The sequence below is a fragment of the Meles meles genome, chromosome 13 (assembly GCF_922984935.1).
Source record: "Meles meles chromosome 13, mMelMel3.1 paternal haplotype, whole genome shotgun sequence".
Taxonomy (NCBI): domain Eukaryota; kingdom Metazoa; phylum Chordata; class Mammalia; order Carnivora; family Mustelidae; genus Meles; species Meles meles.
Window position 1 is genome coordinate 18,973,916 of NC_060078.1, and position 144,179 is coordinate 19,118,094.

The window sequence follows — 144,179 nt, forward strand, 5'->3', positions numbered from 1 at the left end:
AAATTTCATCATCACTTATCCATAACGATTTAACATTTTGTACTCTAAGTTTCATTTGCAAAGCCAAGACAGTCTTTCATTTGACCACTACCCTATCTTCAGTATGTAGGACAATACCTGATGAATAGTAAGCAATCAACAAATATTAATAAACATGAATATCAGTTTACGCTGAAAGATAAAATTGGTAAGACTTTCCTATGCCTCACAAATGTACTTTTCCCTGAATGTGTGAATATAGGCTCAAAATATTTATCTTTCTCCGGATTTTCTGTAACTTAACCATACATATATTGTGATTTCCAAATGTGTTAGTTTTCTTCATACATACTATTTTTAGAGCACAGTCTCTCTGAAAAACTCAATATCCTTGCTGGAACTTTTGAAGTATTTTTCTGCAGTGTTTCTATTGAATGTGAAGGATATTATATGTGAGTCCTAAATGGAAGTGTTTCTGTATCATAGTGCCTGGTACTTGCATTCCTAGAGGGCAACAGATAGATATACTAGATAGATAGAAAGGCAGTTCAATAATTTGGAATGGAGAAGAATTCCACATTATTTCAAGTCCCTGAAAATCTCATCAAAATAAAGTAAATAAATCTTATATTTGAGTGGTATGTGTTCAACACAAAGGATCAAAAGATACTTATTTGATCAGAGACTCAAAAAATCATGAGAATAATATAACAAATATAAGGGAATATGCTATTGATGACTATAAAAATCCACATTGTTGAGATTATATGTTAGGGCAAGACATATAAAACAATGACAGGATTGAGGTGCACATCACACCACAGACAACCATAAACTATGAAACTGGCCCCCATGATAGAATGAATATACATATGAAACTTAGGTATATATTATACACTCTTATGATTATATGAATTTGGTTTATATGAAATATTTTATAAATACATAAGATAGTATTTATATATAAAATATCATTAAAAATTAAAGTGGAGCAAAATTTTACAATGCACATTCTAAGAAAAAAAATCATAATTAAACCAGAGACTCATGAACATACACATTTTATTGTTTTTTACACGTTCTTCAAAATAGGCCAGTAAAAGCTAGCTTGTAGAAACAACTATACTATAAGGATTTAGAAACTGAAGCCTAAATTTTCCCAACATAGTAAAGTCACTTCGGGCATGTGTGTGTGCATGTGTTTCTTTTTTTTTTTTTTTTTTTTTTTTTAAGATTTTATTTGTTTATTTGACAGAGAGAGATCACAAGTAGACAGAGAGGCAGGCAGAGGAAGAGGGGGAAGCAGGCTCCCTGCTCAGCATAAATCCCAACATGGGGCTCGATCCCAGGACCCTGAGACTATGACCTGAGCCGAAGGCAGAGGCTTAACCCACTGAGCCACCCAGGTGCTCCAATTCTCTAAGTCTTACAAAGATTCTGAGCGCAGATAATAAATTAACATTGATCATTTTGTATACACTTTCATATCCAGATATTTCCATCTGTATTTATTCTTACATTGCACTAATTATAGTTGAATTTTGCTTTTAAGGTTTCTAGAAGAGTGTAGTAAATCTTGAACATATGCAGATACAAATATTTTTCTGAAACCAGTGTTTTACCCTTTTTATTTATTTTTTTTTCAGCGTAACAGTATTCATTCTTTTTGCACAACACCCAGTGCTCCATGCAAAACGTGCCCTCCCCATCACCCACCACCTGTTCCCCCAACCTCCCACCCCTGACCCTTCAAAACCCTCAGGTTGCTTTTCAGAGTCCACAGTCTCCCATGGTTCGCCTCCCCTCCCCAATGTCCATAGCCCGCTCGTGTTTCTGAGTCTCTGTAACTTTATCCTGAAGTCTGAGAGAACTGCCTAACATGAAGTGAGGGAGGGAATCATCTAGATAAGACATATGGAAGCAATCCCCATGAAATTAAGACTCACAGTCTAATATGAACTTCTCCAGGGAATAATTTTTATGACTCACATGCACAAGGAGACTATCAAGCAAGCTCAAGATTGTCTTATCACCAAGCCCTTTTCATAGGATGTCTCTAAATGCTTCTGTCACTTCTTCTTCTTCTTCTTTTTTTTTTTTTTTTTTTTTTTTTGGCTTCTGTCACTTCTTAAAGATGTTTTATAATTCAATAAATATGAAGAGCAGTTTGGGGGCGACCTCCAGGACATGTATATATGAATCACTATACAGGGATAGATTCAGATTTATAGACCATAAATAATTATGGTTCCTGAGTCTGAGAAGAATTAAAATAATTTCAAAGGTTGTAAAATTTTCAAAAAATGAAGTTAAAAGGAAATGAAAAACTTATACTCTGAAGAATTTAATTACTTATATATGAATATGAATGTGCTATGACTACTCATCTTAAGAGCAATCATTGAAAAACCATACAAGTGCCAGCCCCAGATCCTAGGATGAGAAATCTTATTTGTCAATTCAAAACGAAACATGAAACTATGTATCTATTGTTTGTTTTAGACACACAATCAACTATTATTGTTTATGTCTAAGGGAAAAAAGTCAAAATATGCAATCAAACACAATCCTTGGCTTGAGCTCAGAGAAAATGCCAGGCGTGGAATTCAATTCTATCTTACTGGCCGTAGGACTTGGGCAATCACTTGAACTTCTGACTAATAAATGTGTTCACTTTAGTATTCTGTTCTACATGCCTCACGCGGAAAATGTGAGGTCGGGATGAGAAGGTAGGCTTGAAGATGGAAATGTGCTCCATGGTTGGGTGGTAATGAGTGCGTTGTTGACTGTCCACCCCTTGCAGCTTCTAGCACCCACACTGTCTCAGACTCTGTTCCCTCAACTAAGCCATTACTGCCCCAGCAACAGGGCTCCATGCACCTGCTGTTCCTCACTGAGATGGTCTACTACTCTCTGACCTCGGTGTGCATGACCACCACACATGTCAGAGTTTTAATTTTACGTTTACTTATAACTATCTGATGGGTTGTGGTTACTTCCTGAAGCATAGGGATCCTACTGCTGTGTGTTGACCCTGGTGTCCTAAGAGTTTAATACAGAAGCAGGAACCCATTACATATTTAATAAATAATGGTTAGATGGATCAGATGGGTAAGAACACAGACCTCCACATATCTATCTATTTGGGTCTTTGCTTATATCTGGTACCACCTTGACCATCCTATTTAAAATATATTACATCCCAACCCTCCCTATCTTCTTTCCTTTCTTTATTTTTCTCTATAGCATTTAATTTCATCTGACATGGTATGTATACCAATACATGTTACATAGTAGGAACAGATAACAAAGGATTGATTAAACATAATTGGCTTTGGTTTTTTATATTTAAATCAGGTCAGATTATTTAGTCAATGCTATTCCTTCTTCTTTTTTTTTAAGATTTTATTTATTTATTTGACAGACAGAGATCACAAGTAGGCAGAGAGGCAGGAAGAGAGAGGAGAGAGAGGAGGAAGCAGGCTCCCTGCTGAGCAGAGAGCCCAATGTGGGGCTCCATCCCAGGACCCTGGGATCATGACCTGAGCTGAAGGCAGAGGCTTTAACCCACTGAGCCACCCAGGCTCCCCAATGCTATTCCTTCTTAATATGTATTAAAGTCTGACTTAAATTTTTCTTTTCTTTTCTTTTCATTTTTACCTTTCCCTTGACCCTGGAGTTGCCTGAGGGACTTAAAGATGACGACAAGGGAAGTTTTATCATTAAACGATGGCTAAGAATCTGGGCAAGGATTCAGAAACCTAGATTCAGATTCTGACATCAACACTTAGGAGCTGTATGGCCTTAAATAAATTACTAAATCTCTTTAGACCCCAAGTTTTCAACAGTAAAATTGGGGGAAGATTGTAATAATTGTTTCTGCCCCCTAGTACTGCTGTGTAGATTATAAAAGCTGAGATGTGTGAAGTGGTTAGCACACTGCTAGGTATACAGCAAACACTCAATAAACATTAATGCTGCTGTTACTCACCCCCAGATGTTAACACCAGTATACCTGAAGTGTATGCATATGGCTTGTAGGTTGTAAGCATCCCTTGCTGCTACACTGGGTGGAGTGTGTAGACTAAACCCTTGAAGAGATATTCTCTCCTTCCCAAGATTTTATGTGTAGAGCTATAGTCTAGGACCATACATGAAATATTCTCTGAGCATTATAATGAAATAATTGCTAAAAAAAAAAATAGAGCTTATTTGCTGTTGGACTAATTTCTGGGAATTTCTATGTGGAAGGTTGACGTTTTACTTGGGCTAAGGGAAGCCTGAAGAGGGCAACTCCTATCAATTTATAAAAATAAATAGCACTCTTCCCCTCCCCTAAAGTAAAAAATCAGAGAAATTAAACTTTACTAGATAAAATGGTAAGCATCCCCATTCACAAGAAATTTTGATGTTACAAGCATTCTGTTTGGATATAAGTGCAGCATTCTCATGCAAGCCAAAACTCACTTCTCAAATTCAGATACTTAAAATTTTCTTAATTAGAATTTTTGATGGAAATTCCTTTCCACATAGCAAATATTTGCATTTTTTAAAGATCTATTTTCAACCTTGAAGTATGTGTATAAAGTAGAAAAAAGACTACTATTTTGTCAATGTTTTTGAAATCTGTTTAAAATATTAAAAAGGTTTTTTTTAATACATCAATGATTTATATAAAATGTAGCTTTGAAGTGCATGAAAATTAGTTGTTCCGCTAGTCATAAATATTCCCTCTATAAACCTTTACATTCACTATATATTCAACCAATATTTCTCCATAAATACTATCAAGTCTCTGCTTGAAATAAAAGTTCTCAATTGATAATATCTGATTAAAGTATTGCAAATTTGTTACAATTTATTCAAACAGAATGTGATCTCATGTGCACTATTTAAAACCACGAGGGAAACAGTATTTTATTGTAAGGGTATTAGACAGTCACCAGAGTTGGTCATTTTGTCTAAAACATCTCAGTTCTTGCGAAAAGATCGCAAATGCAGCTGGGAGAGTTTGTCACTTGGCAGATGTCAGAAATAGAAGCTCACTTTAACAGGGATAAACCAGGTGTAAAGGTTTTAAAGGAGCCTGACCAGCCAACGGTGCCCAGAACCTGTGAACTCAAGCACCCTAAGATGACTCTGAACTGCACAGTTTGAGAGGCAGCATTCTCACCTTCGGATTTCATGAACACGTCCTCTTTTCCTTCCTGATGCCTCCAGGCAGCTGTGACCCTAGGTGATCGTTTCCTGAGGATTCCTAGCCAGCACAAGATCACTGTGTGCGCGGAGTTAGTTTTATTTGGAAGGATTTGTCTCCTCTTCTCTGAGTCTAAATGATGGTGCATTTAATCTCAACTTTCCTGCTTTGCCAGACACACTTTTCAGATTTTTGTTCTATTCATGTGCTTTCTTTCTCATTTTATTAATTTTATAATTCTTTTCTGTACAAAAGGAGGATGATGGGGTACCTGGGTGGCTCAGTTGATTCTGCATCTGCCCTTGGCTCAAATCATGATCTTAGGGTCCTGGGATCAGTCCTGCTTTGGGCTCCCTGCTCAATGGGGAGTCTGCTTCTCCCTCTGCCTCTGCCCCTCCCCCTTGCTCTCTCTCTCTCGTCCTCTCTCACGTGTTCTAATAATTAGTTTTTTTTTTTTAAAGGGATGATATAAATTACCTCCTTCATCAAGGATCTGAAAAATCAAAATGTTTATATCAGTATTCAGAAAAGCATACATATAGACACCTATACAATATATATTTACTGATATCCATATGGCAAGTTAGCAATTCCTTCATCATGTATAACTAGGGTAAATACAAATTATTAAAACCTTTTTGAAATTCAGCAAAGTAATAGTCTATCAAAATTTGAAAATGTAAAAGACCTTTAATAAAGGAAATACTATTCCAGGGATGTTATCCCAAAAAGCAAAACTTTGTTATTAAAGTTACATGCAAAGACATGTTATTTGGGGTTATGTTTGTAAGAACAGAGCTTGGGCTGGAAAGAAAAGTAAATGTCTCTTACTACATGAATGATTAAATGCATTTTTTCCTGCAATATAATAAGTAGCTATTCAAAAGGATGAGGGACTTCTAGTTCTGACAAAACGAACTAGGCTGGTACCAAACACTCACTATAAACACCTGCATATATTAGATAAAGTATAACTGCTTCATACACATATACACACACACACACACACACACACTCTTATATACATATATATGTGTATATATATGTATGTATGTTTAAATCTGTGGCCTAATGAACAAGAAAGAAATAAATCTTCAAGTGTCAGATGCTAAGCGAAAGCTGAAACCCCACTCATTAAGCAGGCAAGCTGATGTTACATCAGCCTGCAGAGAACCTTGTTCTGACTAAAGGATTATGTTAGGTTTTAAAACCACACAGGGATAGGAGACCAGGTTCTCCAATAACTACAAATCCACTGAAAAGAAAACAAAGTCACTGTACCCACTCACCCAGAGAGATGACAAGGAGGGTTTGTCAGATGTTCCTGATGAACCATCCATTTCTCCTTGGCACTGGTCTGTGCATAGGAGACTTCTGACAACTGACTCTTTTTTTTTTTTTTTTTTTTTTTTTTTAAAGATTTATTTATTTGACAGATAGAGATCACAAGTAGGCAGAGAGGCAGAGAGAGAGAGAGAGAGGGGAGGAAGCAGGCTCCCAGCTAAGCAGAGAGCCCGACGCGGGGCTCGATCCCAGGACCCTGGGATCATGACCTGAGCCGAAGGCAGAGGCTTTAACCCGCTGAGCCACCCAGGTGCCCCAGACAACTGACTCTTGAAACGACTTGCCTGACATCTTCCCCAGGTCTGAGCCAAGCACGATGTTGGCGGTCTGTCCTGGAAGGGCTAGAAAGGCCCCAGCAAACACCCAGCCCGTGGTAAGTGGGGGGTAGTAGACAAATGCACCTGCCTCCTCACTCAGGGGCCCGAGGGTCCCACACTCCCCCCCTCGAAGTCCCCATAGGACCAAACTCCAGCCACCCCCACTGGTGAAACAGCTGGTTCTCCTCTCCTCCTGTCTCTCTTGACACACTCTGCCGATTTTCCTGGCATCTTCCCCCCAAACTGATTGCTTGAATTTGATGTCTTACTTCAGGGTTCTGGAGGTATCTAAACTGGAAACTTCTATGGTGGATCTGAGGAGGATTAAAAATGACCTGAGAAAAATGAGAACTTCATCCCCCATTGTTATAAGGTCCACATTTACCCTACTGTGAAGGGACAGAGACATCCTAAACCAAGATAGTATCTTTATTTTTACTTCATTTTTCTAATTTTTAAGTAGGTTCCATGAGTCCAACCTGGGGCTTAAACCCACAACCCTGAGATCAAGACCTGAGCTGAGATCAAGAGTTAGATGCTCAATGGGCTGAGCCACCCAGGTGCAGCTAAGACCGTATTTTAAAATATGATGCTGATGTTTCTTTGACGTTGGTACAGGGAAGTGATGGGCAGAGGGTGATGGGCATACCTGTAACGAAAAAATTCAAAATCTCCATGGGGAAATTTAACACTATTGCTTGTGAGACTCTCAGCAGGTAGAAAAATAATCTGTGCTTAAAATGAACTTAAAATTGAAAATTATTAAACACACAGAGAAACAAGTCACCATTAGTGCGAAAAAGAAGATGTAACAAGTAACAGTACGGTGAAAAAGAATATAGTGGTTATTTTTTACAAGTGAAATTATTTTCAAATGCTTGATATGATGCCACTTATGCAAATGTTTAAATGTGTCCATTATGCACATAATGAATGAAAGGATGACTATCAAAATAACAATTACATTCATCGCCAGATGAGCTGATGTGATTTTTACTTTCTTCCTTCAAAGCTTATAGGCTTTCTTTCTTAAAGAAACAGGTTTTCTTTATGTAATTAGTTATAAAAGCTATTTTCCATTTGGAAAAATCAATTTTCTATCCTCATCTTTCACTGTATTTGAACTATCCCCAAGCCATGAAATGTTTAATGTGGAGAGGGAAACAGGGTGGCAGGCATATTTGTGTGCTCAGGTTTGTTGGAATAAAGCATGTGTAATAAAAGCCTCCCTAATGTCCCAGAGTCTCCTTGCTGCTTTGTGGCACTGAGGCTGGGCATCAGCACACACTGTGCTTTCAGCCCTGGTTCGTTTGGGTACAGCCTTGCTCAAACAGAGAGAGAGAGTAATTGATCACAACTCTCAACAGAAATGTACTATTTCAGGGGCACCTGGCTGGCTCAGTGTGTTAAGCGTCTGCCTTCACCTCAGATCACGATCCCAGGGTCCCAGGATCCAGTCCTACATCAGGCTTCCTGCTCAGACTAGAGTCTGCGTCTCCTTCTCTCTCTCCCTCTGGGTGCCCCTTCTCTCTCTCTCTCAAATAAATAAATCTTAAAAAAAATAAATTTCAAATGCTAGTAAACCCCTTCTCTGTTATTTTCAGTAGTCAGGAAGGCTAACTTCAGTATTTACTGGGTGATATCTATCAGTTATATATCCAAAATGATTTCATTATTCATCTACTATTTATTAATTTTTACAATAAGACAAGTTTTCAAAGCAAATTTTGAAACACCATCCTATTCAACTATTGAAATTGTCATTTTCAGAGATAATGTTCCAAGCAAAGGCCAAAATAAGTGGGACTATATCAAACCAAAAAACCTCTGTACAGCAGAAGAAACCTACTGAACAAGAGAAAATATTTGCAAATCATGTATCTGATAAGGGGCTAATATCCAAAATATATAAAGAACTCATACAACTCAATAGTAAAAACAGCAATCTGATTAAAAATGGACAGAAGACATGAACACACATTTCTCCAAAGAAGACATCCAGATGGCCAATAGACACATGAAAAGATGCTCAACATCACTTCTCATCAGGGAAATGCAAATCAAAATTATGATGAGATATCACTTCACACCTCTCAGAATGATTATCGAAAAGATGAGAAATAACAAGGTGTTGTAAGGATGTGGGGAAATGGAAACCCTGTGCGTTGTTGGTGGGAATGTAAATTGGTACAGTGACCATGAAAAACCATTTGGGGGTTCCTTAAAAAGTTAAAAACACACACACACACACACATGCACGCGTGCACAGAGGCACACACATGTATAATTTTCTTCACACTTAACAAAGACAATCGATGTACAAAGCAGTTTCAAAGGGATCAGTTGTAGCCATTTAAAATGAACCAGCTTTAGAATTTACAAGTCAAGACCCTACCATGTTTATGTTTCGGGAAAAAGGATTTTTCCCGAGAATTATACACACACACATACACACACGAGTATTATGCCTGAAACTGTCTAGGAGGATGCAGATGACATTCCCTTCTGTGTACAACCAGCTCTCTTACTCATTCATTCGGAATGAGTATCATGATTCTTAGGCAGTCGTAGGTATCATTATTTGGATTTTAATGCCAAAGCTAGAACTTTAGTATGACTGTAAATGAATCTGCATTCAATATTTTAATATGATTGAGGAAGCTAATTAGTCACAGCTGAATAAAAAAAAGATACCAGCTGGAGTTCTACCTCATTAACAGGATGCTAGCAGAACTGTAAGGTTCTCTAGAAGGGCGCTATCTTGCTGTTCATATTAACATCAATTTAATCAATGCTTTTATTTTGGTGTATGAGTTTGCCTCACCTCTGTCAGAGCATGAGCAAAATTCATCTGTGCTTCATGAGATTGAAGAGCTATTTTGATCAAATGAAGCTTTTTGCAGTTACAAATTTTTCAAATTTATCTTTTTACCGATAAATAATGCCCTTGAATGAGCAATTCTGCTAAAGCATAGCTTTACAAGTTATATGGATGAAAAAGATTGGATATAAAATGAACAGTATTCCAGAAAATTCAGAATCCTTTGCAGCTTTGGATGATTATTTGCTTCTATTATTCCAATAATTTTCTTCCATTGATATTGTATTGATATAATGTTGTTTTATTTTCTTCTGCATAGTTCAAGTCTTTTAAAGGACTCTAGTACTCAAGAGTGATCCCACCACTCTGTCAATTTTGTGTTAGGTCTTTTTTTCTTTAAGATTTTATTTATTTTTGAGAGGGAGAGAGAGTGCATGAGTGCACATGCAGGGGGAGTACAGAGGGAGAAGCAGACTCCCCGCCAAGCAGGGAGCCTGGCAGACGTTTCACCAACGGAATCACCCCGGTACCCCTGTGTTAGGCCTTTTTGAAGTAACTCGGCACACTGCACAACCACAGCATCTGTATACCCACAGTATCCGGGTAAGGTGCTAATCTCTACTACAATCAGGGGCTTTGGTTATTCTGGGTCTTTCGTGGTTTTGTACAAATTTTAGCATTGTTTTTCCTAATTCTCTGAAAATTATTATTGGAATTTTGAAGGTATTCTATTGAATCAGTCGATTGCATTGGGTAATATGAATATTTTAACAATATCAATTCTTCTAGTCCAAGACACAGAGTATCTTTCTGCTTATTTGTGTCGTCTTCAGTTCCTATCAGTGTGTGTAGTTTGCAGAGTATAGGTCTTTCACTTCTTTGGTTTAGTTTACTCTTAGGTCTTTTGGGGTTGTTTCCTTTATTTCTCTTTCTAATAGTTAGTTCTAATAGTTATTAGTGTGTAGAGATAGAACAGATTTTTGCATTAGTTTTGCATACTACAACTTTATTGTATTCATTTATTGATTTTAGTAGATGATCTTGGTAGAGTCTTTAGCATTTCTAGGTATAGAATAGGATGTCACCAGCAAATAGTGACAGTTCTTCTTCCTTTCCAATTTGGATGACTTCTCTTTCTTTCTTTGTGAGTTTTTGTTTGTTTATTTCTTCTGAATTGCTCTGGCAAGGACTTCCAGTACTAAGTTTAATGAAGGTGGCAAAAGTGGGCATCTTTGTCTTGTTCCTGATCATAGAGAAAAAATGCTCAGCTTTTCACTGGAGAGTATGATGTCACCGTTGGCTTGTCTTATATGGCCTTTACTATTCTGAGGTACATTTCCTCTATACCCACTTTGTGGAGAGCTTTTATCATCCCTACATTTTTATAAACAGTAGGTAGCTTTCAAACAATAACAAAAGTCATCAAACCACAAGATTTGTTCAGAAACAAGTAAGAAAAGAACTAGAAATAAATATGGCATGTGAACTGTGTTTATAAAGCCCTTGAAGTAAGAATGATTTTTAATGTTTTTAATGAGTTAGAAGAGAATGTGTGACAGAATCCTTACAAAGCCCACACAACTTACCTGTAGTTGTGTTTATTAATTACCTGTTGCTTGGTCTTTTCCAGAAGAAAAAACTCACTGGCTCCTGATACACAGAATTGTAGACCCAAAGGGAGACAGTAAGTCAGATGTAACTGGAGCAGTATTTAAGAAATGGTTCTCTGTCCAAAAATTAATGAGAACTAGCAAACATCTTTGAGAAAAACAAAGATGAATTTTTAGAAAAGTATACTGGTGCATATCATACTAAATTGATAAATGTCCAAAATAACAAAAATACTTGAATCTAAATCAAATATGTGTGTGTGTGTGTGTATTGCCTTAAAAAAACAACAAAAATACTAAGAGCTGATCTCTCACAGAAACAATAATAGCTGAGAGCCTTTCAAAGTTCTGAAAAAGAAAATGTCAACCAGGAATTCTATATATATCCTAAGTATAGAGAAAATTGGATACAAGTAGACCCATTTTACAAGAAATATAAAGAGTTTTACTTAAAAGAAGAAAAATAATCCCAGAGGAAACAGAGATGTGGGCACAACAGGAAGTATAATGTGTTGATTGATCCAATTAATAATGACTTCAGAAACAATAGGAACATCTGTGAGTTGCAATATATAGAAAATTTATACCAAAATAAGGAAACTGCTTGAAGAGAAGCAGGGTAAAATGTTTCAAAGAGTGTGAATTTTCTGAGAAGTGATAAGTTAATAATTTATAACAAATCATGGTAAGCCAAGAAGAAATGCTTTAAGCACTATGAAATCATAGAAATGATATAAAACAGTAGATTTAAACCAGAAAACACTAGTAACAACCTTAAATGTAAGCTGAACAGTGCTGTAAAAGGTAGATTGTTAGAATGGTTTTTTTTTTAAAAAAATATTTTATTTATTTATTTGAGAGAGAGACAGTGAGAGAGAGCATGAGAGGGGAGAAGGTCAGAGGGAGCAGACTCCCCATGGAGCAGGGAGCCTGATGTGGGACTAGATCCCAGGACTCTGGGATCATGACCTGAGCTGAAGGTAGTGGCTTAACCAACTGAGCCACCCAGGTGCCCAGAATGGGTTTTTTTAAAAACAACATAATACTTCTAAGAGATGTAAATATTAGGACACAGAAAATGTAAAAGAAAGAAAGGGAAAGATACATGATACCATTACTAAATAAAGAAAGATGCCACTTTCTCTGCCACTGACACATCTAATGTTATAAAAGGACACTGGGTTATATAATGAAGGAAGAAAGATGCTTTCATGCAGCTCACACCTGCTTCAAAGCTCTTAAAGCAAGAAATAGCATAGATAAATGAAGATATTCAGAAAGTAAAAGTGACTCTCTAGCAGGGAGAAAAATGTGTGTGTGTTTTTAATATATATGTGTGTGTGTGTGTGTGTGTGTGTATAACATGTACATGTTTATGTACATAATATATGTATATATGTAAAATATCATAGGCATCAAAGGCAGGCTGCCCCCAAAACATGCCAACATGCCACTTTGGCATACTGATTATTTTAAATAAAAACTACTTAGGAAACCACTAGCATAGAAAAATGGTAGAGTAGGAGCATCCTAAGCTTGCCTCGACCGTGGACCAACCTAGAGGGCAGCCACAGGGTAGCACTCCAGAAAATGACAGGAAAACTGGCAGAACAGATTTCTCACAGTTAGTCATAGAGACTCTTCTCCCGCATTAAAAGGGGAGAAGAGGCACAGACACTCTTGGGAACCAAATGGGAGGGAAGGGAGGGGAGCAAACCCCATTCCAGGCACTCAGACTCTGGGGATCTGCAGTGGGATGATGATTCCCCATAACATGTGTCTTTGAAAACCAGTGGGGCTTCACTTCACAAGTTTTTACAATCCACAGAGCTTAACACCTAGCACTTTACAAATCAGTCGGCTCAGGTTTGGAAGAGCTAGAGAATAAAGGAAACTGAGTCCTGCTGTTAAAGAGCCAGCATAAAAACCCCAGAGAGACACAGCGGAGAAGAAGCAGTTTGAAAATTCCTGGGGTATACGGGGAAGAGATTGGTTTGCCAATCTCCAAATGTGCACCAGAGGAGCAGGGATATTTAGGAAACATCTCTAAGAACAAAAAAGCGGATGGGCACCATTCTCTCCGCTACCTTCCAGGGTAGACACACGGTTGCCAGCCAGAACCAGTGCAAACATTCTCCACCTAGACACATAGATCAACGGAACAGAATAGAGAGACCAAAATAAACCAATGCTATTATGGTCAATTAGTCTATGACAAAGGAGCAAGAATATACAATGGGGAAAAGACAGTCTCTTTGACAAATGGTGCTAGGAAAACTGGATGGCCACAAGCAAAAGAATGAAAATGGACCACTTTCTTCCACCACACACAGAAATAAACTCAAAATAAATTCAAGACCTAAATGGAAGACCTGAAATCATCAAACGCTTAGAGGAAAACACAAACAGTAATCTTGTTGACATCAGCCATAGAAACATTTTCCTAGATATATGTCCTGAGGCAAAGAAGAAAAGCAAAATTAAGCTATTGGCATTACATCAAAATAAAAAGCTTCTGCACAACAACAAAAAGCAATCAACAAAACAAAAGGACAATCTATGGAATGGGAGAAGATTATTTGCAAATGATATATCCAATAAGAGGTTTGTATATATAATATCATATTTAGTATATAGATATACATATGTATATTACATATATAATACTATATAATAAAGAACTTATACAAGTCAACACCGAAAATACAAATAATCCAAATAAAAACAGACAGAGGACCTGAATAGACAATTTTCCAAGGAAGACATCCAGATGGCTACCAGACACATGAAAAGACACTCAACATCACTCATCATCAGAGAAATGCAGATCAAAGCCACAATGAGGTATCACCTCACACCTGTCAGAATGGCTAAAATCAACAACACAAGAAACCACAGGTGTTGACTGGGCATGTGGAGGAAGGGGAGTTCTTGGGCACTGTTGGTGGGAATACAAACTGGGGCAACCACTCTGGAAAACAGTATGGAGGTTCCTTAAACAATTAAAAATAGTACTTCCATATGATACAGTAATTCCATTACTGGGTATTTACCTAAAGAATATGGAGACACTAATTCAAAAAGACATATGTGCCCCTATGTTTATTGCAACATTATTTACAATAGCCAAGATATGGAAGAAGACCAAGTGTACATCAATAGATGAATGGATAAGGAAGATATGGTATATATGTACAACGGAATATTGTTCAGTCATAAAGAAGAATGAAATCTTGGGGCACCTGGGTGGCTCAGTGGGTTAAGCCTCTGCCTTTGGCTCAGGTCATGATCCCAGGGTCCGGGGATTGAGTTCTGCATCGGGCTCCTTGCTCGGCGGGGAGCCTGCTTCCCCCTCAGCCTCTGCCTGCCTCTCTGCCTACTTGTGATCTCTATCTCTGTCAAATAAATAAATAAAATCTTAAAAAAAAAAGAAGAATGAAATTTTGCCATTTGCAACAACATGAATGGAGTTAGAGGGTATAATGCTAAGTGAAATAAGTCAGAGAGAGAAAGACAAATACCGTATGTGGAATCAAAATAAAACAAAGAAAAAAAAAGACAAGCAAAAACAAAAAAAAGCAGATTCTTTTTCTTTTCTTTTTTCTTTTTCTTTTCTTTTTTTTTTTTTTTGGAGAGAGAGAGAGAGAGAGCACATGAAAGCACTAGCATGGGTAGTGGGAGGAGGGAGGAGAGGAAGAAAGAATTTTGAGCAGTTTCCACCTGTGGAACCTGACATGGGGCTCAACCTCACAACCCTGAGATCATGACTTGAGCGAAATCAAGAGTTAGATGCTTAACTGACTGAAGCCCCCAGGTGCCCCCAAGGTCAGACTATTAAATACAGAGAACAAATGGGTGGTTCCCAGAGGTGGGATTGTGGGCGGTGAATGAAAACAGGTAAAGGGATTATCCCGATAGACACTGAGTAATATATAGAATTGCTGAATGGTCTTATTGTACACCTGAAACTACTATAACACTGTATGTTAATTATACTTGAATTAAAAAATGTATTAATAAGTTAAGAAAAAAATATAGTCAGTGTAAGAATACTCCCATTCTCTTCGGTCCCCCTGAAGCAGGAATTAAATCTCCTTTCTGAAAAATACCTTCCCGGTAAGGGAATGTTGTAAAACTAGAGATAGAGACATTACAGCTGAGAAAACTATAGAAACAACCTTGTTACTTTTTTTCTAATTTGCAACCTCAGCCCAAATTCCTCTTAGAATTCCTTTCTATTTTAAGCTCCCAAATAGCTGTTTTCCTTCTCCTGTCAATCCCTCACAAATTTATTGCCTATGTCTAAATGCGTAAACACTACCTGCCTTAATCATTTCTTCAGGTATCAATTTCATTACTGATCCTCCATGCCCAGGTAATAAGTTTTTTCCCCCCTGTTAACCTGCCTTGTATAAATTTAATTCTTAGTCTAGCTGGAAGAACTTAAAGGGTAGAGGATAATTTTTTTTTCCTTTCCTACAATATATATATCTCAAAACACAGTATGCAAAAATTGACAAATAGAAAAGAAAAAGAGTCAAATCCTCAATTATGTTAGAAAATTGTAATGCAGCTTTTAATGACTCATAGGAAGACAGGAAATGAATATTGGCAACACTTTGAATAACACAATTACCTGTTGATCTAGTAATATATATTAAAAATATTCCATAAAATCACCATAATAAACATTATTTTCCACTGCACTTGTAATAGTTGTCCATACTGGCCTTGTGTATGCCCTGAAAGGAAGTCTTGTAAATTTTAAACTATGAAATCATAGAAATTGTTTTCTGACCATAATGAAGTTATGCTAAGAAACAATTTTAAAAATGGTAAATAAAATGATCTATCTCTTCAGAATTCAGCTACATATCATTGAATTACTCAGAATAGAGTAGAAAATCATGATTACTTCAACAGAAATAGAAGCTGAATTTTAATAAATTTTGTAGCTATTTATAATAAAAATAATTCATTTTAAACTATGAATAAATAGAATCTTTACCTAATTAAGGATAGTCACAAAATAATTACAGCAACTATCATAATAAATTAAAGAACTGGAAAATGTTAAAAATTTTTCCTCCTAGAAAAAGGATAAAATTAGGTGGTGCATGATTTCAAATTCTATTTAACATTTTACTGGATATCTCAGACAGCAGGATAAGGCAAAGAAAATAGATAAAATTATAAGGATTAATAAGGAAGTCATAAGAAATGTGACAGGTAAAAAGAAATATACATGCAGAAAATTATATATTCTACAGAAGAACTGTTAATATCAATAAGGGAATTTTTAGGTTTGTGGGGTACAAGATAAATATAAATAAAATTGTGCAACAAATAGTCACAAAAAGAAATTTTAAAAATTTATAATAGCAATGTGGAAAATCAAAGGTTTAGGAATAAATCTAAAGAAAGAGCAGCAAGACTTCTGTGCAGAAAAATATGAAAGAGTACTGAGAGAAATTTTAGCATATACTTAGAAAATGTGTCTTTAGAAAAGCCCTAAATAAATAGGGGGATATAAAATATTTATGTATGGGATGACTCCATATTATTAAGATATCAATTTTCTCCAAATTGATCTATTTATTCTAGATGATGCCAGTATAAATTCTAGTAATATTTTTGTGTAAATTAGCAAGTTCATCCTAAAATGTATTTTAAAATTTAAAACATAGGCAAAACAAAGGAAGAAGAATAAAGTGGGAGAACATACAAGAATCCATCTCTCACCTAAGAACCATACACCTGTACAGACTGTCGGGGAAAAGTCCTATTTTTTTCTTTTTTAATAAACTATTTTTTGGAACAGTTCTAGACTTCACAGAAACATTGAACAAATCATATGAACCATTCTTCTATGCTTTGCACCCCATTTCCTCTATTACTATCATCTTCTGTTGTTTGTTCTCTTTGTTACAATTAACAAATATCAACACAGCATTATTAACTGAAGAACAGTTTTCTTTTGTTTGTGAAATCAGGTTTGGCCCAGTTTTAGTTACACTGCCAAGAGAACTTTCCCCCAGCTTTATCAACCCCCGCACTGTTCCCTTCCATTCTCACTCAAAGTTTCTAGCAAAGCACAGTTTGGGGGAACCTGTCCCGCTACTCAATCAAATCTGTGACACAGTGCTTTGTCAGTGCTAACTGCAACCAGAATTGTATATAGAAAACAATTAAAAATTGATAACCATTTATGGTTTGTCTCCCTCCCAATCCCATCTTGTTTCATTTACTCTTCTCCTATCCCCTTACCCCCCCATGTTGCTTCTCCATGTCCTCATATCAGGGAGATCATATGATAGTTGTCTTTCTCCGATTGACTTATTTCACTAAGCATGATACGCTCTAGTTCCATCCACGTCGTCGCAAATGGCATGAACAAACTGGGGGTTGCTGGGGGGAGGTGGGATTGGGAGAGGGGGAGCGGGCTATGGACATTGGGGAGGGGAGGCGAACCATAAGAGACTATGGACTCTGAAAAACAACCTGAGGGTTTTGAAGGGTCAGGGGTGGGAGGTTGGGGCAACCTGAGGGTTTTGAAGGGTCAGGGGTGGGAGGTTGGGGGAACAGGTGGTGGGTAATGGGGAGGGCACGTTTTGCATGGAGCACTGGGTGTTGTGCAAAAAGAATGAATACTGTTACACTGAAAAAATAAATAAAATGAAAGTGAAAAAAAAAATTGATAACCATCGCAAGATTTTAAATGGTAATGCTCCAGTTACGGCCAAATGTGTCATCTGATAAACATTTTTAAATTTATGTTTCTATCTTCATTCTGGACCCAACACAGAGCATCTGTTCAGTAAATATTTGTCGAATGAACTATGGCATGCCTAATATAAGCCCACTCTCTTGGACATTTAAAGTTAATCTACATTTTAAAAAATACAGTGTTTACTTAAACACTTCAGTTCTAGACATGGTAAAGTAGTCATTTCTGGATTAATCATAATATGTATTTAATAGAGTAAACAGTGGAAATACTAAATATATAATAAGCTAATTTGCTCATGATTAATCAACATTACCAGTAGATAGTAATTAAGCTACCATTTATATCTTGTCTTTTTTTAGAGGAAAAAAAAAGTGTTGAACATGATTTAAACAGTTCTAGTGCCAACCTTTCCTTTTCTGTCTCAGTCCTGAAGTTACCAAATAGTCTATAATTAGGCAATACGACTTTAATGATGCTAATCATGGAAAGGTTTTATGACACTTAGTAAATCGTCTTACTCTATGTAAAATCTTTAAAAATCTAGCTATAGAATGTGTTACTGTTTATGCCTTCACAGTTCTTAAAATGTATTATTTGTACTGGCTTTGGCAAATAAAACGCTTACCTTATGTGTTTTGAGCACCCTGCGGAGATGCACTCTAGGTGGTATGGATTCAGTAGTGGACAAGGAAGGAGAAAGTTTTTGCCACTGTGGAACTTGAATTATTTAAGCAGAACAAAAAAATTCACCCAGCTCTCTCCATTTATAAGCTTATTTTGTACTTTGTATCTTGTCTGTTTTCTTTGTCCATGATTTCCAAAGTGAAATGTTGTTACATCGACTTGCAGTTAACTGTCATAGACTTTAACTGAATTGTCTCTTAATTAAGTGCTGATTGCTCCTATGCTTAGTTTATGAGACCCGTGATTCATGAGAATTAGCAATTGTAATTGATCTCTAATTCAGCTCAAGTATATTAATTTTGTAATTCTGCCAGCTCGGTATTTACATATGTGAACTTTGTAAAGAGATATGCATCGAAAGAGAAAAGATTACTTCAATATAAAACTTGTCTGCATAGGATGAATAGCATAGGTAATGCCAATTTGATTTAAATTTTTTTTCTGAACCTTTAAAGAGTTGAGAGGATTTTGTCTCTTGAATAGTTCTGATGCCAGATAGGCTGAGGCCCGGAGAGGAAAGGTCGCAGGCCTCTTTCCAAAGAGGGATCTTTGCACAAGAAAGAATTCAAGAGTAAGATATTTAGAGTGAGGGACAAAGATTTATTAAGTATAGAAATAAGAAAAGAGTGGCTTCACAAAATAGTGGTCTCCTCCCAGAGGAAGAAGATGGCCCCCTTTGCCTCTAATGAAGGGTTCTATATATATATGTATATATACATATATATATTTTAAATTAGCCAACCGTATAGCAAGAAGCTTACTCTTTAAATTTGGGCTTATGACTTATTGGGCAGTTCATTTTTCCATTGTCTTAGTGTTGGGGAATTACCCACAGAGAGCAATTTTAAGAATGTCCAGCCTTTGTGGCTTTTCCTGCTGGAGGGAATGGGGTCTTATGGTCTTCCCTGAGTCAGATTTTGTGGCTCTTTTTATGATCTGCTGACTTTTAGGTTATGGGTGAGCCTAAAACCAAAAGGGCTTTACTTTGGTCAACTTGTCTCCCAAGCCTCCTTTCCCTCCTGCCTCATTTTCGCTTATCTTAGTCCTCTTCTTTTGAAATATTATCATTTTTTGTACTTAGTTTAAATGTTTATGCATATTCAGTCACAAAAATGGAGTCTTTATTAACTATTATGGTCCCCATATTCTCATGACTCAAATAATTTTATTTCCAACCCTTCCCAATGCACCTGGCTCAGCTAACGTAAGGAAGTGAGTTATGATATGGAGAGCTATCTATTCACGTGAGTACAACATAGTAACATATAGCAGGACTTCTGCAGTAAGAAAATATTAATAGTTGGTTTACCATTGTTTTACATGAAAGGATATTACGGATGTGTCTTGTTTGTTTATGGTTCCTCCTATTTTTTTTTCATCCATGTTATCTCATTGTCAACAAGAAAGAAGTATCATTACCAATTCGAAATTAAAGTAGCACTGCCTTATCTCCCAGTGCACTATATCTGGAAAAGACTGTGTGGGCAGCCAACACATTGTGTAAATCATATTAAATTGCTGCCATCTGTTACCTGTCCGTAGACGTCCTCCTGTTTCCTCTGTCTGCAGACCTCAGTAGGGGTCGCTTCAGACACCACTTGTCTCTATGTGTAACATAGTAATGCAACACAATTTACAATAGGGACTAAATGTGTCTAAGCACAGTTTTTGGATTTTTTTAGTGACAGCAACAGATTCGAAATATCAAGTGCAGCAAAAAGATAGAAACATGGGATCTTCAGGGAGAAACACAGAAGGCACAAAGTGCTAGAACATTTGTTATCCTTTGATGCAGTGAACATGTAGTTTCTCAAATTGTCAATCATTTTTCATGAGAAGAAGCAGCTGAAACATGCCAAAATTCCTATCATTTGAACCTTCCAATTTCATGCCAGGATCTGCTTTTTATTTTTTTTTTATAGGATTTTTTTTTTTTTTTATTTGACAGAGAGAGAGAGGTCACAAGTGGGCAGAGAGGCAGGCAGAGAGAGAGAGAGGGAGAAACAGGCTCTCCACTGAGCAGAGAGCCTGATGTAGGGCTCGATTCCAGGACCCTGAGATCATGACCTGAGCCAAAGGCAGAGACTTAAACCACTGAGCCACCCAGGCACCCCAAAGATCTGCTTTTTAGAGAAGATGCCAGGATCATTTCTTTACCAGGGGGAAAAAAAAAGTAGGGACACCTGGGTTGCTCTGTTGGTTGAGCATCTGACTGTTGATTTCAGCTGAGATCATGATGTCAAGGTCATTGAACCCAGCCTGCTTTGGGCTTCCAGCTCAGCAGAAAGCCTGCTTCAATAGTATCTCACTCTGCCCCTCCCCCCGTTCTTTCTTTCTCCTTCTCTCAAATAAATACATAAATCTTAAAAAAACAAAGAAAAAAAAAACAAGGAAAAAAGTAAAATCTGGCTTGATATATTTTTAGAAGAGTGTATTTATTTATTTGAGAGAGAGCACACAAGCAGGGGGAGGGGCAGAGGGAAAGGGAGAAGCTGACTCCTCACTGAGCAAGAAGCTTGACTCAGGACTCAATCCCAGGACCCTGAGACCATGACCTGAACTGAAGGCAGAGCCTTAACCGCCTGAGCCACCCAGGTGCCCCTTGACATTTTTATGCTAATTTCAAAACTACAATTTTGACATGAGTATAGGTTCATGCCAAAATTTTCTCAATTAACTCACAAGAAATGGAAATATTGAAATCCTTTAAACAGATTTATAAATGGCCTCTTTTAGAATATAATAGCCTACCAAGAAATGACAGAATCTGAAAGAAAACTAGAAGTCAGCAGAACAGAAGCCAGAGAGCACAGTGGTTATCTGTGGTGTGTGATTTCAGGATACAGGTGCATGCGTCTTAGAGAATAATGGAAGGGGGAAGACCACCATCCTCGTGTATTTGGAGTATTCTTTTCCCCCCCAAATAATGGTCTCCTTTTAAATTTTATTTTATTGCTAGTGCCCTGGTTCCTGATTTCAGGAAAAAAGTATTTGTACTTTTTCCAGTGTGTAGAATTCAACTGCCAATATCTCATTTTTTCATTTAAAGGCATTTAGATTGAAGTGTGGGCTTTGGAGAAACTCCCTTTTAATTTTTATTTTTAAATATTTTATTTATTTATTTGACAAAGATCACAAGTAGGCAGAGAGGCAGGCAGAGAGAGAGAGGGGGAAGCAGGCTCCCTGCTGAGCAGAGAGCCCAATGCGGGGCTCGATCCCAGGACCCTGGGATCATGACCTGAGCTGAAGGTAGAGGCTTTAACCCACTGAGCCACCCAGGCATCCCAGAAATTCCCTTTTAATTCAGCTTAAAGAAAAGTGCTCTGTGGGAGATGTATTTACATGTGCCATTAATTACTATTACCAAAACCCATGTGGAAACATGTTTGTTTTCTCTCACCCAATTACAATAAAAATGTACTTTAAAACTTTCTGGCAACTTTATGCATTTATCTATGGATTTAGCCCTTTGCTTCTTTAAAGACTTCCATTACTGAAGGTCATAAATTTGGGTTTAAAAGGCCTACTTCTTCATTAAAAAACAAACAAACCCAAAATATAATTTTTACAGTGTGTCAATTTGTTTTCTTACCTGAGATACGAGTGGTCTAACAATTATTACATAATCAAGAGGTCTTACTTTCCAGGGCACCTGGGTGGCTCAGTAGGTTAAAGCCTCTGCCTTCCATTGGGGTCATGGTCTCAGCGTCCTGGGATGGAGCCTGCATCAGGCTCTCTGCTCAGCAGGGTGCCTGCTCCCCTGTCCTGCCTGCCTCTCTGCCTACTTGTGATCCCTGTCTGTCAAATTAAAAAAAAAAAAAAAAAAGTGGTCTTACCTTTGTTTACTCATGTAAAGGGTGCCCGCATCATGAATTATGCATATCTATAGCACATTATGTATTCAACTTTGAGACATGTGTGTTCACATTATTTTGTCTTAAATGGGGAAGGGCCTAACTAAATTGTTTTGTCACTTTTTTTCATCTTACATTGATAATTCTAACTTCCTGTTGGAACCCATAAAAATATACTTGCTAACCTTGGTATTCTGAGGAAACAATTTACTCTGTAGGGAAAAGTAAGAATTTATATTTGCTGAGCTGTAAAAAGGGCAAAGCTTATAAAACTTCCTTCCATATAGAGATGTCTGTATGACAAAGTCAGAGAGCAGCTTCCTCTTGATTTACAACTATAACATACTTGTAGCAGTATTTTATAAAAGAGACTGGTTTCCAAATATGCTTAGAACATACTCTTCCCATCTAGATCTATTTCTTTGCGATGCTGCCCACTGTGGTAGGCAAAATGGGCCCTGTGCTTCCCCCAGCCTGGGAGAATGCAGCAGTCGGCCCCAGGAGCAGCCAGGGAAGCAGAATGGCCAAGGTCTTCCCATTCCAGCAACTCCTCCAGGCAGACTGCCACAGAACCACTGTCCCCTCCCATAGCAAAATGCTATTCCATCCAAACCCTGAGGGGAGTGAGGGGGGTGCTCCGATCAGAGCATGGGATTCAGGCAGGAAACTGGATGTACCAGACAGAACCATCAGTTCATAGCTGGTAAACACACAGTAGGAAGTATATTGATAGAGTGTTTTGTTTTCAGATGGCAGCAGGCATTAGAACTGACATAAACAAAATTATGTTAATTACGTGGAGGCTGTCACCTCTCAGAGAGCCCAAGGAGAACGAGGGAGCGAGGCTTCAGCAAGAACCTGGCTCTCTCCCCTCCCTTTTGGCCCTGAGCCTAGAGTGCCTGTAATTTTCCAAAATGCTAATGCCTTCTGGAAGTTCTGCTCTCTGACCCTTGAGACCTGGGTTGGTCTTCAGCCTGATCACCTCCAGGGATGGGCTCCCTTCCACTTCTCAGCATGAAACACTTTGCTTATGTTGATGATTAATCAATCACCAATGATCTGTCATTTGCTCTTTGCACAGATGCATCGATGATGGTACTTAGCCTCTGTAGTCACTATCTCCCTCACTCTCTCAAGGGCCAGAGATGGCATGAGGTCATGAGCCACCTCCCACCTGTTTCCAGCTCAGCACAGGAATGCTGCTGGCAGCACGCTAGGGACCATCAGGGCTCTGCCCATCAGCAGTGATGGGTCCCTATGACCTTCTGTTGGTGACCCATCCACGTCCAGAATCCTACAGAATCTGTTTGCTGGGACTGCCCTAGTTTCAGTCATCCACAGTTGGTGTGATAGGCAGAATATTCTAAACCCTGTGATATGTAGCACCACCTGGCAGAAAGGAATTCAGTTGCTAATCAGCTGGTCCTGGATTACCCGCTGAGCCCAACGTTATTCTGAGGCTCCCGATCCTAAATTAGGGGAAAGCAGATGATGCCAGGTGAGGATGCAACCCACCATTGCCAGCTGGAAGATAGGGGTGTCTGTACAAGCCAGGGACAGCAGGGACACAGACACTCCCCTAGAGTCCAGAAAGTACCACAGCCCTACGGATAACCTGATTTTACTTAGATTACAGCTCAGACTTCTGACATAGAGAATTGTGAGACAATACATTTTGTATTTTTTGATATTTAATTGGAAGAGTCAGGAACTCTGATTTACTATTCTCGCCTAAATGTCAGTGACCATAGATCCCATGGGGCGGGGAGGGGGGGTTGCTAACTCTAATGTGTAACACCATGATATAACTGGTCTCTCGCTAAGAGGGGTGGAGCACAGCGGGTCTATCCACCATGGTCTCTACCGCTCAATCCAGACTGCTCTACCACCAGGGGAAATGTAGGCACAAGCACGTACTCAGCCTGTATGCCCCCATTGATAATACTGCCATACCCTGATATTTCTTCTAATAATGGAAAGAACACATTGTATCAAATAATCACCAACACTTACTGATTACATAACATGTACTTGCCAAGCACAGTTTGTGTCTGACTAGATTTCATCCTATGAGACGGATGAATAGTATCCCTGTTTTACAGATACAGAGACTGAGGTGCAGAGAGCTTCCCTGACAAATGCATGCAGTTCACGTGACATGGAAAAGGTTCGAACCACGTCTGTTTGATGTTGCAGCTCGGGTTCTCAGCCTCCTCACTGAGCTACAGCATAAGGAAGAGCAGGAGGCAGGATGACACCAGGATGCCAGGAGCCTGACTCCCAGTCACTACTACGAACACTAACAGGCTGATCTGTCCAGCTCTTAGACCTGCAAGACTCCTTCTGGGCTCATACTATGTGATTCTTTCTCAGCAACAGGACATTTCTGATCTCAGAGACACAATCAGTGTCTAAATCAGGGTTGCTTGATCTTTTGTTCAACCCAAGTACAGGCTATTCCTTAAGATTCTAAGCTATGGCGTTTGAAATAAAAATGTAAAGCTGATACCCACCATGGGATCTTCTTTTACGGAATATTAAGGTTTTTTTTCCCCCCCCTTGAAAAACATAAAAGGAAGTCATGCTGTTGTGTTTAGGATACAGAAATTGAGCAACCTTAAGTTCAAAATATATAATGAACCAAAGATAGCTTTTCCAAAAAATGGGAGACCTAAACAGGAAATTCATTTTGTAAGCTTATTTTTCTAAGTCAAATAAAGCAGTTGAAACCCTCTGACAGAGACTTAATAGAAAACAGGCCATTGACAAATAAGCCCATTTTTAATCTGGCTTTCTTAGCAAAGAGCCAGTAAGGACAGATCTACTGGAGCGGGACTTCCCCACCAAGAGTCCTGCGGGTATATCTTGCTTTTCAGAGGGTCCTTTGAGATCCAGTTCAAATTTGACAACAACAGTGAGAAAAAGTCAAACACCAGGGTCTCAGAAGTAGTCAAGAAAAGTCCTTTATACACATCAATTGGAAGCCACTAAAATCTTGAGAAAACATTCTTTCCCTAAGATGTTGCCTCTCTGCGTAGCAAAGATAAATAAGAGTTGTAGGAATAGAGGATAACACACAACTCACACCATTTCCTGGTAGCACTCTGAAAGTTGGCTTCCTTTCTTTTTTAGAGGTTTGGTGCTTATGTTTTTTTTTTTCTTTTTAAAAATATTTTATTTATTTATGAGAGAAAGAGAGAGAATGAGGGAGAGGAGCAAAAGGAGAGTCTCAAGTAGACTCCGCACCAAGCACAGAGCCGGACGTGGGGCTTGATCACACAACCCTGAGACCACCACCTGAGCCAAAGGCAGATGCTTAACTGACTGAACCATCCAGGCACCCTTGCTGAGATATTTGCAGCATAGAAAACTTGCTATCAAATAAAAAGTAATTGTCACATATCCATTCAAATCCCCTCCATAAGCAAGATTATTAATTTAATGTTTCCATCAAATGAATGGGGTAGGCTTATGTTTATGTATTTTATTTTCTTTTATGTTTTTTAGAAAGAGGGAGAAAGAGCATGGTGGAGGGGGGCAGCAGAGGGAGAGGGGCATGCAGAATCCCACAGAATGAGGAGCCTGTCACAGAGCTCGAACTCACAACCTTGCTGACACCTGAGATCATGACCTGAGGCAAAATCAATAGTCAGATGCTTAACTGAGTCATCCAAGCACCCCTATTTTCCCAATTTTTCTCTCACAAATACAGAAATGAAATAGAGATCTATTCACAAGCACACACACACACACACAAAGGAAAAACAGGTGTTTCTTTGGGCAATCCCACCTGCTTAGTATGGGAAACTTGTATGGCTGTGTCATAGGAACTCCCCACCCTGTTTCAGTCATGGTGCCTGGATAGACCCTGTGGGTTGGTGGTATCCCAGCCTGTTCTTAGGGCAATCACAGGAAAAAGATGAAAACCCTGGCTCTCATAGATCTTATAGTAACCAAGAAATGATATAATCTGTTATCACATACCAAATTGCATTGGAAATAATCTCCTTTTCTCTGAGGAATAAGAATTACTAATTTCATCACCTAATCATCTTTCAATTGAAAATAAGATGGTATCAGAATGTTATAAATAATTATCTAAGATCAAAAAAAAAAAGGTTCTGAGTAGACCAAGGCATTATTGTTCCAACTCAGTTATTTGTATACGGTTTTGCTAATTATTTCTGAATGCTATATGATCAAGCAAGAAAGTTTCATTTTGGAAAAAAGAATTTGTGTGTGCACCCATCATACAGCATGCTATATATTCTACTGGAATCATGTAGAGCTGTCAAAAGTAAATGAGGTAAAGAAATAGATTTTTCATTTTCTAACAATAAAATTAAAATCTAAGAGTAACAGTGGAGAATGTTTTCTTCCTTGTCACTTAAAAACAAACAGGTTTTTAAAAAATATATACTAATTATGACTCCATTTTAAGTGTTGATATGTAAGAAAATTACAAAGATATACATTAAGGCCTAGCTTCCCAAAAGACCATCAGTTTTCAAACTTATCACTTCACGTTACCAAAAGCATTTTTAAATGAAGTGTAACAACAGTAACTGTGTTTCTCTGAATCAACTTCAGGGCAAACCCAGCAGAATCAATACATGATGACATGTGGACACTGCTTATCTTTTTGCATGATCCACGATCCATTCAAATGCATAATTACTTTACCCAAGCCCATTGGGAGTATAGGGTAACCAGAGCTCATTGCCTTGGAGAGAGTAAAAATGGAATTAAGCACCCGCAGTATGGCAAGGTGCTACTGGGGAGCTAAAGAGGGTCCTCTGGGCAAGTGTTTCTGCAGGGAGGGCTGAGAGCCTGATAGACACAAGATTTACTCAAGTCTTCTCAGGTTTGCAACTTCTCTCCTGAGATTTGCAGCTGGCTTCTTGCAAAGGTATTATGTTGGAGACATTGTTACCCTGTTAGTCCTTCGAGACAAGACCTTAGGGGTTCGAAAACGTCATAAAGACACCTGCAGCAAGAGTTTAAGAGTTATTCAAGTGAAATGATGGGTGCAAGGATTCAGGAAACAAACAAACAAAAAATGTAGTTATTAATGGACCTGACTGTACACTTACACTTATTCATCAAGCCAGAAGATGGGATCTTCAGAAAGTCTCCAGGTACCCAAATTGAATTTCAAAATCTAAATTTCAAATATAAGCTCTTCCTGTTTTTTGTTTTTCAGCTGCTAGTAAGTTCTAGACTTTAAATCATTTCTCTATCAAGCATACTGCCTGACACAGAGTGGGTGACCAATAAATATTTATTAAGTAATTGTAGAAACAAGTGAATGGATGCCAAGAGCTGCTCAGGTGCGGCATATGTTCATATTATTTCCTGCATTGTCTAATGTAATCAATTCCTAACTATATTTACCATCCCCAGTCTCATTTCTCTCTCTTAAATTATAAATGAGGGTATGTTATTGTTCTATTTATAATCCTTCAATGATTAAGATTCAATTACTCTGAAATATTCTAGGACAATGGAACTTTGAATAACTGTTGTGAAAAGCAATTTGGCATCAAAGAATGAAAGCGTTGTTTCCAGTAATTCCAAGCCTTGAAATTTATGCTAAGAATGCAATTAAAAAAAGATTTATACTCAGAAATTGTTAGGTAGAATATGATTTATAATAGCCAAAATTCAGACAACCTCAATGTATGTATATTATTCTCTACTGACTTGACAGGGTTTCAGTGTATTCATTAAAAATAATTCATTAAAAATAATCTGTCTAGATAATTCAAATGCCAAGTTGCCTTGACTATTCCAGCTTTACGGTAAGTCTTGAGTTCAGACAGTACAAATGTCCCAATTAAAAAGATATTTTACCAATTCTAAGTCATTTGCATATCCCTATGAATTTCAGAATGAGCTTCTCAATTAAACAAAAAAAGTCTGTGGAAATTGTGACTGGAATTGCATTAAATCTATAGATTAAAATGAGAAGACTGTAATCTTAAAGTATTGAAAACAGTATCATGCATAACATACTGATGACCATAGTATCTATCTCCATTTTAGTGTAGAGATTTTTCTCTTAATTGCTTTGTATTTTGATATTGTTTTAAATATGGTTGTTTTAAACTTTATTTTTAAGGTATTTGTTGCTGGCATATAAAAGTAAAATAGATTCGTAGATATGGACCTTGTAACTAAGAGCATATTAAGTTTACTTACTAGTTATGGTAATTTTTCTAATCCTTAGGATAGTGTATATAATATAATAAAAATAATCATGCCATCTGTGAATATGCACAGTTTTAATTTTTCCTTTCAAAATGTTTACCTCTATTTCTAGTTTATTGTCGTGGTAAGGGCACCTCATAAATGGTGAATAAAAGTAAAAATGAAATCCACACTTCATTTAATCTTATGTGGGAAGCATTCACTGTCTTATTTTTATATATCATTTATCTCAGCATCTTGTATAAAAGCTCTTTATCAGATTTAGGAAGTTTCCTTAAATTTTTAGTTTTCTAAAAAAAAAGTTATCATGAAAGGGTATTAAATTTGCCAACTGCTTTTGCTGTATCTATTGGGATGATATTATTTTCCTCTATTTTCTCTTAATAATTGGCAATATACTGATTGGATGTTCAATGTCAAACAACCATCCCCTCCTGGGATAACCTCCATTAATCAAAAGAAGGTGCCATTCTTATGCATTAGTGAATTTATTTTCAATACACATTTTTGTTTCTAAAGTTTATTGGTCTATAAATTCTTTTCTTGTAATGTCTTTATAGTTTTTAACTATCAGAAATTTTCTGGAAAGTATTCCATCTTCTTCTATTTTACTATTTATAAAGAGTGTTTGTATCAGACTGGTATTGTTTATTCCTTTCTGTTTAATAGAATTCAATAGTAGAACCATTTGGGCTTGGCTTTTTTTGATTTGAAAGTTTTTGGAAAGAAGTTTTGTTTCTTCAATAGACAATAGGTTATTCAAATTCTCGATTTCTTGAGTGTTTCTTTGTTTTCATTTCTGTAAAGCTCTTTAAAGATAATATATGCATATGTATATACATACATACTTTATCAACACACACATATACTTGTATATATGTTTATGTTTTATATATATTTTAAACCACTTTATTGAGATATGATTGATATGCTAGAAGCTATAGATATTTAATGTATACAACTTGATGAAATATCCATGAAATGATTATTATTATTTTGTGTGTGATAAGAAAACTTAATATAATATCTGTCTTTTCAGCAATTTTTTTTAGATAGATGTGGGGGATGGGGGTAGCCTGACATAGGGCTCAATCTCACAACCCTGAGATCATGAACTGAGCTGAAATCAAATCAAGAGTCAGACCCTTAACCAACTGAGCCCAGGTGCCCCTCTTAGCAAGTTTTAAAGTATGTAATACAGTGCTTTTGACTATAGACACTGTTGCACAGCACATCCCTAAGACTCACTCCTTTGCATAGCTGAAACTTTATAGCCTTTGACTAATACCTCCCCATTTCCCACCACCTCACCATTGGCAAGTACCATTCTACTTTGTGCTTCTATGAGTTTGCCCCTTTTAGATACCTCATGTAACCGATACCATTCAGTATTTGCCTTTCTCTGTCTGCCTCATTTGACTTGGCACAGTGTCCTCCAGGTTCACTCAGGTTGTCTCAAATGGAAAGGCTTCCTTCTCCTTTGCACCTGAAGAGTATTCTGCTACGCACATACCACATTTTCCCTTTCCATTTGTCTGCCCACAGATAATGTTCAGGTTACTTTCATGTCCTGAATGAAATGGCTTGAATTTAGGTTTAGGTTTGGGTTACTTTCATGTCTGAAATGTCATGGCTACTGTGAATAACAATGTGATGGACATGAAGCGCAGACACCTCTTTTTTGAGACCCTGATTTCAGATTCCTTTGCCTACAGGCCCAGATAGGGGTTTGCTTGATCATAAGTAGTTCTATTTTATATTTTTTGAGTTATCTCCATATTGTTTTACACTGTAGCCACACCACTTTACATTCCCACCAACAGTGCATGTGGATTCTGTCTTCCCCACCTTGACTCAGTTTCAGTAAGGTTTATTTATCAACGAATTTGTCATTTTCACCAAAGTGGCCTAATTTATTGGCATAAAAATGTATGGTAACACTTCCATGCTCTTGATATAAGCAGGATCTGCAGTAATTTCCTATCTTTTATGATATTGGTAATTTTGTGGCTTTATCTTTTTGGTGATCAATTTTATTAACTTTATCAATTTTATTAGTTTTCCAAAGATACAACTTTTAACCCTGATATTTTTTCTTTCCTTTGTTTCTTTTCTACTTCATGGGTTTCTGCTTTTTTTTTTTTTTTTTAGAGTTCCTTCTACAATGATTTTATTATAAATATTTTCTTTTGGAATAAACAAATATTGCATTCAAGACTATTTATCTGCAAACTTGTTTTAAAGTAATAAAGGAAGAGAAAAGGAACCAAGAACCACTTAGAAATAGAGATAAGTAGCAAAGACACTTGCACACCATGCTGAGCGCCTTTCCCCCAGAAGTAACAGAAGGTTAACAGGGAATATCACATATCTCATTAGCCCATTCAATTAAAGTAAGCTTTGAGTTTGGTAATTTGCTCTTGTTCTGTAAACTGAACTGCTCCTCTCCTCAGCCCTAAGAAGTAGAAAGGGAAGACAGTTTTCAGAGCCCAGCAACAAGAAAGATCTTGACTTTGTTAACTCTTTGCTCATGAACAAACTGTTCACTATTTGCCAGGAGCAATGTCAGAGTAGTCCTTCAACACTCCAGCCAGATGTTCATTGTGGATCTTAAACCGTCGCTTTTTCTGTGAAGCTGGCTTTTTCCTTCTCTGAATAGGAGCCACTTTCTTTGGTCCGGATTCCTGCATGGAAGAAATACCCTGTCGCTTCAGATATTCTTCAGTTTTCTCCTCATCCATTGAATCCACCGTGACGCTCCTCCAGAGCTTCTGAAACTCTTCATCCACAGAAAACTGACAGCTCTTATCATTGAAGAAAAGAATTTTCTTCTTATCAGGACGATTTATAAATAGTATCTGGTCCCCTAAAGCCTTGACAGCTTTCTGAGAATTGGGGAGTCCTTCCTCTATGTCTTCTAAAAGAATTCCTCCTAAGACTCGCTGGTCATGCTTATCTAACAGCCTAAGGAGGGCTTTCTTATCTTTCAAGTTGTATTTGGGCTTGAAGGCATACTTCCCATCTATTACTTCAATTTTGGGATTATTGACTAATGCCTCAGTCATTAGCCATTGTTTCTGCTTGAGTCCTATATCTAAATGTTGTGTTTCATCCAAAATTTCTTCTAAAGTGAGAGGATGTGTATCTCCTCGCTGATGCCGTGTCTTCATGTAATTCACAATCTTAGCAAGAACACCAAGCTTATATCCAGAGCTTCCTGATAGAGCTTTCAAGTTAAATGATCCATTGCTATGATCAGAATTCTGTTTAGAGCCTGATGATCCTCCATGTTCTAGCTTTGCTTTCTTCTTCTTTGATGAGGATGATGATGATTCAGAAGACACTGAACGTTTTTCTACTACAGGAGTGGAAAGAGCTCGTTTTTTGAACAGCTCCCGTTCTCTCAACAGGCTTGGATCCATAATTCTGAGCGAGGAGGGCCACCCCACGCGACCGGAAGCCGCCTCCCTGCGCCTCCACCTGCACCCGCCGCCCACGCCCGCGTGGCCACCACTTCCTGCTCCTCGTCAGCGCCCCGGCACGCCCCGCCAGGTCGGGGTCTCTGCACTGGCGGCGGTGGCAGCAGCTGAGGCGGCTAAGGTGGCGCGACTTGGCGCGACTCCGGTTTCTGCTCTTATGTTTTAATTTTTTTTTCTGCTTATTTTGGTTTAACTTGCTTATCTTCTTTTACCTTCTCAAGAAAAAACTGTTAATTACTGTTGGTTAGCATTTTTAAAAATAATATTAAATATATAAAACTTCCCTTGTTATATATTCAAAATTGTGAAATGTTATATTTTATTGTCACTCACTTTGAAATATTATCTAATTTCCTTTGTGATTTATTCTTTGAATCAGGAGTTTCAAACTTCTCATGCCTGTGTCTCTTCCAGAATCTTATATTGGAGGATCTATTTTTATTAATAAATTTCAGTCTTTTTAAATGGTTTAAGATTCGTTTTATGGCCCATCCAAAGGTATAGAACAGTAAACTTACCAACATTCCTTGAAAAGAATGCATTTTTTAGATATGAAGGATAACATACTACTTTGTCATTTGGGTCATTTTATTATATAGTGTCATTAATATCTTAAACATTATCCCTGAATTTTTTAATTCTTCCATAAATTTCTGAAGGAGGGGTACTAAAATTTCAAATTCAGATTTTAAAAAACATAGACTTAAAAGATTTTTTTAAAAAAGTCTTCTTTTGTGCTTTAGTATTTACTTCATATACTTTCATGCACTGTCATTAGTTGCACATCTATTTATAATTAAGAGTTCTTGCTTCATTTATCCTTCATTTTTATCAAACTCCTATATTTTAATAAAACTTCATTATCAAAGTCTATTTTGTCTGAAAATAAAAGTTATTCCTGATTTTTCGTCATGAATTAAATATCTTTCATCTCCTTTTACTATCAACCTTTGTCTACCTTAACATGTGCTTCTTATAAAGAAATCATAGTTTTACTCTAAAAACCAGGTCCCTAGGATGTTTTTATTATGATATTTAGTTGTTTATATTTAATGTAAATATCAGTAATTTTTATATAGATTAGACATTTTTTATTACCTGCTTATCTCTTGGGGATTTTTTTCATTCCTTTATTTCAGCTTTTCTACCTTATTTTGTGTTAATTAAATATATTTTATATACTGTTGACTCATCCATTGTTTTTTAGCTGTACCTTCCTCCTATTATTATTTGTGGTGGTTTCCCTTGAGCTAAAATGTGCATCTATAACTAAGGACAATCTACTTAGAGTCAAAACAATAGAATTCAAGGTAAACTCAAGGTAAATTGTAAGAATCTCCCAACAGTTGTGTTTACTTTGCACTGTGTCTCCACATCAGATGTAATGTAATGTAATGTAATCAGATGTAATGTAATGAGACTAAGACTTCATTTTGTTCATGCTCACAGATTTTTGTACAATTTGAAAACGTAAGAGTAGAAAACGTTTCTCTTGAAATCTTCAGATCTTCTAAAGCCCATGTTATAAGATAAACTCGAAATGGATAAAAGACCTCAACATGAGGCAGGAATCTATCAAAACCCTAGAGGAGAACATAGGCAGTAACCTCTTCGACATCAGCCACAACAACTTCTTTCAAGACATGTCTCCAAAGGCAAAGGAAGCTAAAGCGAAAATGAACTTTTGGGACTTCATCAAGGTCAAAAGCTTCTGCACAGCAAAGGAAACGGTCAACAAAAGAAAGAGGCAACCCACAGAATGGGAGAAGATATTAAACAATGACACTACAAAGGGCTGATATCCAAGATCTATAAAGAAAGCCTCAAACTCAACACTCAAAAAACAGATAATCACATCAAAAAATGGGCAAAAGACATGAACAGACACTTCTCCAAAGAAGACATACAAATGGCTAACAGATATATGAAAAAATGTTCATCATCACTAGCCATCAGAGAGATTCAAATCAAAACCACATTGAGATACCACCTTACACCAGTTAGAAGGCCAAAATTAACAAGACAGTAAACAACAAGTGCTGGAGAGGATGTGGAGAAAGGGGAACCCTCTTACATTGTTGGTAGGAATGCAAACTGGTGCAGCTACTTTGGAAAACAGTGTAGAGATTCCTTAAGAAATTAAAAATAGAGGGGCACCTGGGTGGCTCAGTGGGTTAAGCCTTTGCCTTTAGCTCAGGTCATGATCTCAGGGTCCTGGGATCGAGCCCCAAATCAGGCTCTCTGCTCAGCGGGGAGGCTGCCTCCCCCACCCCCATGCCTGCCTCTCTGCCTACTTGTGATCTCTATCTGTCAAATAAATAAAATCTTTAAAAACAAAGAAATTAAATATAGAGCTACCCTATGACCATGCAATTGCACTACTGAGTATTTTCCCCAACAATACAGATGTAGTGAAAAGAGGAGCCATCTGTACTCAAATGTTCATAGCAGCAGTGTCCACAATAACCAAACTGTGGAAAGACCAAGATGCCCTTCAACAGATGAATGGATAAAGAAGATATGGTCCACATATACAATGGAGTATTATGCCTCCATCAGAAAGGATGAATACCCAACTTTTATATCAATCCAGACAGGACCGAAGGAGATTATGCTGAGTGAAGTAAGTCAAGCAGAGAGAGTCAGTTATCATATGGTTTCCCTTACCTGTGGAGCATAAGGAATAACATGGAGGACATTAGGAGAAGGAAAGGAAAAGTGAGTTGGGGGAAATCAGAGGAGGAGATGAACCATGAGACAGTGTGGTCTCTGAGAAACAAACCAAGGGTTTTGGAGGGGAGGTGGTGGGGGGTTGGGTGATCCTGGTGGTGGGTACTGAGGGCACGTACTGCATGGAGCACTGGGTATAGTGCATAAACAATGGATCTTGGAACACTGAGAAATTAAAAGGAAAAAAAGAAAAGCCTGTGTTAGTTTCTACCATCCTTTCAATATTGTCTCAAAGGGCATTATTCCATGATTCTGTCTCCATCCCAATCCACGTGCTCTAGAGCCCTTTCAGTTTATCAGTATGTTAGAACTGACCCTTGTTATGGTGGTTTTGTACTGTGTCAATCTGGATAAGAGGGAACTGTTCCCCAAATCCCCTTCTCTGCATCCTATCAGGTTTGATTTAGCAAAAAGAAACACTTGCTCAAAATTTGGAATAGAGAGTTCAAGCAGTAGCCACTAGTCTTTGAACATCATTATGTAAGATCCAGAACTGCCCAGCCAGTAGCAGCTGTATGTTCTTCTCCCCTTGGCTTCCAGATTTTTTCCTATCTGCTGGTCCTGATGCCAAAACTGAGTGCAGAGCAACATGAGCACAAGGCAGCTCTCTTCCACAGGTGCCCAGAGAGCTGGACATGCCTGGTGTCAGGGAGTCTGGTTAACAATTGTCTCAAACTCCTGCTTACCAGTCTGAATCTTTATTTCCATAGTTTATTCCACAGTCATGTGAGTTCTTATTCCTCTAATAAATTCCTATTCCATTATATCCACAGTAGCTCTTTTTGTGTGAACCCTAACTGATGGACTTGGCATCTGGAGTGGAATGTTGTCATATTATAAACATAATAGATGTAGCATTGGCTCTGGAGTCAGATGATAGAGCTATCTCCAACTTACACTGGACTGTGAAAGGAGCTAAAAGCGAGTCTTTGTTGATATTTGAGGTTATTTTCTATAGGAATTAAACTATACTGATAAATACAACTCACTCTGCAAATACGTCTTTCCATACTACCCAATCAAAACCAGCACCTACTCTTCCCTACATGGTTGTTCACCTCTTTTTAATGTCCACATTGTAAATAAATAGTATTTTCTTTTTTTTTAAAATTTATTCATTTCTACAGACTAGACCTAGAACTTAAACTCCATCAGAGCACAGGCCTTATTTGCCTTTTTAAAAACACAAGTGTGGGACACCTGGGTGGCTCAGTCGGTTGGACATCTGACTATTGATTTCAGCTCACGTCATGATCTCGGGATTGTTGCGTCAAGCCCCGAGTCAGGCTCCACAGCCCACTGGGTGTGGAGTCTGCTTGAAATTCTCTCTCCCTTTCCCTCTGCCCCTCCCCTCTTTTTCTCTTTCTCTCTTAAAAAAAAAATAACAAAACAACAAACATAAGTGCAACAATAAATATTTGTTGACTATATTAATAATGGATTAAATTAATGGATAGAATGAATGCATAAAAGCATTAGCAGTAACAAAAGAATACTGTAAACATTCAATTCAATTTTCTTGCTCTGTTTCTTAGTGCCTAGAGATTCTTGCTCTCTAATATTCTAACCATGCAAAAAAAATCACTGAAAATTATTACAAAATTTCTTAAATTGCATTTTATGTTCCTTTGTTCATACATTCTTTTAGTTGGCTGGTTGAAGGAAGGTTCATTGACTGAAATATACCCGAGTTCATCTCAAGCCTGACTGTCAGAAAACTCTTCTTTGAAAATTTTTAGAGGAAAATTATATCCTAAAGGAGAGCTATTGTCTATGGTACTAGTCCAAAGTCAGGACCTGGAATTCAGTATTGGGATTATCTTTCTTGAGAGGCATTAATTTTCCATCTATGCAAATCAGCACACTGCAAATGCATAAGGCATGAAACCAGTGCTGGAGGTAATCAGATTCTAAGCCAGGGACTGTAGGAAGGGCAGAACGTTGTAACAACTATGCTTACCGTAGACCTACAGTGCACAGCACTGTGCTAAGCATTGCAGATACATCCTTCATCTGTCACTCAGACTAAATGTTCAAGCTCGGCATTCGTAATTTGTAACAGACACACTGTTCTAACTTACCTGATGGACAGCAGGGACTCTGCAGTGACATGGACTATGGGTTCAAATCTTGTTACACCCCTTACTGGCAAATACCAAACCTATGCATGCCTCAATTTTACTTAAAAAATGAGACAATAATGACCCCATATGGTAAAATGGGGTGACCCACAAAATGCTGACGTCTTATGAGATTTCAAATCTATGTGGAATTTAAATAGAAGACAACAATGGCAAATAGATGAAGTAGCAGCAAATGCACTTAAAATACTGTAAGATCCTTCCATAGTCTGAGACATGGTAAAATATTTAACCTGCTAACACTGAAGCTGGTGTGTAGCAGATACACAGTGAATGACAACTCTCGTGGACGTTGAGAGCTCTCAGCAATACCCACAAAATAAAATAATATGAGAAGAATTTTTAATGAGGGTCTTTGTGTATAGTTCATAAAAATCTCCTAAATACATTAAAAGTTAAAAAAAAAAAGAATATGTATTGTGGTGTTTTTGTGTGTGTGTAAAAGAGCAGAAGTAAAAGGATTTTCTTCTAAAACACTTAATTCCCCAAATATCATGAGCACTTTTCCACAGACACCTCAAAATTACTACAAACAAATACACACACATAAAATGTTCCATACCTTCTGCATCCATACATAGGCATGTGATATTCAAACTGCAGGAAAAAAAAAGACAAAAAAAAAAAAAAAAGATTATTATCACCGTATACCCCCCCACCTCATCACTAACCATGCAAGACCGACAATAAAGGGACATCTTTAATGGGCTGAAATAAAGATGGACATAATTTTAGTGTGAGATTCTATTTCAAGGAAGCACTAAATGTGTATATCTCTGTGGCTTCTTCCTTTGGAGCTAATGACAAAATTCTACTGTCTCTTTCTATTGAACCGTTCCTGATATTTAAAAAAATAATTCATAGCCTCCTTGGCTGAGAAAAAAAAAGATGGTATTATTGGTTCATAACTCAGCATCAATCACTTGATCTCATTAACAGATGTAAAATTAAGGAAAAAAATCTAAAGTCAGAGTTTCTTTTGGTGATACTTTAAAAAATATTATGATGATTTTGACAATGCTGGAATGCATATCAGGGAGGCATGCAATGAGCGACTTCTCTGATGGTGGTCCTCCACTAAGAAGTATACTACAATGAGTTGTTCATGCAGAATGAAAATAATACTAGACAAAAACACAGAAACGCAGAAATTAATGAAAAGAAGAACAAATATGTGGGTATATCTAAATGATACTGATTATACAAAATGCTGACAATGTCTTATGAGATTTCGAATCTATGTGGAATTTAAATACAAGACAACAATGGCAAATAGATGAAGTAGCAGCAAATGCACTTAAAATACTATAAGATTCTTTCACCATCTGAGATATGGTAAAAGTACTAATATATAGCAAATTTAGTAAGTTAATATGTTTGTTGTTACCTTTAGAGAAAACACTAAAACAATAGTTTACTTATTTATTTTTAAAGATTTTATCTATTTATTTGAGAGAGGGAGACAGAGATAGTGACAGCACAAGCTGGGATGAGAGGGAGAAGCAGACTCCCCACTGAGAAGGGAGCCCGATATGGGGCTCAATCCCAGGACCCTGTGACATGACCCTAGCCAAAGGCAGATGCTTAACTGACTGAGTCACCCAGGCATCCCAACACCAAAACAATGGTTTAAAAAAGAATATATGACAACTTAATAGGATAATTAATTTAACAGTGTTAAAATAATATCTTAATCCAAAGGGATGAAAAAGAAACAAGAAAGAGGTGAAAAATAATGAGAAAATTTAAATGGATTTTAATCCAAGTATATTAGAAATTACACTAAATGATAAAAGATTGTTACACCACTTGAAAGAGAAGGATTATCAGACCAGATGGGGGAAAAAAACCACTATGATACAAGAATCAAACTTTAAATATGAAAACAGACTTCAAAATTAAAAAATGGAAAAAGATACTCTCTTCAAATACTAAAGAGAGAAAACTCATGTAGCTTAGTGATATTAAAGAAGACGTTAAAAGGCAAAAGATTTATTCGATCTGAAGAGAAACCAGAGCATTGGGAGGGAGACAAACCATAAATGACTCTTAATCTCACAAAACAAACTGGGGGTTGCTGCGGGGAGGTGGGATTGGGGGAGGGGGAGCGGGCTATGGACACTGGGGAGGGGAAGCGAACCATAAGAGACTATGGACTCTGAAAAACAACCTGAGGGTTTTGAAGGGTCAGGGGTGGGAGGTTGGGGGAACAGGTGGTGGGTAATGGAGAGGGCACGTTTTGCATGGAGCACTGGGTGTTGTGCAAAAAGAATGAATACTGTTACGCTGAAAAAATAAATAAAATGAGAAAAAAAAAAAAGAAGACGTTAGGACAAAAAAAAAAAAAAAACAACAAAATAGGAGGAGGAGGAAGCAAGATGGTGGAGGAGTAGCAGACTGAAATATCATCACATCCCAGGAGTTCAGCTAGATAGTTATCAAACATTCGGAACACCTACAAACTCAACAGGAGATTGAAGAGAAGAGTAGCAATTCTAGGAATAGAAAATCCACCACTTTCTGGAAGGTAGGACATGCAGAGAAGTGAATCCAAAACCAGACGAAAACAGACCTTGAGGGGAGGGGCCAGCTCCCGGCAATCAGTGCAACAGTGGACCACAAAATTTAGAAGTCTGCCCCACTGAAAGATATTGCTCCAGAGACTAAGCGGGGGTGGAGCCCTCCTGGGTACTGTGTGATCTTAGGCCCTTGCGGTCACAGAAAGACCAGGGGTGTCTGAGTGTGGCAGAGCTACCAGGTATCAGAGCAGGGAAGCCAGCTGTAGAGATGGAGCTGAGCAGTGAGCTCTCAGCTTGGGATTACCTTAAACCATGATCTGTGGCACAGTCAGGTCAGGACCCTTCAAGCAGGGATCTCACAAGTGGCAGATCTGTGGAGACCCCTCCTTCCTTCTCTGGGAGGAGTGGTGCAGAAGCACATGGCAGGAATCTGCTGGGTTTGGAGACACCAAACAGGCCATGCACCAGAGACAGAAATGCTCGGTCACAGGCCGGGTGAGCTCAGAGTATGGCCAGAGACCAGGGAGATGGGAGGGATTGACTGCTCTTCTCCAAGGGTAAACTGAGGAGTGTGGCCCCTAGCTCTCAGTTCCTCTGGGCCAAGATTGGGAGGCTGCCATTTTCATTCCCGTCCTCCAAAGCTCTACAGAAAGCGTTCAGGAAACAAAAGCTCTGGAGAGCGAACCTGAGCAGATTACTTAGCCTGGCCCCTGGCAAGGGAGGTCCCATTCTGCCTTGGGCAAAAACATTTGAGAATTATGGCAATAGGCCTTTCCTCAAGAAGAGCAGCAAGAACATCCAGCCAAGACCAAGTTCACACATCAATGAGAACCATGGAACTCCAGAGCTGGGGAAAGCAATGCATAGAATTCATGGCTTTTTTCCCATGATCCTCTAGTCTTGCAAAAAAAAATTTTTTTTAATCTTATTTTTTTCTTATTCTATTTTTTAACTTTCCCTCTTTTAACATTTTTAAACTATTTTATCTTAACAATAGCTTTTAAAAATATTTTTAAATTTTCATTGTTGTAGTCATAATTTTATCCCTTCCTTGTATTTAACCTTATTTTTTGGTATACATATAGGTTTTTTTCTTTAAAAATTTGGGATACAATTTTTTCTAATAGATCAAAAATACCCTAAATCTAGCACATGGCTTTGTTCTAGTCTCCAGCCTGATCACTTTCTCTCGTCTTTTTTGTTTTTTCTTTTTCTAACCAACTTATCTTATCAATTCCTTTTTTAGAATCTTTTCTTAATTTTCATCCTTACAATCATATTCATACCTTCATTGTTTTTACCCTTATTTTTGTATATATATTTAAGTTTTTCTTTCTTTAAAATTTTGGGAGGTAGTTTCTTCTAAGAGACCAGAATACACCCAAAATCAAGTGGCTGCCTCTGTTCTATTCACAAGTAATTTTTTTAATTTTCAATTTTTATTTTTTCCCCTATCCTCTCCCCCCAGTTTTGGGTCTCTTCTGATTGGTTAGCATATATTTTTCTGGGGTCTTTGCCACCTTTTTAGTATTTAATTCTCTTGTTCATATATTCTTATCTGGATAAAATGACAGGGAGAAAAGCTCACCACAAAAAAAAAAAAAAGAGGCAATACTGATGGGTAGGGACCTAATTAATATGGACATTGGTAATATGTCAGATCTAGAATTCAGAATGACGATTCTCAAGGTGCTAGCTGGGCTCAAAAAAGGCATGGAAGATATTAGATAATCCCTGTCTGGAGAAATAAAATCCTTTTCTGGAGAAATAAAAGAACTAAAATCTAACCAAGTTGAAATAAAAAAAGCTATTAATGAGATGTAATTAAAAAAATGGAAGCTCTTACTGCTAGGATAAATGACGCAGAAGAGAGAATTTGGGATATAGAAGACAAAATGACAGAGAATAAAGAAGCAGAGCAAAAGAGAGACAAATAACTACTGAACCACAAGGGGAGAAAAAAGTGCTCAACATCCTTGGCATCAAGGAAATACAAATCAAAACCACAATGAGATACCACCTCATACCAGTCAAAATGGCTAATATTAACAAGTCAGGAAATGACAGATGTTGGAGAGGATGTGGAGAAAGGGGAACCCTGCTACACTGTTGGTGGGAATGCAAGCTGGTGCAGCCATTCTGGAAAACAGTATGGAGGTTCCTCAAAAAGTTGAAAGTAGAGTTACCCTATGACCCAGCAATGGCACCACTGGGTATTTGCCCTAAAGATACAAATGTAGTGATCCTAAGGGGCATGTACACCTGAATGTTTGTAGAAATAATGTCCATAATAGCCAAACTATGGAAAGAGACTAGATGTGCATCAACAGATGAATGGGTAAAGATGTGGCATATATATATATATATATATATATATATATATATATATATATGTGTGTGTGTGTGTGTGTGTGTGTATACACACACATACATACAATGGAATACTGTGCAGCCATCAAAAGAAATGAAATCTTGCCATTTGCAATGACGTGGATGGAACTAGAGCATATTATGCTGAGTGACAGAAGTCAGTCAGGGAAAGACAATTATCATATTATTTCTCAGGAGTGTGAGAGGCAGGACAGGGAGTTTGTAGGGTTGGGAAGGAAAAAAAAAATGGAACAAGATGGGATTGGGAGGGAGAAAAACCATAAGAGACTCTTAATCTCACAAAACAAACAGGGTTGCTGGGTTGTGGGGGGGGTAGGGAGACAGTGGTTCGGTTATGGACACTGGGGAAGGTATGTGCTATGGTAAGTGCTGTGATATGTGTAAACCTGATGGTTCACAGACCTATACCCTGGGGCTAATACTACATTATATGTTAATAAAAATAATTTTAAAAATGACTAAAACATATTCAGAAGTAGATTTCATAACATAAATATAAAAGGGACAATTCATCAGGAATCGAGAGTAATTTTAAATCCCTATGCATACAATAGGGTGGGCTAAGACATATTTTAAAATTTTGGAAAAAGCTAAAATAAAAAATATTGTGGAAAATTTCAGAAATCTCTCAGTAAAATATGGAGCAAGCAGAAATAGTGAAGAAATAGGAAAACTGAAACACAATTAACAAATTTTCTCTTTCAAGACTCTTAGCATTTCAGGCAGTTTAAATATGTCCTTTAAAGCAAATTCTCCCTGTTGAAGTTTTGGGATCTGTGGTTTGCTGTCTGACATTAATTTTAGATAATTTCTCACCATTATATCTTCAAATATTCCTTCAAATATTCAAATATCTTCATATACTCCAAATATTCAAATCACTCTCTTCTTCTGGGATTCTGATTAGTTATAGGTTTGAAGATTAAGGATCAGGTGTGCAGGACCCACCTGTTACTGTTTTCTCCTCACATTTTCACTTTGTATTTTAGGTTATGTACTTTCCATTAACCTGCCTCCAAGTTTCTAATTCCTTTCCTGGCTGTTTGCATCCTGTCCATTCTTCACACACCAGTCTATTCTTGAAATTCTGAGAAACTCTGACGGTTTCATATTTGTATGGGGGTTGTTATAGTTATTTTTACAAGGATTGGGATGATGTTCTCTCCAGCTGTCTATATCACTTAGTAAAATCTTGAATTACATATTCTTTTGAAATGAACAAGGAGTAAGTACAAAACAAATAAAGTATCAAGGATATACTTCAAGAAATTTTCCAAAATTGAAATCATGCCTGAATTACTTTCTGATCATTGTATAACAAAGATAGAAATCAATGACCGGTACCAAATTGGAAATGATTTGGATGTTTTAAAAATTAAGCAATACACCTCTCAATAGCCAATAGGTCAGGAAGAAATCATAAATTTAAAAATATTTTAAATATCATAAAATATAAAATAATAAACATGTAGGAAGAATGTAAACTTAGAGTAACATTTATTTTACTTTATTAATTTTTGTTGAGAGAGAAAAGTATTTATATATTTATGTATTAAGTATTTATGTACTGATCTCAAGATACATTAAAAAGAGTTAGCAGAAGCCAAAGATGAGAGGAAAAAAAGATAAAAATATGATTGGAAATTAATTACATAGAATTATAATAAAAATAAACAAAACCAAAATATTGACTTTAGATGAATTATAGAATTTATACTTTCTAGCAAATTTGATATACAATAAAAAAGAAAAGAGCCAAAATCTAATATTCTGTATTTAAAAGAGAACATCACTACAAAGCCTATATATAGTAAAGTGTAATAAGGAAATAATGTAAACTGTTTTGCACATTAAAAAAAATTTTCTAAAAATTTTATTTATTCATTAGAGAGACAGAGTTTGTGTGCACAAGTTCATATGCAAAGCAGAGGGAAAAGCAGATGTCTGCTAAGCAACAGCCCCATGTGGGGCTCAATCCCAGGACACAGAGATCATGAGCTGAGCTAAAGTCAGACACTTAAACTGACTGTGCCTGCAAGCATTTTTTTTTAAATTTTAGAAAAACTGGATATACTCCTTGTAAAAGCACTATAGAACTGTTCTAAAAAAAAAGACAGAAAGCAGCAAACCTTAAATGACAGAGTCTTATATTAAAAATTCCCCACAAAGAAAGGTCTATATCAAGAAAGAATCAATAGTGAACTATTTCAAACATTTAATGAAAAAATAATACTAATCTTACAAAAAGTCATTCAAAGAAAAGATAAAGGGAGAATTTACCAGATTGCTTTAAAAAGCCAGAATAGAGGAGGAGTCAAGATGGCGGAGAAGTAGCAGGCTGAGACTACATCAGGTAGCAGGAGATCAGCTCGATAGCTTATTTAAACATTACAAACACCTACCAATCCAATGGGAGATCGAAGAGAAGAAGAACAGCAATTCTAGAAACAGAAAATCAACCACTTACTGAAAGGTAGAACTGGCGGAGAAGTGAATCCAAAACGACGGGAAGATAGACCGTGGGGGGAGCGGCCAGCTCTCGGCAGGCAGCGGAGCAACGGAGCACAAAATCAGGACTTTTAAAAGTCTGTTCCACTGAGGGACATTGCTCCAGAGGCTAAACCAGGGTGAAGCCCACACAGGGTCAGCGTGGCCCCAGGTCCCGCAGGGTCACAGAAGGATTGGGGCTGTCAGAGTGTCGCAGAGCTCGCAGATATTAAAACGGAGAAACTGGCTACAGAGACAGAGCCGAGGACTGAGCTCTCAGCTTGGGGTTACCTTGAACCGGTCACAGGCTGGGTGAGCTTGGAGCGTGGCTGGAGGCTGGGGATACGGGAGTGATTGGGCGCTGTTCTCTGGGGCACACTGAGGAGTGGGGCCCCAGGCTCTCAACTCCTCTGGGCCGGAGACTGTCCTCCAGAACTCTATGGAAAACACTCAGGGAACAAAAGCTCCCGAAAGCGAAACTGAGTGGCTTACTTAGTCCGGCCCCCGGTAAGGGCGGTACAATTACGCCTCGGGCAAAGACACTTGAGAGTCACTACAACAGACGCCTCCCCCAGAAGATCAATAAATATCCAGCCAGGACAAAGTTCATCTATCGAGGAAAGCAGGTTCAATACTTAAGACAGCAGCAGAATTCCAGAGGAGGAGAAAGCAAAGCACGGAACTCATGGCTTTCTCCCCATGATTCTTTAGTCTTGTGGTTAATTTAAATTTTTTTTCAATTTTTTTTCTTCTTTCCTTTTTTCTCTTCTGCTAAAATTTTTAAAACTTTAACCCTTTTCTTTTTTAATGTTTTTTGACTAGTTTATCTGAAATATATATTTTTTCTTTCTTTTTTATATTTCTTCTTTGTTTTCTTTTTTTTAATTTCTTTTCTTTTTTTTTTCTGAACCTCGTATTATCCCCTTTCTCCCCCCCACAATTTGGGGTCTCTTCTGATTTGGTTACAGCGCATTTTTCTGGGGTCTTTGCCACCCTTTTAGTATTTTATTTGATCCTTCATATCCTCTTATCTGGACAAAATGACAAGGCGGAAAAAAACACCACAAACAAAAGAACAAGAGGCAGTACCGAAGGCTAGGGACCTAATCAACACAGACATTGGTAATATGTCAGATCAAGAGTTCAGAATGACGATTCTGAACATTCTAGCTGGGCTCGAAAAAGGCATGGAAGATATTAGAGAAACCCTCTCTGGAGATATAAAAGCCCTTTCTGGAGAAATTAAAGAGCTAAAATCTAACCAAGTTGAAATCAAAAAAGCTATTAATGAGGTGCAATAAAAAATGGAGGCTCTCACTGCTAGGTAAATGAGACAGAAGAAAGAATTAGTGATATAGAAGACCAAATGACAGAGAATAAAGAAGCTGAGCAAAAGAGGGACAAACAGCTTCTGGACCACAAGGGGAGAATTCGAGAGATAAGTGACACCATAAGACGAAACAACATTAGAATAATTGGGATTCCAGAAGAAGAAGAAAGAGAAAGGGGAGCAGAAGGTCTATTGGAGAGAATTATTGGAGAGAATATCCCTAATATGGCAAAGGGAACAAGCATCAAAATCCAGGAGGTGCAGAGAACCCACCTCAAAATTAACAAGAATAGACCCACACCCCATCACCCAATAATAAAATTTACAAGTCTTAGTGACAAAGAGAAAATCCTGAAAGCAGCCCAGGAAAAGAAGTCTGTAACATACAATGGTAAAAATACTAGATTGGCAGCAGACTCATCCACAGAGACCTGGCAGGCCAAAAAGAGCTGGCATGATATATTCAGAGCACTCAACGAGAAAAACATGCAGCCAAGAATATTCTATCCATCTAGGCTATCATTGAAAATAGAATTAGAGATAAAAAGCTTCCAGGACAAACAAAAACTGAAAGAATTTGCAAACACCAAACCAGCTCTACAGGAAATATTGAAAGGGGTTCTCTAAGCCAAGAGAGAGCCTAAAAGTAGTAGATCAGAAAGGTACAGAGACAATATACAGTAACAGTCGCCTTACAGGCTAATAATGGCACTAAATTCATATCTCTCAATAGTTACCCTGAATGTTAATGGGCTAAATGCCCCAATCAAAAGACACAGGGTATCAGAATGGATAAAAAACCAAAACCCATCTATATGTTGCCTGCAAGAAACTCATTTTAGACGTGAAGACACCTCCAGATTTAAAGTGAGGGGTTGGAAAACAATTTACCATGCTAATGGGCATCAGAAGACAGCTGGGGTGGCAATCCTTATATCAGATCAATTAGATTTTAAGCCAAAGACTATAATAAGAGATGAGGAAGGACACTATATCACACTCAAAGGGTCTGTCCAACAAGATCTAACAATTTTAAATATTATGCCCCTAAGGTGGGAGCAGCCAGCTATATCAACCAATTAATAACAAAATCAAAGAAACACATCAATAATAATACAATAATAGTAGGGGACTTTAACACTCTCCTCACTGAAATGGACAGATCATCCAAGCAAAAGATCAACAAGGAAACAAAGGCCTTAAATGACACACTGGACCATATGGACTTCACAGATATATTCAGAACATTTCATCCCAAAGCAACAGAATACACATTCTTCTCTAGTGCCCATGGAACATTCTCCAGAATAGATCACATCCTGGGTCACAAGTCAGTTCTCAACCAGTATCAAAAGATTGGGATCATTCCCTGCATATTTTCAGACCACAATGCTCTGAAGCTAGAACTCAATCCCAAGAGGAAAGCTGGAAAGAACCCAAACACATGGAGACTAAACAGCATCCTTCTAAAGAATGAATGGGTTAACCAGGAAATTAAAGAAGAATTGCAAAAATTCATGGAAACAAATGATAATGAAAACACAACGGTTCAAAATCTGTGGGACACAGCAAAGGCAGTCCTGAGAGGAAAATATATAGTAGTACAAGCCTTTCTCAAGAAACAAGAAAGGTCTCAAGTACACAACCTAAACCTACACCTATAGGAGCTGGAGAAATAAAAAGAAAGAAACCCTAAACCCAGCAGGAGAAGAGAAATTATAAAGATCAGAGCAGAAATCAATGAAATAGAAACCAAAAAAAAAAAAAAAAACAATAGAAAAAAATCAATGAAACTAGGACCTGGTTCTTTGAAAGAATCAATAAGACTGATAAACCGCTGGCCAGACTTATCATAAAGAAAAAAGAAAGGACCCAAATAAATAAAATCATGAATGAAAGAGGAGAGATCACAACTAACACCAAAGAAATACAGACAATTATAAGAACATACTATGAGCAACTCTACGCCAACAAATTTGACAATCTGGAAGAAAAGGATGCATTCTTAGAGACATATAAACTACCACAACTGAACCAGGAAGAAATAGAAAAACTGAACAGGCCCATAACGAGTAAGGAGATTGAAACTGTCATCAAAAATCTCCCAACAAATAAAAGCCCAGGGCCAGATGACTTCCCAGGGGAATTCTACCAAACATTTAAAGAAAAACTTATTCCTATTCTCCTGAATCTGTTCCAAAAAATAGAAATGGAAGGAAAACTTCCGAACTCATTTTATGAGGCCAGCATCACCTTGATCCCAAAACCAGACAAGGATCCCACCAAAAAAGAGAACTATAGACCAATATCCTTGATGAACACAGATGCAAAAATTCTCGCCAAAATACTAGCCAATAGGATTCAACAGTACCTTAAAAGGATTATTCACCACGACCAAGTGGGATTTATTCCAGGGCTGCAGGGTTGGTTCAACATCCGCAAATCAATCAATGTGATAGAACACATTAATAAAAGAAAGAACAAGAACCATATGATACTCTCCATAGATGCTGAAAAAGCATTTGACAAAGTACAGCATCCCTTCCTGATCAAAACTCTTTCAAAGTGTAGGGATAGAGGGCACATACCTCAATATCATCAAAGCCATCTATGAAAAACCCACTTCAAATATCATTCTCAATGGAGAAAAACTGAAAGCTTTTCTGTTAAGGTCAGGAACATGGCAGGGATGTCCATTATCACCACTGCTATTCAACATAGTACTAGAACTCCTAGCTTCAGCAATCAGACAACGAAAAGAAATTAAAGGCATCCAAATTGGCAAAGAAGAAGTCAAACTATCATTTTTCGCAGATGATATGATACTATATGTGGAAAACCCAAAAGACTCCACTCCAAAACTGCTAGAACTTGTCCAGGAATTCAGTAAAGTGTCAGGATATAAAATCAATGCACAGAAATCAGTTGCATTTCTGTACACCAACAAGAAGACAGAAGAAAGAGAAATTAAGGAGTCAATCCCATTTAGGATTGCACCCAAAACTATAAGATACCTAGGAATAAACCTAACCAAAGAGGCTAAGAATCTATATGCAGAAAACTACAAAGTACTCATGAAAGAAATTGAGGAAGACACAAAGAAATGGAAAAATGTTCCATACTCCTGGATTGGAAGAATAAATATTGTGAAAATGTCTATGCTACCTAAAGCAATCTACAACATTTAATGCAATCCGTATCAAAATACCGTCCATTTTTTTCAAAGAAATGGAACAAATAATCCTAAAATTTATATGGAACCAGAAAAGACCTCGAATAGCCAAGGGAATATTGAAAAAGAAAGCCAAAGTTGGTGGCATCAAAATTACGGACTTCAAGCTCTATTACAAAGCTGTCATCATCAAGACTGCATGGTACTGGCACAAAAACAGACACATAGATCAATGGAACAGAATAGAGAGCCCAGAAATAGACCCTCAACTCTATGGTCAACTCATCTTCGACAAAGCAGGAAAGAATGTCCAATGGAAAAAAGAGAGCCTCTTCAATAAATGCTGTTGGGAAAATTGGACAGCCACATGCAGAAAAATGAAATTGGACCATTTCCTTACACCACACATGAAAATAGACTCAAAATGGATGAAGGACCTCAATGTGAGAAAGGAATCCATCAAAATCCTTGAGGAGAACACAGGCAGCAACCTCTTCGACCTCAGCTGCAGCAACTTCTTCCTACAAACATTACCCAAGGCAAAGGAAGCAAGGGCAAAAATGAATTATTGGGACTTCATCTAGATAAAAAGCTTCCACACAGCAAAGGAAACAGTTAACAAAACCAAAAGACAACTGACAGAATGGGAGACGATATTCACAAATGACATATCAGATAAAGGGCTAGTATCCAAAAATCTATAAAGAACTTACCAAGCTCAACACCCAAAGAACAAACAATCCAATCAAGAAATGGGCAGAGGACATGAACAGACATTTCTGCAAAGAAGACATCCAGATGGCCAACAGACACATGAAAAAGTGCTCCACATCACTCCACATCAGGGAAATACAAATCAAAACCACAATGAGATACCACCTCACAAAATCAGAATGGCTAAAATTAACAAGTCAGGAAATGACAGGTGTTGGCGAGGATGCAGAGAAAGGGGAACCCTCCTACACTGTTGGTGGGAATGCAAGCTGGTGCAACCACTCTGGAAAACAGCATGGAGGTTCCTCAAAATGTTGAAAATAGAACTACCCTATGACCCAGCTATTGCACTACTGGGTATTTATCCTAAAGATACAAACGTAGTGATCCGAAGGGGCACGTGCACCCGAATGTTTATAGCAGCAATGTCTACAATAGCCAAACTGGAAAGAACCTAGATGTCCATCAACAGATAAATGGATAAAGAAGAGGTGGTATATATACACAATGGAATACTATGCAGCCATCAAAAGAAATGAAATCTTGCCATTTGTGACGACGTGGATGGAAATAGAAGGTATCATGCTTAGTGAAATAAGTCAATCGGAGAAAGACAACTATCATATGATCTCCCTGATATGAGGACGTGGAGATGCAACATGGGGTGTTAGGGGGATAGGAGAAGAATAAATGAAACAAGATGGGATTGGGAGGGAGACAAACTAAAAGTGACTCTTAATCTCACAAAACAAACTGGGGTTGCTGGCGGGAGGTGGGGTTGGGAGAGGGGAAGGGGGTTATGGACATTGGGGAGGTTATGTGCTATGGTGAGTGCTGTGAAGTGTGTAAACCTGGCGATTCACAGACCTGTACACCTGGGGATAAAAATACTTTATATGTTTATAAAAAAATAAATATGATATTAAAAAAAGCCAGAATAAACATAATTTTCCTTTATAAGTAGGGAATAACCAATTAACCTTATTTTTTTATAAGATGGGAAAATCAGAAATTACTTATTTTCATGTACCCATCATAAATAACATATTACCAAATTGAGTCCAGCAAAGTATAAAAAGCATAATATGTCAAGTCAAGTGTACTTCAATAACTTAAAGTGGATTTAATATTAAAAAATAACTGTAATTCTTGGGGCACCTGGGTGACACAGTTGGCTGAGTGACCAACTTTCAATTTTGGCTCAGGTCATGAGATTGTGGGATGGAGTTTTCCATCAGGCTCCACATTCAGTGAGGAGTCTGCTTGGGATTTTCCCTCTCCTCTGCTCCTCTCCCTGGGTGTGCATGCTTTCTCTCTCTTTCTCAAGTAAATAAAATAAATGAAATCTTTAAAAAAATGTAATTCCAGATTTCAAAACAAAGTACAAGAACTCTCTATCATCAGTGGAAGAAATGCACAATAGTATTTCACAAAATTCAATACCTTCTTGTGATAAGTACACTAAGAAATCTAGCAAAGGAGATGAAAAATCTTACTTAATCCAATAAATTGTACCTACAAAAAATTCAAATAATGGCAAAATATTGCATATTTTTCTCTACGTTTGGAAACAAGGTCACAACATCCATTGAACATTGTGCCAAAAGCTCTACCTTGATGGTAGAATAAAAAAATTAAAATATACAACTAAACCCAAATGTATTATGCCTTGCATGCCAGAGATTCCATCCTGGGTGTATACTCAAAAACATACAAGAATATACTTGCAACAAAATTAATGAATCTCACAGAATAGTACTTAATGAAAGAGTCAGATTCAAAATGAAAACACATTATATTTGTTCCATTGGTATGGATATCAAAAACAGGGAATACTAATATGTTGTGATAGAGGTCAAAATAGTAACTGACCTTGTGGTGTCAGTAATGGGATGGTCAGGGATGTGATGTTGCTTGACAATGCTGCCGAGGGAAACATACCATAGTGCTGAAACGTTTCTATTCCTTAATGTGTATAGTATTCATGCACTTGTATGCATATGTAAAAATAATTCAGCTGTACACTTACAATTTATACATGTATGGATAGATTGCCTCAATTAAAAAAATTAACTAAAAATTAAACATAGAAGTCTTCTTTCTTAAGTCTTGACTTAAGCCTAAGAAATCTTGGAGCAAAATTATCTGGTCAGAAAGGAAAATTAGTAACAGATAGAAAGGTTAATATCAATTTTACCGTGGCCTCAAGTGCACAATGAAGATTGAACTGGCACAAATGTGCAGTCAATCTAGAATGTAGTATACTGTTACAGTATACTGCAAACAGTGATTTCTTTTAAAGGGTCACATCTGGTCAAGAACAAATAAGCAAGCAAACAAGAGGAAGCAGAGGAACTGTGATGTGTCCTTGAACTTGAAGTCAACCTGATATATGATTGGAAGGCATTCCCTTATTTTATAGATCTTCTAAGCTCTTCTACTGGCTTCAAAATAGCTGCGATTCCAAATGCTGACCTTATCTGAAGACGTTCAGTTCATCTATTAAGCACCTATATTTTATCAACCACTGTGTTAAGGTGTGTAATATAAATAGAGAAAGGACACACTCTATTCTTAAAGGAAATCTCAGTGTAAAGTTGCCATATTTCCTCCTTGACCAAATTTTGAATAGGCTCCTCTGAGCCCTCTTTTTTAACAGGTCTCAAGTGTGGCCCCACCCTGTCTTTTGGTCTATATAGCCCAGTTTTAGCAAGTATCCCCCCACCCTTGGTATCTGATCACCCTTAACAACTGGTCAAATTCTTCATTCTCCACCTTTGATATGTGACCACTCTGGGCCATCTTCAGCGAAAATCCCTTTAAGTTGTTTTACTAAAATTCTCCTGTCCTCAGTGTCTCCTCTTAAGAATTCACTGACCCCACCCTGCACCCCACTCACCCTCAAGCTCCACTCATTGGCTTTAAATTCCCAACCGTGTTGCTGTATTCAGAGTTGAGCCCTATTTCTCTCCCCTGTTTCAATAGTTCTGAGTAAAGCTTCCTTACCATTTTAACATGGGTCAACATATATTTTTTTCTTTAACATGAAGAAAGCCAGATTTATAAACAAATATTGAAGTATATTATAATAGAAGAGTAGGGATATCATGGGAGACATAAATACTACCTAAGAATGAGCAGTTTATCTTGAACACTGTTTGGTGGGTGTTGGTATAGCACAGAAGAGGTATTATCTGAAGAGGATATTGATGGTAAATGCATTTGTAGACAAAAGGAGAGGAAAACCATTTCAGGAAAAAGCAACAGTGTTACGGAAGCTAAAATATATATAAAGTGTTCTTGAAGCTAAAAATATTTCCTTATCATTTGAATGATAATATCATTGTGGAAAACTAGGGGAAATTATCCTGAGGAATGTGGACTATGGTCTGTAAGTAAAGAGAGGATATTGGAGGGTTTCAAGCAGGGAAGCAAAAGGGTCACTTCCCATTTTCGGTGAACGTCTCCAGAAATGTAATGGAGAGTGATTTCGGTGGGTAACATAGGAGATCTGTAACTAGATTGGGAACTTTTAGAAAAATACAGCTAGGTAATAGTGGGAACCTGGATTATAACTGTGGAACTGAAGATGGAAAGAAATGAGTAGACAGTACAGATTTAGGAATTTACTGTCAGCAATATCTGTTCATTCAATTAGCTAGTGAAGTAGAAAGCAAGGTTTGGGAAAAGGCAGGAAATATTAATGACCCCCTAACTGGGAGGATCATATTGACATCAGTCAAACTGAGAGGCATAGAATTTTTAAAAGCATATTTTAAAGGAGGATAGTGTCTGTGGAGGCTTTATTTGGAGGTAACTCAGAAGTAAAAATCGGTGATGAAGATTATGACCATAGCATGATCACAACACCATTAAACTTTTAAACACCTGTCACTTTCCAGGCTCTGTATTAAATGCTCTGCATACATTAATCTGTTTAATTCTCAAGTCTGTTATTATTTCCATTGAGCAGAGTTGGCCAATGTCATGTAGCTAGCACATGACACCACCAAAGCCTGGAGAGTTCCAGGTCTGTGCAGAAAACCACAATGCTTCAGGAACAGGCAATGAAAAGATAATTGTCTGGAAGATGATGAACTGATATCAAAATAAGTTGTCTGGTTGGGGGGGATAACACCAGAATAAACACTGCACTTCTTTAAAGTTAGATATTTTTTTGCCAAGTCTAAAAACATTAATACTTAGGTATATACAACTGTAGACATCTCACTTATCCACATGAACCCTTTTCTTTTCATATCTGAAATGAGTTAGCTTGATATAATGATCACTAACTTATTCCCTAAATCTTTAATTTTGGAATTCAGAGTAAGAAACTTGCAAAAATTTCTTGCCCTAACCTTGATTTTTTTAGTTCATGGAGAATAGTGTAAGCAGATGTGGAATTACGATGAGTTAGTATGCAAAAGATTTATCGCCCTAAATCCAGAAATACATTTTTTAAGGAGCCATGAAACAAATATATTTTTCTTTCTAGTAAACTTTTGTATCAGAGAGTAAATTATTATAAGGACCCAATAAAAAGCTAATTTTCTCCACATGTATCTATATTGTGACTTTTTTTTTTTTGAATCACAACTATCTTTAATGATTTCAGAGCCAATAATGCATGAGTTGAAACTTGGCTAGTGATTATGCCATTTTATTTAATTCAGCTCTTTCAAGGTTAATTTACAATTATCTCTTTTAAACTCAAGTGGTGTTTTGCTGGATTCTTCTAGGGAATAGCACTGAAGTCAGGAAGTCAGCAATAAGCTGCTTAAGGTCATCTGGGTCAGGTACTTATCTTCCCAGAGCAGGAGTGATCAGACCAATGGGACTGCATCACACAACTTCAAATGCTTACTATTCTATCAGTCAGCTCCTAAGGACTGCTGAGCATTAGAAAAACTCATTTAGTGTTACTGACATGTTAATTCCAAGACAGCAGTTAAATATTCTGTATCTGGAAAAGTCATATTTTAAAGCCACTTATACCAGATTAAACAGGAAGGAAGCTTTAATAAACAGGTCATTGCTTATTAACAATAAGATGAAGAGTGCAACTCTGGCCCATTGTCTTCTTCATTTTCTTTCATGATTCCTCCATATCAAAGCAATGCTGTTGGCTTCAAAAGGCTTAAGAAAAGCCAACTCAGCTTTGCATCTGATTTGAAAGGGGCACTTTTGGTCTTTCATAATTTTTACTGTACGAAGAAATGCATGTTGCTTTTATTGCTGGAGACACAACAGGATACTCATGCTTAATGTTCTCCATATTCCATGTGATCTTCAAAAGTTCAACTTTGCTGGGAAAAACCTACTTTCTTTTCTGTGGACCAAGTACTTTAAAAAGCTATTAAAAGGCAAAAAGTTTTGTATTCTACGTTCACTGACAGATGTAAGTATAATTTTCAGGAGAGTGGGTTTTACAGTATAGAGGACTCCATGAATCCTGGGGTATCACTTCCATCAACCTTCTGCTTGCTGACAGTGAGGACCTCAGTGCATGGGGACATAGGGAGATGATGGCAGAGGTGGGACTCAGAACCCAGAACTCATCTCCATGGTAATGTACTTCCTTAGCATGTACAGCTCCTGGCAAACTCTGCAAGAACAACACAGCAGAACTTCTCATGCACATAGTAGGAGGTCAGTGTTGCTGTGAACACAGAATGTGTTTTATTCCTAACGACTACTTGGGCTCTCCAGCTGTGTATTATGCCAGATCTTTGAGCCATTTAACTACCGTTAGCTTCTCACTTTACTCTGTCCTATTTCGATAAAGCTAGAACTGCACTCATCCAAACAGGGAGGAAACCCACGGACAGAACTTGCTGGGAGTACCCCCCATCTCTCCCGAGTCCTGGCGGTGACTTCCCCGTTACAACCCAGCATTTGCCTGTACGCAGGGCATCCGCCTTAGTGTATGATGCATTGACACCCCCCAACCCCACCTCCAGGGTTAAGACATCTTTGGAGCATTTATCACACCGATCTGTGGCATGAAGACAGAGGAGTCTTACAAGAAAGCACTAAGGTTCATTTGAGATGATTTCATTTATTTTCTCATTTGAGATAATATTTTTTTTTCATTTATTTATTTTTCAATGTATGCAGCTGTTCGACAAATATTTACAAAGCACCAAGTGCCAGGCATTTCCCAAAGGCCTGGGGATGTTGCAGGGGAGAAAATCCCTGTGTTCTCCTGGGCAACAGACAAGGCTGTTTATTATTAAAATGCTGCATATTGGGGCGCCTGGGTGGCTCAGTGGTTTAAGCCTCTGCCTTCGGCTCAGGTCATGATCTCGGGGTCCTGGGATCGAGCCCCGCATCGGGCTCTCTGCTCAGTGAGAAGCCTGTTTCTCCCTCTCTCTCTGCCTGCCTCTCTGCCTACTTGTGACCTCTCTCTCTGTCAACTAAATAAATAAAATATTTTTAAAAAAAAAAATGCTGCATATTACTCCCCTGGGGGAAACTTCCTGCCCGAATTGGATTGTGGTCAGTACCAGAGAGTTAGGTGGCTCACTGAAAGAGTGCTCAGTAGGTAAAAAATTGATTATAAATATGTCTCTGTTTAGGGAAAAACAAGGTAATTAAAGGTTAGAATGATTAGAGTCAGAATGAAAACAATAGTCTGCAAGCTTCCTTCCTTTCCTTCCCCCCAGCCCCCACCCCAGAGATGAGAAGAGTATCTGAATGGATTGAACAGTATTTACATGTTGTATTTGATGGTTGTGTCTCCCCCACAACCACGGCATTTACTAACTTCTATTTGACAGCAGTCCCCTTGCTGTGGACTCTGCTGAGGGATACTCAGGCTGCTATTTAGACCGTTCCCCTGTCCCCACGTTTTCAGTAAACTGGATGTTACATGGGGAGGCTTAGATTTAATTAATTTCAATTTTCTGGCAACACATGAAGATCTCCAGAGCAGTTATTTATTTTAATAATAAAGAAATTTGCCCATTTCCAAAATCGTTATTCATGAAGCCTAGACAATAAATACATATTTATGACTGTTTCTTATACAGCTAGGCTCCTACTACACTTTCCCCCCTAAAGGCAATGCTGACAATTTCAGTTTTAATATTTTGTTCCGCCCCCATGGAAAAAACTTCAAACATAAACAAAACTAGGCAAGTAGGACAATGAATTCCTATGTTAATACCAAGCTACCGAAGGAAAAAAAAAATCACAGTCTTGTTTTATGTTTCTAACCTGGATTGTTTTGAAGTAAATTCTACAAATGATAACAGTTTATCTTTGCATGTTTATGTGCTTATTTTTAAAGGAAAGGACTCATTTCAAAAACATAAATTCAATAATACTTTAAAACTAAAAATAAAATATAAGTAATTAATACCATCAGATACCTTCCAGAGTTCAGATTTTCCCAATTATGTCCAAAGAAATTCCATGTGTGAGCATCTGCCTACATCCCAGAAAGCTCTTTCACATATGTGTTTTTCTCTCTCTTTTTTTCTGTTTTAACTTATTTATTAAAGATCCTGGGTCATCTTTGCTGTAGTGTTCCCACATTCTGGATTTTACTAGTTACACCCCCGAGTGGTATAGTTTTATATGTTCTCTCATCCTTGTATTTTTTCTGAACTGGTAGTTAGATTCCTTCCTTCCATCCATCTGTCCTTCCTTCCATCTGCCCGTTCTTCCTTCCTTCCTCCCTCCCTCCCTTCCTTTTTGGTATACTGTGTCATTCTGATGCTGTATGTATCACTCAAGAAGTTAACTATTGGGGCGCCTGGGTGGCTCAGTGGATTAAGCCGCTGCCTTCGGCTCGGGTCATGATCTCAGGGTCCTGGGATCAAGCCCCGCATCGGGCTTTCTGCTCCGCAGGGATCCTGCTTCCTCCTCTCTCTCTGCCTGCCTCTCTGCCTACTTGTGATCTCTCTTCTGTCAAATAAATAAATAAAAATCTTTAAAAAAAAAAAGAAGTTAACTATTATATGGTTGTTTCATTTTTTGTGTGTGATATTAGTGTCCATTGACAATCATTGTCTAGTTTCATTATTTGACTAGATGTTTAAAAATAGATTTGGTTCGAATTCTATTTATGCTAGTTTTATCCCAGTTGCAGAGAAGAAGCAGTGGAAATTGCATGGGCATCTTCCACAGGCTACTGCTCAGACTATGCCACCAAGACCCACCTAGAAGGCTAGTCCTTGCCTACTCACGCCGTCAGCAAAAAGTCACCACAGGACCCCAGGACCTTGCATGAGTCTATCCTGCACAGATTCCATCAGACAATAGATTAGTCATTAATGTGTATTAAGTGATGACCCAAGCTCTCTACTAGATTCTCAAAATGTTGCAAGGAATCAAAGAGACAAAGTCCCTGCTCTCATGCACTCCACAGCCTATTAAGCAATGCCTGAAAATGAGAAAGTAAATACTTTTAATTCCATTAAGCATGGAGAGAAAATGTAGAGTTATCGAATAGCTGAGTGTGCTTTATAGAAGGTGGTCTTGTCTTCCAAGTTATATTTCTGGACCTTGCCCTAGATTGCCCAAATTCATTTGAAACATAATGGGATCAAAATGGTCTTGGTTTGGAACATAACTAAATAAAAGGAAAACAGTTAGTTTGGGTCTGGAATGAAAAGAAGACATGCAGATGGATGAATTATTGGTATCCAATTCTGATCACTGATATCACCAACTATGTTTATGATTTGAAGAGCAGCAGAATTCTCCCACACATTTTAAAATGCTGGAATTCTAATAAATACAATTAGATTGTAGATAAATAATGGTTTAATCCAGCAAACTCTACTAGATCTAATGATAAAAACAAAGTATATAAAATAATTGGATATGCTCTCTAAAAAACCATGTGTGTGTGCGCATGCATGTGCAATGCTTGTGAGAGGAACCTCCCACTAAAAAAAAAAACAAAAAAAAATCAGGTCTTCTTTTCACTCCTTGCCCATCACTCAGAACCACTCAACCATCCTGAATCCATACCCTGAAGGCAGCAGAAAGGCCCAATGGGAGGGAAGCATGAGTTGAAGGGAAGATTTTGGAGATTATTTTTTAAGAATCAAAATGTAATCAGAGGGTTTTGAATGATAATTGGAAAAAGGTTCTCATAACTCAATTACATGAAGCTCCATAAGTGTACGAGTCTGAGTTCTCCAGAGACACCAAACCAATAGGATATATAATATAGACATAAATGCAGACGTGTCTAAGGGAAGACTGAATATAAAATTGACTCCGGTGGTTATGGAGGCTGAGCAGGCTCTCTGGCTGGAGAGCCAGAAAAGCCACCACACAATTCAATCCCAGTCTGATGCCTGAGAACTGGGGGTGGGTAGGGAGAGTGCAAGTCCCAGGCTGGGTTCAAAGACCCCACAGTAGGAGCACTGGTGTTCAAGAGCGGAAGAGATGCAAGAGGGAGCTTAAGCAAGTCTACTCAAGCCCTCCCCAGATGGGATGAGGAGGGATTCAAATGTCTCTCTCAGAGACACCTTCACAAACACAGAAATCACATGTTCCCAGCTCTCTGAGCATTCCTCAGCACACAAGGTAATACACAAAGTTAACTGTCATGATAAGTATTCGGTACGAAGATATTGGCTGTCTTTTCTGCTTGAGAGATAAAATTCTTCCATTGAGATGTGTTAATGACCTACCGAGTCAAATATGAAATGCCTCCTTTTAATTAATTCATTTATACAGGGTAGTAAGTAAAAGCAGAGATTTGGTGTCATAAAAGCTTTTCTTTTCTGACCATATCATTTCAGGCAACTGCAGTTCCAAATGCTTCCCAAACACATGGAGCACCTGCCCAAACAGGGTCCTGGTGAGTGCAGATGCCTTGTTGACTCCACAGCAGCATGTCGATGCCTGAAGAAGAATCTTGCATGGGGCACAGAGGAGCCAATCCTGGGGAGCCCGCTGTCGTTCCTTTAGTGGTGAACAAAACTGCCACAGTGCACTGATTGTGCCGAAGATATGTGCAGAAGGATCTGCATGACGACCCCATTTGCATGTGGTGGCTGATGCACAGCTGTGACTTCCACCATCAGCAGAAGAAGTGGTTGCCACCGTGCTTCTCAGCCTCTGTGCCTCTGATATTTACTACTTTATCTCCTACTAGTCAAAGTATAAATCCCATCTTCAGGGACTTAATATTTTTCTTATGAAGGGAAAACCAGCTAACCATTTGTCTCTGGATTTCTTTTCCTTTCTTTTATTAATTTTTTTTTTTTCCTGAGCTTGAGGACCACCACTGATGGTTGCTATGGTGATTAGACCATGATTAGGAACACGATCTACAGTAAGCCATTGGGGTATGTGTACTTGGATGTTTTTCCTGTTTATCCCTCAAATATCCCTGAATGTCTCTTTGTAAGAAGCATAAAGAATAAATCTCTTTACTGCCTTCCAAATAGTCAATGAGGGAAATGCAGCCTTTGGTCTATGTTGTTAAAAACGAGGTAGCAGACCCAAGTAGAGTCACTTACGCTAAGCCCAAGATTTCATTTTGATTTGACTGTCCCAGAAGTGGGATCTTAAACCAGTCAATCAGGAGTTAGCCGACAAGTGTTAGTCAGACCCCTGCCATGCCCTAGAAGCAAATTGACCCTTCAATCACCAACCTGCTGCTTTGCCTCATATAATTGCCTTTTTTCTGTTCCCATCTGTCTACGAAAGTCTTTCATTTTGAACAGCTCCTCCAAGTTCTTTTCTGTCTGCTATATTGGATGCTATTCAACTCAAGAATCGTTGGATAAAATCAGGAAGATCTTTAAAGTTGATTCGTTTGAATTTTGTTTTTTAATAATAAGTATCTCATGTAATAAGCACTTGCTATGGAATGAACTGTGTTCCTTCAAGAGCTCATCTGTTGAAGCCCTAACCCCCAGTATTCAGAGGCCAGCCCTTTGCCAGGTGTTAAGAGTTTAGCTAAACTGCTCCATAACATCGTGGCCTCCACATGCCTTTTGGGTGACTTTGAACTGTCACTGGAGCTCCACTAAACTCATGACCTAGATATGAACCCACAGAGTGACAGATGAATGTAAGTCCCTGTTATGACTCCACCAACCACCAATGTGATGAGCATTCTCCCCCTCCTCCTGGGGCTTCTCCCTTACATAAGACCACCATGAAACTCATCAAAAGCCCATGCTTTCGGGTTTGACTTGACCAGTCTGGCTGGAGCCTGGGAATTCCAACAGAGGCAAGTACCCATGTCCTGCTGTGCTCTCTCTCTCTCCTGCAACCTGCCTTGACCTCCCCACATGGCCTTCCAGGAGTATATGTAATAAACTCCTCTATTTCAATTATCTTGTGTTCTTTTTTTTGAACCATGGCTCACTGTCCAATACACCAGGGTTCTATTTAACAAATGTTAACTAAACAAAATCACAACATGAGGTAATGAGGTCAGGAGATGGAGCCACACGGTGGAATTAATGTCCTTATGAGAAGATACCAGAAAACATGCTGCCTCTCCTTCTGCCCTCTGCCATGTGACAACATACTCAGAAGGCTGCTAGGAAGAGAGTTCTCCCTAGAAATGTCTATGTACATACTGGTACTCTGATCTCAGATGTCCAGGCCTCTGGAACTTGAGCAATAAACACCTGTTGTTCAAGTCCCCTGGTCTAGGTGTTGTGCCCCAGCTTCCCCAACTATTACCGTAGTCACATAGTCCCTCAGTGAGTCCATTCATAATCTCTCCACAGCTGCACACATTCCCTAACATCCGTGTACCCTTTGGTGGCCAAACAGACTTAGCTAAAGGCCGGTCATGAGCTAAAGCCTGTGTATTTTAAAGAGCCACATCATTTCAAAGAGTGTAGAAAACAGCAGTGTGACAAACTCAAGGCATAAATTTACAATAATTTCATCAGTGCTGTATCTTTATCATCATGCAATTCACATCTTCACATATCTATTCTGGCACCTCCCAAGAATTTAACCCTTTGCATCTCTCTGCCTATCATACCTATCATAACTGAAAATGTGTACCCTATTTTCACCTGCCACAAATGTCCTCAGTGTCCACAGATGTTCTCTCAGAAGGAACTAAGAAGAGACCAGAAATTCCACGTCACTCGGCATCAGGGAAATACAAATCAAAACCACAATGAGATATCACCTCACACCAGTCAGAATGGCTAAAATTAACAAGTCAGGAAATGACAGATGCTGGCGAGGATGTGGAGAAAAGGGAACCCTCCTCCACTGTTGGTGGGAATGCAAGCTGGTCCAACCACTCTGGAAAACAGCATGGAGGTTCCTCAAAATGTTGAAAATAGAACTACCCTATGACCCAGCAATTGCACTACTGGGTATTTACCCTAAAGATACAAACATAGTGATCCGAAGGGGCACGTGTACCCGAATGTTTATAGCAGCAATGTCTACAATAGCCAGACTATGGAAAGAACCTAGATGTCCATCAACAGATGAATGGATAAAGAGGAAGTGGTATATATACACAATGGAATACTATGCAGCCATCAAAAGAAATGAAATCATGCCATTTGCGACGACGTGGATGGAACTAGAGCGTATCATGCTTAGTGAAATAAGTCAATCGGAGAAAGACAACTATCATATGATCTCCCTGATATGAGGACATGGAGAAGCAACATGGGGGGGTAGGGGGATAGGAGAAGAGTAAATGAAACAAGATGGGATTGGGAGGGAGACAAACCATAAATGACTCTTAATCTCACAAAACAAACTGGGGGTTGCTGGCGGAGGTGGGATTGGGAGAGGGGGAGCGGGCTATGGACATTGGGGAGGGGAGGCGAACCATAAGAGACTATGGACTCTGAAAAACAACCTGAGGGTTTTGAAGGGTCAGGGGTGGGAGGTTGGGGGAACAGGTGGTGGGTAATGGGGAGGGCACGTTTTGCATGGAGCACTGGGTGTTGTGCAAAAAGAATGAATACTGTTACACTGAAAAAATAAATAAAATGAAAAAAAAAAAAAAAGAAGAGACCAGCATTAAAGGCCTTTCCCATCTACTCAGTTTTTTATCTGAATGTAGATGCCTGAAGGATCCCTATTAATTTCTGACCTACTACAAAAAAGAAGTCAAGAACCACAAAAGCACAAGGGCATTTTAGGATAAAATCTGTCCCGAATGCAGCTGTATAAAGCATTATCAAAAAGTTGCTTGGATGATGGAATAAATCAATTAGGTTAAAAATAAGATAAGAAATGTATTTAAAAAAAAAGAAAAAAGAAATGTAGTTGGAAGTTTTCTTCTGAAATCCCCTTCAAAGAGCCTTTTGTTTTGAGGATATGATGCCTTCAGTCATGTCAAATAGCTTTCCTTTCATTAGTTTTAAGTTGGGGAATAGACAGAAGTCATACATAAAACATAATGAACAAAGGAAATGCAATAATACAGGTGCACTGTGGACCACAAAAAAATTTGTCAGATGGCAAACAATATACTCTAGTAGCAAGCTGAACAAAGTATGATATTTTTGAATAGTTAAAAAGAAAATAAATCATAATGAACATGGTTTAGATGCATGCCATACCCTAATCTTTGTACTTTTCAGAAATTAGTTCTTGTGATTTTCACTATAGACTTATGTAATATTTACAGGAACACTCTCAATTAAATGTACATTGAGATACACAGAGGTTAAGTAACTTTATGTAGTCATTATTAGATCCCTGTGTGCATTGATTCTGGGTAGATGCTGTGACTCTCTTTCACCAATATGATATCTCAACAGACTCTAAAACAGTTCAGTTATAAACTCCAAGAAAACCTAGTAGCTCTGTTTTTGCATTTTAGGGGAGCACTGCCACACGTGTGAGTGGCTCAGCTATGCTACCAGAGATCCTATGTGGGAAGACCATGTGAAAAACCATCTGGAGAGAGAAAACCCCAGTTTTCCCATAAACAAGCTGAGCTGAGCCCAGATTTTAGGCTCTCCCACCAAAGGACTGGATGAGAATAAAGCCATCTTTAATGTTTTTGCTCCAACTGCCATCTCGCTAAACCTATGTAAGGTATCCCAAACACAACCAGGAAAATAAATCCATTTAAGCCTTAGTCAACACACCAAAGCATGAGAAATAACAAAATGCTTGTTGCTTGAAGCCAGTAAGCTTTGGGGTGGTTTGTGGGATAGAAGTAGATCACCAAGACACATACATATAGTCACCAAGCTAATGATTGCAAATGAGGATAAGAACCTAGGAAACATAGGTCAAAGTCCTGTGATTTTACTCAAGTAAACCATCCTGTCATGATAAACACATCCTTGCATTGGCTCACAAAGCACTGAAGTATAGTAATCAGTCTCGATGCATGATGCTTATGAAGAGAAATGCCAAAATTATCCTCCTCTACTGAATTTTCTACAGCATTAGATTTGTGTAGTCATAATCCAAAAATGCTGAATATTTTGAGGTTTGTATATTGAACAATTCTCTAGAAAGGTAGACATATTTAACTATTCCACTTATTATCTCTAATTTGATATCTAATAGCATAACCAATACTTAAAATCCTAATTCATTCTGTGCCAACTCTGAAAACCTAGCTCTTTTTTGGTGTCTTCCTCATTTCAGTCAATAGCATCTTAACAATGTCAGTTACTTAGGACCAAAATGTACAGTTATTCTTGATTCTCTCCTCCTCACACCATAATTCAATCTGGTAACAATTAGTATTGGTTCATTGTTTAAAACATATTCTTGAAGTATCTGTACCTCTTTATCGCTGATCAAAACCACCGAGCTGCCTGGCCTGCACCACTTCAATGCCCTCCCCTTGTCTTTGGCTTCCAATCATCACCTCTGTCAGTCTAATCTCAGAAAAGACAGAGTGACACTTCTAAAACATAAGTTGGGGAATTCTACTTCCAGCAGGGAAATAAAAATTCCCTATAAATCAACATTGCACCAGATAACACCTACAAATTCTGGAGAAATCTGAGTATTCCAGACAGTAAAGGTTTACTAGGGAGGGAGTCAAACTGTGGAGAAGTAGTTAGCATGGCAATGACTTCTCCTGCTCTATTTTTTGGTCTTTGCCCAGAAGGCAGGTGGAAGTCACACAGGGTGTGATGAAGGTAGCTAAAACTTTGACAGAAAGTCTGTTTTGCAGCTAGAAGAAAAGTCAGAGTAAGAAGCCTATGCAGCTGTGGCTGCTCGCCAGAGTATGGGGGCATGCTGGAGGGACAGGGCTGGAGAAGAATCTCCAAACTCTGCCCATGAACACCCCATCTGTCTGGTTAATCTCTGAACCACATGTGCTTCCCAAAGGCTTATATGGGGAAACTGAGGTATGGACTTCTGTCCACATAGTGTGAAAGACCGAGCTTCATGCAAGTCTAGTCAACTGCCTGCTAAGACAAAAACATCAACATTTTTCAAAAGAAGGAAATGGATCACAGGGTTTTCACAACATAATATCCACAATTCTAAGAATCCACAATTCAAAATAACCTGACACACAACAACAACGACAACAAAAGTGTAATCCATTTTCAAAGAAAAGAAAAATCAACAAAAGCCAACCAGATACCAGATGTTGGAACTATCAGAACAAGCCTTTAAAACTCTATCATATGTTTTAGTAAAGAAAGGAAAATGCACTCAAAATAAGTTGTAAAAACATATAAAACTTCTCCAGGGAAATAAAATAGTGGTAAAAAAAAAACAACAACCCAAAATTTTAGGATTGAAAATTAAATATTGAAATAAAAATTTCCCCAAATGGGCCAATAACAAATGGACATAATAGCTGACTGACTCACAGGTCAATACAACTTCCAGGACATTAAAATAGGAAGCAGGGTGCTTGGGTGGCTCAGTTGTTAAGCATTTGCCTTCAGCTCAGGTCATGATCCTGGAGTCCTGGGATCGAGTCTGTATCAGGCTCCCTGCTCCTCAGGAAGCCTGCTTCTCCCTCTCCCACTCTGTCTACTTGTGTTCCCTCTCTTACTCTCTCTCTCTCTCTGTAAAATAAATAAATAAAATCTTTAAAAAATAAAATAAAATAGGAAGCAGAGATTCAGAAACCTGTGGGATGACAGCAGATGGTTTAATACCTGGATTAATGATTAATGAGCTTCAGAAGAAAAGGAGAGTAAAAATATGGCAGGAAAAATATGGTAAAGACATAATGATGTTCCCAATGTTCCAAACTTGGTAAAACACATTCATTAAAAAATTCAAGTTAAAAATGTAAAATAAATAAATAGCAAAAATAAAAATTCAAGAGTCTCCAGAAACACAAAACAGGACAAATTCAAAGAAAACCATGCCTAGCCACATGAATAATCTGTTCAGTAAAAGACAAAGAGGCCATCAGAAAAGCAACCAGGAAAAATGACACTTTACATAGAGAACCAAACTGACCAAAATGACATGAACTTCTCTAAGAACACGACAGTAACTGCAGGACAGTAGAAAGAAAAGAGTAGGGTAACATATTTAAAATGCTGATAGGATGAAGAAAACAGAAACAGTCAATCCACAAGTCAAGAATATAGGCAAAATAGACGGGAGGAGTCAAGATGGCAGAGAAGTAGCAGGCCGAGACTACATCAGGTAGCAGGAGATCAGCTCGATAGCTTATCTAAACATTGCAAACACCTACAAATCCAACGGGAGATTGAAGAGAAGAAGAACAGCAATTCTAGAAACAGAAAATCAACCACTTTCTGAAAGGTAGGACTGGCGGAGAAGTGAATCTGAAACGACAGGAAGATAGACCGTGGGGGGAGGGGCCGGCTCCCGGCAAGTGGCGGAGCAACGGAGCACAAAATCAGGACTTTTAAAAGTCTGTTCCACTGAGGGACATTGCTCCAGAGGCTAAACCAGGGTGAAGCCCACGCGGGGTCAGCGTGGCCCCAGGTCCCGCAGGGTCACAGAAGGATCAGGGGTGTCGGAGTGTCACAGAGCTTGAAGATATTAGAACAGAGAAGCCAGCTATAGAGACAGAGCCGAGGACTGAACTCTCAGCTCGGGGTTACCTTGAACTGGTCGCGGGCTGGGTGAGCTCGGAGCGCAGCTGGAAGCTGGGGATACGAGAGTGATAGAGTGCTGTCCTCTGGGGGTGCACTGAGGAGTGGGGCCCCGGGCTTTCAGCTCCTCCAGGCCAGAGACTAGGAGGCCGCCATTTTCATTCCCATCCTCCGGAACTCTACGGAAAGCGTTCAGGGAACAGAAGCTCCCAAAAGGGAACCCGAGAGGCTTACTTAGTCTGGCCCTGGAAAGGGCGGTGTAATTCAGCCTCTGGCAAAGACACTTGAGAGTCACTACAACAGGCCCCTCCCCCAGAAGATCAACAAAATATCCAGCCAGGACGAAGTTCATCTATCAAGGAAAGCAGGTTCAATTCCTAAGACAGCAGCGAAATTCCAGAGGAGGAGAAAGCAAAGCACAGAACTCATGGCTTTCTCCCCATGATTCTTTAGTCTTGCGGTTAATTCAATTTTTTTTTTCAATTTTTTTTCTTTCTTTTTTCTTCTTCTGCTAAATTTTAAAAAATTTTTACCCTTTTCTTTTTTAACGTTTTTTGACTAGTTTATCTATATTTATATATATTTTCTTTCTTTTTTATATTTTTTCTTTATTTGTTTTATTTTTAAAATTTTTTTCTTTTTTTATCCTGAAGCTCTTTTTATCCCCTTTCTCCCTCCCACAATTTGGGGTCTCTTCTGACAGTGCATTTTTCTGGGGTCTTTGACACCCTTTTAGTATTTTATTTGGTCCTTCATATCCTCTTATCTGGACAAAATGACAAGGCAGAAAAATCACCACAAACAAAAGAACAAGAGGCAGTACCGAAGGCTAGGGATCTAATCAACACAGACATTGGTAATATGTCAGATCAAGAGTTCAGGATGATGATTCTGAACGTTCTAGCTGGGCTCGAAAAAGGCATGGAAGATATTAGAGAAACCCTCTCTGGAGATATAAAAGCCCTTTCTGGAGAAATTAAAGAGCTAAAATCTAACCAAGTTGAAATCAAAAAAGCTATTAATGAGGTGCAATCAAAAATGGAGGCCCTCACTCCTAGGATAAATGAGGCAGAAGAAAGAATTAGTGATAGAGCAGACCAAATGACAGAGAATAAAGAAGCTGAGCAAAAGAGGGACAAACAGCTTCTGGACCACGAGGGGAGAATTCGAGAGATAAGTGACACCATAAGACGAAACAACATTAGAATAATTGGGATTCCAGAAGAAGAAGAAAGAGAGAGGGGAGCAGAAGGTCTATTGGAAAGAATTGTTGGAGAGAATTTTCCTAATATGATGAAGGGAACAAGCATCAAAATCAAGGAGGTGCAGAGAACCCCCCTCAAAGTCAACAAGAATAGGTCCACAACCCGTCACCTAATAGTAAAATTGACAAGTCTTAGTGACAAAGAGAAAATCCTGAAAGCAGCCCAGAAAAAGAAGTCTGTAACATACAATGGTAAAAATATTAGATTGGCAGCAGACTCATCCACAGAGACCTGGCAGGCCAAAAAGAGCTGGCATGATATATTCAGAGCACTCAACGAGAAAAACATGCAGCCAAGAATATTCTATCCATCTAGGCTATCATTGAAAATAGAATTAGAGATAAAAAGCTTCCAGGACAAACAAAAACTGAAAGAATTTGCAAACACCAAACCAGCTCTACAGGAAATATTGAAAGGGGTCCTCTAAGCAAAGAGAGAGCTTAAAAGTAGTAGATCAGAAAGGTACAGAGACAATATACAGTAACAGTCACCTTACAGGCAATACAATGGCACTAAATTCATATCTCTCAATAGTTACCCTGAATGTTAATGGGCTAAATGCCCCAATCAAAAGACACAGGGTATCAGAATGGATAAAAAAACAAAACCCATCAGTATGTTGCCTACAAGAAACTCATTTTAGACGCGAAGACACCTCCAGATTGAAAGTGAGGGTGTGGAAAACAATTTACCATGCTAATGGGCATCAGAAGACAGCTGGGGTGGCAATCCTTATATCAGATCAATTAGATTTTAAGCCAAAGACTATAATAAGAGATGAGGAAGGACACTATATCACACTCAAAGGGTCTGTCCAACAAGAAGATCTAACAGTTTTAAAGATCTATGCCCCTAACGTGGGAGCAGCCAACTATATCAACCAATTAATAACAAAATCAAAGAAACACATCAATAATTATACAATAATAGTAGGGGACTTTAACACTCCCCTCACTGAAATGGACAGATCATCCAAGCCAAAGATCAACAAGGAAATAAAGGCCTTAAATGACACACTGGACCATATGGACTTCACAGATATATTCAGAACATTTCATCCCAAAGCAACAGAATACACATTCTTCTCTAATGCCCATGAAACATTCTCCAGAATAGAGCACATCCTGGGTCACAAATCAGGTCTCAACTGGTATCAAAAGATTGGGATCATTCCCTGCATATTTTCAGACCACAATGGTCTGAAGCTAGAACTCAATCCCAAGAGGAAAGCTGGAAAGAACCCAAATACATGGAGACTAAACAGCATCCTTCTAAAGAATGAATGGGTCAACCAGGAAATTAAAGAAGAATTGCAAAAATTCATGGAAACAAAAGATAATGAAAACACAACGGTTCAAAATCTGTGGGACACAGCAAAGGCAGTCCCAAGAGGAAAATATATAGCGGTACAAGCCTTTCTCAAGAAACAAGAAAGGTCTCAATACACAACCTAAACCTACACCTAAAGGAGCTGGAGAAAGAACAAGAAAAAAACCCTAACCCAGCAGGAGAAGAGAAATCATAAAGATCAGAGCAGAAATCAATGAAATAGAAACCAAAAAAACAATAGAAGAAATCAATGAAACTAGGAGCTGGTTCTTTGAAAGAATCAATAAGCCAGACTTATCAAAAAGAAAAAAGAAAGGACCCAAATAAATAAAATCATGAATGAAAGAGGAGAGATCACAACTAATACCAAAGAAATACAGACAATTATAAGAACATAGTATGAGCAACTCTACGCCAACAAATTTGACAATCTGGAAGAAAAGGATGCATTCCTAGAGACATATAAACTACCACAAATGAACCAGGTAGAAATAGAAAAACTGAACAGTCCCATAACCAGTAAGGAGATTGAAACTGTCATCTAAACAAAAGTCCAGGGCCAGACGGCTTTCCAGGGGAATTCTACCAAACATTTAAAGAAAAACTAATTCCTATTCTCCTGAAACTGTTCCAAAAAATAGAAATGGAAGGAAAACTTCCGAACTCATTTTATGAGGCTAGCATCACCTTGATCCCAAAAGCAGACAAGGATCCCACCAAAAAAGAGAACTACAGACCAATATCCTTGATGAACACAGATGCAAAAATTCTCACCAAAATACTAGCCAATAGGATTCAACAGTACCTTAAAAGGATTATTCACCACGACGAAGTGGATTTATTCCAGGGCTGCAAGGTTGGTTCAACATCCGCAAATCAATCAATGTGATACAACACATTAATAAAAGAAAGAACAAGAACCATATGATACTCTCAATAGATGCTGAAAAAGCATTTGACAAAGTACAGCATCCCTTCCTGATCAAAACTCTTCAAAATGTAGGGATAGCGGGCACATACCTCAATATTATCAAAGCCATCTATGAAAAACCCACCGCAAATATCATTCTCAATGGAGAAAAACTGAAAGCTTTTCCACTAAGGTCAGGAACATGGCAGGGATGTCCATTATCACCACTGCTATTCAACATAGTACTAGAAGTCCTAGCCTCAGCAATCAGACAACAAAAAGAAATTAAAGGCATCCAAATTGGCAAAGAAGTCAAACTATCACTCTTTGCAGATGATATGATGCTATATGTGGAAAACCCAAAAGACTCCACTCCAAAACTGCTAGAACTTGTCCATGAATTCTGTAAAGTGTCAGGATAAAATCAATGCACAGAAATCAGTTGCATTTCTGTACACCAACAACAAGACAGAAGAAAGAGAAGTTAAGGAGTCAATCCCATTTACAATTGCACTCAAAACTATATACCTAGGAATAAACCTAACCAAAGAGGCTAAGAATCTATTTGCAGAAAACTATAAAGTACTCATGAAAGAAATTGAGGAAGACACAAAGAAATGGAAAAATGTTCCATGCTCCTGGATTAGAAGAATAAATATTGTGAAAATGTCTATGCTACCTAAAGCAATCTACACATTTAATGCAATCCCTATCAAAATACCATCCATTTTTTTCAAAGAAATGGAACAAATAATCCTAAAATTTATATGGAACCAGAAAAGACCTCGAATAGCCAAAGGAATATTGAAAAAGAAAGCCAAAGTTGGTGGCATCACAATTCTGGACTTCAAGCTCTATTACAAAGCTGTCGTCATCAAGACAGCATGGTACTGGCACAAAAACAGACACATAGATCAATGGAACAGAATAGAGAGCCCAGAAATAGACCCTCAACTCTATGGTCAACTTATCTTTGACAAAGCAGGAAAGAATATCCAATGGAAAAAAGACAGCCTCTTCAATAAATGGTGCTGGGAAAATTGGACAGCCACATGCAGAAAAATGAAATTGGACCACTTCCTTATACCACACACGAAAATAGACTCAAAATGGATGAAGGACCTCAATGTGAGAAAGGAATCCATCAAAATCCTTGAGGAGAACACAGGCAGCAACCTCTTCGACCTTAGCCACAGCAATATCTTCCTAAGAACATCGGCAAAGGCAAGGGAAGCAAGGGCAAAAATGAACTATTGGGACTTCATCAAGATCAAAAGCTTTTGCACAGCAAAGGAAACAGTTAACAAAACCAAAAGACAACTGACAGAATGTTAGAAGATATTTGCAAACGACATATCAGATAAAGGGCTAGTATCCCAAATATAAGGAACTTAGCAAACTCAACACCCAAAGAACAAACAATCCAATCAAGAAATGGGCAGAGGACATGAACAGACATTTCTGCAAAGAAGACATCCAGATGGCCAACAGACACATGAAAAAGTGCTCCACATCACTCCGCATCAGGGAAATACAAATCAAAACCACAATGAGATATCACCTCACACCAGTCAGAATGGCTAAAATTAACAAGTCAGGAAATGACAGATGCTGGCGAGGATGCGGAGAAAGGGGAACCCTCCTCCACTCTTGGTGGGAATGCAAGCTGGTGCAACCACTCTGGAAAAGAGCATGGAGGTTTCTCAAAATGTTGAAAATAGAACTACCCTATGACCCAGCTATTGCACTACTGGGTATTTACCCTAAAGATAGAAACGTAGTGATCCGAAGGGGCACGTGCACCCGAATGTTTATAGCAGCAATGTCCACAATAGCCAAACTATGGAAAGAACCTAGATGTCCATTAACAGATGAATGGATAAAGAAGAAGTGGTATATATACACAATGGAATACTATGCAGCCATCAAAAGAAATGAACTCTTGATATTTGCGATGATGTGGATGGAACTAGAGGGTATCAGGCTTAGTGAAATAAGTCAATCGGAGAAAGACAACTATCATATGATCTCCCTGATATAAGAATGTGGAGATGCAACATAGGGAGTTAGGGGGATAGGAGAAGAGTAAATGAAACAAGATGGGATTGGGAGGGAGACAAACCATAAATGACTCTTAATCTCACAAAACAAACTGGGGGTTGCTGGGGGGAGGTGGGGTTGGGAGGGGGGAGGGGTTATGGACATCTTGGAGGGTATGTGCTATCGTGAGTGCTGTAACGTGTGTGAACCTGGTGATTCACAGACCTGTACCCCTGGGGATAAAAATACATTATATGTTTATAAAAAAAAAAAAAGAAAGAAAGAAAGGATGAATACCCAATTTTTGTAGCAACATGAACGGTAGTGGAAGTGATTATGCTGAGTGAAATAAGTCAAGCAGAGAGAGTCAATTATCATATGGTTTCACTTATTTGTGGAGGATAACAAATGACACGGAGGACATTGGGTGGTGGAAAGGAGAAGGAAGCTGAGGGAAATTGGAAGGGGAGGTGAACCATAAGAGACTACGGACTCTGAAAAACAACCTGAGGGTTTTGAAGGGGCAGGGGTGGGAGGTTGGGGGAACCAGGTGGTGGGTAATAGGGAGGGCACGTATTGCATGGAGCACTGGGTGTTGTGCAAAAACAATGAATACTGTTAAGCTAAAAAAAATAAATAAATACATTTAAAAAAAAAGAATATAGGGAAAATAAAGACATTTTCAGATAAAGGAAAATAAGATTAAAAGGGAAGGGAAAGGACACCAGAGGAAAACCTGGATCCTTAATAATGAAAGGGAGTGTAAAATGACAAATATCTGTACATATATACATTTTCTTCTTAATTTCTTTATAATATGTTTACAAATAAAAATTATATGTTGTCATTTACACTGTAAAAGTAGGTAGGTACAGTGAAAGACAATGGGGTGGTTGCAGGACCACACATGAGAGTGAGGTTTGCACTATGTTTACAGGAGGTGAAGGATGTTAGCTCTAAGTAGGTTACGGAAAGTGAAGGAAGCCTAGAATTCTAAAGACCAATACAAAGATGTTCACACACATACACAATAGAAAAATTAAAATGAATATTTAAAATACTGAAATAAGGTAAAAAGCCTCAGGAAAGCATACAACGAAAATGAGAGAGACAGATTGCATACATTAAAATGATAGCACTGAACAGAACCACAGTGACAATTACATTAAGCATTAATAGTCTAAATAAAGTAAAAGCCATAGATGGTCAGGATGGAGGAGCAAGCATCAGTCAACTATGTGCTGCCTGCAACAGACAGACTTTCAGTGTAAAGAAAGGTTAAAAGTAAAGGGATAAAGAAGACATGCATGCAGACATCAAGACAAGAAGCCTGGAGGGGCCACAGCAGATACATTACACTTTATAGTCATGAGATGAAGAGGAGTTTCCACACAAATAAAACAAGAATAAGACTGTTTTCTACTCAGACCTAACCCCCACATGCATGTTAAGGGCGGAGTCTGTGAGGGCTCACAGAGTAGAAAGTCTCTTATCTCTCACTGTTTGTGCACCTTTACTTCCTTTGGAGGCTCACCTCTCCGTGGCCAGTCTGTCCCCTGCCTTTCACTCTTGGTTCAGGGCTCATGCTTGCCTGGGACCATGTTTGGGCCTTGCTGTATCCTGGTTAGCATGAGCCGCCAGTATTCTGTTCTACTACAGACCAGCTGGTGTAAATTACCAACACCCAGCTCTCACAGATTGGGAGGCTGGGAGATCCAAGGTGCTAGTGATCTCGGTTCCTGAACAGATGCCTCCTCCTGGCTCACAGATGGCCATCTTCTCGCTTTGCTCTCCCAGGGCAGAGAGGGAGAGGGCTCTGGTCTCTTCCTCCTCGAACATGGTTACCAACCCCACCATGAGGGTCCCCCTCTCATGCCCTTGTCTAAACCTAACTACACTTTGAAGTCCCCACTTTCAGACACGCTGGGGTCTAGAGTTTCCACAAAGAAATTTTTTTGGTACTCACAGTGCCAGCAACATATTCATATCTCCCTGTTTGAAACACCATCAGGTGTGGATTGGGGCTACTTAAACAAAAGGTCCCCCTGCGGTCTTTTGTTCACTGTTGTGCAAGGTAGAATTCTATCCAGCACTAATCTGTTTGGTCGTGAAGTGTACAACAAGATGAGACTATGGGTCCTGCCCCCCTGAATTCACTCAAGCTGAGACTTACAAGCCGTGCTGCTCTTTGAGGACTCCCAGGTCCTTCTCCTGCGCACACTTCAAGTGCATTAAAACTTGCACGTTAGCATGCAGGTGCATTTCCATTGTTTGCATTTCTTTCTGCTAGAGTCAAGGATTTAAGCACTCCATATGATTCATTAAGAAAAGGGCATTTTCTTAAGAGCTACGACTCTATGCACAGGTTGTGTGATGATGTGGAATAAAATGCACATTGCAGGACATTTTCTTAAAACATCCTGCAGTCCAGAATATGCTGTTTCCTGTGCCTGAAAAGTGTGTTTCCCAGACACGAGCATACCTCATTCCCTCCCTCCTTCCAGGACCTTCTCAAGTGTCCTTCCACTTACAGTGACAACACCACATTTATCATCTGGAGGACAACAGGTTTTCCCTGGTTTTCATTTCTTGTTTCCTAGCAGAATGTAAGTGTGGTGATGGGCAGAATGTGTGTTTTGTTACCTACTGTGGTGCCAGATGGCAAATGTGATGATCATTTGTTGAGCACATGAATGAACGAGTGAAACATCTGGTGACAGGCAGGTCTGCCCCAGACACTGTGGTGCTCCTGGAACACAGGGACATTTTGGGGGTCAGGGCCAGGGACCCAAGAAGCTCTCTGTAGAACAGCCCCTTCTGGGGAGAGAGGAGCACACACCCATCTCTTCTGCAGCCCTCTCCTCTGTTGCTGGGCATCTGTGCTGTCCATTCCATCAGTCTGGAACTTCCCCTGTCCCCACAGAGCTCAGAGTCCGCAGGACCCCACTCTGTTGGGCCATCCCCAGGGCAGGAACCCCAGCTCTGAAATGGAATGATCATCAAGTTGGGGCCCTCCGAAAGGAAACCTACAAACCCCTCACTTCCCTGCTGGGAACGCTGCTAGGAGGCAATGATCTGAAATACCAAACATGGTTCTAATTTCCTTTCTCGCTCTTTCACAGCTGTCCCCTGCATGTCTGTGTGCCAGGACATCTACTAATGATGGTGCAGATGTCTAAGCAGGAGACTGCAGGTCCCAATGGAGCAGGCTGATAATCACAGGAACTGAGAGTGTGTCTCTGGGGCTCAGTAAACGTGCTTTTAAAGCCTCCTCTGCCTCCTTATGATTCTTCCGGGAGGTATAGAAGTAACCTTCAGGGAGGACACAGATATGTCAAAGACAGGGAAGGCCTCTTATAAAAGGAGTACATTTGGTCACTGAGCTAGCATGTCACTCTCCCTTAAACACCAAAGTTTATCCTTGCAAGAAAAGTTATTATTTAATTAGGTTATTATTTTATGACATGGGCATTGAACGATTAGTAGGCCTATAGCTCCCACTGGTGGGCATATTGAAAGGGACACTGGAATTTAAAGTAACCTATTTCTCTGACTCGCTGGATGAGAGCAGGAGTCCATTTTTCTGACCCCATTTCCATTCCTGGGAATGGTAAAACTCAGGATCACACTTCCTAAGTGTTGGACATTTCTTGAGATTGTACAGCCCAAATTTGAGCCATTGCACAGACTGTACAAGGATCTCCCAGGGAGGGGATTTCTCATTTTGGAAAAGGGATTGGAATTGTAGGCCAAGGGGCTTGAAGAAAGGAGAGCTTAACACATACGTTCCAAACTGAAGACAAAAAGTCTGATGAGGATGAGGGAAAATTGTCCGAAGGACTCAGATCAAAGAGAGGCCACATCAGCCAAAACCTCAGCTGTAACTTCCTGCATTATATTTCATTCTAAAATTGCTCTAATCCCTCAGCAGAGAAATGTTTGCATTTCTAAGTATTATTTACACTTAACTTTACAGGTGCAATGAAACCACGTTATCCAAATGTGGGATGGACCAGGGTTAAAATCTCCATTCAGACAAAGCCAAGACTGAAGCAAAATATTACCGTCACAGAATGAACATTTGAGACCCAGGAATCCATTGAAAAATGTTTCTGAACACTGTGGAGCAGGGTTACAATATTATAATTTTAAAGTTGGGTGGTGATTTTTAAGAATTTCTGTATTAAAGGCAAAAAGTAAAGCATTTTAGCATTTTCACTTGCTAATTTCTTCAGCAGATGCCATCCTGAATACCCACGGTAGTAAATGAACACCTACTTTCAGCCAAGGTGAGTGGAAGCACAGACAGATTCTGGCCAGAGCAAGCTCTGTGGGCTCCTCAGCGGTGGTGATGTTGCCGCTAAGTTCCTATTCTTCTAGCTGCTCTAAGGCAGGCAGTCTGGTGAGAGGCCAGAGCATGGAGATCTCTTTGATTCCTCCTGGTCAGAAGTGGAGCTGGGGCTCTCTTGGGGAGATCCCACCCACACCCTGGCCTTGTACATTTTCAGAAGATGCTTTCCGAATGCTTCTAGAAACCGGCTGGTCCTCACTGTTGTGTATCTCTCACATTTTTCACCCACTTGCTGCTTCACACAATTACTTGAAATTTTGTTCTGAAGCCCGAGATCTGAACTGTGATGATGCAGTTATCTGAATTTCCAATTGCGTCTGGGCTCTCCTTGCACAAATACTAATGTCAATGTTTTTCGGGAACGGAATAGCGGCATCTTGAGAGAATACCTGCACTTCAGTGGATCTCTGAGAATGATCGGTATTCTCAGAAACAATCAGCTGTTGGTAGTAACTATACCATCACAGTTCTGTTACTTGGAGTCTTTCTATCTACAGAGCGTGGAAATCAAGTTTTCTCAAATTTTGAATGCTTTGCATGAGTATATCATGAGAAGGAGGATCCAAGATTCCTTGTGCCTCCTTGTGGTTGGTGTGAGGCTGAAGAACGATGAAGGAAGCCCCCTTCTCCCACCCCCAGCAGTCCTGGGGCACATGCTGTCTCATGCCTGTCTGCAGACGCACACCCGAAATGTAGGAATGAAATGTGCCACAACTGGTATATCACCTGTACCCTCAGCATGCAGGTTCTCTTGTCAGGGTCATCTGTAGGATGTGGAAGGGTTCCATCATCCTGCTACAGGCCAGGCAGCAGGTGCTGCAAAATAGCAGTTTAGGTTTGCATAAGGTGCTTTCCTAGTGTCTCCCTGCAGAGTCAGGGATGTTTCCTCTTGTAGAGATCAATGGAATTGAGATGCAAAGAGAAAGAGAGCTGGTCCACCTCATTTCCGAGGCTACAGTCATTCACGGGACCAGTATTCAGTGGCTCAGATGCCCAGGTGGCAGTGAGGGTGCCAGCTGAGGGTGCTCCATGGCCAACCTGATGACAGGATGCACCCTGGGGGAAGACCAGTCCGGCCTCTCTAAGCAGATCATGCTAGTCTCTCTGGGATGTTTTTATAGCCAACAGCCTTGAGAGACAGAGACAGCATCTCACTGTAGATCAGAGAGCAGACTGAGCTCCTCACCAGAATAACAAAAACCATGTCTTCCTCAGGGACAGAAACTAGGCAGGTTTGGGGGAAGACTGGTGATTTGCAACCTTCATCTTCTCAGGTCTGACGCAGATCTTCTGTGTGCCCAGTGTTCACCTGCTCCTGCTTCCATGCCAACCACACAGCACTTGGGGGGCAAGGGGACTCACGCAAAAGTCAGGATGCTTGCTCTACTAGCAAGAGACTAATTATCCAAAAGTTCCTTGTTTTCTTCTCAATTCAGTTTATGAGAGCCTGACAGGTAAACCGGGCAGTCGTGTCACTACTTAGAGACTACTGGGGCACTGGACATTCCAGAAACACGCTGTCAGGAGAGGACATAGGAGCAAACTTTCTGGTTATATCCATGACTAGGGAAGGCTGTTTCCTCTCTTGGGGAGAGAAAAGGCCAGAAAACCTTACTTAAGTTGTAAATTCCCTGAAATTAATTGCTCTACCTATTGTTTATGGAACTATGATAACAACTTTCAATGAAATAAAAAGCAGGATGTTGATACTAATGCCAAATAACTTTTGTTAAGCACGTTTTATTTTCGTACTGGGAAGAAAAATAACTAGATCCAGATAATTAAAAAAAGGTATATGGAGAACATTAAGAATGTCCTTCAATAAAGTTTGCTCTCTCATTTACCTTGGTGGTGTTCACAAACTAGCAGAAATTGGAGCTCCAGACAAATAAATAACAGATGACTAACATATTTAGCCAACTAAGCCATTTAGACGAGAAATAAAGGCATACATTTAAAACACCATACTCATTGAAGACATTTTGCTTTAGTGCGTTTGTAGAGAAAGACGAGAATGTGCTGTTATGGGCCTTGGGAATCTGCAAGTGTTTACTCACTTTGCTTGTGTTTGCTCTGATAATAGCACATCTTGCAGCAGTGCAGTGGTTCCTTAAGTCACGTCTGCTACTTTCATCTACATGTTTGCAAATTTTTTTAACAATGCCATATGCATGTCTGGATACTTCTGACCACAACTGACTAGTTGTATATAAAATGGCAGCTGAAGTCAAATGTCCTTAAATTTCACTTCTCCTGTGGTATGCGCAGAATTCCTGTATGTCTCATGTAGATATGTATTGTTTATTAATTATATCACAAATAAATTCATTTTTATGAGAGACAATTTAGAAAATGTTTATAGCTAAAAAATAAATGTGAGGGATGCCCAGGTGGCTCAGGCGGTTAAGCATCTGCCTTCAGCTCAGGTTATGATCCCAGGATCCTGGGATCCGTCTTGCATCGGGCTCCTTGCTCAGCAGAGAGTTGGCTTCTCCCTCTGCCTGCTCTGCATGTTGCTCCCCCTTCTTGTGCTCACTCTCTCTCTCTCTGACAAATAAATAAATAAAATCTTTAAAAAAATAAAATATTTAAAAATTTTAAAAATGTGAAATATCTTCCATAACCCCAAAGCCAAAGTTAATCACTTAATTTTTAGGGCATATTTCCAGTTATTACATATATGATTTATTACAAAATAATATGTACTTTGAAATTCCATAATGTTTTCTAAAATTAGCAATCTACCATTAATCTAGTAATTATCATATTATTAATTTATTTATGTTTTTCAAAATCAATGTATTGGTTATAGAAGTATGCTGTAATGTATTTAACAGTGGAATAATGCATATGTAATGATGGATGGACCAAAAAGGCATAGTTATGGGGCGCCTGGGTGGCTCAGTGGGTTAAAGCCTCTGCCTTTGGCTCAGGTCATGATCCCGGCATCCTGGGATCGAGCCCCACATCGGGCTCCCTGCTTGGCGGGCAGCCTGATTCCCCCCCCCCCCCCCGCCTGCCTCTCTGTCTACTTGTGATCTCTGTCTGTCAAGTAAATAAATAAAATCTTTTAAAAAAATTTTAAAAAGGCATAGTTATGACCCAGATCATAGGTACCCTGAATCCATTTGGTTTTTCTGTTCTTATTACTGAAAGATTGAGTATGTTTTTCCCTTCGGTGGTAGAAACTCCAAGTTGTCCTCTTTCCAAACTCCACACCCAGCCCTGAGCAGGTGGGTGGATGAGATGGCCTGGCAGACCAGGCTCTTACAAAGAATCCTAGTCAATGGGTGTCTCAGGGAGAGAGAACTGTATCCACAGACCCTAATCATTCACTCCAGAGCTGTTCTGAAAGAGAGAAATGTACTCCTTTGTTCTTTATGCTGTATCATATTGCATCTTCTTGTTATAGCAGGCTGACCCTAACCAGTACATTTCCTATGTATATAATCATACTTCTTTTGTAGCAATAATCTTGGTTTCTACTTAGTACTCTGCCTTGCAAATCAGGATATTTTTCTTTAAAAATTTTTATTTATTTACTTTAGAGATATAGAAAAAACACGAGAGAGCAGGAGGAGGGGCAGCAGGAGAGAAAGTCTTAAGCAGACTCTAAGCTGAGTGCAGAGCCCAATATAGGGCTCCATCCCATGACCCTGAGATCATGATCTGAGCCAAAAACCAAGAGTCAGATGTTTAACCAACTGAGCCATCCAGGCACCCCAAGATACATTTTTTATAACCAGGTAACTTTGCTGCAGAATAGAAATCTGGAAAGTTACAAGGAAAAAACTGTCTTCTTTTTACAAAAACAGAAGCTTTTTTCAGAGTTGTCAAAAGATTCGTCCAATATTACACAGGATTAGGCTTGGCAATCATAATGCTTAGTCAAGTAAGCTCACCACTGACCTCATATAAAGGAGTAAAAAAGAAGACGACATTTATCTTCAACCACTGTGACCTAAAATTCATAATGGTCTCTGAAATTTTATTCTTCCCTATTGCTACCTCTTCTTAAGGACTATTTCACTAAACTGCATTTGACAGTCCAGACCGTCTATTGAATTCTGCTAGACTGATTTATACTCATTTGTTGATTCAAAATTATGATGTGCCTGCAATAAAATGAGCATTGTGCTGCTTATTCAGAAACATGGACGAGAGAAGACTGACCTTTGTAGAAGGCAATTTTCATATGGTGTGATCATCATAAAGGGTCATATGCGATAGAGCATAAAGAAAATAAGGCATTACGGGTTTTGTAAGACTTTAGCCCAGTCTCAAACTTGTAGGAAATTTCCTGGAGGAAGTAGTGTCAACACTGAATCTTATAGTAGGGACATATCTGGTGAAGGAAGCAGGGGCGTAGGGATGGTCCCCCCAGCAGGAAGGAAATCTGGGAGAGAAACCATATTTCCTTCCTCCTAATCCAATTACTATTCCAAGGAGTAAGATGGTACTTATGGGGATAATGAAAAAGTAAATCTCTATTTGTTCTTATTAACCTCATTCAAAGTCAGCTGAAAAAAATCCCTTCATTTTACATGCAATGTACATCTCTCTTCTGCCATAACATTAGCATTCTCTACAAAAGTGAAATACATGTTTAGATCTATGGGTTTTTCATGCATGGAGGAGCATGGTTTTGGCAGCTTTCAGTGGCTTAAAGATGGATGGAACTTTCAATCATTTGTTTAAATTTGTGTGTTTAAAGGTAAAGAAAGTAAATGGGCCTTCAGGGTGGTCCCTGGGTCACATAAGCACATTATTTTCACAGCCTCTGGGAGGACTCTTGATCAATAGCACAGGAGCAAATTATTTCAGAAACCACTGGCCTTCCCCCCCAGACTCTTCACAATAGGTGTTCAGGTCTGTTGCATTTTATCAAATGTTTAAACAGTGATTAATGTGACTTATGTTCTAGGTTTTGTGATGAAATGATGCAGTCACTCATTCATATGCCTTCAAATATTCCATAAACCTTAAAGTTATTTTATATGAGTACAGGATCATCAAACAAAGCATATTTGAAAATTTATACACATATAAAATACATAAAATGATGATATACAAGGATCTATAAATCTGATATTGAAAGTCCACTAAGGACATACTCTGGAATATTAGATTTTTGATACATTTTAATCTGATATAACCAATTTCCATCAATAGCTATTAGGTATAAACTATGCAAAACTTCTACATACTTTCTTCTCATTCTTATATAAAAATATAGTAGTTACAAGTGCAGTCCAAAGGAAAAAAAACCTGAACAAGAGAAGAAAACTATAAAATACTCATTAGCATTAGATGAAAATTCCTATTTTGAATAATACAAAAGCAGAGATAAGAGCAAGAAACTACTTTTAAATAATTCGATTTTAACATTAAGATTTGCAAAATCTAAATACTACATTTGAAATGCTTTATAATACAAAGATGTAGCTATTATAATGACCTAGAGTTCTATGAAGACATTTTCTGTTTTATGAGAAATGATGTGCTTAAAAATAAAAATATTGAAAAGGGTTAAAAAATAAAGTCTTCTTTGTACAAACACACACATACAACACACATACACACAAAGAAAACAAAACAAAACAAAACAAAACAAAACCAAGTGAGGGAAAACTATGTTGTCTCCATGGCTACTAAGGGAGTAAAGGGTCTTGTCAGCCTCTGTCTTCTGTTGGGTTGTGCTGTCCTCACCATTTACTGCCACCACTGAATAAGCACACACTGTGATTTAGAAGTTTAACAGAGGGGTGCCTGGGTGGCTCAGTCTGCCTTTGGCTCAGGTCATGACCCCAGGGTCCTGGGATCCAGCCCAATGTCAGGCTCTCTGCTTAGCAGGGAACCTGTTTCTCCCTCCCCCTCTGCCTGCTTTCTCTGCCTACTTGTGTTCTGTCTGTCAAATAAATACATAAAATCTTAAAAATAAATAAATAAATAAACAGAAGTTTAACAGATTCACCATTTGTTAAAGAATTAACCAAATGACAAAAAAAAAATCATATGTATTTGTTGTTTTGTGTATTAGCATATAAAAACAAGAAAGACAAAAAATAAAGATGTATCCTGTGTATTCTAATATGTACTGCATAGGTACTTTGATGCAGTCTGTTAAAGATTGTTCTCAGCTATTTTAAATGTCAAATTCAAACGTTGTGATTTAATATTATTAAATGTTGCTTCTGTTAGATACATTTATCCATTTACCTCTAGCCTCGCCAGCCTAAATCTCTCATTTCACCCAGTGACTGAAATCTAAGTGAACGCCATCCTCAAGGGTATGTGCTGGGTTATTTGAAGAACTCAACTTATAGTCAGTGCTCAAGAAAGCTTCCTAATGGTCTAAACTCTGAAAAGTTAGGACAGATATTCCAGAATCTGAGCCTCACTAAAAAAAAATTCCAAGCACTCACTTAAAAAAAAAAAATTGATCTATAAGCATTTAGTGCAGAATTTATCGCTTTATGACTGTGTAGTTTACAGTGACATTATGTGTATTAGAGTAATCAGATTTAACAATACTGGATTTAACAAATAAAAATATAAGATGTCTAGTTAAACTTGAATTTCATATAACAAGTGAATTGTTTTTTAGTATAAGTATGTTCCATGCAATTTTAGAGACACATCTACCTAACTCTTTCTCTCCAACCACTTTCTATGTAACCATTTATTATTTGTCTAAAATTTAATTTAACTGGGGATCCTGGATTTTATCTGATAATCTTCTGTGGGCTCTTGTGCTAAAGCAGGTCATTATGCATTTGCTTGTTCCAATGTCTGTCCTTTCCCCCAACTGTCTTTTTTCTGCCCATTCTGGTCAGAGTCTCTGCAGGCGTTTCCACTCTTAACAATCACATGGTACCTCCGACCAGTATGTGTACACTGGCTACACAAAATCAATTCCTCCTTTGCGAAATGGAATACTCTCTGACGTTTAAGTCTCTGGCTCAAATTTGGTGGATTAGCCATTTCAGGCACCTTGTCTGATTCATTCATTAATCTCAGAACTAACTTGTTTTCAGTTATATAATCTTTTCTGAAGCACACCTCATACATATGGTCTTCCTTCCACATGGCATGTGAATGCCATGCTCTCTTTCTGCCTTTTAACAAGGAGATAAATGATGCTACTCTCCCAGAATTTCATTTCTAACTTAACAACACCTGGGGTTATTAAAGGATAATAATGAGTTGTTATCATGTTGAATTCTTAACCCAACTCCTAGAAGAAAGTATAGAGAAAAACGTCCTTGACATCAGTCTTGACAATGATCTTTTGGATATGGCATCAAAAGTAAAGGCAACAAAGGAAAAACAAAGAAGTGGACTACATCAAACTAGAAAGACTTCTGCACAGCAAAAGAAACCATCAAAAATATGAAAAGGCAACCTACCGAATGGGAGAAAATATTTGCAAATTATTTTATGGTTAATATCCAAAATATATAAAGAATTCATACAATGTAGCATCAAAAATAATAATGATATCCATGTTTTTTTTTAAAGATTTTATTTATTTATTTGACAGACAGAAATTACAAGTAGGCAGAGAGGCAGGCAGAGAGAGAGAGAGAGGGAGGAAGCAGGCCCCCTGCTGAGCAGAGAGCCTGATGTGGGACTCGATCCCAGGACCCTGGGATCATGACCTGAGCCGAAGGCAGAGGCTTTAACCCACTGAGCCACCCAGGCGCCCCATGATATCCATGTTTTTAAAAGAGGCAGAGAAACTGAATAGATATTTTTCAAAAAAAGACACACAAATGGCCAACAGACACATAAAAGTGTGCTCGACATCACTCATCACCAGGGAAATACAAATCAAAACCTCAATGAGATACCACCTCACACCTGCCAGAATAATTTGAATAAAGAAGATAAGAAACATCAAGTGTTGGCCAGGATTCAGAGAGAAGGGAGCCCTTGTACACTGTTGGTGGGAATATAAATCAGTACAGCCACTGTGGAAAACAGTATGGAGGTTATGGAGGGTCCTTAAAAAATTAAAAACAGAGTTACCCTATGACCCAACAGTACCCCTTCTGGGTATCTATCCAAACAACATGATAACAGGTAGTCGAAGAATTATCTGCTTTCACATGTTCACTGCAGCATTACTCACGATAGACAAAATATGGAAACAACCTAATGGTCTTAACAGATGAATGGACAAAAAAGATGTGGGGGGTGTGTGTGTGTGTGTGTGTGACGGACTATTATTCAGTCACAAGAAAGAAGGAGATCTTGTCCTTTACAACAAATAGGTGGACTTTGAAGCTATAATGAGTGAAAGATAAATACTGTATGATAGCACTTGTACATGGAATCTAAAAAAGCAGAACTCATAGGAACAGAAACCGGAATGGTGGTTACCAGAAAAAGGGGGTGGGGGAAGGAGGAGATGTTGCCAAATGTTCTCATTATGAAAAGGAAATAATAATTATGTGATATGATGCAGGTGTTAGCTAACACTGTGGTGCTAATCATTTTATAATATATGGGCATTAAATCAATCCTTGGGATGCCTGGGTGGCTCAGTCAGTTAAGTGTCCAACTCTTCATTTAAGCTCAGGTCATGATCTCAAGGTCATGAGATCAAGCCCTGCCTCGGGCTCTGTGCTGGGCACAAGGTCTGCTTGAGATTCTCCTTCTCCCTCTGCCCCTTTCCTCATGTGTGCATGCTCCCTCTCTCTCTCAAATAAATAAATAATAAAATGTTTTTAAAATCAACGCATTGTACACTTAAACTTACACAGTATTATATGTCAACTCTATCTCAACAAAGGTGGGAAAAAATAACTTATAAATATATCTTATCATTTGGTGGAATTGTTCTTCCCTTCCCCTTTAGAAGCCGGATGTGGTCCTGTGACTTTCCGCCTTAATGAAATGTTAGCAGAAGTGTCAACTGTGAACAGTAGTTTCAAGAGTCAGAATAAGGCTTACCATCTTTCTTCCTACAGGCATGGTGGTTCTGGAGACATGTTTTCAAATGGAGTGTCTGAGTGACAAATTAGCAGAACCTCTTTGGTGGAACCTCTTTGGTGACCCATTTTGGACACATAGCCCTACAGGAAATACATTTATTTTAAGGATTTAGAGTCATCAGCATATGGAATAAACCTATCTCATGCTGATGCATATGACCACTAGAGATAATCTAAATTGTACAATCAGACAAGCTTATAAGTCTGCAAGGAACTATAACTAGTCAGTCATTGCATCCTTTAATACGAAGCAGTGAACCAAAAGTTAAAGTCATCCATTTAATTTTAAATAGTAACTAAAGGACAATTTTCACTCATTTCAGCTGGAAAAATACATTAGCTTTTACACTCTAGATCTCCATCTTCTCTAAAATAATGGCATAGCTTTTCTCATTTCATGCAGCTCTAGAAGGACATAACTAATTTTAGAAGCATCATCCAACTTACCACCCTATGCACATTTATGGCATTATCTATTAACTACCTATAAATGACTTTGTCTCTGATTAATTGCCTTTATGTTAATTTAAAATTAATAATCTATATCATTAATTATATTTTATTGAATAAAAGCACTATTTTTTTATATAAACAGCAATATGACATTCTAAATTCCCTGTTTGTTATTAATAAAATGTTAATGCATTTATTTATGCACTTGGAGAAAAAAATTGGCTTGTGATCAAATATCTAATATTTATACTCTTCATAGTGATCTATATTACATCTGACCAACACGATACTTTTGAAACAGAGTCTGATTTTGTTTGACTTGTTAATGGTTAATGAGAAAAGCAATTACAGGAAGGTACCATCTGTTGAATACACAGAATGTATTTGACCAGATGGAATGAGAGGTATTCATAGGAGGAGATGCACACTCAAATAGTCTGCTAGGCTTATTCCTGGGACTCAGTTTTCCTACACTGGGGTTTGCACTTGGATCAGCATTTTTGATGTATTTTGAGTATTTACAATAAATAACTCCATTATGTTCCTAAAATGATTAAAGTATGGACCCTATCAGAAATTAGCTCATAATTTATGAGGGAAAGTAAGACAAGGGATCAAGGGATATATAGAATAAAATTAAAATTATGTATGAGGGAAAGTAAGACAAGGGATATATAGAATAAAATTAAAATTATTCTATATAGAATAAAGTAGAACTAAGACAGAACAAAGAATGAAAACATGGAATCCAGTTGAGGAAGGGAAACTCAGAAATAAAAGATGTGGCATTTGAAATAGGCGCTGAAGGTGTATATGACTTTCATAGGTAGAGATGAGTGAAGGGATCAGAGAAGTACATTCCAGGAAGAAAATAATAAATAAAGTCAAGCATGTAGAAAATTTTGGAGATGCTCTACAGTATGAATGGAAACATAGCTTTAGGAACTGAGCCCAGAAAGGGTTGAATATCAGTTGAAATTTTTTGAAATTTATTTATTAAGAATTGAAGTCACTGAAGGAGGTTTGATCAAGAGAGTAACATAATCAAAGCATGTTTTCTTCTTATAAATCTGTCGACAGTGATAACGTGGGGATGGGTAGAGAGAGAAGTTGAGTGTTGTAGAGAATAGACATTTATAATTTCTTAGGTGATGATAAATTAATAAAAAACGTTAATTAACAAATAACGAAGACTTGGCATTAAGTAGTGGTAGTTTAATTCCAAAATTTTCGATAGATTTTGTTACACTAGGGTTCTAGCCATATTGTTGTTTTATAGCCCAACTCTCCTGTCCTTCTGACAGAATCTTGTTCCGGAGTTGCTAATATAAATGACTAATTAGATAGTTTTAATGAATAATTTTGAGGCAGGGCACTGTTCAAACTACCCCCACAGTATTCCCCCTCCTTCACCTCTTCTGCAGTGGCCTCCCTACTTTTCATCATTCCCAAGACAATCCAGCCCCTCTTATATAGCTCCTGCCCTTTTTCAAATTTTTAAATGTTTTAAATTTGAGTCTAGTTGACACACGACAGGACATTAGCTTCAGAGGTCCAACATAGCGATTCAATAATTCTCTGTGTCATGCTGTGCTCAACACACCTGTGGCTACCCTGTCACCACCCAACGCTATTACAAGATCATTGACCATAACTCCTTCCCTTAATGCACGCGATTCTCTCTTCCTTTTTCACTTGACTAGCTCCTACTCAGTACATCAGTTTGGATGTTTTAAGTAGTAAAAAACAGAAGACAATTTACCAGCTTAACCATTAATGGATTAATGGGAATTGATTGACTCCTACAGTGGATATGTAGGTTTCATGGATGAATTAATTTACTAGCTCTATATTGATAGTAAGGACTGCATTTTAAAAATTTTCTTTGTGTCCACTTGAACAGCATCTGAACTATCAACATTATTCCAAATTCACTCCTGTGCTCTGAGAAAGTTTTCTTTTATTATCTATCCAGTATCTGCCCTATCTCAACAAACATCTCATTTTCAACACGTCACCACTTAACAAACAGGCTCCCTGTTGAATGAATATTCTACAAATCATTATAGGGTACGAAGAAACACTTGTCATTTGTGAACACATATTCTCATGACTTCCCAAATAGCTGCTATCTGATTATACTTAGGTTTCAGGCTGTATAAATTCTTCCTGTGTGTGCCATCATCATTAGGCCATTTGCTGAGACTATCAGTAATACTAAGTCATTGTGGTATAAATAAAATGAAAGAAAAATGAAACTTTAAAATCCTTATTATGGCTGGAGAAAAAAATTCTTAAAATTTATAAACCATCCATCTTATTAAGTATATTTCATAATGTCCCTTCCACATTTCATTGTATTATTTTAATTTTAAGCATAGGATTAAAAAATCAAACTATTCTCTAAAATTGAAAGCAGAAGTACATTTTGTAATATACTAGTGCTCTGTAAATTCCATTAAGTGATTCAAATAAGAACTACTATGGAATACTCGCTCTTTTTTCTTATATGTTTAAAAATCTTATTTTCTTCTGCAGTCTCTCAATGGGGTTTAAAATTGAGTCACAAACAAAGGGGTACATTTTCAGTACTGCCACCTGAATCAGGGAATCAAATAGTTTCATAAACCTCAGGAAAAAAATGCATCCCAGGGTCTGCGATATGATTTGACCTTATTTATCAATAAACTAGCTTATTTCAGTTTTATAGATGCTAGCAGAAGACATGAGACTCCTGGATCAGAGACCAAGGAATTTACTATTCACAGTGTGGCAAGAAGCACAAGTGTGATGTCTGCCCGGCCTTCCATTGATCCTTGAGCCCCAGGATGGTATGCGAGGGGCCCCAGTGGACAGTTCATGTGCAGTGGGTTGTGTGTATAGTAGTTTTCCCCTATTTATTGCTAAGTACTTTTCCTGGTATAAATGTACCAAACATGGGAAACACTGAGATTGAAGAGTCATCCCCTTTAGAGTCACAACTAAGAAAGTCTACTTTTTCTTATTGGAAAGAGGCATTATCTCACCTCTCAAGTTTGCTTGTTGCACGTACAGTCCTGAGAAATGACCTGAGTAAAAGTGGTCTGAGCCTTGTGATCTTGGTATAGTCAGCAATAATGTGTCTCAAGCTGTACAGTGGATTGCTTCTACCAACAGCACATCCATAGTTTATGTTCCTAGCATTCAATCTAACAGGAATATAAATAAACCATTTTTGAATGCATACAATTACTGAGGACCAATACGTTGCAACATAATTTATAAGAGTCCTAATTTATTTTTGTCACTGCAAAGATTGATGAGAAAGTGACAATGATTTTTCTCACCATAGCCTAGTTTCCTCTGAAGTTTCTACCTCCTTGGTCTTAAATTTATTTTCACTGCAATGTCCTTCAAACTTTTCCCATTCATTTTGCTGAACTTGAGAGGTCTATAGTAATTAATCTTATAGGCTATCTGTGGTATAGTATCTCCACTTGCATCCTTGGATTACAAATGCATGAAAGTATCCTTGACCTTCTTATCCAGGTATTCAGTTTATAAAGACACATCCAATACACTTTTGGTTTTTACTGATGTTTCTATTCATCTCTTTGCTTCTGAAAATGTATGAAATTTGGGGATATAGCCATGGAATTTGAGAAATTTAAACTTTAAGATATTTTAATATTGTCTGGTTTTGTTTTCAATTATTTCATATGCTGTAGGAAATCAAATTGCAAAATGATCTGAGTCACTTACATGAAATAGAAATCCACTGTAGAGATTTGGCATTAACCAATAGGGAGAATATGCAAGAAGACTGGGGACAAAAACTCAGCCCCTCAAATCACAGCTGTGGTCATTACGCTACAAATATAAGGGGGGGCACCAGGTGAACTCTGTTAATCTACATTAGGATGTCATCTGTCCTACATTTCCTTGTATCCTCTTCATATAGCTCTTCTAAGACGTTTGTACAGTCTGTTTTCCCTACAGCATAATTTCTCATCTTGGCTAATAAAGGAGTCATATTAGGCCCAAGTCACCGTGAAAGGCCAATATTCCTCTCGTGTCACATTTTATTCATTTCATTAGGAGTTGATCCCTCAGCCTTTACTTAAGTAGGTTTGGTAAAAGAGCACATATATAATAGGCTGTCATTCATTCTTCACATTAATTTGGGCTGAAAATTGAGACTACTCTGCTGCTCCAAAATTTTATTCTTAACAAGTTATTTTTTATTTTGAAATAATTGCATATTTGGACATAGTTATAAGAAATAATACAGTGAGATCCTGTGTACCCTTTCTCCAGGTTCCCCCTACGGTAACTTCCTGAAAAACCATCTTTTTTTTTTTTTTTAAAGATTTTATTTATTTATTTGACAGACAGAGATCACAAGTAGGCAGAGAGAGAGGAGGAAGCAGACTCCCCGCCGAGCAGAGAGCCCGATGCGGGGCTTGATCCCAGGACCCTGGGATCATGACCAGAACCGAAGGCAGAGGCTTAACCCACTGAGCCACCCAGATGCCCCCTGAAAAACCATCTTACAACACGATGGCTGGTATGTTGACATTGGTACAGAAAATATACTTGACATGTTCACCACCCAAGGCTTCCCTCACATGCTCAACCCCTCCTTCCCCTTGACAAACAATCATCTGTTTCTCATTTCTATAATTTTATCCTTTTCAGGAATGTTGTATAAATGGAATCATACAGTATGTAACATTTTGGAATTAGCTTTACTCATGTGGCATAAATCTGGAGATTCATTCAGACAGCTGTGTGTATTCACTTTTTGTTCCTGTTACTTACTGAGTATTATTCCTTAGTGGATATGACAAATGTGCTTAGCATTCACTGGTTGAAGGATTTCTGGATTTGTTCCAGTTTAGAGGTGACTATTAGAAAAGTTACTCTGAATGGCTTTGTATAGGATTCTGGATGAAATAATTTTCATTTCTCTGAGATAAATGCCCAAGAATACAATTGCTCAGTCACATGTTGTTTGCATGTATAGAAATGTAAGACACAGAGTGTCTTTCAGAGTGGCTATCCTGTTTTACATTTCTACCAACAAAATAAAAGTAATGCAGCTTTCTACATCTTTATCAGCATTTGGTGTCATCACTAGGTTTTACTTTAATCATTGAGATAGGTGTGCAGTAATATCTCGTTTTGCTTTTCCCTAAGGCAAATGCCTAATTGCTAATGATATTGGATATATTTTTATGTGCTTATTTTCCAACTATGTATCCTCTTGGGTGAAATGTCTATTCATGTGTTTTGTACATTTCAGATTGGATTTTTAAATTTTTTACTCTTGAGTTTTGAGGGTTCTTTATGTGGTAGAGGGGTGAGTCCTTGTCTGCACATGTGATTTGCAGATATGTTTCACACAGTCCTTAGCTTGTCTGTTTTAGTTCATAACAGTCTTTTTCAGAGCAAAAGATTTTATTTTGATAAAGTTTAATTTATAAAAATTTCCTTTATGGATCAGGCTATTGGCTAAGAAGTTTTTACCTTAGACACTGGAGATTTTCTCTAATTTTTTGTTTCATTCCCCAATTTTATGTTTTACTTTTAAGTTAATGATCATTTTGAATCACTTTTTGTAAAAGATTTGAGACTAGGTTGAAGTCTAATTTTCTGCCTCTGGATGTCCAATTATTCCATTACGTTTTTTTGAAAAGACTATAATTCCTCCCTTGAATTGCTTTTGACCTTTGTCAAAAGTCAGTTGGGCATATTTTTATGGATTTATTTCTGGGCTTCCAATTCTGTTCCATTGATTGTAATCCTTTTTTCCTCTGCCAATATCACAGAGTTTTGATTATTGTAGTTGAAAAATTAAGTCCTGAAATCAGGTAAACTAAGTCCTCCCACTTTATTTTTCTTGTAAAAAAATTGTTTGGCTATTCTATCTCATTAGTCTTTCCATATTAATTTTGCTGAGATTTTGAAAGTAACAGCATTAAATTTGTGCAAACAACATTATACTGAACCACTTTGATTCTGACTGGCAGATTAATTTTAGCCGTGATAGTCAACACACACACACAAATACACATGCACATACACACACGAATGACTGTCATTCTTACAGATTAGCGTGGCCTCTTGGTATAAGAACCTTAGATCCTTAAATACTGTTAACATTGATACAAAAGAACTGAGAAATGGGTATCTTTCAGGGTGTTTTTTGTTTTGTTTTGTTTTTTGTTTTTTCTGAGGGAATACCTGTGCTTTGGAACTCATGGATAGCAGCTACACCCACCACTGTTTCTCATTTACACAGAGGAGTAAGAACTTATTTGTATTTCAGACCCCTTTACTCTCTGGTGGAAACTTCCATGGAGAGAAGCCAAGATGCATCTTTTCTACATAGCATGTTTGTGGCTGCACTCATGGATCTGGGGGAGGTCATGCTTCTTCCCTCTCACTGACCAAGGTCAAAGGCAAGGACACACCAGGATGCAGTGCTAAGAACTTAAGGTTTTAGTTTGTGGAGCAAATGGTTTAAAACCCCACTCTTGCCATGGTCTCTTTGGAATCTGCTTCTTATGCGTTTTTCTTTTCTCTGGCTCTGCTTCTTAGGGTTCAGTTTAAAGACAGAAATAATACTTTTCAGAATCTTTGACATACATTTTCATTTGAGTGTCATAACCCTGAAGAGAAAACTAAAAGATGTTCAGAGAACAAGGCCTCGATAGTGACCAGGCCTACTTTGCCATCTTTAGCAGTGATTAACTTTGAGCAAGCCAGGCAAAAATCCTTGCATCATAATTGAGGTCATGTCACTTTTAGAAGAATGTATTTATTTACAGTCTTAATCTACAAGAGAAATTCTTTGTCAATCAAAACTACTGTTGTTGGGCGCCTGGGTGGCTCAGTGGGTTCAGCCGCTGCCTTCAGCTCAGGTTATGATCTCGGGGTCCTGGGATCGAGTCCCGCATCGGGCTCTCTGCTCAGCAGGGAGCCTGCTTCCCTCTCTCTCTCTCTCTGCCTGCCTCTCTATCTACTTGTGATCTCTCTCTGTCAAATAAATAAATAAAATCTTAAAAAAAAAAAAACTACTGTTGTTACATGTTAGAAAGATAGGCAGTTCTCAAACCCAAGCCTTAAGGGACAATAGATACCCTGCTGTCTTTCCTCATTCAGTAAAAATTTACTAGATGCTCACATGTGTGAAAACCACAGCTGTAAAACGCTAAACATGATGCATATGTTGTACAGTATCCAATGATCACTACAACACTGAAGAGCAGGTTATCCTCTGTTAGATTTTTTATTTGAGCTGAGGATCAGACAATTTAAGCAATCTGCCCACCAACACACAGCATAGGAAGCTAAACTGGGATTTGGGATCTGTGTCTGTCTGGTATCTCTTGAGCAGTGACCGGTCAGTCCCAAAGCATATGTTGTATGTCAGACGCAGCGCTAGGACAGGCCCCGGGGATGGAGTTCCTGCTTCGCAAAGGATGCGTTCTCCAGCGGAGTGAATGGGACAGAAGCAGTCTCGGTGCGTAAATGCTGCGCTGCAGGCTCTCAGGCAGTGCAGTGAGGCTTAAGGGACAAGGACAGAGTGGAAGGTGGAATTCAGGTAAGGTGTGCCCCTTAGGGAGTCATGCCTCTGCCACTCCCCACACCTTTGGCTCCCTTTCTCTCTGCTCCTGCCCACCCAGAGAGAGGAATAAAAACTACAGATGAGGCAGCAACTCCAGATGCCCTTGCAGCACATGTGAACTTGCATTTCTCTCTTTGCTAGGCTGACTCATGTTTCATGGAGAAAGACACTCATTCAGGATTTGGAAAGTATTGTGAAATGATAGGAAGGAGTTCCACATGTTAAAAAAAAAAAGATTCCATGGAAAAGAATAAAAGAATAAAGCAGATTTAAATGAACATTGACTCCTGTCCCAGTAGCTCAATGTGCAGCAAGGAGAGAAAGGGGGAAAGATAGGTCTTCAGGAGCAGCGTGGCGTGAATGCCAACCAGCACATCAGCTTTGCCTTGGGGATCTTGCTAAAGGATCAATGCATTTTGATGGATACGACTTTGGTTTATACTGATTTTTTAAAAACCTTAGTTGCTGAGAAGTTTGTATTTTCCTGCACTTTGTTCCTGTGCTAATCTAAGATGTTACAAAAAAAGCCTGGAGGCATGAAATCAATCACTTGCCACTTACACTCAAGATAGATTTTTTTTAAAAAGCACTATTTGTTTTCGCTGCCACCAAAATGGATCAACCATTTGTTGGTTACATAAATGACAAGTGAACACCCACACAGTTAATTTCGGTGCTCTGCAGCCATGTTGCCTGAGCCTTGGACACATGGATGGTGTGCCTTATCACCAAAGGGATGGAGACATTGCTTGCGTGTTTAGTTTCACAGGAGAGAAAGGAATATGAAGAGGACACTTCTGGGTACGTATGCTTCATTGTACAAGGACTCGATGTGTCTGCGTGCATATGATGTGTCTCCTGAGATGAGGAGGCACGGCTGACAGAGGCCTCTTGACCACCCACAGTCTGAGCCCTTTACTAGGACAAGCATTTTCTTCTCCTTCATGGCCTTATCCATGTAACTATTTCCCCTTGAAGTTCCTTTTAGCCTAGAAGTTTACTTTACACACCCTACCCTCTCACTTAGCTGACTCTTACTCCTTCATTGTCCAGTTTAAATGGTGTTGCCCCTGGGAATCTTCCCAGACTGGCCCCCCATGAGCCAGTGACCTCCATGTCCTTCCTCGCACCAGTGTTCTCTCTCCATTTATCAACATATTGCCCGGTTATCTCGCTGCTGGCCTCCCCATCTGGAATGTGTGTTCTAGAGGGGGGTGGGCAGGGTCCTTCCTCTCCTGCTCACTCCCCTGTCTCCAGAGTCTCACATTGTGACTGACAAGGGGCGGGATCTTCAATGAACACCTGTGAAATGAAAATGGAACGCCCTTTTCCTAGTACAAGTTTATGCTCTGTTATATACTTTCATCTTCACCTAACTACCAATTACAGTGTTTTGAACAATTTGTTTTATTAGGCAAATAATCACACACTTATTTTCTTTTATTTGATTTCCAGGTTGCTTAGACGATTTTACTTACTTATAGTACCAAGCATGCAGTATGAATGAGGGCATACTACATATCTCTTGGATGAATCTGTTTTCTATATCTCTCTCCAATATAGCCTATCATATAAGAGGAAGAATTGCTCTAGTGGTTGAAAAATTCTACTCTCAGTATATGTTTCTTTATGAAAGTTTCTATAATCACCAAAGTGATGATAGTGCCTACAAATTAGTGTTTGAAAGTGTTTTCTTGAATATTATTACAGCTTGATACTAAGACTAAGAAATCATATTAACAAACTCATTAACTTAAATTTATAAAGACAAGTTGCTCTCAAAAAAATAATGAAAATTAGGATACATATCCTCTGCACAAATTAGAAACATCACCTTTCTCCCAGGTAGGTAATAACATAGTAAGAAAGCTGTATGATAGAGGGGAAGAGTAGGCAGACAATTAAGTTGAAATGCCAGCTGTCACTTAGAATCTACATATACTGGGACACATTTATTAAAAAAGTCAGTTTCTCCATTTGTAAAAGGGAATAATAATACTGACCTTGGAAGGTTTTGCATGGATTATAAATATCATACACCAGTCAACCAGAAAAATATTTGAGATCTTGTTAAGCACTCAGTAAGAGAAAAAATATATGATTCCTGCAGGCTTTGAGTTATGTTTCAACATTATATTAATGATATGTGCCTGAAAACGTTTACTAAATAACAATATTCTTTACCAAAAATCCTTTAATAATACTGGCCTTTGACATACTTGGAACCTTTTGTCTCTGGAGAAAAATGATTTGGATAGTTTTAAAAAGTGAAAATTTTAAAAAATCAAATGTTTTAAGGAGAAAAACTGTGACCATTTTCAAATATGATAAAAAAATGTTCACTGTAGAGTGTCTGGGTGGCTTAGTCAGTTGAGCATTTGACTCCTGATTTTAGCTTGAATCATGATCTCAGGGTCAGTCTCCAGCTCACTGGGGAGTTTGCTTGAGATGATCTCCCTCTCCCTCTGTCTATCCCCCTGCTTGCTCTCTCTCTCTGAGTAAAAATAAATAAATCTTCCTGGTAGTGGTTATTAAGGAGGGCACATATTACATGGAGCACTGGGTGTGGTGCATAAACAATGAATTCTGGAACACTGAAAAGAAATTAAAAAACATAAAAATTAAAAAAAAATAAATCTTTAAAAAATGTTCAAAGTTGTAAATGATCAATAAAAAGAAGCTGATATTTATTACTTTTATTCCTGGCTCCTTAGCTTAAGGATCCAAAGTAGCACACTCACAATTTAGCAGGGAAATGTCAACCCATCCTATGATCTAAATAGACTACACTACATGGTTAGCTAGACATTCAAGAGTCAAAACTACTTCTTATAAGGCCAACACTTTTGGAATGATGCTAAGATAAGCTACTTTGATTTTTTAAAAATAAGCCATTATAATCATTCAGAATGCTTTGCTGGGCTTTTCAGGTCTTGTTTTCTTCTTTTGCATCATAGATTTGGTCAAGGTCATATTAGTGGATCTTTCTGACTGCACTACTCTCTGATTCTTTTATCTGATATCAGAGTGTGACAAGTTAGTAAACACGTGGTTGGTCACCACAGTTTGTCACAAAGCTAAAAATCTCTTGCAAACTAAATAAAACTTATATCCTGAGGCAATTGTTCTTGGGCTTAGGAAGATCCAAAACCATTTATAAAGCTAACAAAGCTCTGTCATCTTTCTCCAAGTCCCTGTAACACCTTAGGAGATCCCTCCGTGAGCCCCGAGTTAGGAACCTCTGCACAGGAGAGCTGTGCTGAGTAATGGTTTGTGAGCTCCCAGGCCTGGGCATGCTTCCAGAGATGAGGCTCTAGAGAAGGCAGCAGGGTTCCTCCAACCATTAGTTCTGGGGGCATACGAATGAAATATTGCCACAAAATTTTGAGATGTGCCTGAGAATAATGACTTCCTTTATTTTTCTCAAGCCTTTATTTGGTATTTGTTTCTATTGTCATATTTAAAGTATTTCTTCTTCTTCGAGAAGAAAGAAGTCCTAAGTCCAAAATCTATCAAAATGGTTGTCTGTGAAGAGCTTACAATTTTTTAGAATTTTCCAAATCTCGGTTTCTTCTATCTATAAATTAAGATGGTACCACATGCTACCCCTAACCACAAGCTGACTATGAAAAACAAATGAGATCATGTATATAATAACTGTTACTAAAATTTACTGCTTTCTAATTCTTAACTATGACCCAAATTCTTTGGTAAGGAGTCAGCATAAATTCACTTAATTCTTACATAACTCCATGAGGTAAGTACTATTGTTATTCTTGATACATGGGAGGAAATGGAGGCCCAGAGAGGTTAAGCTACTTGGATAACATCAAAGAGCTCATCAGACACATAGCCAGGATTCAAACAAAGGCAGTCTGATCGCAGAGTGAAACTCAAGGTACTATAAACCTCCACTGAAAAAACCATACTTAAAGATCTTGCAAATAATACCCAAGAAGTCATTCTTGTGTATGCACTCATAAGATACCTGTGATACAGATGGAAGGGTAAACATTGAGAGTTTTTAAAAATCCCCACACACGTGAAAGACTGGCATTTTTCTGGCTCTGGGTGATGGAAGGTGATGAGTGTGGCAAGTCTGTCTCACTAAGTTCTACTTCTCTGCAGCTGAGATGACAACTCTCGGTTAGACTTTGTGAATCAACTACTGGGATGTTCTCACAGTTGCTGGGTGTTGGTGCTGTTCTCTACAGCCCCCTAAAATTGTGAGCATGTTTAAAGGAAACTCAAAGATTTGTGATTGGCACATGGCACTTGGTTTGGATGGCACCATGGCTGGTCACATGGAAAGAAAGTAACCAACTCCCTTTAAGACAGTGACTCTTAGACTCCCAGGCTTTCCTGGGCAATGATTTCTCATGCACATTCCTGCAACTCACAGCTGGTGAGAAAGATGTGTCTGTGTCTCTCTCCACAGAGAGGACAAGAACGATGTGTTCACTTCTCCAGCCTTCACCTATGTATTTCTTTTTCCTGGTTCTGCTACACTACTCCACTGCTGTAAAAGATCTTAGCCTTAACTGGAACCTTATGCTCAGTTGCACATGCCCTTCCAGTGAGAATAGGTGGTTATGGGATGGCATATACTTCTGGTGACAAGTAGACACTACTAGTCATTCTGTTGCACTTCTTTAGCCTGGTGCACGTAAAGAGCCAAATGGTTTAAGTCGGGCTGATCTAAAACAATTAGTTTTAGCTCAGCACTTTAAATGTCAGTGAATGGGCTGTGGAATCCCTTCAGTGGTCTTTCTTCTATGGCTGATGCCACTGCCTCTAAATTCAACACAAATGTGTCTAAAACTTGTACCCACGCCCTCTTGCCTCTGTCACCAACACAATCCCAAATTGACTCTTCCTAGAAATCTCAAAGAAACTTGCTTTGCTAGTCAAGTAGGTCTTCTTTACACAGACAATGAATTCAGCTTTCATATACTGAGTACCTTGTCTTTCAGTAAGGTCACTCCAATCTATATATGAGAAACCACATGGTAACAAGGAAGTAGTAAAAACAAAGAGACCTGGCTTGTGCTCAGCTCTGCCACATGCCAGCAATAAGTCTTCGGTTCAGTTACTTAACCTCTTTGACTCTCTATTTCTTCAGTTAAAAACTGTGAGCAATAATATCTATCTTTCAGAGCTGTATAAGATTGAAAAAATCCACGTTAGTTGTCTGGAATGAAGGTATCCTCTATGGCCTAATCCATTTTATACCCCAACAAAGTTAATGTTACTTAGACAATTTAACTTTTTAGTTTTCCTGTTTAGCACAGAAACATATACACAAAAACATGCGGATAAGACATCAATGAAGATTTAACAAATGAACAAGATTTTATTTCTTTGAAAGAATTATACTATCTGAATTAGAATTATTTCATTGTCTTTCATATGTTTTAAAAGATTTTATTTATTTATTTGAGAGAGAGTAAGAGCATAAGTGGGGAAGGGCAGAGGGAGAAAAGAGAGAATCTGAAGCAGACCCCCTACTGAGCGTGAAGCCCAATGTGGGGCTCCATCTCATGACCCTGAGATCACAACCTGAGCCAAAATCCAAGAGCCAGACACTTAACTGACTGAGCCACCCAGGTGCCACTGTCTTTCATATTCTTAAAGACAATCTAACTGAAATAGAAAATAAATATCCTCAGTAATGGGTATATGCTTAGCTCTACATGCCCTTCATAGCCTTCAGCTGAAAGAGACCTTAGGAAATTTTGCATCAGAATTTTTTTCTTTGAAGTAGGAACATGAGTCTCAGACTAAGTGACTTGTCCAAAGTAGCAAAGTTCTAAAGTCTTGGCAGAACAGGGACTGATATTTTCATGCATTCCCCCTAGACTGTGCAGCCTTAAGAGATTCTCTCAGGATTATAGACCCAATAGTTTTCTGGAGTAATTATTTACTTCAGATATAACACATCAAAAAAAAAAAAAAAAGAAGAGGAAAAAGAAGAAGAAATAACACTTCATGTTTTGATACATTTACAAAAACTGCCTGCATAACTGGCTTCTTTTTTTAGCCTACCCTGCAATTTAAGCTAAAACTGATTTAAAAAAAATAAGAAAGTTTATTTTATAAAAATTTCTAAAACCTTTTCTTCAATGCTTAGAAACAAAAATCAAATCCTTCAAATAATATGCACTTTTCAAATTAAAATGCATATTAAAACACATGTATTTACTTAGCAAACCAAGATTTGTTATTGCTCAGCAAGCAAGGAACAGATGCACGGGCTTCCACTAATATGTTTTTCTTGCCTTGTCCAAAGAGGTTGTCTCTATAACCTTCTCAAATACTTTGTAAGGTCAGCATTATTTACATGTTTATCAGCATTTAGTAAAACAAAAACCATTCTAACAATAATTCCTTCAGGTGTGCTTAAGGCTGCCTTGATCTAAGGAAACTATTTTTTAAGAGCTGCACTCGCTAATATCCTCCATCCAATGTGCTTCCAATGGGGGATTAGTTGGAAGTAATAGCATTCTTCAAGAGAGGTTACTGGTAGGATGTCATCAAGCATCTTCCCTGAAAGGCAGTCATGTCTGAAGGGGGAAGAGAAGTGGGAAATTTTTCTCTAAATTGACTTGAAGGGGCAATAGAAAGAGTATATAGTCTTTGTAGTTATACAAGCCAGGTTTCAAATTCTTAGAAATTACTGGTTTGCTAGCTATGAGGTCTTAAGTCAGTTACTTAAATTATTGCTAATGATGAGGGTGGTGGTAAAGACAGATGATGTGGTAGCCATGAAAACAGAGTAATGATCTGCATGGTGATGACAGCACCTCATTGATGTGCCACAGATGAACACAACCATTTAATTTCTTCGGAGTGAACAGTACATAAGAGTAGACTCAAAACAAGTGGATGTTACTCATTGACTCTGAGGTAATCCTCAGCATGCCCAGAGTCTCCATTTTGGCCAAGTTCTCAGACATGTGGAACTGGCAAAGGGCCTTCAACAACATCTGAGATGATTTTTCTGAACAAGGCAGAAAGTCCTTTGTTCGAAGTGCTCATAAAGAGCCAGAGATGCACCTGTGATAGAGAGTTAAAAAATAAACCTGTTGATGGGGTGGAGCAGATGGGAAGAAAAGGCCTTACAATAAGTGGTGAAAAAAGACAGACCCTCTTTACCTCTTTACCCAATTTTGTCTTGAAAGAGTTAGAATTCTTTTGCTAATTTATGTACTCTTCTTCCCTGCTCCTTCTTGTTTTTTGGAGTTCCTTGATATTAGAGACAAAAGTCCCCAGAGTAAAAGGCTAAACCTGGTCAGTACATGATCCGAGCTCTGTTTCTGAACCTCAGTTTTCTTGTTAACTAACATGAGATAATAGGAAAAAATCCTAGTTGCACAGCGACTTGCATACGGTATGTGCTTAATAACAGCTTATTGTTTTATTATTATTATTATATCCATCAATAACATTGTTAAAATGATTAAATAAAATAACCTTTTCTAAAGTATCTGGCAATGCTTGTCACAATGGGCACAGCATTACTTAGTTGCTTGCTAAATTAAGAAAAGTTGAAGGAAATATCTCTTGGCATCATGACGAAGTTGGCTGACTATAATCTTTAATAACTCTTTCCAAGAAAAAAATGGGCATCAAGTATGTGGTGCCTGAGCGAGGTCTTAGAAAATAATTTTACATTTGACCAGCTTGTTATGGAGTTTGAGCGGAATGAGTTGATGTAAATAGGTTTCATATAAACAGACGCAAATCTCAACGTGCAGACTGGGATTCATAAATATGAATTTTATTGCAGTTGAAAGCAAGTGTTTTCTTTTTGCTCTCGCAGGCACAGAATTTCATAAACCATGATTTTATCATCCTGGTCAATGGAGAAATAATTCAATATATTCAAATTTTAATAAAGTCCTCTGATTTAGAATAAATTTTCCTTTTAAAATCACTGGAAGAAAGATTCTTACATACATAAGAGGAACTTTATTATAAATATTTTATTTCCTTCTAAAAAGAGAAATCAGTTGAATAGCTGCAGAAAATAAATGAATTATTTCTCTTTGGGTTCTTCTGTCTTCCTACACTGCATTTTGTGTGATTGCGGTTTCTCTGAGCTGAGGAAGTGACATAGAATGACCCCACCAGGGAAAGGAGCGTCGTGGTGGCCAAGGTCGGAACCAGCACGACAGCGTGGCTTGAGGGTCTGTGGCACAGTCAGGTGGTTTCCCCAGCCCTCCCGCTGGCATCTGTGCTGATTACCCCAGGCGTGGAGTCGCCCATCTTCCTTTGTTTCATTTATAAACTAAACGGATGGTTTGCAGTTGTTGGTCAGGCTGTGAAAAGTCTATAGAAAAGTGCTTTGAGCATTTCACAGCAATTAAGAGTGGTAATGGCTACAGGCTGGGTTTGTTCATCTCACACTGTGAGAAGTGGGGGACCACCCTGTCCTGGCCCCCTGCAGAGTTTCTGAGGGCATGAAGGGAAAGCCAAACATTTCCAGAGGCTGATCCGTTCTGGCCCTTTGCTGGGGGCCAAGTCACCTATCAGATAAATAGATCCTAAATGACAGTCACTTCCTGAAATTCTATTTGGAAATGACAATAGCTTCCAGAAAGTCTCTGAAACAGAACTGCATGATCTGAAAAAGGACAAGTAATCTCTGTGTCTTTGCTCACAAACTACTATTTTTTCAATATTGCTTCCAGTCATACTTTAGGATATAAAGACAAACACTGAGATCTTGCCAGTAATGCATGTGGTTTTCTTTAATTTACAAATTTAAATTAAGGTAAATTATGGTATACTCATAAAATAGGAAGGTATATATTAGCCTTAAAAATGATGTTTGCAAAGGATTTTTAATGAACAAATTAATACTCATAAATTAAGTAATAAAAAGCTGCAATAAAGTAATAAAAACAGCACTGTTCTTATTTTTGTTTCATTTGTTTGTTTTACTTTGTCTTCTACAAATGTAGAAGGAAATGCACTGAAGTGATAATACCATTTGCATCTAGTCATTTTTTAAAAGAATTTTATTAATTTATTTGACACAGAGAGAGAGATCACAAGTAGGCAGAGGGGCAGGTAGAGAGAGAGGGGGACGCAGGCTCCCTGCTGAGCAGAGAGCCTGATGCGTGGCTCGATCCCAGGACCCTAAGATCATGACCTGAGCCTTAAACCACTGAGCCACTCAGGCATCCCCATCTGGTAATTTTTCCTTTCTTTTTGCACTTTTCTGAATTTTCCACAATGAATAAATTATTGCTGTGGGAAACCACTAGAGAAAAACCTAGGCCCTTTGCATGTACAGGTCTTAAGATCTTTGTTCTATATCTTCACATAAATTATGTTCAAAATCAACATCCCCAAAATAATTTTCCTGAAAGTAGTCAGAGGTAAAAGGTCACGCTACAAATCTGGGAAAAATAAAACAACTCTGCCTCTTCCATGACTTTGTGTTTGTAGAAGTTGGTGCTAATAAGGGAATTCAGTGCCTGGATCCTGCCTGGAAACCCCAAAGAAACCTCCCCACACCTCACCACCAGCCTCTCCTCCTCACACGCCTTCATCCCAGTGGGGCTCACCAGTTACAAGAAGGGCCTGTGATTTCGAGGCATCCTACAATCTGGACTTAAATTCTGGATACTCGCTGGATAAGCAGAGTGACAGGGTCTTGGGCACTGTCCATGTCCTGTGTCTGCTGTTAGCTGGCAAAGCAGCAGCAGGTGGAATTACAGTTGCTAACCAGTTGAGCATAAAACATGTAGAGTAACCGGGGTGATCCGAGTGGGCCCAAGATATGACAAAGGTCCACAGAAATGCAGGAGGAGCTGTCAGCCTGAGGAAGGACTGGTCTGCCACTGCTTGCTCTGAAGGTGCAGGAAGGGAGGCCCGCAGAGAAGAGGTGGTTCCAGGGACTGGGATGGCAAGGACATGCACTAACCCTGGAGCGTGCTAATGCCCTGATTTTGCCTTAGCAGTTGCCTGCGAACAAAATGAACTCATGCACTCAAAGTGTTCAGCAAACTGCCTGTGACAAAAGTGAGAAATTTCTTGCTGTTATTCCCTAAAAACCTTGAGCATGTCCAATCTTCCCACACCTCAGTTTTTGTGGGGTTAAATTAGGATAATTGTTCTTCCTTTCCAGGTTTGCTGTGGGAAGTAAGATAAAATGCAACAAGCCCTCAGCAATGCTGGCAGAAGCGATATAAGTGGCAAGAATTAAAGGCAGACCACAGCAAGGGCCAAGGAGGGTGTGGAGTCACAGATTGCAGGAAACTCTTAGTGAGACCCAGTCAGCAAAGTGCTCTGGTCAGCGATCCTCTGTAGGCTCAGTGATTCAGCTGCTGACAGTATCTCCAGCAATCCTCGCAAGTGCGTTTCAGGAGGCATGCAAAGAAACACTTACAGTTGCAATTTTTGTATTAGAAAGTGGAAAAAAAGATCCAATGACAAGAAAATTGATCAACTGTGGTGTAGGCATATAATTGAGTACCATATCCCCATAAACAGTAATGAAGGACTACTTCACTCCAAGCATAAATTAATCTAAAAACAATGCTGAGAGTATAGACATGAAATCCACACAATTTTCCATACCCATATCTATATTATTATATCAATATTGATTGTCACTGATATATGGGGATATAATATGATAAATGATTTCTGTATCTTTATATAGATATAAATACAATGAATAACTTGTATCCAAAATACATAAAGAGATTTTCACAATAAATAACAAAAGTATAAACAACCCAATTAAAGAAGTGTGTAAAAGTGTTCAATACACATTTCAACAGGAACAGGAACAGAAGACCAATGAGTACATGAAAAAGTCCTTCTCATCATTTATCTAGAGGGAGAAGAAAATGAGAATCATAATTTAACACTGAAACACACCTATTAGATTGGTTAATATTAGAAATATCTATGTGTTAAAAAAAGAAATATCTCTATATTAATAATATTAAAAATGTTGATTAGAAAGTGGAAGAGTTGTTGGAGTTGTTGGACCTGCTCTATATTATTGCTGGATATAAAAGGAAGGATAGCTTGGCCTTTTTTTAAAAAATGTGAGACATACCTCCTGTCAAATACAGAAATTTCGCTTCTGTGCTTTTACCCACAGAAAATGAAATCAGATATCCACAAAATGACTTGTACTAGAATGTTCTTAACAACTTAATCCATGGAAGCCCCAAACTGGAGAAAACTAGAAGAAATTGGTGCCATAATTATGCAAGGTTATCTTCCTCATCAACAAGAAACACGACTAGATGTATGAATCTCAAAAGATGCTGAATGAAAGAAGACAGACACAAAAGACTGCACTGTGTATAAGTCCACTTATGTGCAGTTTCTTGAGCAGACAAAACTGTCTGTGGTGAAACAGACTTCATCAAGATAAAAAGCTTCTGCACAGCAAAGGAAACAGTCAACAAAACAAAGAGGCAACCCAGAGAATGGGAGAAGATATTTGCAAATGACACTACAGACAAACGACTGATATCCAAGATCTATAAAGAACTTCTCAAACTCAACACCAGAAAAACAAAGAAACCCACTCAAGAAATTGGTAGAAGACATGAACAGACAGTTTTCCAATGAAGGCATACAAATGGATAACAGACACATGAAAAAATGTTCATCGTCACTAGCCAACAGGGAAGTTCAAATCAAAATCAAAACCACAATGAGATACCACCTTACATCAGTTAGAATGGCCAAAATCAACAAGGCAAGAAACAACAAATGTTGGAGACATTGTGGAGAAAGGGGAACCCTCTTATACTGTTGGTGGGAATGCAAATTAGTGCAGTCACTTTGGAAACCAGTGTGAAGTTTCCTCAAAAAGTTAAAATTAGAGCTACTAATTTTAGTAGTTGCACAACTGGGTTTTTACCCAGTAGTTTTTTTTAGTTTTTTACTGGGTGTTTACCCTGAAGACACAGATGTAGTGAAAAGAAAGGACATATGCACCCCAATGGTCATAGCAGCAGTGTCCACAATAGCCAAAACATGGAAAGACCCAAGATGCCCTTCAACAGCCGAATGGATAAAGGTGATATGGTCCACACAATGGAATATTAAGCCATCAGAAAGGATGAATACCCAACTTTTGCATCACCATGGATGGGACTGGAAGAGATTATGCTGAATGAAATAAGTCAAATAGAGAAAGTCAATTATCATACGGTTTCATTTATGTGTGGAACACATGGAATAGCATGGAGGACATTAGGAGAAGGGAAAAATGAAGGGCGAGAAATCGGAGTTGGAGATGAACCAAGAGAGATCATGGACTCCAGGAAACAAACTGAGGGTTTTCGAAAGGAGGGGGTGAGGAGATGGGTGAGCCTGGTGGTGGGTATTAAGGAGGGCACGGATTGCATGGAGCACTGAGTGTTATATGCAAACAATGAATCAAGCAACACTACATCAAAAACAAATGATGTACTGTATGGCACATACAGTAATTTAATATAACTAATATAACACAATTTAAAAAACAAACAAACAAAGTAGTGGGGTGATTTGCTAACAGTGACTCAAATTTTTAGTCACAGAAAAGGCTTCAGAATCCAGGCTTTCTGACTTGCGGTCTGGGACTACTCACAGCTCCACAAGGCTTTGCGCACTCCCTGTCTAAGTAGATCGGAACACACACCTGTGTGCTAGTGGGGACCTATTGTGGGATCAGAGCTGCAATGCTGAAGGGATCCCCAGGGACCTCCTCTGACTACTGAGGAACTCAGTCTGCCTGCGGGGGGGCATGAAGATCAGAAAAAGATGTTGTTCTGACCCTTCACGTTGGTACTGGCTCCCTTCCCTTTAGCCAGAAAGCTCATGAGTAATTCCATTGCACCCCATCTTCTCATCTAGTCAGCCATGGGAGCTTGTTTCTTGTCTTTATAATTAGTATTTTCACAGATACTGAAAGTATGAGCTAAAAGTTTTGTCAGAGGCAATGCTTTAGAATTTCACATATAAATTTAAGATTGAATTAAGATTGAAATGCTATCATGACATTAGTAATTGGCCATAGCAGGATGTAACAAGGACAGGGGCTGGAGAAAATAACCCAGAAGCAGCCACAGATGCATAGCAAGCATGTGGACCTGAGAAGCCAGTCTCCTCCTGGGGCCAGTATCCCCTATGTCATTCCTGGTTTGATACTTCTAGCCACCTGCTGGCTTCCAGCTCCTTCAATTGTTGAAAGACTAATTGTTAGAGATGTTTTCCTTTAACACATTTTGATCCTAAGAAAGACACAAAATTCTGTGTGCCTGTTTGCAGAGGATAGATTGCATGCGCACATCCGGTCAGAGGAGGGGGAAGGCCCTGGAATCCCCTGTTTCGTGCTGCCTCGTCACAGACACTCCAGGTTTCATGCTCGTGGGAAGGGATAGGAAGGACTTACATTTCAGTGTTCTAAACAGACTAGATCTAGAGCCTCTTACAACCTTTGGAGCATATCTGAAACCTCTTCTCCCCCAAAACATAAGGAATGTTCCTCAACAGAATTGTAGATAAAGAAACTGAAGCATGGGGGAATTATGGCAGTCAGTCAAGTGATAATACATCACTACTGAGGAGCCAAGAGGGTAACTCCAAGTGAGACAAGAAACAGATCACGCTCATGGTTGGTAGGGAAAACCACCCTGTTTTCTGAATTTCTTTCCTTTGCTTCTATCCCTCAAGTTCTCCCAGAAATGTGAGCCCAGGGGGAAAGTTCCTGTCTCCTTGTACAGAACCTCACTGGAAACAGTAGGCACACACACCCTGTCCAAATGCAGTGGTAAACACTGATGATTTCCAACAGCTATGATGCAGTAAAAGGAAAAGAAGAAAACTTTCATTTTTGTCTTCATGTTCCTCTTATAACAAGAGACTCTTCACTCTTGTACACACTTTGAATAGCAAATAGTCCTTGTCTTTCAAGGGAAGGAGTCAATTCTTTCTCTTGTCATCTCTCAGGGCTAAATAAGCCACAGATTCCTTTTCTCCAAGGTACAATCCGATGTCTCTTTATTTAGAAACAAGGACGGCACTAAGCCCAACATTTATCTCCTTGATATTAATGACAACTGCACAAAATCGCTGCAAGAATTAGGCTTTATTCTCCCCTGCTGCTGTGGCTGTTATGACAGAAAGTGTTTAGCAGAGTGAGTGAGCGCTGTTCTCAACAAACAGAGCACGTTAGGAAACCTGCCCTCATCCTGGAGAGGCCTCCCCTCGCTCAGGGCTACGGATAGGGTTAGAGACTTGAGTCTTGGGGCCCCAGTATCACCCACAGAGGTAGGTGGGAAAACTGGACTTTTTCATTATTGGAAAGTACAGAAATTCTAAATTTAATAAAGGCATTTTAATATGAACAGACGATAAACATCAGCTCTGACAAGTGCACTTCTTAGTCTGAATTTTTTAATAGTAAAGGAACATCCGAGGAATATTAACTTATACTAGAACCCAGATATTATCACTTAAGTGCTGTCAATATTCTTCAAGATGTAGGCGTGCTGCACTGAGGGTCTGTTTCACACTGACCAATTAGACTGATATCCAGGTAAAGGTAGACTCTTGTACTTGGAGGGGAAGATATATATATTCTACTATGAGAAGAAAATAATATAGCTTTCCTTGTTTGAAAAACAATAAACTTTTTAGATCAATAGTGGAAAAGGCCCATGTTTAAAATATAATTCTCCTTTGATTTATACAAGACTTGTCAGTTCTATTCTCTTAGTATCTCTGTATTCAGCTCCTCATATCCATCCCGACCAACTGTGTTATTTCTCTCTCTTGAATTATACAATAAACTCATTTCCTCCTCTCCCGGCTTCAGTCTCTGCTTTGCCCCATTTGGGTAGAGCCACTTTGAACTACTCGCCCAGGATTATTTCACAGAACCACATGAATGGGCATGAGGTTGTGGCAAGCTGACACTTCCCTTCTGCTGCAGACAATGTATTGGGGGTTCTCAGAAATCCCCCTCAGACCCCGCTATTAGAGTCATCTTAGATTAGGGGCAGTGTCTGGAGTCTCACAGTGAAGCTTAAGCCCCTGCAAAGCCTTACTTGGGGGAGTTACAGACTCTCAGCCAGAATATTTGCATCCCTAGTGTCCTGCTGAGGTGGGTGTCATATACATCCCACCCTGCGGATGTGGGGCATATAAAGCAATCCTGCGTGGAGTGTCTTTTTTCTTCAGTGACTCATGGTTGACACAGAATGTGACATTAGTTACAGGTGTACCACGCAGGGATTGGACAGGTCTACATGGCAACGCTGTGCTCCTCACACAATGCTAGTATGAATGGGTGCGATGCCTTTATGAAGAATCTAGCATGAAGTATATCCTTGATCAGTGGTAACTGCTATTATTGATCAAATAAACTCAGATTTCTTTAAATAGGAAGCAGAAAATGGATGATGAGGAGGGCAAGGAGAAAAAATGACATCACTATTGTCCCATAACTACAAATCTTGCCAGTGCAAACCTGAGGCCTGGTTAAGAGGGCCGTTGGTTACTGGAAGTCACACCCACTTCCACTGCCTAAAAAGTGCCGCACATAGAAAGAACAGCACCAGAATCTTCATTGGGTGACTGCAGTGGGAGGAACAGGTGCTCGTTGGCCCCTAGTCCGACCCTTTCCACCTATAAACTTCCCTTCTCAACAACTCAGGGTCAAACCAGTCCCTGCGCTCAAGACTTGGCCTGAGAAATACTCTACATTCTACTAGGAGAATGATGAGGGCATTTCAAGACACTTGCGGTTCTACCAAAAGCATCTCTGAGAGAGAATGAAGTGACCACCATTTCATCCCAACATACAGATTCCAATCAAGATATTACAGAGGGCAAAATTATAAAAATTGTGATCAAATCCAGTATGTCGGTATTTCCTTTTAAGGGCCATGCTTTTGGTGTCAGTTTTAAAAACTGAAATGAAAGATTCTGAAGATGTTTCTCCTGTGTATTTTCAGAAAAGCTTTGTGGTCTTATGTTTTACATTTAAGTCTCAGATCCCTTTTGAGGTAATTTTTAAAATTTCTCAATGAGCCAACATAGAGTACATCATTAGTTTGTGATGTAGCGGTCAATGATTCATCATTTGCCTATCACACCCAGGGCTCATCACATCATGTAACTGGGTGATGGGCATTAAGGAGGCACATGATGTGTTGAGGTAAATGTTTTTATCTCTGTTTTGTGAAAACAGAGAATTTTTGTTGTTGTTGTTTTTGTCTGTTTGCCTGCAGGTGTCCCATGCTCCAACACTATTCTTTGGAAAGGCTCTCTTCTGATCCTTCCTCTGTTAGCTGCTTTTACATCTTTGTCAAAAATAAACCAGCTGGCCATGTTCATGTGGGTTTATTTTGGGACTGTCTATCCTGTTCAGATGATCTATGTGTTTGTCCCATGACCAACACCATGCAGGTTTAATTACTGTAGTGAAAAAAAAGGAAGTCTTAAAATCAAATAGACTCATGCCTTTCACCTTATTCTTTTCAAAATTAACTTAGCTATTCTAGTTCCTTTGTTTTTCCAGGTATATTTAAGAATTATCTTGTCTATATCTACAAAAAAAAAAAGAACTTATAGGAATTTTGATAGAAATTCTGTTAAATCTGTGTATCAGTTTGGGAGAATGAAGATCTTTACTGAGTCTTCAGTGCATGGAGGTGATATAAATATCCATTTATTTGGATCATCTTTGATTTCTTTCATTAGCATTTTTAATTTTTCTACATGCAAGTCCTATACATACTTGATTAAATTTATACAGAAGTATTTCCTTTTTCCAGCAATTATATAAAGCATTGTATTTTTAAATTTGTGTTTACATGTTCATTGATAATATAATGAAGCAAATTGATCTGTGTATGTTTATCTTGGATCTTATGACCACATTCATCTCATTTACTAATTCTAAAAGATTTGGTATTTCTCAGATTCTTTAGGATTATCTACGTAGACAACATTGTGATCTGCACACAACTTCACTTCTTCTTTCCCATATCCCATATTTTCCCATATCTGAATATTTTTTGTGTCATTCTCTTTTCTCATTGCACTAGCTGGCCAAGTACAATACTGAAGAGAGATGGTGAGAGAGGACATTCTCACCTGGCCGTCTAGCAGGAGAGTGCCCAGTTGCCCAGGACTGAACAGGATGTTAGATGTAGGTCTTCTGTAGATGTTCTACCATCATGTTGAGGTTGTCACCCTCTATTCCCAGTTTAAGGAGAGATTTTATCACAAATGGGTGTTGTATTTTGTCAAGTTAATTTTCCGAATCAATTGGCATGATTATATAATTTTTCATTTTTAGTCTGTTGATGTAGATTACAATGATTTGTTTTTCAATGTTCAACAAGACTTGTATACCTGGAATAAATCTCATTTGTATGATTCTTTTTATATATGAGATTTGAAATACAGATATTTTATTGAGGATTTGTGCATCTATGGTTATGAGAGAGACAGATTTGCAGTTTTCCTTCCTTTTTAATTTTTTTTCCCTGCTTTTGCTAGTACAGTAATTATGGCCTCATAGAATGAGTTAGGAAGTATTTCCTCTGCTCCTATTTTATAGAAGAGATGGTGGAGAATTTGTATCATTTCTTCCTTAAATGTTTGGTAAAATACCCCACTGAAATCATTTGGACCAGATACTTTGTAAGGTTATTAATTATTGATTAAATTTCTTCTGTAGATATAGGCCTATTCAGATCATCTATTTCTCCTTATGCAAGTTTTTTTAGTCTGCTTCTTTTAAGGAATTAATGCTTTCTATCTAATTTATAAAGCTGCTGTGTAGAGAGTTGTTTATAGTATTCCTTTAGTATCTTTTTAATGCCCATGAAATAAGTGATGATGAACACTTTCAATTTCAGTAGTGGGCATATGTGTCTTCTCTCTCTTTGTTCTTCTCCAGCCTGGCTAGATTAATTAGTTTTATTTACATTTTCAAAGATGCAGTTTTTGGTTTTGTTGATTTTTTCTACTGTTTTGCTGTTTTAAATTTCATTAAAATCCTCTCTATCTTATGTTGGTTTTATGCTTAAATTGCTCTTCTTTCTCTAGTATCCTAAGTGGCATCTCAGTCTTTTGATTTTACACCTTTCATCTTTTACTACATACGCATTTAAAACTATAAATTTTGCTCTGAATATAGCTTTCACTGCATTCTACAAAATTTTTTTAAAGACTATTTATTTATTTGACAGACAGAGATCACACACAGGCAGAGAGAGGGGGAAGCAGGCTCCCCACTGAGCAAAGAGCCTGATGTGGGGCTCGATCCCAGGCCCCTGAGATCATGACCTGAGCCGAAGGCAGAGGCTTAACCCACTGAGCCACTCAGGCACCCCCATAATAATTTTTTTTAACAGATTTTATTTATTTATTTATTTGTCAGAGAGAGAGAGCATGCACAAGCAGGCAGAGAGGCAGGCAGAGGCAGAGAGAGAAGCAGGCTCCCCCTCTGAGCAAGGAGCCTGATGCGGGACTCAATCCCAGGACCCTGGGATCATGACCCGAGCCAAAGGCAGCGGCCCAACCGACTGAGCCACCCAGGCACCCTGCCTTCTACAGATTTTAGTAAATTGTATTTTTATTTTCATTTAGTTTAAGAAAATTCTTTGTCTCTTAAGACTTTTCCTTTGACACATGTGTTACATAGCATTATTCTATTTAAACCTATTAATATTTGGATATTTTCCAGCACTCTTTCTATTACTGATTTGTAGTTCAATTTTATTATAACCCAAAACATAATTTGAATGAATTACATGTTTTAAATTTTGTTAATGTGTATTTTAGGGTCCGGAATGTGAATATCTTTGCTGATAGACAAGCTCACAATGTGAGCTTGAGAGCAATGTCAATACTACTTTTTCAAATGAACTATTCTATAATTGTCAATTAGATTAAGTTGATTGGTAGTGCTATTCAGGTCAACTCTATTCTTATTGATTTTTCAGACTGGTTGGTCTATAAACTACTGAAAGAAGGTGCTAAAATATCCAAATATAATAATGGATTTATCTTTTTTTTCCTTTTCAATTTTTAACAGTTTCTGTCTTATATATTTGCATAATCTGTTGTTGCTTGTGTACATGTTAAGAACTGTTGTGTTATCTTGGAGAATAGATCCTTTTATCATTATGTAGTGCCTCTCTGCATTTTTGAAGTGTTCCTTGTTCTAAAGTTTGTTTTTCTGAAATTAATATAGTTACTCCAACTTTCTTTTCATTACTAAAAAACATCATATAAATTTCCCCATCTTTTGCTTTTATATTTAAGCTGGTTTTCTTGTAGATGATACATAGTTGAGTCTTGATTTTTATATGCTAGAACAATTTCTGTTTTTTTAAAATTTAGATCATTCACATTTTAAGCGGTTATTGGTATAACTTAATTAAAATCTACTGTAACTTCTTTATTCATTACACATGTTGGTTTTTTCTTTCCCTGTCTTTCTTTGTCTTCTGTTTTTAATTGAATACATTATATAATTCCCATTTACCTCCGAACTAAGCATATTGATTATACTTGTTTTGTATTTTACTTACTGGTTGCCATTGAGTTTACAATATACACTTACAACTAAGCTAAACTCCTCTTCAAATAATACTGTATCACTTCACTTGTAGTAGACATACCTTATAACAGAATATTTCCAATTCTTCCCTCCCTTTTCTTGTGATATTGCTATCATCCACTTACCCATATGCTATAATCACTCAATAAATTGCTACTGTTATACTTTATTTTTTTAACTACTATTATTACTTTAAATAGCTATTACTTGGGGCACCTGTGTGGGTCAGTGGGTTAAAGCCTCTGCCTTCGGCTCAGGTCATGATCCCAGGGTCCTGGGATCAAGCCCCTCATTGGGCTTTCTGCTTGGCAGGGAGCCTGCTTCTTCCTCTCTCTGCCTGCCTCTCTGTCTACTTGTGATCTCTGTCTGTCAAATAAATAAATAAATAAATAAATAGCTATTACTTTAAACAGCTTTTATATTAGTAAAAATATATAAAAGATGTTATTTTATTTACCCTCTTCCTTTTCTGATGATTTGTCTTTTTTTCTGTAGATCCAAGTTTCTGCCCTTTATCATTTTATTTTTCTCTAAAGAACTTCTTTTAATATTTCTTGCAGGGTAAGGTTGCTGACAATGAATTTCCTCAGATTGTTTGTTTAAGAAAATATTTATTTTGCTGCCTTCTCTGCATCTTTCAGAGTCTTCATGTATGTGTTATATATGATGTCCAGGATCATCTTTTAAATTCCAGTGATTTATTAATTTATCAAATTATTGATTTACTTTTAATCAATCAATTAATTATTAATTTAATTTTAAAATATTTATTAATAAATTAATATATTAATATTGATTTAATTTAAATTTAATTAATTAATTACTTTATTAAAATGATTTTAAAATCACCTTTTCTTTTCATCACCTCTTTTCTTTCTTTTTTTTTCTTCTTTTTCCTTCATCTTTTGTATAGTGTCTTGTTATTTGTTTATATTTGTTAGCCCATTTTTCTCCTTTTAATTTTTTTTTTAAAGACTTTATTTATTTATTTGACAGAGAAAGACACAGCAAGAGAGGGAATACAAGCAGGGGGAGTGGGAGAGGGAGAAACAGGTTACCTGCTAAGCAGGGAGCCCAATGCCAGGCTAGATCCCAGGACCTGGGTTCATGACCTGAGCAGAAGGCAGATGCTTAACTATTGAGCCACCAAGGCATCCCTCCATTTAATTATTTTAAATGTATTTATTCTTTGGTATTTTTCTGTTGACTATTTTTTCTAGTTTTTGTGATTGTTAAATCTTCTGATTGTACTATTCGCAAATTTTCTTCATAAAGGATCATTTCATTGAATGGCTTTTGTGGTGTATGTTTGTATGTGTGTATGCACGCATGCACACAAATATGAGTGTGTGTGTGGATGAAAGAGAGAAAGAAAGGATAGAAAAGAGAAGATGAAGACTGAGGTTAGGAATTTATATTCAGTATAAATTGTTTAAGGTTCGCTTTTTTTGTTCTTTACATATTTTGTCAAAGCATCATGAACGCTGGGTAAAGAAAGAAACAAAGATACGAAATATGAAAATAATGGTGAAAGATATAATGGAATGACATGGCATAACTTACATTTAATATGCGAATTAAATATGCGAACAGGGAGAAGTATTGCTACAGAACCATTTTGGCTTTTATCTTCTTGAAATCCGTGTATTTCATGGGTCAGAAATCAGTTTGGGAATTTCTTGGCTTGGAGATTGCATCATCATGCAAGTAATATTAACTGATAGTGCATACTTGCACACATTTTTCTCTTGCTTTTCTGAGCCACAGGTTGAGATCTTTTTTCTTCTTCCTTTAAGTGAAAGATTCTCTCTCTCTACCAGGGCAGTTGCTCTATTCAGGATCCCCAATAAGCATTACCATTTAATTGGTGCTTTCATATGCTAATTAACAACTACACTTACATACTTTTAGAACCGAGCACTTCATTAAATATATTGTTAGCAGAGCTCCAGATAATGCCTGAATTTAAACGTTATTGATGTATACTTCTAAAATAATCCACAAATTGGTCTTTTCATTAACTCAATTTAAGCATTAGCCATTAATCTGAATTAGGGAAATTTTCCCATATACCTGCTGCTCTACTTACTCAGAGGGATGGATTGGGGCCATGTGTAACCCAGGAGAGAAGTGGCATCATACATACGCAATCAGTGACTACTCTGTATCATGTGTAATATATTGCTTAATCCTCTCGCAACCCTACAACTCCGGTTCTATTACACCCTTATTTCAAGCCTTTGGATTATGAGTGACAGACCTGGTATCTACAGGTAGCTCTGTCTCCTGAATGAAGACATTAATCCTTGCATTCTGCTGATAGGAATTTTGAATGCAGAGAATTAGGAAAGATTTATAAGTGATGTTAGTCCTTCCAGGCTCAGTACACATAGGTATGACAAATATCTGGAGTTTCATTCGCATACAGTAACTATGGGTGGGAGGGAGGAACTATAAAAGGGTGGCCTGAGGAAAGTCTTGGAGGTGATGGATATGTTCACTATTCTGAATTTGGTGATAGCTTCACATGCTGAAGTTATGAAATTTTAAGTTTAAATATATGCATTTTATTGCATAGCAATTATACTTCGATTAGGCTTTTTTAAATGGTTCGTTCAGTAGGTAAACATCTCCCATTTTAATGTCCTTCATGTTAGGAATTCTTAATGTGAAGAATGTTTGGTCTTGATAATGTTGAAATTTACCTGAGTCCCATGCTTCCAAATAGCAGTGATGGTTATGAAATCCCCTCACCCCTTTGTCTTCTGAAACGCCTCCAATTTTGGTGCTCTGTGGAACAGCCACCTCCCAGGGCTGTATATGTCAAGAAAATGCCATATCCACCATCCTCACAACTCCCATAAGGCGCATGATGACTCACTTGTTTACCTGCTTCTACAAAGCCTCCTCTCCTCTTCTTTGAGATCTTTCTCATTAGAGAACATTCTCTCTAATGCAATTGCCTGAATAAAAGTATTGCCTTTAATGGTCCAGTGCATTTTGTCTTTCTCAGTACCCAAAGACATGCACAGCACCTCATTCATGCTGTGCACGTTTCTGACGTAACGCTTGCCTGGTGATGGGGGCACAGACTCTGCTGCAGGGGACAGTAATATTAGGGTTCTGGTCAGCAGTCAGTTGTTTACATGTTCCTATAAACCCCTTGTCCCTGTATTTTCAGACACTGGTAGAAAGAGTTTTATTGTTGTACAGGTTAATCTTCTTTTTCTCATAGTGTCTGTGCACTATGTTGAGAGGAAAATGAGAACAGAATGAAAAATCTAGTCTGTAATGTTCTCGGTCTCATTTTTGGGTGAGGTGGATGTAAAAGCTTAGTGGTGAGGCCCTATTTGTACTGATTGTGCTGCACTCATGTCTCTCAGTCATTTAGTCCAACTATGGGATGGACCAGACAGGTTATTTGTGAGGAGAGACCACCACAGCAAGGAGAGACGGGAGCAACAGTGTTTGCTGCATGGAGATCCTCTTGAGCAAGAGGCATCATTTCAGGGCAGAATGGTCTCCAATGTTCTTTATAGGAAAATAACGCAATGTATCTCTTTAAAAATAAAAAGTCATCCCTTATCTTCCTCTACGACAGGAGTGAGTTTCCTGGGACATCCATATGAGTCTGTTACTACACTGTTTTGAAGCCTTTACTCATGAATATGCCCAAAGACATGTTATTTATTGCTCTGAGACGAGAATGTTAGTGTTGTAAAAATGTTTGCTCCCATAAAACCACATTTTTTTCTTCTAATAATTAATAGCTTTGGGCATCAAATACAACCAAGAGCAATTACTGGATGTCTCTTAGCTGTAAGCAGCTTTTTCAATGTTGTGCTGAGGTTGGCCCTGACTTGGAATTGACATATAACTGTGAACAACATGGTCAGCAGGGACACTCCCAAATCAGAGACTGCTTCCTAGGCCCACTTTTTTTCTTGTGATGGCAACAGGGCAAAGAAAGGAAGTAGGGAGAGTCACAGTCCCAGCCGCAAATAGGACGGGTGAAGGAAGGAAGTCACTGGAGGCCATTACATCAAACCAACTGTCTTATTAATGTGGTCTTGGGATAAAGAGCTAAATGTACCTATCAAAGTAAGATGATCTGTCACGAGCACAAATGCCACTAACAGCCACCCATGACACAGAATATGAAGGAAGAACATTTGTAAACCACGTAAGCTGTGGTTACATGGTTAACAGGCAACTGCATAGATAAGTACCAGACTCCTACAAAGCTATTTGACACACTGGGTGCTAGGAATTTAAAACCACACAAAATCTCCCATACTTTCTGGTTCCAAGGCACTATAGAATTGACTGGAGAAAAGAAAGACCTAATAATTTGGGCCCTTTCCAATATCACTAAGCATGCCATCTACCAGTGATAAATAAATATATACACATACAAAAAAAATTTCATCCTGAGATAAAACAAAACACAAAGAAATAACAAAAAACAATAGCAATGTCAATATCAACAATAGCAGAAACAGGGTCACCCTAACTATTTTTGGTTCCAAAGCAGCAAAATCTTAACAATGTTCCATCAACTGGGACTCCCACTGAGATAAGCCCCAACCCCAATTCTGGCTTTGCTGCTGTGCAGACACCTTTTGAAATGACCTTGTGACTATGATCCTCATGTGCAGTCACTGTTTTCCAACAGGAACAGATAATTTGGTGACCTTAGCAACATTTCCATTTTTTCTTGAAATACTTTTATTTTTAACCTGGCCAGCTGGTCTACCTGAGGGCTGACTCCCACTCTTTACAAGTAAACTTTTTATGTTTTAATAAACATTTAAAAAGGTAAAAGCTTCTGTCTCTGAGATGCTCTTTGGTACCTCGTTGAGCAACATAACCTTCCTCTCTCAACCTGGCCATTGTCCTCCTTCCAAACTCCCTCAGGTCTGACACACAGCAAAACACAGTGGTTCTGAGGCCAGGTTCTCGAGCTAAGTTGCCTGAGTTTGAATCTCACTCCAACACCTCATGTTTGGTGGTCCAAATGAATCATGATGATAGCTAACTTTTACCTAGACTTACTACGCCATTTAATTCATGTTTTAAAAAGATTTATGCTTAGTGGTGAGGCCCTATTTGTACTGATTTATGGGGCACCTGGGTGGCTCAGTTTTAAGCGTCTGCCTTCAGCTCAGGTCATGATCCCAGGGTCCTGGGATGGAGCCCTGCATCAGGCTCCCTGCTCGGCAGGAAGCCTGCTTCTCCCTCTCCCACTCGCCCTGCTTGTGTTCCCTCTCTTGCTATGTCTCTGTCAAATAAATAAAATCTTAAAAAAAATAAAATGAATAAAAATAAAAAGATTTATTTATTTGAAAGAGTGAGAGAATGAATGGGAGGGGGAAAGGAGAGGGAGAGAGAATCTCCAGCAGACTCCCTGCTGAGCAAGGAGCTCAATGCAGGGCTTGATCCCACAACCCTGAGATCATGACCTGATCCAAAACCAAGAGAGGGGTGCTCAACCAACTGAGCCACCCAGGCATCTGGTACACCATTTAATTCTTAAACATCTGGGATGGGTACCCTCATTCTCATCAATAAGCAGAAATAAAATCCAAATCTGCAAATGCAGCCCCAAGGAGCTGAGTGACAAGCCTGAATTCACAGAAGTAGCCAGCCAAAGATCTGACTCCAGTTTATCTGACTTCAAACCTGTGCCCTTAACCAGCCTCTCTGTGTGAATAAAGAAGAGGATGTCCTTAAATCTGCTTGAATGACAAGACAAAATACATATCGTCCCAACTGTGTGTAGATAGCGTAGTTATGGGCAATTCTTTTTTTAGAGAAATAGAGTTTTCTACATTTCCTTTTTCAATACACATCAACTCCAATGATAGGGTGTTAAATATTAAATTTAGGCTTTGGTAACAAGAACAGAAATATACTCTTGAAGAAAAGTGTATTTTCCTTTAATGTGTGTGTGTGTGTGTGTGTGTGTGTGTGTGTGTGTGTGTCATTCTCCTGAGCATTTTATTTTATTTTTTATTCATTTATTTGACAGAGATCACCAGCAGGCAGAGAGAGAGGGAAGCGGGCTCCCCACTGAGCAGAGAGCCTGATGCAGGGCTCGATCCCAGGACTCTGGGATCATGACCTGAGCCGAAGGCAGAGGCTTTAATCCACTGAGCCACTCAGGCACCCCCTCCTGAGCATTTTTTAAGCCATCATCTAAGTATCAGGACAGCTGCTAGTTATTTCCTGGAGGTAAATTATTAACCAAGTCCAAGTGGACTTGGCCTTTTCACAAGATTCTTACTGGAACTGGAACATCCCTTCAGTTTTTTCATGAGTACGGCAAGATTGGCAACTGCTGCCCTCCTAGCTTCTGCTGTGACCTCCCCAACTCCACACACGGGGTATCGCAGGAGAGGTGCTCTGTGAGGTGCAGACCTGTTCATAGGCTGCGGCTGAATGCCAGAGTCAGGTGCTCCCAAGGGTATGAAACAAGGAGAAGCTAGAGTTGGGGCCTCTTACCACATCATCACGAATTAAATATGATTTTTGTGCAAATTCCTGCTCCTGATCAGTGTTTCTTTCCTCCCTTCCCTTTCTTTACCTCTTGGGACAGAATAAATTGTCACAGTTCCCCATCCTACTTTGTATCACGTATGTACAAAAAGATAAAAATGAGGGAAGAAGGGGTGCCTGGGTGGCTCAGTGGGTTAAGTCTCTGCCTTTGGCTCAGGTCGTGATCTCAGGGTCCTGGGATCGAGCCTCGCATTGGGCTCTCTGCTTAGCAGGGGGCCTGCTTCCCCACCCCCCTGCCTGCTTGTGATCTCTCTCTCTCTCTGTGTCAAATAAAGAAATAAAATCTTTTTTAAAAAATGAGGGAAGAAACATCTTTGTATGTCTTTCACATTCATGATTGGTCTCCTATACTCTGTGCATCTTGCATCTGTGGGTTTTTAAATACTCAAAGCTCAGTTAACACGTGAAAAGAAAACCTGCCTGCAGATGCTCTGATGTTTTATTGCACAGACAGAGCCGGCTTCCAGGTGAAGTGCGGGGTGGGATTTTGCAGAAAGAAGGGTGGGGAGGGAAAGGAGGGCTGAGAGGTCCCTGCCTGAGGGGCCTGACCTGGAGGGTGGACTCTGAAGCCTCCTTTCTTCCTCCCCATCACGCCTCCAGATGCACTTCATTGAGAACCGAGACCCAGGGGAGGCCGACTGTGTGGTGTTTCTGGGCTCTGTTTGGGCGTGGGGCCATCACCAGCCTGACCCTTACCCTGAATTTTCTGGTTCACTGTTGAAGAGCATAGGACTGGATGATGGTGGCAAATGTCCGAATGCCCTCCCCACCCCGTAAAGTGGATGAAGCACATCTAAAAACACACCTGATCAGAGCACATCTGAGAGATTCAACAGAAACCACACCAAGTGAACAAGCCCTTTCTGATGACAGATTTCTTTTTACTTTTAATCGAGTGAATGTTTTTTAGGTGTATGCCTAGTGCTTGGGGGAGTGACTCATGTTTCAGCCACAAATATGAGAGGAGTGGTCCGTGGCTCACAGACGGAGAAGTCCAAGTCAGCCATGTGGCCCACGTCCTCAGAGAACACAGGTGAGGCCCGCAGAGTCAGCAGAAGCTTCCCTCTGTGCCTAAGAGTCCAGGGCTTAATAATATCATTGACCTCATCCATAAGGATATTTTTTTATTACTCCTTGCTCATAATAGGTTTGCCATAAAGTTTTGCTATTTTGAATTGATTTTATCAAATTACAATCATTAAATAAATTATTGTTCCTGGGCATAAGCAAAATTATTAGAAAATTTACAAGAAACGTAAATTTAAAAACTAGAAGTTTCAACATTCATAGAATGTTTGAGTTTACAGAGGCCCGGAGAACATTTAGTGCAACTCATTTATTTTATACACACTCACAGAATTCAGGTCCCACATCTATTGAATCTCTGCCTCTTAAATCTGCATTTTAACAATTTTTTCATGTAAATAATCTACTCTAATATTTTTGAAAGCTGCTGTCATAGAACTATTTTTCTGTATTTTCAAAAATAGTCCATCTTCCTTGCAATAAAGATTTGCCCCTGAGGTAAGTAAAATGCATTTTAATACAATAACAAGCAGCTAGGTATCTGAGCTAAATTACTAATAAGGAAGTTATTCCTATAAATCTTTGTCCCCACTTTGTGGTCCCTCAGCTTTTATTTCGTTAGCCGTACTGACTGGGGAATACAGACAAGAGGGAATGGAAGGCAATCCATGTGTACAGACTTTAAGACCTACAGTCCCCCTCAAATACCTTCCTCAGAAGGGGGCGCTAGAACAGCTTCTACAACTAGAAAAGGATTCAGCCCTGTAACAAGGACTCTAATGGGGTTGGAATAACTGCAAATCATGTTTCCTCAATGCGAAAATATGGCAAAGGTTTGTTAGTGGAGACAGGAAGAGTTGGGGTGAGCACTGTGGTTCGGCAGCGACTTCACTCCTGGAATCCCACAAATTCAACTAAAATCCGAGTGCAGCTGTCCAGGACACATTTACTAATGTGCTTCCAGTGAATGACTCTTTCTGATGCACCTAATGTACTCAGTAAGGGGAAACCCTAAATTAGAAGGGATGACTTTGGTTGTCAATTTATCATAATTACCATCTTCGTCTGCTCGGGTAGAACATATATGCTATTATTTGGTAAGCAGGGAAGTCTTAGAAAATAAACATTTTGTAAGTTAATCACTAGAACAATTGCATTCAACGACTCATTAGGAAGTTGTACAGGACAGCACATTTTTTTTGAGAAATTGCTAAGAAGAAAATGAATTTTATATATATACCAACATGTAACAAAATAAACAAACGATAGATACTATAAGAAAATTATTTGTAATAATAAAACTTATTACAAAATATTTGCCTCATCAACTTGAGCTGTGACTTAACACATTATTTCTGGTTGTCATTAAAAGCACAAAAGTATATCAAGTAAAATTAGATTATCGTTACCGATTTTTGCCAGTAAATTCAATGTTAGAAGCCTGATTCCTGCTCAGTTAGAAGCTATTTTATTTTTATAATTAACTCATTTGGAAAGGGAAACAAGGCTATAAAGGGACTGATCCAAATAGATGACATAATTATTGTGATTTATTGACATTTACTAGAAAACTTTGTTGACTGAAGTGTGGGGAGCTTACTTTGCACAGAACAGATCTCTCTCCCTCTCGCTCTCTCTGTCTCTATCCCTCTCTTTCATTCCCTCCTCTCTCTCTCTCACTCTGTTGCATGCTCTCTCTCCCCTCTTCTCTCTCTCTCTGTTTTGCTCTCTCTGTCAAGAGGAAATAGAGAAAGAAAGGCTATAAATTTATTGTTCTGCAATTTTCCTATTAACATTCCTTAACAGTGAGGGATTAGTTCTGGTAGAGCCCTGTTCCACTGAGTCCCCACTGATAACAAAGGACAGGTTTGCTCTCAGTGAACACAAGGAATGCATTGCTTATTGGCTGGAATGTGTTGCTTATTGGCTGGCATTCTACTCTAAAGAGATTTCCTTTTCCGCTACTTGTGTATTAATTCTTTGACAATGAGCACATGGACTTAAAGGCTTCCCTCTTCAGCATATTGCCCTGTGACATCGTCACCATTGGTTTTATTGTTCAAACTGTGCTCGATTGGGCCAGTGGGAGCCATTTCAGAAGGGCTTCTCTCAGCCTTTCTGCTCTGTTCCCATCGTATTTTGAGCAGGATATTCCAGGTTCACCTTGCACTGCCCATGTTCATCCCTGGAGTCAGTTCTCCAAGGAGACTTGGATCCTCCAGTAGAGGGTGGTCTTAGGACACTAAGACCGGGAAGCTCACTGTGTTTCTTACTCCTCAACTATAAAACGGAAAGGACCAGAGCTGCTCACCATACCATCCCTGACACCTGCAAGAACCTTCTAGTCCTCCTACCTTCTTAGGTCTTCCACTCTGTCCCAACCAATTATTTCTGCAATGGCCAGAGGGATCTTCATAAAAGTGTCTCCAATCACTCATTCACCTTCTTACACTCTCAAAGTTCTTGATTTCACACTTTAAATTCAGAAAGAAAAAGAAAGAAGGAAGAAGGAAAGGCAAGAAGGAGGGGAGGAAGGAGTGAGAGAGGGAAGAAGGGAGGCAAGCAGCCCTCTAAGAACCTACTGCCCCCTCAGTGTTAACTCTACAGAGGCTCAGCTCTTCCCAATGAGACTCACCCCCCTGTCAGCATCAATCCCTGCCACTCTGAAGGCAGGGAGGAAACCAACTTCAAATAACAACAGAAAGCATAACAATGATGATTGTAAAAAGCCACACAGCAGTCTAAAGAGGGCAAGCTGACTGCTTACTGTTAATCAGTCATCCAGCATCTATATTAACAGTGAATGTGTCCTTTTCTTAGCCTGAGAAGAAAATACAAGGTATTTTACAAATGAACTGAATTGGGATTAATTTTTGAGACCCTACCATTGTTTCTAAAATGTCAAACATTTACTGAGACACCCCTCACTGCACTACCAGCCTCCTGGGACACCACAGTTCCTCATGCACCCTGACTCCCACCCCTCTAGCAGGCCAGATAAGAAGCCCCCATATTAAAGGGAAAAAAGTTCAAAGTTTGATTATGACAAAAGCATGAACATTTTATTGACTGACTGGAAAATCTTATTTTCAAGTGACCAGAATTTAATGGACCAGAGGAAGAAATAGCCCAACAGAGAGAATTTTAAAAGTCTAGGAGATAAAAATAAATTGCTTTGTAAGTCTATTCCTTGATGCGTCATGCTTCTGCAAAGATGCCATTATATGTACTCAGAGGGAGTATCAGCTATTTTTATCATCTATTCGCCAAGTTAGCACCTTGCTCATGGGAGGGGCTGACCCATTCACTTGTTTAAATATTTATTAAGCAACCTATTTGCCGGTCTGTTTCATCCTTGGGGACACACAGGGGGCAATGATACAGCCCCTGTCCTCAAAACCCACAAAAGTGCAATGGATTAATTCACAAGAGAAATGAGCACAATGTAAGTAAGCATCAAGTCCTTCACGCAGGGTGACACCCCTTCACGCAGGTGCCACTGGCCAGAGAGGAAGACGGAGGAGCCTGTTGAGCTCATCAGGGAATCATTTTCTTCAGCTTCATACTATTAAACTTACTAAGTTGTCTGGGACCTGGTCTCTTCCCAGATCCTTTAGTCTCTCCCATCCACGTCCCTGTTATCTCAGACACCACATGGGGCAACAGTTTCCTTCACACCTCTTAAGTTTCTCTCCCATTCCTTGGGGAGGAAGGAGATCATTTCCTCTGGATGAGTTTTAACAGAGAAATAGAGGGAAGTGACTGAGTCCCCTTGGATACCAAGGGGACTGAAAGGGTGTCACTGGGTCTGATAGGAAACAGGGAGGAGATCCAGGACAGGGGCCAAAAACAGAGTCCCCCGTGTCATTATTTTGGCCTGTTCACTGATTTCTTTCTTTTCTCCTTTGAAATTGTCCCAACAGAGAAAATCGGTCCCCTTCCTCACATTTCTAAATTCCCAAGTCTTTACTCAAGAAACAAACAAACAAACAAAAAAACAGATCTAGGAAGTTCTTCTAAATGATCTTAGTTTTTCTGTGGAGATCAATTACTGGGAGGTCAAAACAAAGCATTTCACAGACACCACAAATCAACGTAAACACAACGCACTGTTGGCCCCTTTTGCTCAGAAGTTTGTCCCACGGCACATCAGTGAGCATCTGGGTACAACACTTACTATATCACCCGCACGCTTTGGAAGCAATTATATCTAGTCCTGTAGATCCCTGGGCTTTGTTAACAGGCCAGAAGTGCTCTTTCTACATCATAGAAATCTCCAGTGCCAGGGAATTTGCAGCAATCTTCCTAGACACACATCCAAGGGGCTAGTATCCGAAGCCCCCTTCACAGGCAAACAAAGCATGAACACATTCATTTACTCAAAATACATTTCCTTGGTGCCAGGAAATGCACTTGGCTATGGGGATAAAGTGATGACTGAAACACAGTGCCAGCCTCTGGGGCTCTCAAAACACGATCATTTAAAAGGGATGGATGGCATGTTGACATTTTCCAATAGGACACTATTGGCTTACTAGAAAGGAAATGATTCACCTGGTTGGGCAATCTGTCCTCCTAAAATATGTGAACTATTCCTTGCCGAAATCTCCACAGTGGAAATTATCGGTCATGTGATGCCTCTAAATAACTCTATGTAAAGTCCTCTGCAGCAGGGACTTCTGTGATTCTAGAGTGGACTCTCCAGTGGTAGTTTCCATCGCCCAGACTGCATAGTACGTTGTATCTTCAAATCAGACCCTGGTATCTAAGGCCAGGACAGACCATGACACATTTTAATCCTGAACACCAAGAATTTATCAGCCTGGTCTGGAAGATAGTGCTGGTGCCACTCTGGCTCCCAGGAGAATTTCAATCAGAACATGTGCTCCGGTATCCCACGTTTGATCAAAGTGAGGATCATGATGAGTTTCAATGTGTTAGGCGCCTACTGTATGCCTGGCACTGCTTTAAGCTATCTTATATCTATATCTATCTATATGAACATGATTAGTTCTGCAATGCTGGTATTAGTCTCCTGTGGTATAAGAGCAGTATGTTTTACCCCCAAATTATAGAGAAAGCACAGGGAGGTTTGCTTACTTGCCTCCAAGTTTCTCTACTTAGTAAGAGCAGAACTAAGCAATGAGCCCAGACAATATGGTTGCATATATGCACATACTTATAAATATGCCACTTGAGAAAATACAATCAGAAAGCAAGTCTCTGTATGATCACAGTTGGCTCTGTCAGCTACAGTATGGGGCAGAAATGCTTCTTGAAGAAATCTCTTCTGGGGATACCTGGGTGGCTCCGTTGGTGAAGCATCTGCCTTTGGCTCAGGTCATGATCCATCCCGGGATCAAGTCCTACATCGGGCTCCCTGCTGAGTGGGGAGTCTGTTTCTCCCTCATCCCTCAGCCTGCTGCTCCTCTCCTTGTGCTCTCTCCCTCTCTCTTTCTGTCAAATAAATAAATAAAATCGTTTGAAAGGGAAAAAAAAAAGAAATCCCTTCAGTCTGGTTGGACATATGCTACCTCTCTCTTGATGGTGCAATGACTGGCCACATCTTAGCAACCCACTGATATCCATAGCATTAAATAGACCACAGGGATGAAGCCATTCTTTTTCCAAAAGAAGAAGAAAAATTAAATAATAAAAATATCCCTTTTTAAATGAATGTTCAACTGCAAACACTTTCGAATGAGGAAATACTTCCCAATATCCAGATTAAATGTCAGCATCCAGTAGCAAATAAACAATCAGTGAGTCTTTTTCTAATTTTTCCAAAATCCTGAGATTTAGAGATCTGTCTACCTTGCACCTACCACATGGATTACAGAATTTCTGAGGGTGAAGCGAAGCTGGAGCTACTGATAAGTGGGTGTGGGTCTAACTCAGAGGAAGAGCCGTGGCTGAGATCTCCAGGAAATGGCCACATGCTCAGAGCCTGCAGATCTCTGCTGTGAAGACAGTACGAAGTCGCAGGCCCTTGGATGCCTGGCTCAGGTGCAAAACCGTTTTAGGAGCCTACAAAACTTCTGAATGGTCCTGGACACGTGGCTCTCCCATTTTAGTAAGATTAGGGTCTGGAGGGGGTGTGGCCTGACCTGGCCTTGTCAACATGTTCCACCAAAACCCACTTTATAAAAAAATCACCATTCTCCCCCCCCCTTTTTTAAGTTGCCCTTTGACAACTCTAATAGTTCACCCAAGTCAACTCAGAGGCCAAGCTGTGTTATCTTTGTGTGGAACTGTCCTACAACAACTCAGCACTCTGTGCCCAGTGGCAGGGGCTGGTGAAGCATTGACATGGTGAGTCTGTCCTCCATTGGTTGTGACATGGTGCCTGTATTGGCCATAAGCCCCCACGAAGCCTTCAGGATTCAGTTTTACTTATTTTATTTTCAAATCAAGGGAGCTGTCGATTCATTCTGGTGAAGAGAGTCAGGTGATCTGTGAGTTCACTCACTGCCCAGAAAGCTGCACATTGTGAGAATTTACTGAAGAACTTAGCTCATTACTCTGCCATCAGATCTTGGCAACCTGGGGTGCCTGGGGTAGCTCAGTCACTAAGCATTTGACTTTGGCTCAGGTCATGATCCCAGAGTCCTGGGATCAAGCGCCCCATCACGCTCCCTGCTCAGCGGGAAGCCTGCTTCTGCCTCTCCCACTCTCCCTGCTTGTGTTCCTTCTCTCGCTGCATCTCTCTCTGTCAAATAAGTAAATAAAATCTTTTAAAAAAAATCTTGGCAACTTTAACAACATAGTGAAGTTCCTCCTAGCACATGATCTGGGGAATTCCTAAAAATTTTAGGAAGACTTCTCATCAATACATGTTCAGTATTTTGTTAAGCCTTTCAGGATTTCAACTGCTGTTGTTTTTATTTTTAATTGTTGATGACTATTAGTTTAGCACTATCATTGTCAATATAGTGTCTAGGAGGTGTATTGATTAATTCTACTGTGTGTAGTGATATATATTTACATCAGTATTTTTGGTCTGTAATTTTTCAACTCCACTTGCATGAATTATGTTCCATAAACATGTGAATCATTACACACTTGCCGTTAAAGCACATATAATCCTCCAAAGTGTCTTTGACTATGTGCTCAATCACTTACCTCAATAGACCTCCCAGGTAAAACTAGACAGGGCACAGTTGGGGGTGTGAATGAATGGCAGTGAAATATCACATTGATTTGCATGGAACAGAAATTGGTAGATGCTGATTTGCATGGAAAAGAGAAGTCTGTAGATGTTCTCTAAAAAGAGCTATTTTTTTGGTGAAAAAATTTGGGGTCAAGGTAATAATCAAGCTTAAATGTATGCAGGAATTCTCAGGACCTTTTGTATATTAGCATACTTTATGACACTATGAATGAGATATATCATGTAGAATTTCTCAGATCCAATTTACTGGTAAGTAACTATGATCTTTTCAAGAACACAGATTGGGAAGTAATTGTTTAGAATAGTGCTAATATTATCATGAATCTCATCTATGGGAAAGTAAAGGTTATAAACCCCAAGGCTATTCTGACCCTATGATATAAGCTGTAGACCCATTGGGCTAAGCTTTAAGAAGTCCAAACTACAAACTGTCACAGATAAAATGCTGCTTTATTTTGTGGATGCCTTCATCCAAAGACCACCAGGAATGCAAACGTAGGCAACAAAGTTAGGTTTAATAATTGATGCATCAAGAAGGACCATTCGTCATGGGGATCTCTGCAGAATGTTGAATGTGGGAGGTCGAGTGAGTGCCAACTGACTTTGGGGTCAGTTTGCCATAGAATAATGTTGCCAGAGAATGATCAGAACTCATAAACTGGGCACAGGACAGAAGAGGGCAGGATACAAGTGTCCACCATGGGCGGAATTATGGTTAGATCAGCTTCTGCAGTCTTATCTTGGAACACATGGGTAAACTTCTCTCAAAGGCTTCGAGCTTCTTGTTCTGTGATGCACATCATGCACGCAGGTCTTCTATGAGGGCGAGTTTTCTTTTTTTTTTTTAAAGATTTTATTTCTTTGACAGAGATCACAAGTAGGCAGAGAGGCAGGCAGAGAGAGGAGGAAGCAGGCTCCCCACTAAGCAGAGAGCCCAATGTGAGGCTTGATCCCAGGACTCTGGGATCATGACCTGAGCTGAAGGCAGAGGCTTTAACCCACTGAGCCACCCAGGCGCCCCAGAGGGTGAGTTTTCATTCTGTCACCCTTTTGGGAAATGGCTCTGTGTGGCATTCTACCTGTCAGCCTGTACTTTCTTTAAGAAAACATGAATTCCTTGATGGAGCTGATGTGCTTTCCCTTCCCTTCCTACGGAATGTGGAGGTGAGAACACACATTGTTGGTGCTATCACAGATCTCAGTAATCGGGGACTCAGATGGTGACATTTAGGAGTAGCTTCCAAGCCTGGGAGGAGAAAGTTCTGAGCTTCACTGGTCCTACTGTATCAGTCAAATCTGCAGCACGAAGAGATGCCATTTGACTGGCCCCTGCTAACCACCTGGTTGTCTCTAGGCCCGCGGGGCTGTTGTGGCTGTGGCTCTTTGTGTCCCTTAGAAAGACAAACCGGTGACTGGTGAGTTAAATAGGCCTCAGTCTCCACTGATAACACAGTTCCTGGGCGGGTAGCAGAGCGAGCCCTGCGGGACATCTTCCCTAACTCCTAACAGAGTCCGGCCTAGTCCATGTTCCTCAGTGGTCATTTTGAAGCTCCCATAAAAAGGAAAAGTGGTCAATAAGTGACTATTTCCCCTTTTCCTAAAGAATTTCAAGGAGGACCAACATTTTGCTGAAATATCAGCTTTCATCTGTTACAGCGTTTTCATCAATTTTACGTGAAACTTAGGTGGTGGCCAATGGAGATCGGACTGTATTTTAAGTATTTTCTACTACCTGAGCCCTTGGGTTTCATGCCCATAGTCACTGGTTCATACGTACAAATAGTGTGTCCTCAGTAAAAACCTCAGTGGTAGATCACAGACCCGTGCTCCCGCGTGGGCCCAGCAAACTAGGAAATAGGACTCTGAGAATGTTCTGTCCTTCACCCCAACATGTCTGGACCTGAGCTCTGAGGAGGAATACCTAAGATTGAGACTAGTTATTTGACTTAAACTTAATGGTTTCTCCCTCACGTATTTTTTTTTTCTAATGGGGGAAAAAATCCCCGCTCAGCTTTTTGTTTGTTTTCTGCTTTTTTTGTTGTTTTTCAAAGGAGCCTCACGTGTCACCTGGCTAATTAAGAAACTTGGAGATGGAGATGTGGTTTCTATTGAGTGAGGAGCCACAGAGAGGCCAGCGCTAATTCTGCTCCCAGCAAGCATGGTCCGGAAGGGATGTCCACGTCCAGCCTCAAAGCAGCTGAGAGGCGTCTGCAGCTCCAGCAAAAGGAAAAAGGAGGAATTGGCAACTTGTCCCACCCTAGTTCACTCTCCTCTGCTTCATGTCATCTTAGCAAAAATGGTCTTCCAGATAGTATAAGAGCTCAGCTCGAATTTATCAAATTATCATGCATTTGAAAATAATAGAGCATTACTAACCTAACTGAAAATTCTGACTTTTGAATTTATCTCTCTAGCAAGCAATATAATCAGCCAAAATTTGCAGGGTATACATGTGTTGTAAGCACACGTGTACATTTACAAGCATAAAACACAAAAATGTATCAGCTTTAAAGAAGAAATAATCTGTGGTCATAAATTCATTGAAAGCAAAAAACATTAAAGTGCCATGTGTAACTGGAAATATTTCACGGAAATGAATCACAAGCTAATGTAAAGGCCAGATATAAAATAATTGATATGTTAAAAAAACACATTTTATTTAATCTTTGGGAAAAAAGGCAGAGATATAGGATATTTTATTCAAATAAAATTCTGGTGTAATAAATTCAACATTAATTATTGATAATATAACTCAAAGAAGAATAAAGAGGAAACAAAAAGGAAGCAAAGAAGAAATTTTTAACCCAATACATGGTGTATCAAAAAACCAACCTCAAACAACACACTGAATAGTGAAATATTGAAGGCCTTCCTTCCAGTCCATAGGATGATATTGTCAATGGATCCACTCAGCTTGAGGATGGAGATCTTGGCTAGTGAGTCAAGACAAGACCAAGAGTGAAAGATAAGTTTTAAAGAATGGGGGAGAGAGGTATGCATTGACATCATTATCTATGCAGAAAAGCCAAGAGATTGTGCAAACAATTAGGAATGAAAAGAGAGATCTGCAAGTTTTCTGGGCCCCAAGTCAACAGCATTTGTATAAACAGGCTAAATACATCATTAAAAATAGAAGAGATGAAAAAAAGGAAGGGATGAGGGGAAAGGGCATGGTACGTAGAAACAAATTTAGTGAAAGATTTGCCAGCCACTTATGGAGAAAAGTGTAAACCATCACTGAGAGTCATAAAAGAAAACCTCCACCAATGGAGAGAGATGTATGTGCTCAAGCCTGGTGAAACTCACTAGCTCAGAGACGTGACTCAGCCCCAAATGAGCCTACAAGGTCAGGGCAATTCCCAGTTCCCGCTGTGGTCTCAACACAACCTTCTATGGAACCAGATAACAAGTGTAAGGGCCGATGACAGACACGAAGGCAATGTGGAAGAAGAGGCTGGATTTCCTGCCTCCCACAGGAGGACTTACTGAGAAGTAATGATTACGGTAACAGTATGAAATTTGCCAAATAGAATGAGAGCATAAAACACAGGAGGGGCAAACACATGTGTGCATGTTGTACAGTTTGGTGTATTTGTGACCCTGCAGATCGGTGGGGAAGAGGCTGATAGAAGTGCCTTGGGAACTGTTTGCGTGGAAGATGGCTGGTTTTCAAATATCGCGGTGTCCTCTCTGTCTGGGGAGACTGAAGACTGCTTTCCAGTGGCCCTGCCATCCAACCGTGCCACTGAGTGAGTATTGGGGTGGCTGCTGAGAGGAGCTTCCCTGCAGCAGGGATGGAGGAGGCTGCGTGCCCTGGACGGCAGAGCTACCCCGCTTGGGCTCCCAGGGACTCACTCAGCGGGGCCCACCCAAGACACTGGATACTTAACTGTGATCGAGAAGTAAACTTGCCTTGTCATTGCTATTGGGGAGATCATCTGTTACCACTGCACAACTAGCTGGTCCTGAGAGATACAGTAACTCACATTACAAAAGCCCTGAGCCTACATCACTATATATATAACTATATATATATATATATATATAACTATATATATATATATATAACCTTATATATATATATATGTATATCAGTATATAAAAATTACTTCTAAGTGGATTCAAGTTCTAAATATAGAAAAGCAACATTTCAAATTAAAAAAGATAAACTAGAATGCCTTCGTGAACTCAGCATAAAAGATTTGTCAACTGAGACATAACAAAAGAGAAAAAGAAAAGGCAGAAGAAACATATAAATTTGGAAACATCAATATCAAGCACTTCTGGTTTGGGTTTCTGGACCCAAATCAAATGTGTGTGTGTGCTTGGTGCTTTCCCATCTGCTATCTGCTATCTGCTACAATCAGTTCTCGGGAAAGCAGCAGGGCATTCCCAAATTCAAGTCAAATCTGTCACGGGTCCCCACCGGAGGCAGCCTTGGATTCCACAGTGGAAGGCCTCTCTGCCCCTTCACTTCAGATGCCTGCCGCACATACATGTGCGTCTGACCAACCGGCTGTAGATCAGAGCCTCCTCCCTGCATTTGATTAACTTGCTAGAGCAGCTCACAGAACTCAGGGAAAAAATTCACTTCCTATAAATCACAGTATCACTACATCTCTACAACAAAACATACCATAAATTAAGTATACACACACACACACACACACACACACACACACACACACACACACACACATATTTTCCCATTAATTATTAATTCATAAGAAAAAAGAGTCCAGTAAAAGCATTTGATCTAGGATATGAACACGGAAGATAGAGAAAATAAAATACATCAATAAAAAACATACTCATTAATGGAGAAACGCAAATTCAGTCAGTAATGAAATACTTTTCCATTCAACAGATCAGCAAAAATTAAGATGTCTGACACTTTGAAAGTCTGGAAGAAAATCTGAGGAACATTCTTTGCTATCGACCGAATGTTTGTAGTCCTCCCTCCCCTTGCAAAAATATTTTTACGTGGAAATGTAATTCCCAACGTGATGTATTTGGAGGTGGGGAGGTGAGGGCTTTGGGAGTTGATGGGATCGTGAGGGAGGAGCCTCACAGGATTTGTATCCTTATAGAAGAGACTGGAGTATTCCCTCGGCTCCTTCAGCCATATGAGGACAGGAGAATTCAGCCATCGATGGCCGCAGAAGAAGGAGGCCCTCACCAGACTGTCTGTTTGTGCCTCCAGAGCTCTGAGAAATACATGTCTACTGTTTACACACCACTCAGTCGATGGCAGAGTGTTACAGCAGCCTGAACAGACTAAGACACCCAGAAACAATTGGACAGCAATTGTTATGACCACTTCAGAATGTAATATTGAAATATTTAACACTCAAAACAATGCAAACACTTTTATAAAGATTATACTCCTAGATCTACACACTATAGGCATACAGACATGTAGACTATAGACACTTCCCATTTGCACAAAGAGACACATACAAGAAATAACCACTGCAGCATTATTTGTAACAAAGGAAAACAGGGGATAACTTGTGGTTCTTTGGAATCTCCTCTCTGCCTCTCTCATGCCTTCCTCCAGTCCAACCACAAATGCGGACAGTTCTACTACCTTCAAAGCCGGTCATTTTATCATCAGCCCCACTCTACTCACTGCCAGACCAGCACCCACTAACTGTCGCTTGAATGTCCCAGTAGCCCTGTTGCCTCCACAAACTCTTCTACTCTTGGCAACCATCATCCTTCTTTAGAAAACATGGTCCTATAACACTGCTCTGTGCTCTAAACCGTCCAGCGACTTCCTGGATGCCGACACTGCATTCTGGAATCCCACCTGTCACCTGGATGGGCTGAGGGAATCACACCCCCAGTATCTCCCTGGCCTCTGCTCCCAGCCTCTCGCAGCCACGGTTCCCCAGCCACACACACAGCTCCTCCTCATCCATATATAGCTGCACAAAATATTCACAATGGCCCCGAACTTCTCAGAAAGGCTTTTCATTAAAATCCTACATAAAATGGCCACATGAGCATGTAACCATCACCTGATACGTTACCCATTGGTTGGTTTCTTTTCTGTATGACCCCCTAGACTGTGGGCTTCACGTGTGCAAGGACAGGCATGGTTTACTGGCTAGTAGATACCAGGCCCCAAGTGGTAGCTGGGACTTACTAAGTGTTTGATCACTATTTGTTTAATGAATGGATGAGCATCCATGTCAGCACATATGGATCTATATAGAGTCTTGATGAAGAATGAAGGACACCTTCCCCAGTAGAGCACTTTTATCGGCTTATTCTTTATGGCTTAGAATCTGAGTTCTAAGCAACCTGTTGGACACATCCGTTCACCTTGGCTTAGCCAAGAGGGTGGTGAGTTATAAGTGATTCCAAAAGAAAAAAAAAATAAAAGAGATACCGAGTTCAGGACCTGAAATAGAGTTTGGAAAGTAGAAAAACGAATATACCCATCAACCAGCACATCACTTAACGGGAAGACAGACATCTGCTGCTCTCAGCAGGGGCTGGTGGAGGTATAGAAGATGCTCTGGAGCTCTTCTACCACAAAGCCCTGATGTGTATAGGGGAGTTCTCTGCCTGGCTTAAGGCTTTAAGGCATGAAGGCACATTCTGTCTTTGAGAAAAAGAAATCACGTATCCAGTTTATGCATGCCCATTTCTTTTGATTCAACATATTTTCATTTTATCACCATTTTTATCATTTTTCGTATACAAGCTAGTGATTTTCAACCATGACCGTGCACCAGAATCACGTGAGCAGAGACCGCGAGGAGAGTAACCTGGAGCATCTCAGGAGGCTTGTATGTTTGCTGGCTGTTATTTGTGTTCCAGTTCCAAGGTCAAGCCAAGAGTCAAGCTAGTTTGAGAACTGCTGACTTAACTGACCCAAAGTACAAGCCCACTCTGTGCAGGGTGTGTTCAGAGTGCTGAAGTCTCTGGACGCTGGGATTACCATTGGCATGTTTGTTCTTAATACCTGTCTGCATTTTGACATCTTCCCTGATGATCACAAGTAAGTTCCATAATAAAAACAAAAGTTGTTTTTAAAAAATGCATCACTTTGAAAAACTTTTGTCTTCCTCTCTTTAGTCTGTATCCAAACCACAGAAGTGATTAGTCAGTCTCCCTAACTACTCAAGGACACACATCACGGGACACGGGAGACGATGCCAGTTCTGAGACTGTGTTGTTTTACCTTTTTTTTTTTTTTTTTTTAAGTAGATGTTCAGTTTAGGAAGCTCTGATAAAGTCTGAAAAGGTTAATCAGCAATAACCCTGTTCAAAAAGAAGACTGTGAGAACAGGTCCCTTAATCACCTGTCCTACCTGGTGTCAGAAGTTAGAGTTAAACCCACGGCGATTATCAGCTACAGACAAGGTGCCCTGCTGAGAGGACCAGCCTCTCCCAGAGGCACAAATAGCCATCGCCCTGTGCGGCTCCCAGGGCTTCAAACCCTTCCCCTCCGGAGCCCAGCAGAAGATCTGCAGGCGGTCCTTGCCACAGGGCACTCAAGGACGCCCAGCGTGAGCCGCAAGGCTCGAGTGGCCGAGGTCCGAAAGCGCCCCTGGCTCCTCCCTGACGCCCCCGCGCTCCCCTGCGCGCCTGGCTCTCCCTCTGCCTGCCCCGCACTCCCGGCGCGGGGCTTCTCCGCGCGCCCGGCGCCTCCATAACCCTCTCTGCCTTGTGACCAGGCCGGTTCCCCCCTGGCAGCGCGCAATCAGGCTTGGTGTCCAGTCCCGGGTAGGAGCACCGGCTCAGTGACCACTGGTGACAACACGTGCAGAGACCTTGGCGAGGGCGACGCCGCTGACTTCCTGAGGCAGTCCCCTTTACAATCTCTGTGATTTCTTATTCATCCCCTATGGGCTCACTTGGCTGGTTCTGTGTTTGGCTCATTTTAGAAACAGTGGCCACAGGGGGAAATTTTCTGTGTTTGGGAGTGAAGTGCTCCAGGGGAGCAGGTGCAGGGAGAGGACAAAAAAATCGTTCCTACCTTCTATTCCTTGGGCACAGTGCCGTTAAAGCTAGGGCTACAAAAGCAGTGCACAGGGCACAGGCACACACATTCTCAGGCCATACAATTTGGCGCTAAGGAAACCACACACAGGCAGCCATAGCAAGATAGGAAAAAAGAATTACTACAAAGTTATAAGGTTGGATCTAATTCCAGTGTTAATTTCAGAGAGAAAATTTTGCAAAGGCCTGGATGACTAGTCTAAAATGTCACATCTGCCACATATGTATAATTTTGATAGATAATATCTATAATATATGTCATCTATTCCCAATTATTTGAAGGCAGAACTTTATACATTTCATCTGTCACTTATATTGTGCCATAGTTTTTGTTTGTTTGTTTATTTATTACTAGAAAGAAGGAAATGCCCCCTGATCCCCCAGACTGGGGCTGCCATTAAGATACAGTCCAGAGCTATAGATGTGGGGAGCATGGGTCCCTCAGTGGTTCAAGAGAAGCAATGACATTTTAGAAACGATTTAACTCAACTAATTTATTTTATAAATGAGAGATTTTAGCCTATCAAGATCAAATAGCTAATAAGAAAACATCAGATAAGGGGCCAAAACAAGACAGGGGATTCTCAATTTTTCATATGATTTCCTTTCTTATTCATTTGCTCTTACTTACCTTTATATGAAAAGATCTTCCCACCCACCTACCCAAGAGAAAGCATAGGATTGGATTATACATTAATTTTCTTTATCTATTTACATGTATTTTAAAAATTTTACAGGGCTCAAAACATTTTGTTGATGTTGATTTGTTTTTACTATCCCCTTAAGTGGTGGCTGTCCAAGTTCTCAAGATACAGAAAGGCTATAACTGGATCTGATCTGGTGTGCTTTGATCCACTGTGTGGTGTAGCCTTTAACTCACGCTATTTTAAAATATACAATTCCCAAATTTTACTATTTCAACACTCATTTGTAATAAAATGCTCTAGACACCACACAACGGATCACAACACACCAGATCACATACAGCAAAGTTCCCTGTGACCTACCTGCAAGGGGGAGAAAAACTCTTAGACTCATCTCCATTGCTCACATCAGAACCAAAACTTTGCCCTTTGAATCCATGTTAAGTCATTTTGTGAAGGATGGTGAAGACACAATTTCCTTTAGGAATTCCGCTCCTAACTCTGACTCCACACCTGATAAAGTGATTCACTCCGGCTACTGTGCTCAGTGCACCGGGGTCAGGATGTGACCTGATATCCTGTGTTGGGCTAGGATTTGGGGCAGGAGAGGAAGAGCACTGGTACTGTGATGTTGCTGTTGAAAGACTCAGATTTATATTCAGACCCTCCTTGGATGGAAAGACGAATGGTGACTTTGTCAGGAAGCTTGCAGGCATTCTTGAAGTGAGTGATTTCTCTGCATTTCAAACGAGAGTCTCATATGGGTGTCAAAGTCAGCCAAGATAGAATGTAGAGAAAATATAAGCAGGAGGAATTTATATGTGCAAGTCAGTGATGTCATTAGCCTGAAAAGTTATCCTTCTACTTAAGATGACCTTCTAACCAGATGGGCTTCCTGACCTAGAGTTTTCACCTTAATAGTCCCATTTGCTTCCTGCCTATCTAAATGTTGATTTGGTTTTCATTCAAATATGCCAGAAAATAAATCTGAGAACCATATTTCCTATCTTTTAGACATCATCAAGAAAGTTATAAGAAACTTCGGCCAGTAAAGAGCTCCTAAGAACTCTTCTTAGGAAGAAACTAGAATGTTAACACAAGATAGTTAATATCAAAACACCTTGAAAAGGTCAAGACTCTTGTCAACTAATTAGTTTAGAATTTGGGTTGCCAGACTGAACTAAGACTAGTTACTCTACCTTCCTACCTAGAAGGGGAACAGTGCTGCAGGTCCAGCCAAGGGAACTCAGATCAACCTGCTGCCAATTCAGTAAATGGAAGGACCAAGAGCCAGACAGAGGGTAAAGATGGGATGTGAACAAAGCAAGAAGTGTTGTAGGCATTCAGTTTTAATGAGAATAAAAGCAACTGAGTTCAGTTGCATTTTAAGCCATGCATCAAGCTGGCTTAAAGTTATAAGGAAGGCAAGTAAAACCCTAAAGATATATTTTTCTTGGAACACACACTGACTTGATATATGAAATAACCTGTTAATAGTCTAACAAGTGTCAGTCATAATTTGTATGAAATCTATCTACATATACCTTATTCATTGTGGTCTCCATATGGGTAATTAAAAATATTTTGGTTAGGGTCATGATCTCAAGTTCACGAGACTGAGCCTCGAATCGGGCTCCATGCTCAGTAGAATCTACTTGAGATTCTCTCTCCCTCTGCCTCTGCCCCTCCCCCTGGCTTGCGGGCTGACATGTGCATGTGTGTGCGCGCTCTCTCTCTCTCTCCCTTTTTCTATATATTTATAATAAATATATTTATATTTATAAATAAATAAATAGAATATTTATTTTTTAAAAGATGAATATTCTAGTATAGAGCCTGTATATAAAAGAACAGAATTTCATAGCTTTTTTCTCAACTGTTTTAGAATCCTAAAGGTGTAGATAGTGTTTTCAACATCCTCATGTCTTCTTTTTTAAAGATTTTATTTATTTATTTGACAGAGAGAGAACACTGAGAGAGGGAACACAAGCAGGGGGAGCAGCAGAGGGAGAAGCAGACTCCCTGCTGAGCAGGGAACCTGATGCAGGGCTGATCCCAGGACCTTGGGATCATGACCTGAGCTGAAGGCAGGTGCTTAATGACTGAGCCACCCAGGTGCCCCCAACATCCTCATGTCTCAGAGACAAAGTGGAGACAAAGAAAGAAAATGTACCAACATGATTCTGTCCGCATTTTGTGTAAGCACTTCAAACTTTTAAAGTAACTTATCCTTAACAAAATATATCAGCAACTTGTTAAAATAAATGATTATGTGTACAGTCTTTTACCATCAGTTCATAATCAAACTACAATCTTTAGTTCTTTTCTCATCTTTTCTAACTGAATGTTTAATTCTTCCTTTTGCTTTTTTCTTAAATAATGTTTAAAACTGTTAAATTTCCTCCATATGTAACTTTTCACATGGGTCTTGGATTTATATTGTGAGATACTTTCATGATTTTTCATGATTTTTATTTTTTTATATTCCATCTTTTGTTTTACCTCCAATGAGGGAGAGAGACAGAGAAAGAGAGATTAATTATTTGGATTTTTAAACTTGTTTCTATTATGAATTTTCAATTATACAGCACAACAGACAGAAAGAAATTCAAAGCCCCTGTTGATGTCTGCAGGATAGGATACAGCTTACAGTTACAGTTGTTGTAACGTATCACACAGGGGAGCAGAGGCAGACCCTCATTTATGACTGTCCTGAGAGCACTGACTCATGCCCACACTCCCACCCTGATGCTCTGAGGAAACACAGAAATGTTTGGATAAGGTGGGAGGGAAATCAAGTGGCTTCTTGGGTAGATGTTTACTGAAATAAGCTGGAGCAGTTTTGTTCATTATCAGACAAGGCAAAAATCAAGGGAGAAAATGACAAAGCAGATAAAAAGGGCACTTAATTATGATTAAGGGAAAAAAATTCATAACTCATAATTCACCAAAAATATAGCACCAATAAAAGCATAAGATTTAGGCCATCTGAGGGAAACCACACTGCTATAGAATATTGAAATTAGTCACACTCAGCTCTTGTGAATACAGAATTAGGTGAAGAGACTCTCCACCATGGACCTGGTAATTTACCAGGACCTACAGTGACCGTCCCCCTACCCTAACTCCTGATGCTATGCACACCTGACTCCACCTTCCACTTCTACCTGATGCCCACATGCATCCATGTGTCCTTGTTTCCAATATGCTCTGCCCTGACATCAACCCTTCCTTACCTTTGGAGTGCGGTTCCTGTCTCCTTCCCCCACAGGCACAAATTCCACCCAGGTCAGGCTGTTGCTTGGGAAGTAAGTGTGCATTCTGGGGTCAGACTTGGTGAAGATCTCATTGACAGATAGACAGGCATTGGAAATGCTGTTTAACCTGCTGGGTCTCACTGTCCTCATGGATAACCCAAGCATAATAGCGTGACTGAAGTCACAAAGGTACAGGGAGAACTGAAAGAGAGAATCTATGTACTGGGAAACATGCAATTACGTTATCAGAAATACTAGACAATTAAAGTGTTGTTTTTAAGGCAGTAGAAAACACCTTAGAAATTATATGACCTAAAAATGCACATACAAATACCTAACAGAAAATATTTCAAGTTTCACTAATAATCTAAATTTGTAATCCCTTCCTGGCTAGCTAAAGGTCAGAAAAGGTCAATAAGACATTGAATCTTGGGGGGATAAAAAATGGTGGGGAAATAGGAGGAGGGGCCGTTTCAACCTGTACCCTACAGTGAGCTGATTACCTACCAAAGAACTCCGATCACCCATGAAATCAGCCTGAGATCAGAATTCTACACGTCTGGATCTCTACAGGGGCAGAAGATGCCAGTGGGCAAGTAAAGCGGAGTGGGAAGGTCGGACTGATACCGGAAGATAAACAAAAGGGGTAGGGAGCCACCAGAGGTGACTGATTGGAAACTAATACCCCAATTTGAGAGTGTCCTGCATCTGGGGACCAGCATTAACTTGGAGTCTGGTTGAAAACACTCAAAAAGAGCAAAGGATCGCGGAGGGAAATTGTGGGAATCGGGCGGATAGGGACAGGGGCTTAAGTCCCTGGATCCAGGACAGCCTCCCCTGGTGCTGAGCCAGAGAAAGTGCAGCGGAGAAACCAGGTCTTGGTCTCTGAGCCGCCAGCGCACCCGAGAACGCATGGGGTCTGGCTCCTGTGAGGGGCTGGTAGCCTCGCCAGATGGCAGAATGCCGGGAAGTGCTATCAGAGCCTGAGACCCACGCCCCACACCCTCCCCTGGGAGAGGTGCGCGCAGGTGCCAGCCCAGTGCCCTCGGACCCAGAAAGACCAGGCACTCCCAGCCCGGGCCAGGGGGAAAATCTCACTGTGTGATCGCTGCTTGGAACCTCTCTGGCGGTCTGGAGCTGCCCAGACAGTCCCGCTGCCGTGGTTTTGGGTACAAGCAGGAGATCCTGCATCCCTAGGGACCTTGACTCGGAACCTGCTCTGCCAGCAGCTCTGCAGCACCCACAGGGGAGCAGACTGAGTCTTCTCTCTGAGAGGGAGGTCAGGGTGCAGTTTTCTTTCCTCTAAACCTCCAAAAACCATCAAAAACTGTCAAGGCAAGAAAAAACAAAACAAAACAAAACAAAAATGAACAGACATAAAAGCCTCCAGAGAACAAAAGCCTGAAAAACCGGTTTCCTCAGAGCCCACCCCCTTAAGGGGGGTGGGAGGACTTAACTCAGGGAACATCATTGACTGAAAACCCAGGTGGCAGTTCCCTCCCCCAGAAAACCAACCAGGAAAGAAGAAAAAAAAAAAAAAAAAGATGACAAGAGAACAACCACCACTGCTTCATAGATACAACTTTTATTTTTAACTCGTTCCCACTATTCTGTTTCTTTTTTTTAATAGATAATTTTTAACCTATTTACCATCACAGTGAGATGTCCAGTACATCAAATTCCATAATAACCTTCTAACCTGAACTTTTTGATAAATACACCCATGTTTTTCTTTTGCTTTTCTATTTTTTAAATTTTTTTTAAATTTTAGTTTAGTTTAGTCTAGTTTATTCTTTTATTATTTTTATTTCCTAATGTTCATATAGAGTTAAAATTCAAGGTAATCCCCTTTCCCAAATCAATGCTACCCCTATAGGTAAACCAATTTTTAATCACCCTTTATCTTAGGAAAGTTGAGTTCCTTAACAAAGATATCAAGATACATCCATGAAGAATCAAAATAAACTTCCTTGCCCACATTGAGAACTTATAACCACTCTCCCATCTTTTTCTTCCGCCAGTGTTTCTGTGTATTTGTGTTTGTCCTGATAGTATATAAATCTTATACTTAGGGTTCTTTTGAACGAGGTTCTTCCTTTTTTTGCTTTTATATATATATATATATTTTTTTTTTCTCTTGTCATATACTTTTATCAGTCTTTTTGTTTGTCTGTTTTTGTTTGTATACTTCACAAAAGTACCTTGGGGCTCATTTGGGCTGAGCTTTCTCTTTTATCTTTTATCTTCCCTTTTTTTCCTGTCTCTCTCTCTCTTTTCTTTTTCTTTTCTTTTTTCTCTCATTTGGGTGGGGAATCCTGATTGCTCAGAAGCATTCCAGGGTGCACCTTGATTGCACCACGGTTGATACAACCAGCTACATCCATTCAGTCATCTCTCACCAAAATGACTAGGAGGAGGAATGCCCAACAGAAGAAAAATACAGAGGATGGGCCTTTTGCAACAGAGCTAATGGCTATAGACATAGACAATATGTCGAAAAAGGACTTCAGGCTAACAATTACCCAGGCAATAGCTAGGTTGGAGAAAGCCATGGATGACCAAATGGAATTGATTAGGGCAGAACTGAAAGCCACCAGGGATGATGTTCACAATGTTAGGGCAGAACTGAAAGCTACCAAGGATGATGCTCAAAATGCTCTCAATGAGTTCCAATCGAATCTAAATTCTCTAAAAGCTAGGGTAACTGAGACAGAAGATAGAATTAGTGATCTGGAGGACAAACAGATAGAGAGAAAGGATTAGGAGGAAGTCTGGAACAAACAGCTTAAAAGCCACCAAAACAGAATCAGGGAAATAAATGATGCCATGAAACGTTCCAACGTCAGAATTATTGGAATCCCTGAAGGGGAGGAGAAAGAAAGAAGTCCAGAAGATATAGTGGAACAAGTTCTACATGAAAATTTTCCCAATCTCGTGAATGGAACCAGCGTTCATGTACTAGAGGCAGAACAATCTCCCCCCACCAAGATTATAGATTCTAAAAAAAATCAAGGCACCTGATAGTAAAATTGAGAAATCATAATTGTAGATATAATCTCTTGAAAGCTGCTAGGAAAAAAAGGCTCCTTACCTACAGAGGAAAGCCCGTCAGAATAATGTCTGACCTGTCCACAGAGACCTGGCAAGCCAGAAAGGGCTGGCAAGATATATTTAGGGTACTAAATGAGAAGAACATGCAGCCAAGAATACTTTATCCAGCAAGACTGACATTCAAAATGGATGGAGAGATAAAGAGTTTCCAAGACTGGCAAGGCTTAAAAGAGTATGCGACCACCAAGCTGACACTGCAGGAAATATTAAGGGGGGGTCCTATAAAAGAGAAAAAATCCTAAAAATATATTTAACAGAAATATAGAGACAATCTAAAGACAGAAAGCCTTTAAAGGTAACACGATGTCAATCAAAACGTATCTATCAATAATCACTCTCAATGTGAATGGCCTAAATGCACCCATAAAATGACACAGGATGGCAGATGGGATAAAACGACAGGACCCATCCCTATGTTGTCTACAAGAGACTCATTTTGAACCTAAAGATACACCCAGACTGAAAGTGAAGGGATGGAGAAGCATCTTTCATGCAATGGGGCTCAAAAGAAGGTCAGGGTAGCAATTCTCATACCAGATAAATTAGATTTTAAACTAAAGACTATAGTCAGAGATACAGAAGGACACTACATAATTCTTAAAGGGACTATCCACCAAGATGATCTAACAATTGTAAATATTTATGCCCCCAATATGGGAGCAGCCAATTACATAAGAAAACTATTAATCAAGATAAAGAGTCATATTGACATGAATACATTAAGAGTAGGAGATCTTAACACGCCTGTCTCAGTAATAGACAGATCATCGAAGCAGAAAATCAATAAAGAAACAAGAGCATTGAATGACACATTGGACCAGATGGACCTCATAGGTATATACAGAACATTCCACCCTAAAACAACAGAATACTCATTCTTCTCAAGTGCACATGGAACCATCTCCAGAATAGACCATATACTGGGTCACAAATCAGGACTCAACCGATACCAAAATACTGACATTATTCCCTGCATATTCTCAGATCACAGTGCTTTGAAACTGGAGCTCAATCACAAGGAAAAGTTTGGAAGGAATTCAAACATCTGGAAGTTAAAGACCACCTTGCTTAAGAATGCTTGGATCAACCAGGAGATCAACGAAGAACTTAAACAATTCATGGAAAACAGCGAGAATGAAG

At 39.0% G+C, this 144,179-nt stretch overlaps 1 protein-coding gene across 1 annotated transcript; it reads right to left on the reverse strand.

Moving 5' to 3' along the window:
- Positions 1-31,066: 31,066 nt before the first annotated feature.
- On the reverse strand, positions 31,067-32,260 carry LOC123954899 (general transcription factor IIE subunit 2-like). Its single transcript, XM_046026237.1, has one exon. It carries the CDS (start codon positions 32,166-32,168, stop codon positions 31,293-31,295), a length of 876 nt encoding a protein of 291 aa, XP_045882193.1. The 5' UTR covers positions 32,169-32,260; the 3' UTR covers positions 31,067-31,292.
- Between the last annotated feature and the right edge of the window lie 111,919 nt (positions 32,261-144,179).

Coding starts and splice junctions, on each gene's coding strand:
- LOC123954899 (XM_046026237.1), bottom strand. CDS start 32,168: ATGGATCCAAGCCTGTTGAGAGAACGGGAGCTGTTCAAAAAACGAGCT.